The following is a 116,822-nucleotide window of genomic DNA, read 5'->3' as shown; positions in this document are numbered from 1 at the left end:
AAAAAGTTTAATTTTTTTGCATTAAGAACACTTTTTCGATCACTCAATTTTCTATCGGTCGAATTTAAATGGACTTTCAGACACATTCTAATAAAAATCTTTAAATCTTGCAATATTTCGAAAATAAATTTATCACATCTTATTACCAAAACATTTTAGTTTCTTGTGACATGAAATTTCTCATAAAATCCTTGATTTATTATTTCTCACTTGTTTTCCCTGAAGGTCGAATTTAAATGGACTTTGGAACGCCTCAAATTTTCATTTTTTCCGTAATTCTAAATATTTTCAAAATCTTTCTTCAGAAACACTTAGTTTTGTGGAAGTCTGACATATTTTTCTGGTCATTTTGCAAAAATGTCCCAAAAATAGCGATTTATGAGTGGCTGAAGTCGACCAATAGCGACGACTTTCCCACTTTTAACGCAATCAAACGAACGTTGCTGAATGGCTGCCACTTTGGCTAAACTTCTCTGACTGGAGCGAAGCATCTTCGGCTCTCCGTCGTTCGCGAGGGGAACGAACTGTGCCGATTCTGCACTCAGCTTTCGAGCGCGTCCGACGATTCCGCGTAGGCTTTTGCCTCAGCACTGCTTCAGGCATTTTTAGCGCAAAATTATAGCCGCAGTGTTTTCCAATTAAAAATTTATTATATCTTCTAGACTTCCTCTTTGCAATACTTTTTGCTAGAATGAATGAAATGATGAAATCATCTTTATCCTGTCTCTTAGGCGTATGATTAACATTATGTATTATCGCGTTGTGGAGAATTTCGAGCTGATCGTTCATTATACCGAAATTACTAAATAATTAAACACTTCTTCTCATCATTTTGAAGGATGATTTTTTCGTCACGCTGGCCGACAAAGAATTCCAACCGTGTTAATTGTATTCCTACTTTATATTTAGTGTAGAAAAGAATTTATTACAATTTTTTTTACAATTGTAACACTCCAAAAATAGTTTGGTTTCTCGTCTTTTATGTTGAAAATGTAAGAATAATTAATTCAACTGAAAAGAAAGTGCATTTTATGTATTTTCAAAAGTGTCCATCAATATTTTAACCATAAATATTGAGAAAATTCCCATAAAGGCCGGAGAAATCTTCATTTTCCCGAAAAAGCACTGAATTCACCATGAAAAGAAGTTTACATAATCGCGTTGAGAAATCGATTTTCGCTCTCTCTCGCTCTCAAGTAGAGAGATTCTCAGGTGGTTGTGGTCCAAGCTAAAGCAGAAGGAATTCTACTCACCACTCGGCACACTTCAGCGTTTCTCCGATGCGAAGCGCCAGTGTCGCGGATGTAAATCGATTCATCGAACTCTTGTTGTGACTGAAGGAGAGTTGCAAAATGTCTCACAATCAGCGGCAAATTCACCAGGATTGGGCCAATCGGGAGTACATCGAGGTCATCACGGCCAGCATCAAGAGAATCACAGACTTTCTCAACTCTTTCGGTGAGTTTCCGCCTGATTTTGCCCACTTCCGGCCCGTCGTCACTCTTGTGTTGTGTTTGTGCCTCTCAGACATGTCCTGTCGCTCCCGTCTTGCCGTGCTCAACGAGAAACTGACCATCCTGGAGCGCCGGATCGACTATCTGGAAGCGTGCGTGACAAAAGGGGAGACCCTCACGTAATCCACGGACATTCAATCCACATCGCGGACGCTTGAGTGTGTATATAATTCCATTTTGAAAGAGAGATTTTCAACTCACAGTCTTGAGTCACTCTTTGGGCGACGACGGTTGCGGCGGGGAGGCTCTGGCGCCGAGGGGCGCTTGCGTGTCGCACACCTCCATCTGCTTGAGGAGCCGGAACAGGCCGGCGGCCTCGCGGATGCGCCCAAACTCCACACAGAACGCCTCCACTTCCAGCGAAAGCTCCTTCACATTGATTATCCTGTTCCGGATGAGGCTCTGCAGGAAGACACACACCAGGCGCACCAGTCGGCTCTGCATGTACTTGTCCTTGATGGTCTCGCACGTGGAGATGCAGTTGCTGATGTACAAATGGACGAACTCCGACGGCAAATCCACGGAATTGGTCAGTCTGTTCACGACTTCCATCGAGTGCAGGGAGAGTTCCATGTTCACCAGCACGCTGAAGTACTCGGTGATCTGCGTGGAGTTCATCAGCTTCAGCAGGATCTCGATGGCCACCATGGGGTTGAATTCCACGAGATTGGGCAGCTGCGTGGGCGTCAAGCCGATGTGATAGACAATGTTGGGGTCTCTCTCGAGGGCGCTGCTCAGTCTCTGCTGGTCCGGAATCGTGAGCGCTTGCTTGTAGGCCTGCGCCAGGAGCCTCTTCACCTCCCAGCACAGGTTCGTGGACGAGCACATCGTGATGTCGTAGATCGGCCGGTGCCAGGCGGGATTCGTGGCGTCGAACCACACCAGCTCGTCGTCGCAGGGCAGAAGCGGCGGCGCCAGTGTCATGAACTTCGGCGCCAGGCGACTCTTGAGCGGCGAATCCGCCGTTGTCAGTCGCTCAAGCAGTTCCCGGATGGATGATTCGCCCTCCGTCGTGGGCGCCGCGATGATATTCGGCACGCCCGCTCTCACGGACGCCGGCAGCTCCTTTTCCTTCTCCAGCGCCTGCTGGCGAGCATTGAAGATGTCCTGCGACCCAGGGAAGTGCTCCGCTTGCATCACTTGCTGCGGAGTCTGTTTGCTCAGCTCCTTCGTGCCGGCGGACAGCAATTGTCCCAAGAAGTTCCTCTCAATCACATTCACTTTCGCCGTCGCCGCATCCTTGGCATCAAATTGTGCCACGAGGAAACTCAGGAAGGGCGATTCAGTCTGTCCGTCACTCCTGAACAACTCCAGCAGCAGATAATACGTGCTGATGCGCTGAACTACGCCCGGAAAGTCTCCCTGTCGGAGAAGAAGCATCAGCAGAGTTCCCACTGCAAAGACACCGAAGATGCATTAGAAAACCGAGTCATCCTCATCCTTGGTCACTTGTTTACCCCTCAAGAAGTCTGCCTTGGCGAATTTCTTCTGGATTGTGGAGCAAATGACCTCAAAAGTCTGGTGCTCAATGTTCTTGTCCACCAACAGCCTGAAAGTGTGGTTATGCTTGAGGAATGATGATTTCCCGTGGCAAGAAAGAACTTACTCGTAGAGTGCATGATAATCCACGTCCAGGTCTGCACGTGCCATCTCCAGACACCTTCCTTTCGGCAATTTTCACAGCTAAAACGGTGGAAAATCCATCAAAAACGTAAACAAAGTAAGATACCATCAGATTTCGCTCCCAGCTGATGAAGTTTCCCCTCTCCTGCATTATCGACATTATCAAATCAGTTTCTCGATTTTCTCTTTTATTCTTTCGGGACAGCAATAAATGATTATTTCAACTCGAAGACACATAGAGATTGATGGCAAATTAGTGAGCAGAAGGTACAAGATAAATCTTGCTGTGATAATTGCGATAATTGTATTTATTCAGCCGTTATCGGTGTTTTTCATATTCTCCCCACCTTCGGCATTCCACGAGTGGTGAATTAATCGACGATATATCGTGGAGTTGACATCCGTGAAGTTGGGAAAATTTGTCGTGAACGCCGTAAATATTGCGAAAAAACATGTGTAAATGACTCTCTATCGCTGAAAATAGTTTGTGAATGCAAAATGTCTGCTGCACTCGAGCACTTTGTCAATAATGTACGCACACAGAGTGCTTCAGGTGAGTTTGGTGGCGTGCAGAAGATTTCCTAACCTCCAAAAGCCCCGATGTTTGCTCCATCGCAGGAAACTTCCGTGAGTTGGTGGAGTCATGCAACCAGACAACGGTAGTTCTAGCTAAAAACACCAACTATCTCGATAATGTCCTCGAGACGCTGGACTTTCAGCAGCACTCTCTGGGCGTCCTGTACGTCCTGGTGGCCAAGTTCAGCAATTTGACGGTGAGTTTGTGGTTATTTTTGGGAGTGACTGGAAGTGCTGAGATTGTGTCTTTTTGGGCTGTTTCAGGGAGCCCCAGAGGAGGCGGACAGCATAATTAGCCTTGTTAGGGAATTCATCTCGGTCTGCAATGGAGAGCAGATCCGCTTTGCGCCACAAACATGTGAGTTTCCACAGATGAAAGAGTTTCGTGGGGCTCTTAATGATGTTTGTTGTCTTTTGCAGTTGTGGAGCTGTGCCACCTCTTCGCTGACTATCTTGTGAAACACCAAATTCCGTGCATTCAGGGCATCCCCATTCTGGCGCAGGCCATCGATAAAATCCGCTTGTTTGAGACACAATTGACCGCCATTCATGCAGATCTCTGTCAGCTCAGCTTTTGCGCCAAAGTCTTCAGTCCTGTGTTGAAATTCTTGGACACTGACATCACAGCGATTGCCTCGACAGACGTGAGAATTGCTCTGCAGGGGGAGAAAATGGGTCAGAATTGATGAAATGTTGTTGTTTGTGCGTTGCAGGATAGCAATCACGATGCCAAATACTTCCTTCTGTATTACTACTACGGCGGGATGATCTACACGGCGGTGCATAACTACGACAGAGCCCTGTACTTCTTCGAGGTGGCCGTGTCCACGCCGGCGCTCGCCATGTCGCACATTATGCTGGAATCGTACAAGAAATTCCTGCTCGTGTCGCTGATTCTGCACGGCAAGATCATGCCGATTCCAAAGTACTCGTCTCAGGTGATTGCGCGCTTCATGAAGCCACTCAGCCATGCGTACCACGAGCTGGCGAACGCCTACGCCACGGCCTCCAGCGAGGAGATGCGCAACGTGATCAGCAAGTATCGTGACACGTACAGGAATGACACGAACACGGGACTGGTGCAGCAGGTGGCGCGATCGCTGTGCAAGAAGAACATCCAGCGACTCACCAAGACCTTCCTCACGCTGTCGCTGGCCGACGTGGCGAGTCGCGTGCAGCTGTCGGGGCCCGGCGAGGCGGAGGAGTACATTCTCAACATGATCAAATCAGGCGAGATCTTCGCTTCGATCAACCAGAAGGACGGCATGGTGGTGTTCAAGGACGACCCGGAGAAGTACGACTCTCCGGACATGTTTCTCAAAGTGCAGGACGACATGGCGTGCGTGATGGAGCTCAACAAGCAGATCATCAAGATGGAGGAGGAGATTATGCTGAATTTGATGGCAAGTCTCTGCGCCATCATATTCTCTATCTCAAATAACAAGTTCTCTTCCTTTTCCTCTTGCAGTACGTGAAGAAATCGATCGGGAATCAGGATGAAGACTTGATTAGTGGTCATTCAAAGTCCTTTGTTGGGTAAATCCTATCAATTTTATCCACGTTATCCCTCTGGATGCCTTGCTAATGACTCTCTCTACCTTTTCAGCGATCCGAGTGAATAGGCGAGGACCAGAAAATGAGATTTGTTATGCAAAATGCTGCGCGAGATCCTAAAATTTTCCCCACGAGGATAGATTTTTCTAACTGTAGATGGTTTCATTTATTCTCTCGCATTTCATTTTCAAACCCTTTGAAAAGCTTATAATCTTTATATTCCACTTGAGAAGTCTCAATTAATGCAGGAAAACACACGAGCGAAGAATGGCTTGAGTTTCTGTGGAGCAACAAAAAAATGAATGATTCAATTGGATTCAATAATAAATGCGTTTTCGATACATTAACAACGTTGAGAGGTTTCTGAATTCCGGGGACTGACGCCGGATTGTTTTGATTCTGGGCTCTTCGTGTTTTGGGTGAATAAAAGGAATTCTACACGGAGAAGAGCATCAAATAAGGATGAACAGCGTTGTGCATTGTCAGCTCTGGATGGGCAGCGTGAGTATTCAGCGTTTCTTGGACGTTTTCAGGGTGAAAAACCAGCTAATGATGCGTCTAACCTCACTTTCCGCACAGCTTGAGCCCTACATGACGGAGAACTTTATCATGGCAGCCTTCCAGAAGATGGGCGAGGACCCCCAGACGGTCAAGCTGATGCGCAACAAGTACACAGGCGAGCCGGCGGGATACTGCTTCGTGAACTTCCTGAATGACGAGCAGGCCGTGGATGCCATGCACAAGTTGAATGGCAAGCCGATTCCGGGCACGAATCCCATCGTGCGCTTCCGCCTGAACAGCGCCAGCAACCAGAGCAAGGCGCTGGGGGCGATGGAGAGGGAGTTCTCCGTGTGGGTGGGCGATTTGAGCTCCGACGTGGATGACTACAATCTCTATCGCGCCTTCTCCAGCAAGTACACCTCCATCAAGACGGCCAAAGTGATCCTGGACAGCTCGGGCTTCTCCAAGGGCTACGGCTTCGTGCGCTTCGGACTGGAGGACGAGCAGAAGAACGCCCTGTACGAGATGAATGGCCACATTGGGCTGGGCAGTCGTCCGCTGAAGATCTGCAATGCCGTGCCTAAGCCTAAAGGCTCCACGACGGCCACAAGTCCCGCCACGCCGTCCGCCACGAGCATCCTGCAGAGCGCGTACGGCAGCACAGACTACTCGCAGTACTACGATCCGTCGTACTGGCAGGGCTACGCCTGGCAGGGATACTACGACCAGCAGCAGGGCGCCGACGCCACGGCGTACTATCACCAGGCCATGACGCACCACGGCTCCGGCCATGTCGCCGCCCAGGGCGACTGGACGCACCATCATGCGTACGAGGCGCCGCACGAGGACGAGGACATGACGCTGGTGGAGCACAAATTCACCCTGGACGCCGACAAACTCAACCGCGAAACCGTGGATCGCGACAGGAATCTCTGGGACGCCGTGGAGAGCTCCAAGTGGCTGCCCATTGAGCAGCTGGAAGTGTTTTAAAATACACACAGAGCATTTCGGAATGAATTAAGTGATTTTTTCTCTCTTTTATTCTCTTTAGACACTTTCGACGCAAGAAAAAAAAACTACATTTTTCCCCCAATGAAATATACATCTAAGTTTTTATGGCTATCATCTGTTCCTCACAATCATCAAGAAATCACTCCCTATCAATCACACAAAATGCTACACGACTGTGGGGAATCCTTTCCCTAACACGGAAAGGACCCCAAATCGTGGTGAAAGAAGAAAAGAAAAAAACTCTACAAATTGTACAAAAAGATAAAGTCACGGGAGTGTTTTTTTCTGTTTGTTTAAAGGTAATATAAGAATTTTTGGGGAGGGACAAATAATTATACCTAAATATTCATTCTAGAGCATCAATTTGTTGGTAAAAGAAGAAAAATTGTCAAAAATTCTCAGGGGGGGCTTCTGGAGAGTGCCGAAAAAGGATTCTCCAGTGTCGCACTCCTAATATAAATTTCCAATAGATGTTTTTTTGTTGTTGTTGTCCTGCTCGTTAAGAATGCTTCCCAAACACGATTACATTCAGCTCGGATGTCCTCACTTGATCTTCGCATAGGCGTCAACTTTGTCGTGAAACCAACTGTAGTATCGGCCAACAGCCAATTGGGTCTCATTGAGGGCTTTGCTGAGGTTTTCCGGCGACAGGGAACCCCTGAAAAGGAACACATTTCCATCACAATCCACTCACAAAATCTCCTTGCATGCGCTTTCAGAGAAACTTACACAAAGACTTTTGTCCTGAAGAAATCGCATCCGCCATGGTACGTCTCGACGGACAGACGAGAGACTGTGTCCCACGTGGCGCGGGATGTGTCGACAACACGCTGCGACAGTCCGGGAATGTATTGATCGACAAAATTCCCAACCACCGGCGACTTCTCCGCAATGTAGTTGCACGCTCCGCACACGCTCTTCTTCGTCAAACTCCATCCCACTTTGGCAATGTCCACGCTGAACTCGTAGTAGGGCGTCAGGGCAGTGCGCGCCTGGCCATAGTACACGGGCACGTTCACCTCGGCCCACTGATAGCCACGTGCCGAGTAGGAGAGGCTCGTGAACCAGACGGTTTCCACGTACGGCAGCGCTCCTGTGTCTTTGAGGAATCGCCCCGTCGAGGAAGCTGCAAAACCAGTGAACAGAGCATTTTATCAAGGGGAAAACAGTACAGTCAGAAGTGGTGTACAACTTAGCCGGAGTATTAGGAAGTGGAAGTGTTCAAAAGCCTACAATATTCCCTTCCTGAGTGCTTCTTTTACTAACAAATCATCCCGATTCTTTGGATTACTTGTGATTTTTCACGTAGAAAGCGTAGAAATAATAATAAATAATCCTTTTCTAGGTTATGTAGCGAATCGAGGACAGATTTAGCGAATGATTCGCATGAAAGATCGCTAATCATTGGCAGAATTCAGCATTTTCATGCAATAAACATTACTATTCTGAATCTTTGACGACAAGAAACGCTAAAAATTGTGTTAAAATCGAACATAACCTCAAAAATATTGATTTAGACTTGGATAATTGTTTTTTAGAAGCCTTTCTGTACGATTTCCACTCTGAATCAGCAATTCTAAGCTCAATACGGGGTTTTTAAAGATCTCTTAGTGTTTTTTTTAGGTTATGATCGGAAAAGATACCCAAAAAGAGGTTTTTAAGTATATTTGGAAGTGTCAGAAAGTGGTGTACTGATTTAAGGCATATAAACTTCCCTTTGTGTTTAATTTCAAAGTAATCTCTTAAAGCTCTTAAAAGTTTCTATACGTTTGCTTCACTTTAGCCGTAATTCTCGCATAATTTCTCTGTCTAGAAGTTGTGTTTATTTTATATTCTGAAATCCCACATTTTATCTTAGTGTGAAATCTGTGTTTACTTGGATGAGACTGAAAAGCTGTGATTGGATGCTTTTCAAGGTAAAATCACACAGAGTTTTCTTCACACACAAAACGTGTTTCTGACTACAAAATCTCCTAAAATTCTTAGCTTGCTAAATCAAAGAGCATCAGAGACACACAATATAATCACAATGTATCGCTGAAGTAGTATTTAGGACGGACAATTAGCACTTGCACTTGAAATTATTATTGTGCTCTTAATGTAACGTCATCGAGAATTTAGTCCACTCAGCGCCAATGTATCAATGTGAATGCATTGCATTTGCCAGTCTAATCTCTCTCACCTTCAAATTGACCACCATGAACATGAACATCATATCCAATGATGCCACCGACAGCGCCAAGGAGTAGGAAAATGCCCAAAATCCAGGGGCAAACAGACGAAGACTTGCTTGATTTTTCTGCCCTTTTGCTCGTTGTTTTCTCTTGAGTATTCTAAAAAAAAAAGAAGAGAAAGTGTTTTTTAGTATAATTTAACATGAATGACTTCAGAGTGTGAATTCACGGATTGATTTTGGGTGAAAAGACAAACCTTTTTCTGTGTTTTCTGTTGTTTCTTATTGGTTTTAGTAGCGGCCATTATTAACAATCTTTGCGCTCTTTAGAATCTTTTACAAAAGGACTGGAGGAAAAATATGCAACACTCTTAGAGAGAGAGTCGTCACTCAAGTGCGATGATTCACAGACTATGTGCGGACGATTTGTTCAAAAATCAAGGGGTTAATGTTTCAATTGTTCGCAGATAAAGCATTTTCAGGGTGCAAAGTGATTAATCAAGTTGGTTTTCGGGACGAAATCGTCACTTTCTGCCGACTTTTCTGGGCCAACAAATCAAAAGTGTCCACGTTGATCGAGGGGAGCACAATCGTCAATTTAGCAGTGATTAATTTTCACTGCTCGCCACAGTCTGTCTCACTCGCTGCCACTGATAAGGAGCGCATTTGGGGGAAACATCAAAGGTCAAGGAGCATTGAGAGTGAGAGCGTTCCCGATAGTAGCATCGGAGGTACGATTTTCCCCGCATATGAAAGTGCGACCGCGCTCGATCGCCACGCCAAAGATGCTCGGCGAGTTATTAAGTAATGCCGCAGTTTATTGAACTGATAAGATTTCTCAACTTAAGCCGAATGGCTAATTAATCTCCTTGTGTTTTATTGCCCACAGCCTTGACATTGGGAATGAAAGGTGTGCAACATTTGTTGGAATTTCTTTCGACCGTGAGAGTGAGACAGGCGAAAAACTCTCGCTTTGACCCTTCTTTTCACGCTAAAATTGTGATTTTTTCTGTATTTTTTCTACACTTTATAATTGTATAAGTAGAAAGTTTTTTCCCAACTCCTCAATAATACGACTTTCTACACACACGATTGCATTTTTTGGGGGACGTTCGATGGGGGGAAAATTTTGTGTAATTGTGTGATTCCCATAAAACGTGTCAATCGCCACGCATTTCTCTCTCTCTCGCTCTCTCTCTCTCTCTGGGAAAAAAAATTGTCCGGTTTGACAGAAGAAAAGGGGCCCCCATTGCACACACAGAGACAAAAAATCATCGTACTGGAGTGACGCTTTTTTGCGTCGTGTAAAAATCTCAGACCGCATTTTGCGTCTAATGATTTTCCTTGGAAAAAATCACTCTCAATTGATCTGTTAGAAAATGCTCCATGCAAAGCACTTTTTTCCGCAGTCTCTGCAAAGTGCTGAAATATGCGAGTGAGCGAAAAGAGGTGGTGTTTTAAATCACTGCAAATCCACACACACAATGTCTGGAGAAATTTTCAACAATGCAAGAAAGAAAATATCCTCCGGAAAGCCACAAACGTAACTTACTAATGTAAATTCTTAGCAAATAATTAGTAACTTCAATTAGAAGTACAAGTGTAGTCAATAACAAAAAAAAGTTTTAAGCAAAAACCGATCAATATTTCTCTCACTACACACACGCTCTAGCACGAATGAATCTCTGATGCCCACTATTTCATGACAGCCACGCTGTCATGGAGTCTTCCACGGCGATTCCAGTGCGTGTGTGGCAGCAATGGGAAGGCGAATGTGGACCGAATTGGGCGTTGAGGCCAACAGAGGCGCAATTGGAAGAGAGAGTGGAAGGGAAACGAATAGGAGAGAGCGGCAGTTGAATCACTCAATATCGTATCTGTAAATTTGTATATCATTTATACTTTTAACAATTGTAAATCTCTTGTTTGCTGCCTTTGCGTAGTGATTGATTTTTTAGATTCATTGAATTTCCCTTTGGGCGGAGCATTTGAGTGGGCGTGGCTTATAGAATTTCACTTCTTGCAAATATTCGAACACAGAAGAGTACAAAGATTAAGCCTTTGAATGATAAATTAGAGTAGGCGCTATGATTGCTGTTGAATGTTCCAGCTGAAACATATGCTTCACTGGAATTGTCTTGCTTTATATATAAATGTGGGCGTTAGAATCACTTATGGTTGATCGGAAAACTGACAATCAGCTACCGTAACACAAAGAATTGTCTTGATATCTTCTTTAATGGAAAAAGCTGTGTCCCCCAATGGGACGTTAATTCCCTTCTAAGTAAGTAAGTAAGTTATCCTTTTTAAGATTATAAAACTCTTATTTGTTGCATAGTCACTGTTTCTTTCGATTCATTCCAAATTTCATTCAAAAATACAGCGAAAATTCCCTTGGGCGGAGCATTTGAGTGGGCGTGGCTTATAGAATGTCACTTCTTATTTAAGTTGTACACGTCATATATCACAAAAACTGTATTTTGCTCTGAAATATGCAATTCAATCTTTTCAAAATGAATTGCTAATTTCAGCTCGGATTTCTCTAACTCTAAATTATGAATAAGAAAATCATCATTGACCGCATTGCTTCATTTGCGGATAAAATGAATTCATAAGTGATTGACCCCTCGATTTGTGGAATGCTTGTTTGAATTTCAATTTCATTCGTTATACTCACTTGTTGTTTCCCCTTGGCATTTGCCTGGTGTCGATTCTTCACTGGATTCTCCTCTTCTCTCACCAGATTCGTGTCAATGGTCCGCAGGAAGTCGTTCAGAGGTTTGTTTCCACGCAAGCTGCTTCCTTGTTTGGATTCTCCTGGAAGGGAATCACAGTGTTTGAGAGGAATTGCAGTATAGAAAGTGATAGAATTGACTTACGAATGTAGTTCAGGAGGATTGCGTGCTGCTGATGGAGTTTCTTGTGGTTCAATTCCCACAGTTTCACGCAACTTGGCTCAGTCTTGAGACACTGCACGAGAGCAAAGCTGTAGACACTGGGCGAATCACTGGACAGATTCTTGAAGAGCGTCAGGAAAATATTCGAAACGTTCTTAGTGCTCTCAATATAGAGTTTCTGGAAGAGAGAAATGAAGCTCAAGATGTGATATTAAAGAGGTTTTGGGTGATTTCGTACAGATATCATAAAGGCACTTTCAGGTAGAAGATTCCGATAGTTGGGATGAAGTGAATTGCGGGGCTTCACGAGAGTCTCCATGAGATTTAGATACTCTTGCAGAGTTAATTTCAGACTGAAAAGAGAGGGAAATCTGACTGTTAAGAGGCATTTTCCAGGGGGGAATTCTCGCTGGGAACTCACGAGGTGTTCTCAGGAGCTTTCTGGAGGATCCGGAAGATGTAGTCCACCACGTATTTGGAGTAGTGCTTCATCTCAATCACAGGCACCATCATATTTTGCCACACATTGATGCCCACCTGGACATCCTGGAAGCCGCCCTGGCCCAGCGCCCACAGCAGACTCAATCCGATGGGGCTCTGGTTGAGGTACGAGTTGTGGAGGACTGCGTTCTTGGCGAAGTTGCTCTGGCACACGACAGGATAGCGCAGAGCGATCAGCTGCAGCATTATCTTCGTTCCCACCACGGGAAGGTTCTTGTTGAGATCCACCGCGAGGGCAGTGAGCGACTGATCGAAGAAGTACTGCACATTGGACGGTCCAGCACTCTCCAGCTCAGCATGGATGAGTCTCTTGAGTGTCTCGGGCAGCACATTGGCCGGATAGAGCACTGGCTTGCAGAGAAACAGAGCGTCCACGTCGACATTCAGGGACTCATTGAGGTACGAAAGTATCTGGACGGAGAGAAAGTTTCGACGTCAGCAATTGTGTTGGGAAACTCACCCTTTTTCTGTCACTCAACTGCCTTCAGCCACACAATGTTGCTGTTTTTGAAGTTCAGCTTCAGAACCTCCAGATGAGACTTCAGGTCATCCACGGAGAATTCCTGGAGCGCAGCCTCGAGATTCTTGAATTTCTTCTTCACGGGCTTCTTCTCCTTCTCCGCATTGGCGGTGATTTTTGCCTGTTGTGGCTTCTTGGCGGATTCCTGGGTGACTTTGCGATTCTCCTTGTTGTCCTTGCGATTCCCCTTCTTGTCTGGAATGCACACAGAAAGCCCTCAAACCCTGAGAATCTTGGACAGCAGCGCACAATCCCAATACTCACTCTCTTCAACCTTGCGAATCGACGGAGTTTTCACCGTTTCCCCGAGGATTTCCTTCACCTGGGCGCTCTTACCCTTGCTCTGGGACTTCTTCGACTTGCCCACAACTTCCCACTGCAGAGACATCCTTGATAACACACACGGAACAAACTAAAAGGCAACTAAAAAGAGAATGGTGTAGAAAGTTGGCCGATAAAGTCACTAGCCGGTGATGATGATGACATGTCATCTATTTGGGAAATTTCACGGGATATTTTCGGGCAATTTCTGAGCGCGATTTTACAAAACCACTTTGTGAAATCCACTAATCTTTTCAGACTCTCTTCATTGGCACATTTATAGCGCTATTATTTCTCAGGTGTAATTAAAAAAAAAGATCGTAAAACACGCGGGAAATAAGGTGGAGAAGAAAAGTGGTTTAGTTTCTTTAGAGCAGTGATTTAAGGGCATTTCGGGCATTTTTTAACGTGCTTTGCAAGATTTCTATATACTCTGCCTACTCTGTTAATAAATTGCGCCAAATTCGCGATGTTTTGACCAATTTGATCGTGTTGAAGACAAGAAGTTCACAAGAAGTTTGCAAACACTTTAAGCACTAAGCTTAATCACTTCGCTTTGGTCTTTTTGCTCTTTTGGTATATTTGTGGCGTTTGTGGAGTCGTTTTGAGTGGAGGGAGAAAGCGCACTGACTCGCTATCAATTAGATAATTTGCTCTTGTCGCGGACTTTCGCAGTTTTCTATGACTTGCCGGAAAGTCTAGAAGTGATCGCGCGGAACTGTGCTCAGAATGAAGGTGAATCCTGACCTGGCGTACGAGCGACGAGGCGCGGGCATAAACTCTGAGGAGTTCGCCGTGTACTGGAACGGAGGCAATGACAAGTTGCGCGAGAAGCGCTGGAGAGGTGAGAATCGGGCAGATGTTTGAGTCTGGAGACTAATTGGGGGCTTCCTTGCAGAGAATTACTACCTTCGCGATGGCTATGAGGAGAAGTTCACCGTCCCGGACAGCTATCTCAGCCACAAGGAGCTGTACGAGCGAGGCGTGGAGCGCACGGTGCACAGATTCCAGAAGTACAGGGATTTGCTGGCCTCCGGACGCTACGGAAATGGAAACTTTTAGTATGAAAAATATGAAAACTGTGACCTTTGGCACGGACAGGTTAATCTAATCTCTCGCCCCGTTTTTCCTCTCCCAAAACAGCGATAATATGCTCTTGATGGTGGAATCTGAAGTGACTTCTCCTCTGTCGCCCGTGACAACGCACCTGTCCATGTTTGTGCCCACAATCCTGGGCCAGGGAACGCCCGAGCAGCAGGAGAAGTGGGCAGAGAAGGCGGCCAATTGCAATATAATCGGGACTTATGCCCAGACGGAATTGGGTCATGGAACCTTTGTTCGGGGCATCGGAACCAGGGCGGATTATGATCCGCAGACGAGGGAGTTTGTCCTGAACACACCCTCTCTGGCGGCGTACAAGTTCTGGCCAGGAGGAAGTGAGTCAGCCGGATAATTTGCCCATTATTTCTTGCTCCTAATGCTTTGTGTGTCTCTCTTTGTCAGTGGGACTCACGGGTAATTATGCCGTAGTCATCGCCCAGCTGTACACCCAGGGCAAATGTCACGGAGTTCAGTCGTTCATTGTCCAGCTGCGTGATGAAGATACGCACATGCCACTTCCGGGTGTGATTGTGGGTGAAATTGGACCCAAACTGGGCATGAACTGTGTCAATCAGGGCTTCCTGGCATTCAAGAATGTCCGCATTCCACGCGGCAACATGCTGATGAAGAATGCGCAGGTGCTGGAGGATGGAACCTTCGTCAAGTCACCCATGTCTGTGCTGACTTACGGCACGATGGTGTACGTGAGAGTGCTGATTGTCGAGGACGCGTCCAACAATCTCGCCAAGGCGGCGACAATTGCCACGAGATATTCAGCAGTGAGGCGACAGAGTCCCATTGATCCCAGCGAGAAGGAACCACAGATCATCGATCATGTGACGCAGCAATACAAAATCTTCCCACAAATCGCCAAGAGTGTCATCTTCAAGATGAGCGCCAAGGCACTCCTGGAAATGTACCAGCAAGTCTTGCAGGATCTCGACACGGGGAAGTTCGATAGTTTGGCTGATCTTCACGCATTATCTTGCTGCCTGAAGGCCCTCATATCACAAGAGACTTCCCAGGGAATCGAGATTTGCCGTCTGTCCTGTGGCGGTCATGGATATCTTCAGTGTTCAGGCTTTCCCACGCTCTACGGATACACCACGGCAGCAGCAACTTATGAGGGCGAACACGTGATTCTTCTGCTCCAGACAGCGCGATTCCTCATGAAGGCCGCCAAGAATCCCGACATGTCAGCTACTGTGGAGTATCTCAAGCGCTTCCCTGATCGTTCATTCCTGGCCACTTGGGACGGAAGCATTGGAGGGATTGTTGAGGCTTTTGAAGCTGTGGCAGCGGCTAAAATCCGCACTGCAGCTCAGAGCATTGATCGTCGCTTGGGAGAAGGGAAGAAGTCTGGCCAGGCGTCCAATGAATCCTCCATCGAACTCGTGGCCGCCGCCGATGCTCACTGTCGAGCCTTCATCCTGCGCGCCGGCCACGAAGCCATGCAGAAGATCAGCGGCAAAGTGTCGCCGGCGCTGGCGTCTGTGCTGCGCGATCTGCTGGAGCTGTACGCCGTGGACGCGGCCCAGAAGGCGCTCGGGGATCTCCTGCGCTTCACCACGATCTCCGAGGCGAACGTGGAGCAGCTGCAGAAGCGCCTGGAGGGCGTCCTGAGTCGCCTGCGGCCCAACGCCGTGGCGCTCGTGGACGGATTCGACTTCCCGGACGAGGTTTTGCGCTCGGCGCTGGGCGCCTTCGACGGGAACGTTTACGAACACATCTACGAAGACGCCATGAAGAGTCCGCTGAACCAGGAACCCGTCAACGCCACTTTCCACAAGTACCTCAAGCCATTCATGAAGGCGGGCAAATCTAAGCTTTAATCTTTTGTTGAATGATTGTATTGTAATATTCTGTGAATGGTGAGGGAATTTTTTATTCAAGGACGGGTAAATTTTAAATAATCCCAGAAGTGCTGGATTTCTTTAGTCATGCGAACCACGCTGGTATTCTTGCTGGTATTTCTTGAGTAATCTTGACTTTGCTCACTTACACAAGAGCGACTTTCTCCGATCGCGACGAATGTTATTCGTAAATACACAACAGCCATATAGAGTGGGGAATAAAGTTGATTCGAGTGAGTCTTTATCGTAGAGTTGTCAGTTCGAAGCCAAGAGGCTGATAAAAGATCGTCTCAAAGGTTGTTTAAATGGAACATACGTGAGTTACTCGGCAATTTTCCATCTCACACTTGTCAATTGGTGCTGGAGAAAGAGTGACGGAAAGACAAGCAGAACGATGGGAAGGAAGGTGAACAAGGATTTGGCGCGAGAGAGGAGCATTGCGTGCTTCAATTCGGGAGAATTCACCGCCTGGTGGCATGGAGGAGCTGATAAGGTGGCGGAGAAGAGACGAAATGGTGAGATTGTGGCTCAGATTGAGAATTGTGCTGATCAATTTGCCTTCCAGAGGAGATGTACTTCAAGAAGCCGGAGCAGCAGTCGAAGATTCCTCTCTCCTACCTTTCGCACAAGGAGTTGTATGAGGAGATGGTGAGACAGGGCACTCTGACCCTGTCTCAGATCAAGGAACTGCGACAAACTGGTCCCGAAGAGTTGAGTCATCATCAGTTGATACTCAAATTGCGCGCCGCCGGCGCAATTGGACCAACGAGTCCCATTGGATTGCACTTCTCCATGTTCATCCCCACGATCCTGGGCCAGGCGACGCCTGAGCAGCAGGAAAAGTGGCTCCGCCGCGCCCTGAGATGCGAGTTCATTGGCACTTATGCCCAAACTGAATTGGGTCACGGAACTTTCATTCGCGGACTGGAAACCACAGCGACTTACGACGAGAAGACCAGGGAATTCGTCATCAACAGTCCCACACTGACTTCCTTCAAGTGGTGGCCAGGAGGATGTGAGTATCTGTGGCTCGTGAGATAACTCTGTGAGCTCTGAGATAAGATTTCTGTTCAAATAAGAAGCGCATTAACGCAATAATTTCCAGTGGGACACACGGCAAATTATGCTATCGTGATGGCTCAGCTCATCATTCGTGGCCAGAGTAAGGGAATCTTCCCATTCATCGTCCAGATTCGCGATGAAGACTCACACATGCCACTGCCGGGGGTGAAAGTGGGCGACATTGGGGCGAAAATGGGCCTCAAGAGCACGAACAATGGATTCCTGGGCTTCACCAATCACCGCATTCCGCGGGAAAATATGCTGATGAAGAATGCGCAGGTGCTGGAGGATGGAACGTTCGTGAAGGCGCCCGTGAGCGTGCTGACTTACGGCACGATGGTCTTCGTGAGGGTGATGATTGTGCGAGACATGAGCAATCGTCTGGCCCAGGCAGCGACAATTGCCACGAGATACTCAGCAGTGAGACGCCAGAGTCCCATCGATCCTGAGTAAGTCACAAGCATTCTGATGACAAGAAATTTGCCTGACATTTTTCTGCTCTTTCCCCAGTGAACCTGAACCCCAGATTCTGGATCATGTGACGCAGCAGAGGAAAGTCTTCCCGCAAATCGCCAAGAGTGTCATCTTCAAGCTATCAGCAGACTTTATCATCGACACGTACAATTCCGTGATCAGTGAGCTGGAACGAGGGAAAATTGAGCGCTTGCCGGAGCTTCACGCTCTCTCTTGTGCCCTGAAAGCGATCACAACGACTGACGCCGTGGCTGGAGTTGAGACTTGCCGCCTGGCCTGCGGTGGTCACGGATACCTCGAGAGTTCAGGCTTTCCCATGCTTTTCGGCCTCGTCACAGCCGCTTACACTTACGAGGGAGAGAACACAGTTCTTCTGCTCCAGACAGCGCGATTCCTCATGAAGGCGGCCAAGAATCCCGACATGTCGCCTACTGTGGGGTATCTGAGACGCTTCCCTGATCGCTCCATCCGGACTAAATGGGACGGAAGCATTGGAGGGATTGTTGAGGCTTTTGAAGCTGTGGCAGCGGCTAAAATCCGCTCCGCCGCCCAGAGCATTGATCGTCGCCTGGGAGAAGGGAAGAAGTCTGGCCAGGCGTCCAATGAATCCTCCATCGAACTCGTGGCCGCGGCCGATGCTCACTGTCGAGCCTTCATCCTGCGCGCCGGCCACGAAGCCATGCAGAAGATCAGCGGCAAAGTCTCGCCGGCGCTGGCGTCTGTGCTGCGCGATCTGCTGGAGCTGTACGCCGTGGACGCGGCCCAGAAGGCGCTCGGGGATCTCCTGCGCTTCACCACGATCTCCGAGGCGAACGTGGAGCAGCTGCAGAAGCGCCTGGAGGGCGTCCTGAGTCGCCTGCGGCCCAACGCCGTGGCGCTCGTGGACGGATTCGACTTCCCGGACGAAGTTCTGCGCTCGGCGCTGGGCGCCTTCGACGGAAACGTTTACGAGCACATCTACGAAGACGCCATGAAGAGTCCGCTGAACCAGGAACCCGTCAACGCCACTTTCCACAAGTACCTCAAGCCATTCATGAAGGGATCGAAATTGTAAATATTCAGCATGCTTTGGTATTCTTATTCTAAATAATAAAATTGGTGGTTTTTAGAGGATCACTCTCTATTAATAATTTATTAAGATCCAACTTTATAAATTCCTTCATGAAGTTCCATTTATAGAAAAAAAAACATATTCCATGTAAATTATTATGAGTTGAAATGTGCCTAAAATTACTCGTCTTTCGGGAATGTTGCACAATTTTCTTTTGAATTTCACTTTATATACCTTAAATATTGCGAAAGGGTTAGAAAGAACATTAAAATAATCAATCAACATAAAAAAATGATAAATATTGGGTCCGATTAGGTTTGGTAATCAATGTCATAAACAGTATAAAACCTCTTGAGGTGATAAAATGCAAGCAATTGGCAAATAATCTTCAACAATTTACCTAAAGTAGATGCTTTCTATCAACATTTCCCCCTTTTCTCTTTCCTTCTTCCATAACTACGGCCGTGTGAGCCAAGAAGTGTGTGGTAGATGGCAGTTGTTGGGATCACAAGTCAGTGGCCGGCGCGGGATAAATTGTATGATTGATCGGCCACTGGAAAATACCAATGATTGCTCGTGATGAGGGTAGAATAAATCTCTGCTTTTTGGACCCACATTGAAGCGCATCTGCCATCCAGAGAGCCTTAATAGTGTGAGTTGACGAACTGCCTGGGCAATTCCGGCGGACTGCCAACGCCGCCGGCGAGTCTGTGCACAGCCGAAGCCACTTCATGGGCCAGAACAGCTGTGTCCTCCTTATTCTCCGCCTCGGCGTACACCCTGACCACATCCTCAGTGCCCGAGGGACGCACAAAAGCCCTGGCGCGTGGGTATTTGGCCACGAGAGCATTGATCTCCTCCTGCAGACCTTCGGGAGTCACGCACACGCGCTCAGCGTCAGTCGTGGTGATCACATTGCGATCCGCCACGGAGACTTTCAGCTGCAGATTCGGCAGATCTGTGTACGTGTTGGCCCAGTCGCGCAGATTCCATCCCCTGGCCAGCAGCACTGTCTCCACGAGGAGCATGTCAGAGATGGCATCGCCCACTGTCTCATTGATGAGATCAATTATTTGCAAGAATGTCTTTGCTGCATTTCGCTGCTCTTCGTTCACGCTGAAAAAATGAGGAATGAAATCCAGTAAAATCTCCAAAATCTCTGATTTAATAGATGAGAAATCCTGACTTACTTGTCATCCTCAGCGGTCTTCTTGATCATATCCTTGGCATTCTGGCTGAAGATCACCGTCCCATGGCCATTGGCCTCGAAGTACACCCCAATGTCGAACTCCATCGCCTTGTGGTGGAGATGCTTCACGCCCGTGGGCACGCACGCCACGGGCACGCGCAGCTGATGCTCAATGTAGTCCGTGGAGGCGCCATTGGCGTACGCCGTCTGCACCAATCCCATTCGCAGGTTCACATTGCACTCGCGCACCAACTCCATGAGATAATCCGCCACCAGCGTGGCGATGCGATCCCCATCCAGCAGGTGGAAGCAGTTGTTCTCATCCGTGAAGAAGTACACCACGCGATCCGCGTCTCCGTCCACAGAGACACAGCGCGCGTTCGCCTCCACTTCGGGCATTCCCGCCGGCGCCCTCTGCTGAACCTTCACATAGTCGGCGCCGCACTGCAAAGACAGAGACACACAGACAATGTTGAAAGAGGGTGAGTTTTCAATTACATCCCCTGGGCGGGAGATTTTCTCCGCCCACAGGAAATTTCCATCCGTGAGAATTGATTATGCAGAAAGTTTTGCTCTTCCTTTTCAAAGTCATGCCCATTTTGCTTACATATTTCACCCATTTCACCCACTATCACACGGCAATCAATTAAAACAAAATTGCCAATATATAGATTTCATTGGAAGAGCCTTGAATTTGGAAGGTGTTTCGAATCACACGTAAAGGTTATGAAAAATTGAATTCTAATGGAGAGAAATTCTGATGAATCACAACAAAATTCCGACTAAAGAAAAACGTCACCTGAAGCACATTTGTGTTCTTTCTGTTTGCTTAAAAGGCGTTGTGGTGCGAATGACTAACAATCCAATTTCGTGCACAAATTCCTAATTTTTCCTTTCCCCTCATTAGTGGCTTTCAGCAATCACGCGCGCAGACACAAAAAATGAAAGAGCGATTCGATAAGTCGCTTGTGGATCATTTCACTCACCTCGTGATTAATCTTCCCCTCGCCGCTGTTGAACACCACAACATCCAGGCCGCGATCCATGCGCTTGAGGAACTGAAGCATCTTTCGCGCCCCCACGCCGTTGGCGCCGTCAAAGTACACGCGGTTTGTGTAGTTGGCGCGCGTGGTGGTCGTGCCGCGGACGTTCTGGAAGGCCGTGATCAGCTTCTTGTAGTATCCTTCCTCCGTCGGCATGCCGTAGCGCGTCTTCGTGTTGGCCGCCACCACGAGATAGTGCAGCATGGGCGTCGTGAGGATGCCGAACTCCTTCACGCCCCCCTTGAGCGCCACCACGCCATCGCACACGGCCTTCAGCAGCCTCGGACTGTGGTAGCGATTATCCATGCCCACGAACACCGTGGACGGAGCCGAGATGCAGACGTTCTCCTCGCGAATCACCGCCGCAATTTCACTCTCCAACTCCTGATCGCTCACATTCACCAGTCGCGTGGCCAACTTCTCCCATCGCGCCTCCAGCATCTCCCCCATCGGATCCACCAGCTTCACACCATTGTCCGGCTCAGGATTGTGCGACGCCGTTATCATCACACCAATCACGGCGCCGTTCTTCAATCGCGATCGCAGCGTTGCCAGCAATCCCATCCGGTACATTACATAATCCAAATTTTCGGCTCTATAAATACAAGACAAACCATCAAGAGAGAAAAGAGTCAATTCCACTCGACATTCTTTCTCCACGCAGCTCTTTAGATATGAAAACCAGATCAGGAAGTGATTTCATCAAGGAATCACCTTGAGCAATTGCAGACAGTCGCGTGAATTCGGAAGGAAAGTGTTTGTGTGAGATGAAAGAGTGTCTCTCTTTGAGTGAAGATTTCTATCAGAAATAATTCAATTACTGACTGTGAATCTGACTGTGTCTGATCTTCAGTCATATTCAAGGTTTTGATGATATCAGCAGGTGCAGCGATATTAAGAGATATTTTCTAGAACTCTTCTTGACATTCTTCCCGTAATTGAGCTATTTTGAAACAGGAAAATTAATAAAATAATCATAATATAAACGACTTTGGATGTGCTTTCTGTGTCTGATCTCACTTCCTTTATAAAATAGAATTAGGCGTCGTTGCAACATTACGTTTATAACATTTTAAATAAGCTGTCAAAGATATCAATTCGTAAAAAGGTGTTGTAAGATTATGATTCATAATATTTACATACAACATTTGATGTCAATTCATATTTTTGTAGCATTTAATCAAGAAAGGTCGGAAAATGCACGTGAAAACCAAAGAAATAGACAATTATGATGTTTTTATGTAGATAAACACAAATTTATTGGATTTTTCTGGCCATTTGTGCGCATTTCAACGCACCAAATTGAGGTTATGTGTTTCTGAGCATCCTTTGATTCTTTCCAGTGAAATTAATTGGTTTCTTAAAACATTTTCAAGTGCATAAAAAGCTATGTTTTTATTCCATTTATTGCTCACGCGAACATATCGTGACACGCACGAATGATGATGTCTTGTCTGGCAATTAAATAACTTTTTGACAGCTGAAATTCATATTAAATAAACTCTCAACTTCGCCTTGTATTGCTTTCTCGTTCGTACTTCATTCCTTCTTCACACTAGCGCCGCCGGACGGCCGCCAATATAAGCTATGAAGAGTATAAAGTTTGCAACACCAAAATTAGTAGCTTTTACGAATGGAAATACGAAATCCGTAAAGTTGTAACGACTCATTATTCTACAAAATATCAGAGTATTTTCAAAAGAGTGTTTAAACTGATAAATTGCATATTTGCAGCGCAAATCAGAATATCTTTCTAGAGTTCTGATTAAAGAGAACAAAGAAACCCCAGAAGCTATAATAAATTGATAGATTAGAGAGAATTCTTCAATCTCAATTACATCTCGAACAACTTACAGGGTTTCTCCATGCGATAATCAACATCAATACCTTCAATAGCAATTACACTCAATTACATAAAGATGCATTTAATTATTAAACTCAATTAAATATTGAGTAATTGATTGCACATTATTTTACCACATAAGTAATCGGCTCAATTATTTGCAATGGCAGCAAATCTTCTTCCCCAACATCTGCCAATCAATGGTCGACTATTGATTCAGCAAAGAGAGTGACAATGCTGGGCTATTTCAGGAATTCCATCTCGAAAAAAGGAAGGTAGCGTGAAAATGTGAGCTTTTTTCACCACTTCCAATATTTACACTCACAATATAAGCACACGAATCGAATTTCCCTTTCATCTCTGCCAATCGTCGTAATATAATATCCCAAATTAACCGCATTATTGAGCGTCAATGGGGAGATCACAAACCATTCACACGATCAGCGCCAACACGTGTTTGGAGCTGCAGCACAGTTGTGTGTTATTATTACAATTACAACTTCAATAGTAAAAACAAATCCACTTCAGCTTTGTGAGGCACTGCAAATTCTGATGGGAATTTAATCGCTTTATTTATTGAATTTCCTCGACATTGGCCGTATCCAAGAGGCGAGTGTGTAAATAAATTTCTGTGAGAGACTTTTTGAAGTTTTTCTCTGCATGAAAACCGGTGGAATTTGGAGAATTTTTGACTATTTTTAAAATCCGAGTCTCTTTTTTTTCCACACAATCTTTTTTTTGTCTAACTTAATTTCCTGCATTCACAGTTGAAGATTCTCACTTCCTTTGAAGGGAATTTTCAAAATATGATCATTTAGTGGAATTATTGATGATTTTCAGGGATTTCAGGGCTTAAGAAAAAAAAATTAATGTGTTTTCAAGAAAAACAAAAAACCACTTTTATTGACTGAGATAGAGAGAAAAAACCACAGAAAAACAGAGGGATTCTTAAAGCACCACATCTCAATTATCACACTTTCCTGGGAAAATGTGATATTCTTCTAATGACTCTCAATCTCAAGGCAGCAGAATTTTGCCAACTAACCGCTCAATTCATTTTCTTCCGCCTGCGTTCGATCAATATAATAAAATAAAAAAAGGGTTGAATGGCTACAATAAAAATGCTCTTGTCGAGCGCACGGAAGAGAGCATGATAGATATAAAAATTTGGCTCACAATGTGGTTACTGACCCTGTGACTATTTTTACATTCTCCATTTGACCTCTTCCACTGCTCCAATCCATACTGATCGTGACGGAGAATCAGATGGCGAAGGGTCAGACAGTCTCTCACCAGTGAATTCCCGCTGGCAGAGCGTCTAGAGAGGATCGCCCACAGGCTGAATGCTTCGCTTTTTAGAGCAGTTTGGCAGTAAAAATAAATCCGGGAGTCGCGTGGAATTTGTCGTGAATGTGTCATTGTCCCCCTCAGCAACACCTTTGGAGCACTCTCGTCACCCCCACGGGCTCCTTCCTCGCCACATTGGCCCACGGAGTTTATATTTATGCTCGTGCGTGGATATTCTGTGGCGCGCGACAAGCGTCTTGTGGCCAGAGTTGAACGGCGCACGAGTGAGTGATTGAAGATGGAAAAACAGGTGGAGGAGATAGCAGACGCGACAATGAAGATAAAACATTCAGTCGCACTGATAAAACTGCGAAAGTGTTTGGAAAAATTTCACCAAAAAGGGAAATTTCATTAATGCGTTTCGATAAGTTCGATTTGACGAGTGAAAAACGCGAAATTAAACTGTTATTGTTTGGTATTATAAAAAAGAAAGTCCTGTGCTTATTTGATAGTCTGTTTAATCATAATATATTCCCCGAAATATTCGAATTTTAAGAAAAATACACGCTTTTGGGCGGAGCATTCGAGTGGGCGGAGCCTTTGAAGAACTTCCATGTGTGAAAATATCTGTGTTAAATCGTGGCTTTGCAACTCTTCTAAAATAGTGCTAAATGAAGCTTCGAAGCCGAAGTATAGTAATTGATTCGATAAAAGTTAAGCATGAATTTCGCCATGATTAATCCATAATCCATCTCTAATCTGAATCTATGATTTTCGCAACTCCCTCGGCGAGTGAGTCAGCCTGCGTGGCTCTTTTATATTTAGCTAGGAAATGGTGAATATTTCCAGGGAATGTCTCCATGTCTAACTAGGCCTATCAGTCATAGATTCTGCGCCGGGCATTCGCTCCTGGGCCGCTGCATTCGTCTCGCCCGCATGCCGGCGGAGATCAGTGACTGCGCGGCTCTCGTGGGACAATTGGAGGAGATCCATTAGACTGCTTCACTGATTTTCCATCTCATAAAATTACCCCCACGACGAGGCAAAATGTAGCGGAAAATTTATTGAGCGCATCACTGAGTCATCTTGAGAAGTCTTCCAAAAGGCAGACAAAATCGCGCTCTCAAATGATCCTCTTCGCGCGACCTTTGAGGAAAAGCCACGAATGCCAGAAATCGGGTCAGGAAGCGAGTGTGCGGTAATTGACCGGAAGAGGTGTCGTTTAGAGCAATTGCGGACACTTCTCCGGGACGCCCGGCGGGGCCCCTCGAGCTGAGGTTGGCGCGATAGCAAAAGGTGTCACGCAGATAAGCCGCGGAGAGAGAGAGGATTTTCGCTGTCTCTCTCGCCCAGTTCACCTTCACTTTCTCGGCCGCGAGACGCGAGAGACAATGGGCTGGCGAAATGGACAGGGAAGTTGTGTTGCTCACCGAGGCGGTGGCATTCGGATGAGGTGGGAAATTGAGAGGGTGGGAAACCGCCCCGAAGGCCATCAGCACACTTACTTTGTCCGGAATCCCGCCGTGCCGTACTGAATGTCCCCCTTCACCTTCTTGGGGTACATCTCCCTGGCGAATGCATACACCGTCCGCAGGTTCACTGACATCTTCACGCACGATTCCAACACTAATTTTCACACTGAATTTCCACGAAAAAGCCCACAGCAGCAAATCCACTGGCGACGTTCTCGCCACGCTGTTGGATGACAAATGGGAGGAGTGGCGCTCCCGTCTGCTGACGTCCGCTGACATTTCCCCCTCTCTTCGGTGTCTCTCTGTCGGCCAGTTGCGCACGCACATGTCGATAAGTTTGTGCGGGAAAATGAGAGACATTTGAAAACATCTTCTCAGAAGGAAAAGTAATTTCTTTATTGACTTTTCAACAGACACGTGGGTTTTTCTTCCCTAAAATTATCCTCAACTACTTTGTCACATTTAAAAAAAACACATCTCTTCTTTTACACATTATTGCTCTCTAAAATGGCGCGTGTGCGTATAAAAATGAGATTCTGGATTATATAAAAAGTTCGGTAAAAATGGACGGAATCTTCCGGACGGAATGATATTCCTTAATTTTAACTTTCTCGCTTTCTTGCAGCTCTTCTAGATCATCGCTTAATCTTCCGCTGCAAATACAATTTGTAATATTTACACCCAAAAATTGATTGTTTCACTCTACACTATAGTTGGTCTATCAGCTACTCTAGTAGAATTGTCCTCCCAAAGAGAACCGTGAAGGCTGTGATGAGTGCAATGAGCATGCGATCTATCGTCACTTGACTCCCACCTGCCAGGCAGTCCGTGATGCGTCGCGCACGCATAAAGTCCTTCCCAACATACCGATCATAGCGGCGATTCTCGGGCGGCACCACAGTCAATTGCCGCGTGGCATCTTGGAAGATCAAGTCATGGAACGGCGGATAAGAGTAGAACATGCTGAAGCTGCAAAGGGGAAAATAGATATTAGATTGGGCAATTCAATGAGGCATTTTTCAGTGATTTACCTGAATGCGTCCTGCTCTTTCCTCCCATAGAATTGCTGAGCGTACGTGAAGAGATTGATGTAGGCATTGATTTGTGTCTCATTGTAGCCCGGACCGCCTCGTGTCACCACCGCATTGGCCTTCACCTTGCCCAGATTGCAGTGATGGTAGTCATTGAGACGTCCTCTGGTGCCATCCGGACAGAGCAGCTGGAAGTCATCGTTCAGCGTGTTCCTCGCCCACCATTCGCGCTTCTTCCCACCCGTGTTCTCACTCACTGTCGTGTGCTTGGCGAAGGCAACGTGTCCACCGCCCTCCACGAGACACCGGAAGGCTCCTGTGTGGCCATAGTAGTCCTCAGAGGCGTCTCGCCGGCAGTATCTGTAGCTCACGCCGTGACAGAGATCGCACATGTTGTCGTACGGCACGCCAGTGTTGTACTCCGCACTGATGGCGCCTGGGACGCAGGATTTGGAGAAGTACTCAGCGGCGGCTCGGATGCTGTCGCAGCCGTAAGGGCGAATCCAGCCGTTGGAGATGAGATACGCCATGGGATAGACCCAGCCAGCGGCTGTATTGATACCCGAGTGACACGTATTCTTCCCCTTCAAGTACGTCAACTCAGTGTCCGGATCCTCCTCCTTGGCAATCGCCACCACATAGTATTCCGGCTGGCCGAGATTGTAGACTTCCGAGAGGAAGGGAATGAGCTGATAGTTCAATCCAGCCGTGTACACATCGCTCACATCGAACACCGCCACATCCGCCTCTCCTCGCGCGATATATTGCATGCAATGGATGTGCGAATGTCCTTTCTGGCAAATCATCTCAGGTTTGATCAGCTGCGCCTTCAGCGCCGTTCGCATCTTCAGGCACTTTTCCATCTCAGCATCGGATGTGATGCAGAGCGACATTCTGCTCACCGGACACATTCTCACGCCCATGATGATCTCCATGTTGTCCCCCAAATAGCCGCCAAAGTGCTGATCCTCCTCCTTAATGCCAGCGAATGTCCTCGCCGTGTCACTGAACATGAGATTCAACTTCGTGCCGTAGCGCTCTGAGTCGAACAGCTCGAATCTCTCATAGACTTGCGTCTGATTGTACTCATCCTGATTGGTTTGGTTCTGATTCATATTCCCGAAAGGATCGTTGTAGAAGCCGAAGGAAGGACGCCTTGTGGTTGTCGTTGTGGTGGTTGTTGTCGTCCTGAAGGGATCATCATACACACTCCCGAAGCCTCCGCGATTGCTGTCGAATCCTCTGTTCGGATCGTAAGGTCTGTTGGGATCGTACGCTCGATTTGAGTCATATCTTCCCGCTCCGGCGCCTCCGAATCCCCCAAATCTGTCATTACTGTAGGGATTGTCGTAGTTATTGTATCGACTTCCGGAGTCATAAGGATTCCCTTGGTCAGCATTGAAGGAGGAAGTTTGATCCGGTCCCACAGGCTTCGTGGAATACAACTCAACACTCTTCAGCAGAAACCTTTCAATGCGCTTCCTCACGATGCTTGTCTGCGCTGAAGACACCACAACAGCGTCCGAAGGCACCAGACCCCAGTTGCACTGCCGATACTCACTCATGGGGCGCTTCTGACCATCCGGACAGAGCAATTCGAATTGATTCTCAGACACACTCTCTGCAAAGGACAGAAAAGAGGAGATTTTACACCATTTCTTGAGCGAAAATCGGACTTTTAGGGCTACTCACTGAACTCCTTGCTGTTGATCATCTCAGTGACGGTGGTGTGCTTGAGGAAGGCCACATCTCCCGCCTCCAGAAGACACCTGAAGGCACCCTCGAAGCCAGCGTACGGATCCTGAGCTGTGCATTTGCCGCCCGGCACGACGCCAGTGCACAAATTGCAGAGTTTGTCCGAGTTGTCGCCGATGGGATTGTTCTTGTTCACCAGGGAGTTCACAGCGCAGGACTTGCCGAAGAAGTTAATCGCCGACTTCACGTGATTGTTGCAATCGACAATCTCCATCAGGCCATCCTTCAGCAGACGATAGACGGGAATTGTCCAGCCAGCTTGACTGCCCACGCCCGCGAAGCACGCCTTCTTGCCGCGCAAATCCCGCACGGAGTAGATGTCCGTGGCGCCGGACTTGATCACAGCCACGGCGTAGTAGTTCTTGAAGCCGCCCTCGTAAGTCTCCTGCAAGATCGGCACCAGCGAGTTGTATCGGCCGGCCTGGAAGACCTCTCCGGGATCCAGGGAGGTGATGGTGGCCTTCTCCTGGTCAATCAGCAGGATGCACTCGTCCTTGTCGAACGCCTGGTGGCAGGAGACGTTGAAGAAGTCATCTTCGAACAGGGCGAAATCCCGCTCCAAGGCAACCGTGAAGTTCTGGCACTTGTACTGCTCCTCGCGACTCGTCGTGCACCAGATCAGCTTCTCCGTCTTGTGCTCATCGTAGAATTGGTGATATTGGCCTGCAAAAGAGGTTTCCGGGGAGATTTTCAGCAACTGCATGACAAGCTTTTGACAATCTATGGGCGCGGTCATTCCGGGAGATTCAATATCACGCTCTTCTGACTCATTTAGCCCCAATTTACCACCCACAACGCTAAATATCCCTGGGAAATAATTGAATTATGAGTTTCCCAAGAATCCTCTTGAGGTATTTGCCAGGATATCGAAGGAAAATTGATTCCCCCTTGGCAACTGGTGGCCAAACAAAACACTTCACTTTTCACCCATTTTACCTGCAACAGAACTCCAATTCAGCGTGAATATCAATGCGGTGATCACGAAAAAGGGAAAGGCACGTAAATAAATCATCTCGTGCGGCAGGAATTCAGGAAAACATGAAGAAAACACAACAAACAGTTTTCCGTGACGCACCCACTTGCTCCGTCACTACGCCAACTGCCGACAGGCCGAAATGCTCAGCGTGCGCTGGGATTCTTGAGCCAACAAAGCATGCAGTGAAGTCATGTTTTTTGAAAACAGGAGTGAAAAATGACATAAAAATAAGCTTGTCTTCTGGCAGATGTTTAGAATGTTTGGTTTTGATACTTAAACACACCAAAATATTGCGTAAAAGCAAGAATATGAGGCAAATAATTCTTATTTGATTACAATAACTGTGATGGAATTGAAAGTTATGTTTTAGCAGAGACACACACCATAGTAACGTCTGTGGGACAAATTGATCGACATCTGGGACACTCTCCCATTCTGAGGTTATGTCGACTTTCTTGCGATGTTCGCGCCGGAAAATGAGAAAACTCGTTGTTTCCCTTAGAAATGCTGTATTTTTCCATTAATTTACATCCATATCGGAATCACTGTCTTCATCTGACTCATCAGAGGATTCTTGATCCCCCGAAGATTCATTCTCCGAGTTACTGTCACTCTCCGATCCTGCCCACTCCATCTGATTGGACTTGTTCTCAATGATTGTCCTCCAGGCCGTGGGTTTCTGCAGATCCAGCGAGTAGAAATCACCGAGAGTGACATCACGATTGGCCTCCTCAAAAGTCCCGCCGAAGAGGAAGAGAGTTCCCTTGCAAACGGCCATTCCGCAGTGACTTCGAGGACTCGGTCCGGATTCGGGCTCTTCAAGCGCCTGGGAACTGCTTGAGCTGGTCACAGTGAAGGCACCAACAGTGGTCACCACTTTGTCCTGCATCTCCTTGTCGGACTTCCCAGAAGTCACGTCAATTCTCCGCCACACGCGATTCTCCGGATCGAAAGAGTGCAATTCACTGGTGAATTGACTCTTGATGCTCTCCTCATCCTCTTCGGTGTCCATCACGCCGCCGAATGTGTACAGCCGCCCATTTGGCGCTACGACGAAGCTCACGCCGCTGCGTGGCGGCGGACGCATTCCTCCCATCTTGATGCTCACCCACTTCCAGCTCAGACCCTTCGGATCGTGCTTGTCGGGCACCAGAGAGTGCGAATCCCAGTGCGTGGTTCCTCTGTCGGCGTCCTTCTTCACACTGGCCTTGCTGTAGCCGCCCCAGACGAGGATTGTTCCGCTCGCAGTGGCGGCCATGCAGCAGCCGGATCGCGGCGGAGGAGGCGCCACGCCGGCCACCTCAACGCGACTCCACTTGTAGTCCTCCAGCGAGAAGAAGTGCACGTCGTTGAAGTACTTGTACGACTGATTGTTGTCGTGAAAGCCGCCGAAGACGAACAAGCGCTTCTTCAGCAGAATCATCCGGTGACCACTGCGCGCCGATGGTCCTCCGGAGGCTGTGATGCGCTCCCAGTGGCGGGACTTGAGACGGAAAACCCACAGATCGCTGTAGTGATGGAATTGCAGCTGCGACGGACTCGAATACTCGCCACCGAACAGCCACAACTGCCCGCCATCCGTCGCCGTGGCCACCATTTGATGCCCACATCGCGGCAGTGGCTTCTCTCCGCACCGCAACACACTCCAGCTGTCCTTGGCGATGGTGTAGAAGAACAGATCGTCGAAGACCTCCGCCTTCTGGCCATCGTAGAACTCTCCGCCGTAGAAAATGAGCTGATCCTTGGTCGGATGCGTGATGACTGAGAAGTTCACCCGCGGCGATGGCGCTGGACAGTCAACCTCCACCGCGGGAGTGTCTTTCTTCGTGGGATCGACTTTGTACTTGGCCAGGAGCTCCTCAATGTCAGCCTGGAAGGGTTGTCTTTAAACAAAAAGGGCCGAAAATGTGTATAAACAGAAAACTCACTTCGCCAATTTTTGCCAGCATTTTCTTCTGTTTCATCAACATTTTCTTCTCAGTCTTGAGATTTGTCTTCTCAGCACCCTTCATCTTCTTCTTGTTCTTGGTGTTTTTACCCATTTTTCACTTGTTTTTCACTAGTAATTCCACTGAAAACTCTAGTATTCTTCTCTCGATCCGCACGTGTTGTTTATTTTGACAGTCGGCAATCACGCAGTGTGAAGTTAGTCACAAACCGGGGGAAGTGTGGAATGCATTTGAAAAAGCGACCGTTAAAACGTGTATTCTTTTATTGATAAAAATCCCTCTGCCGAATAAAAGGTAAGCAAAGTGTAAATGCAACAAAATGCCACTAAAAGGTACAATAAATTAGTTAGATATAAGTAGGTCTGACGCCACTCCAGTTGGAGTCAAATCCACACGCCGAGTCCGAGTCTGAGTCGCCCATTGAACTGCCCTGAGGATGTTCTGAGAGGATGTGAATGGGCGCCCTGGGCTGATTGGGAGTCGTAGGCATGCTCTGGCTCTGGCTGCTCACCACGCCACCGCCGGGCAGGACGGGAGGATAGTCAGCATGGCGTCTGGTGCGACGCTTCTTCGCAGAGCCGCCATTCTTCGGCGGCGGCATATTTGCGGGATTCTGCAAGGAGAAAGACGTCAATTGTGTGGGCTTCAGGGGGATTGAAGATTGATGAGAAAGTAGAGTGAAATACATGAGGAAGATTGTCGGCAGATCCCCAGCTCTTGTGGAGTTTGTCAAAGCGCTCAGCGGACGTGGCGAACTTATTGGACGGCACACTACTCCGGATCAGACTGCGATTCTGTGTACCATGATGATGACTGCTGCCCACTCCCAGAAAATTGCGCAGGGAACCAATCCGCAGGAAGCCCGACTCTCTTTCTGCAAAACGATAGAAGTGAGAGAAAAATAAGACGTGAATTACCATTTTTTTCCTTTCTTCTCAATGCGCGCTTCTGGATTTTCATGCGTTTTGAGAGAGAACATTTATTTTGTGTTTAGCAACTTCGCCTCCATGTTTAAACGTCTGCACGAATTACACAAAAATAACATCTCTATTCTATAAAGTCATGTAATTGAAGTGGGCATGGAAGAAAAAAAAGAAGCGTAATAGTAAGAAAATTCAGTGAATTGACGTGCAGATGAGATCCCAACAATAAAATTTCTTTCTACTTATTTGCGCTACGCGTGAAAATGATTTAGAGAGAAGACAATTTAATTTCCTAGTAAATTTTTTCCTCCTCCTCTTCTCTCGATGTCGAAGAATTAAACAATATTTTTTTTCGCAAGTAATATAAAAGGAGATAATTTTCTCCCCTTTCGTGTCTGACTTTGTATGTCAAAAGAGACATTGAACTCACCTGTGTGCTTTTTCTTTGCCTTGATTTCTGCAAGTGAGCATAGAAATAAAAAAAAGAAGAGAACAATTAATAAAGTAAATTAGAGCAATTTGTATTAGTCATATTTTGTACACAATGAGAGAACGAAATGATATAAAAATAAAAACACAGAGACATGAAATAATAATCAAAACAGATAAAATGTATGATATTATACAGAGTTTGTGCCACAAAAAAAAACGCAACAGAACTATAAAACTACAATTCACCAACCAACACTACATTTTTTTGCAGATATTTACAGTGGGCGATATTTAAGGGTAAATTCATTTACTTACCAGAATACACAAGATAATCAAACAAAGAGAGGGAAATTTCCTAAGTGAAAATCACACAGAATTGCTTTAAATTTTGCTACAATTCAATAACTTTTTCCACTTAAGTCTTCTTTTTTATATTATTCTAATTGGAATTGATGCAACAATGTTATAAAATATGCCTGCGGAAATATTTTATACACGAGAAGATTACAATCCATCGCAAGTGAATTGAGATCAAAAGCCCATTTATAAGAAAGAGGAGGAGCACTTCTTTCCACTAATGTAGGCATGGTATTTGAAGAGAGGCAAGAAGGCATATCTCCTTGGGAATTCCTCGAATTCCCCGTGATTTATCATCGTTATCTCTCACTATCAGCGAGAATCCTTCAATTGTGAAAATAATAAAACTCGTTATATTGCAATTTATGCACTCACAGCTTCACCAGAATTTTCCACAATTTCTTTCTCTACCATCACAATTTTTTTTATAAATGATCAATTGACACGCAATTAATGCTATGCACTTATATTATTATTTGAATGGTGCAATTATTATGCCTCCCTTTTATCATTCACCATCTCTGAAAAATTTATCTCTCCCCGCGCGCCTGATTTCAATATTTTAATTATTTATGGTATTTATGGTAAAGTGTATAAATAGGAGAGTGGAATAAAGAAAAAAGTGTGTTCCAATGAGTAATATCATATAAAAGTGTAAGAATTCATATTGGAAGAGTGTGGCTTGGAAAAAAGCAGTAGCAGAAAGACTGCTAATTATAATTATGTTCGTATCACCAACCTCAACTGCTATTTGTTCACAACAATTTAACACAGCATTTTATACACTTCTCATACACCATCCAAGCCACTTGCGGAGGTGTGAAGTCCGTGAAGGCGCAAGACTTGGCGCAAGAAGTCTAGAAATGCTCCGAATCGAGTGGCTAATTTGTTGGAATGATAATTCTTCTCTAATCTCAATTTTCACTATCAGAAATTAGTAAGATATTCTATTTTTGTAAAAAGTATTCCTTTCAAATTGATTTTTATTTGGTTTTGAAACCTTGAAACTGTCTCAATTAGGGGCCAAAATATCGCATAATACAGAGAAATATGCATAAAAGTAAAGCGAAAAAACCCTTAATTTAGCAATATTTAGTAGAATAAACTATACGTTCGAACAATTTGACTGTGATTTTTTGATTTTAGCCTCAGTTTAGCGTTTTGCTACATTTTTTCATTCCTTCCGTTGGTCAAATCCAGTACAAAATAGTTCATTCTAGGCAGAATTTTTGGCTTTTTATAATTCTGACAAGCTCAAATATCATAAGAGAGCAATATTTGGTGTAAAATTCAGAGCAGTGAAGAATTTTTGCCAGATTTTTACGAGTAAAATATAGTTTTAAAACTGCAGAGAAGAATTTTTACATTTTACATGATTGTTTAAACAATTTTCACGTGTTAAAAAGGATTTTTTTTACAATGTATAGGCACATAAATGGTCAAATTGTGCCTACAGATTTGTTATGAAGTGTAGAATAAAAGGTTAAGTTGAATGTTCAAGAATTTACATCAATTTGTTCTTAAAAACCTTGAAAACATACAGAAAAATAGGCTAAATTTATTGAAAAGGAGTGTTAGTTTCAACGTCCATAATCTATTGAAACTAAATCTGAGTTAAAGAACGTCTTTTAGACAGACAGTAAAAGGATTTTCTCTTTCATAAAGTGCCTAAAATCAAGAGAATTTCACAGTCACAGAGACATGTGATTATCAACTATGCCACGAAAGCTGCAACTGAGCGAGTGCAAAAATTCTGAGACGGTGGAATTTTTTGCCGGAAGAATTTTTGCACTTTTGGGGAAATTAACGACGAATACATTAGAATGAGTGGTAACGAAAACTTAGGAATGTTAACAAGCTGAGCTATAGTGGCGCAACTGCCACGATTGCAGAGTTGTGCATCGGAGATCGCGAAAAAAAATATTCATGTGCGTATCGCAGTCCTTTTACGCACACGTTTCGAGTGTCTGGAAAGTTATTTTCTCTCTCTCTCTCTCTTCAGCACAATAGATTCTACAGTTGGATAAGGTTGAGGATGGTGGGCATAAAAATGAGGGGGTCGAAAACACTCTCAAATTCCACACTAAATTACTGACGAATGTAAAACAAGAATATTTACACGACTTCGAGGCGCAATTATTGTTGCTTTGAGCATTAATTGAAATTAAATTGTAGCATGTTGCTATTTATTTAAATGACTCTCGACCAGACTTGCAAACGCACTTCCATATGGAAAGTTTTTCACCTCCTTTTCACCTCTTTTCCTCCCTTTCTCTCGCGCGCACACACAGTTTCTCTTCGTCAATCACACAAAAGTCGAGTGACTCTTTTTCTTCTCTCGATTGTGTGGTTTTATGCTAAATTCCATTGCATAAGAAGCTTTGTCCATCTCAGCAATTACTGCCCAAGAGGTGTTTGGCAGTGTGGCAGAAGTATAACTCAGGCCAAATCATGCCAAAAGTATATAAAAAGACAGCATAGTGGGAAAATTGCAAAAGGGAAGAAGGCAAACATGCATAAAAAAAAACTGTACACCAAAAATATTTCCTCACACTTGCCTCCATGTTGAAAAGGCTTGCAAACGCCTTGCTTGAATTTCTTCAGTTAAAGATTTTTTTTTTGTAAATAATTTCCATGTTAATTTGTGATGAGCGTGAAAAAGAGAAGAAAAAATCCACAAATTTAATTATCTACGCAAATGACTAAAAAAAAAACAGGGGGGAAATGTTCTACAAGGATTTTTATAAATTTGGAACACCTTTTTAATTCAACATCTAATCAAGGGAAAAAACTTCCGCATATCAACCTCTCTAAATACAAAAAAAAAAGAATCATGTTAGTGAATTCACTTCTTCACTCAAAAAGTGCCTCTTCTTATTATCATCACACATGCAGAGGAATTACAGTAAAATCATGTCCCTAAATTCTACATGAAACTCACAAAATAGGAATACTGAAAGATGGAATAGAATGACTAACAACTTCGTCTCATTAATTAATAATTTCTCTTCCGCTTTCCCTGAGACCCAAACTTCTTCCTCAGGAAGCTCTTGTTCACCTTCCCTCGGCGCCTTCCGCCCATTTCACTCTCAGCAGTGCCATCAGCACTGAAGAGGCTCATATTGTCCCCATCAGCCTCCGGCGCTTGGTGCTCAAGGCGCTGCACCAGCACAGAAGCACTCCTCTGGACGGAGGAAGACGCTGGAGCGCCTTCGGTGAAGTACTTCTGAGCCTTTTGCCCCTTCGGCGGATGCCTTCGCAGAGGCACAGTCGAGCGATAGTGCGACTGATCGGGCGGATCGTCGAAGCCGAAGCTGAAAACGGATGCAGTAGGAGACACAGGATAATACTTACTGCTGTAAGTCGATGCCGAAACAGCTGTCTTCTGACGACGATAGTCCAGAGCCTTCTTGCCACTCCAATCCAAGATATCTCGATCGACTTCTGCAAGATATTCGCATGGAAAAAAGGGGTGTTTTTTCAGCAGAAGAAGAAAATCTCTCTAGACAAGTGTGCTCACAACTTCAATTATTCGCCTTAATTAAAATAATAAAGCCAACAATTCCCTTTTGTATAAAGAACTTAATAAAGAGGGACATAAGAAAATTATGCTGTTTTCCCACTTCTCAACTCCCATTTACCCCTCAACTTCAAAACATTCACTTTCTTGCAGTCCATAAATCATAATGAAAATTCATCTACGCACGAAACGCACATCTCCTGTCATTCTGACATCTCCTCGAGGTGTTTTGAGTGTCAACAGACCATAAAGTATTTTCAGAGACCTTCCCAAACAGAAGGGCTGATTATGAAAATTTACAACCATCAATTGGGCTTTTTTTTCCATGAGCTTCTGAACAGAGGAAAAGAGATTTGTTGTGGATCAAAAATTGTGTTTCTTGGAATCATTTTCATGATCCCAAAAAGCCTTTTCTTCTCACCCATCAATCTATGGTTGATTGTATATTTGAGTGCGCTGAAGAGGTTCCTTTGATGTTGTCTTTATTAAAATAACTTTTACCCTCAAAAAAAAAATCAACCTCCACTATCAGTCACTCAAATACAACAACCACACAGACTTTTATCAATATTTACATAGAAATTGAAAACGCATTTGTGTCATTCTGCCGAAAAATGCCGTGATTTCTCTCTCTTTTTTTCCCATTTCACACTCTTTTTTTTTCGGCGATGAGCAAACATTTTGATAAGACAACCACGTAAGCACTCAAGAGGCTTGATTGATCCATATTTGGGGCTTTTTTGTCGGCGCACAAAATAAATTCAATACTCACTGTAGACATTCTGGAGCAGTTCGAAGATGTTATCGCGGCCAAACTGCATGGATATGTGGAGTGGCGTGTATCCCTGCAAGAGAGAGAGAGAAAGAGAGAGAGAGAGTGAGTGAGAGAGAGAAGAGAAGGTGTGAATGGGACTTATTCAGTAAGAAGCGCACACATGGCAATAAAATCATAAAGTAATAAGTGAGGCAAATTACGAGTGGTTGTAAAACAAATCTCTACAAATGTCTTAATAACTATCAATAAAAAAAAGTTACCAATTATTTGGTATTATTTTGTTATTAATCCTTCGCGAAAAAAAAGTATGTTCATACTTTTAAAACGTAGAGTTTTTCCCTTCAAATCAAAGAGAGAGGGAGAGATATAAGAAACACATTTTGCCGTCGTAAAACAACTTCAACTGGAGCTGTTCAAAGTATGAAAAACAGTACCACTCTTTTTGTGCCCCATCGAACACAACAATACAAGAATAAACCATGTAAATTAGGTATAAAAATTACAAATGATAATATTTTTTTTTTGCACAAATGCTAAATAAAAACACTCACTTCTGCAGCTCATGTTGCTCTTGTGTGTTTGTGTGTTTTTGTCGGTGAATATGAAATAATATTAGTATGGAAAATATTGTTCGGATGATGTGAAAACATTTGTAGCGACATATAATCTTGACTTGGCTGGTCAACTAGCCATTGAAATGATACCCAAAGAGAGAGAGAGAATCACTTTGCTAATCGCTAAGCAAATTGTCGACGAGGGAATAGCAAAAGGAGATACATTATATATTGGAATAAAGCACCGTGTAATTGTGGGTATGAGAGTTTGCCAAATGATAATCCTTTTCGTATTTATTGGTTTACTTCTAACTCTATAATATTGAGTGAAACTTCTCGCATTTTCACCCAAAAACACATTTGCAACATATATATTTAGATATGTGTATAACAATTGAAATTGAACAATGATCATTTGAAATTCTCCAGCATGGCAAAACGACATCGGTTATCAATTAAGAGTCTTGTCCCGTGTGTGAAATTATAATGACCCAGAGAGTTGTGTTGTGGAGTTATTGCTTGTGCTCTCACTCTCTCGAGTGTCCTCCCAAGTGGAACGATGCTCGCCAACATGGAATACATGAAATTCATGAATTTATGCACACTCTCTCACACAAAATATCCCATGCACATATTAGTCCAAACATGAGACACTCTGTATTAATTTGGAATAAAACTCTTTTTGTTGCACAAAACCCATGATCAAGTCTCTGTCCTGAGTGTGAATGCGAAAAAGGGTTGCAATGAAACATAGGCAGAAAAATTAGTTTTCACCCCCTTTTCACTCCTTCTCTCTCCATCAAAACACAGCATAAAGCAGAAATCCAATAAAATGATCCAACCACTGTCACTTTTCGCGAAATGTCGAGGAAAATTTATTCCACAAATGCTGAAACTTCCATTTCTCGCATTCGACGCGAAATTGTGCGCTCTCAAACCCTCTTTTTTTCCCTGTTGCCATGCAAAAGAATTTAATATTGTGTAAAATTGTAAAATATGACGGTAATATCATTCACATGGTGACTTCTTCAGCAAACTCCTTCCGCATCATTTCACCAAGTCAACCCTCTGTGATTGAGAAATAAAAGCGGAAAAAGGGGTGAACAGTGATTCTAAATTGGCTCCTTTTGCTACTCACAAATACAACATTCGTGCCTCCTTTTCGTCTCTCTCTCTCACTCTTTCCACCGTGCGAGCATCTACACGCGACTCAGGAAAACATGTGATTTTATTAAAAATAAAACACACTGGAAAATATACTCGAGAAGAGGCTTAGGAAGAAAGAGCATTAGGAATTCCCACATTTCAATTATTACAATATTCCATTTTCCAACCACTTTAAATTTGAAATTGAAGCGTAAAATTTTCACAGACGCGACAAGAGATGCACCAATATGGAAAGAGTGAACACAATACAGGGGAGTTTTCAATTTTTAATTGCTGTACAATTGCAGAAAATTCAATTTTCATGGTATGTCAGAGGAATTGCCTTTTGTATCCTGCCTCAACAGCTCACACTCAATTTGACCAAATCAACATTGACGATGCAGCAAAAAATGTCCGTTGTAACTTGTCAATCAAATTATACAGTGAATTTTAAATTAAATTCACACACACAACACTCGACGCAGAGCGCCACATTTGACTTCAATTGAGCAGCCCGAAGAATGGGTTGATGTTGACGATGTGGCAAAGAGAAGAAGAGGAGCACTTCTTGCCATACATTTTACCGCACATTAAAATTTCACTATTATATTGTAATTTTGCAATTCACATCGTTTTGATTGAATGCGTCTCTCACCCCGTCGTCATTGCCAATTTATTAATCCGTGCAACAATGTGGACGGAAGGCGACTCAGAGTGAGTGTTTTGGTCACTCTTGCACAATGTTTATTCCCACTGCGTGTCTCACAAGAGACACGCTGCAAGAGCCGGAGAACAACTGGAAATTTCCGCGATGGCACTAAACCATCCTCAGCAAGGTGCACATAATTAATTCACATAGATATATTGTACATAATTTTTCCCATAATACCATTTTCATCAAATAGACAGCGCGTCTTTATATATCTTGCAGATTAGGAATCTCTTTCTCTCTATTTCTGCACCCTTTGCTGTCTTCCCAGATCATTTGTCTTTTTGTCCACCACACTTTTGCCCACAATTAATCACAAAATAATAAAAATGAGAAGTCACGGAGAATTTACCTCATAATTTGATGTGTTGACAGATTCCCAAGATTCACTTTGTGATAGACACAAAAACTTGAATGAGAGAGAGAGAAATGGACACAAAACTGTCGCCATGCGGATCTCCAATTCTTTAACCTGCGCGACCCACAAACTGTGCAGGGTTGAAAATTATTTTTACACACTGGAGATATTTTCCCCATAACAGTATAGAAATGCTTTTGATTTATATACATTTCTTCTCTCTACAATAATAGGGCGCGAAAATCACTAAGCACAGCGCCAGATACGCACAAAGCGCATTAAATCCTTAGAGGCATTAATCTTTCATTAAATATAATGCATTTTGTTATGCGTGACGCATTGATAAAATGGATCAATTAGCATGAGGTGAAAAAAAAGCATAATCTCTCAATTAATCGATTTTAATCAACGAATAATCACGCGATTATTTCAACATCTATTGCATTTCAATGAGATGTTTTACAGAAAATTGCTGAAATTGTATAAATATGTTTCACGAGGCGTGATTGATTGCTGTGGAAATCCTTCGTGCGAACCCTATGGGAATCCAGATTGACCCATTTTCACGACAAAAAAGGTCGAGGTTAAAGAGACACACACAATAAAAGTACACACAAAGTATGGAAATTTGCACGCGGTTTCGCTGCGCTCATTCTTGTCTCTCTCTCTCTTTTGGACAGAAAACACACCACTTATGGTCACCAAGATAGAGCGCAGTTGGGAAATGTTTAAGAAATAAAAGAGATTACAATAAATTATCTCTAGAATTGGACTCGCGCACCTCGCGATGATATTCGCCTCTATTCTCAAGCTCTATCTTAAGTTTAGGTTGCAACAAAGGGGAGATAATACAGTCAGAAGTGGTGTACAACTCAGCAGAAGTACTTAAGAAGTGGAAGTGTTCAAAAACACACAATCTTCATTTCCTGAGTGTTTCTTTTACTGATTAATCATCCCGATTCTCTGAATTTCCTTCGATTTTCACGTAGAAACAAACGTAATAATCTTTTTTTTAGGTTATGTAACAAATTACGGACGGATTTTGTGAATTTTTCGCATTCTAGCGCATCAATTCTTATGCTAAACTCACCTAGATTGCTAACCATTGACAGAATTAGGCATTTTCACGCCAAAAAAACACTGCAAATTGTGTTGAAGTCAAACATAACCTCAAAAAAGTACTGTGGACTTGAAAAATGTTTGGATAGACCACTTTCTTCACAATTTTAACTTAACAAAAGTGATTTAAGCACATAGAAAACTTCCATTTGGAATTCTTTAAGATCTCTTAGTGATATTTTTGAGGTTATGATCGGAAAAGACGCTCAAAAAAGCGGTTTAAAGTTGATTTTTACAGAAATATTGCATGAAACCTTAAAATATTTAGAATAATTTGCAAAATATTGTAGAAACAGTCTCAAAATTTGAAGTGCTGGAAGTGTTAGGAAGTGGTGTACACATTGAGAGCATATTATCTCCCCCTTGAATTACAATATGAATAAAAATACTTACGCCGTTCTGTTTTGATTTTCGGTGTTTTTTTTTCACCCCAATTGCGGCATCCAGAAAGAGTGTCATCATCGTCAATTTGTCAATAGAAGAAGACCATCATCAGGCACGGGTTGGCAGAAGAGTCATTTTGGAATGCGTACATAAAATTGAGAGGCGGCAAAACGAGCCAATTATTAATTATTGAGGCATTTCATGTGAGTGAGCAGAAACAACTTGAAAATACACACCGTTTGTGCATTGGCATTCGCCTTGTAAGTGCCGGCAATCAGTTTCACAACATTCTCATTTCCGTGTTTGGCGGCCCAGTGAAGAGCGGTCTGCAAAGAGAGAGAGAGAGAAAAGGAGACACACATCAGGAGGTGAAGTGAAATGAGATATTTCACTAAATGTGAGGAAATTAATAAAGCATTCAGTGGATGGAGTTTCTCTCCTTTGACTTTGGGGCGCCAAATGCACGCTTCCAAATGGTGAATTAACCGTCGGACCTTTGATGATCGGCACGAGCTTGAACGTGCTCGGAAAATCACACCCAGCACGTGGACTTTCCATTGATATGCACATCCAGGAGGATCACAAGAAGAACAATTAGACATTGTCCTTTGAATAAGAGATCTTCAGGGTTTCTATTTCTTACAATATTGCCCAAGATTAGTCTCAAATATCATGATTTAACTAGTAATTCTTCGTGATATTGCAAAATTGACGCCCTCATCCATTCAATCTTAGGCATTTTCTCCCTTCTTTGTCATTCAAATTGTATTCTTCAGCGAGAATCTCACTCCACGTGAGGAAAATTAACAATTCGACAGAGATAAAAACGGAAAACAATCAGTGTGTGACTCTCAACACATGTCTCTGTGCTTCCCTCCAAATGAACTTACAACAATTGGCTTTGAGGGTGTGTTTTCTATCCACACATTTTCTGAATAATTAATAAAGGACCAAACACGCCGAAAGTTTCTCCTCCTTTCTCCCTCACACTAAATACTTTCACCTCCTGCATTCAATTCAAATCAATTCACTCGTGGTCACTTGAGGGTGGATATTTATGGGAATATCATGGTGTGGCGGAGGATCTGGTGGACAGTGATAAAATGCCCACAATCGGCCACGATAGCATCAGCTATTATTTTCTAATGATGCCTCGTTATTTCCAACCTCAATCTATTCTATTTGAAAAGGGAGGAAAACCCCATGGAAATGAGTTAAAGATGAATATGCGGCAAATGCCAATAACCCAACGACACTCTAAATGGATTTATTTGTCCATTTGTTTCCTATATAATCTGGATTATTTATGCTCAAGACTTTGTCTTCTTGCACCGCAACACATTCAGTCTGTGTGTGAAAATTCAATTTTAACTCGACATTGTTGCAGTTTTTCATGACTATAACATGCACACTGTGGCCAAAGAGGAAAAATTTATTCAGCAAACAATAAAATTCTTCTCCTTTGTCGCTACTTTTTCTTGCCGATTTCTTCACGCCTCACGCGCATTTGAGCAGCGAGATGGGAGCCAAAATGGCTTTTCCTTTCAATTTAAATACACATGCTAAGTGCACATTTCACCTTTCTGCAGAGTTTGATCTCGTCTTATTACTACCTTCATCTGCTCTACTCTCGATCTTTCGTGGCTTCTTAAGAAAAACATACATCCATCTCCCTGGGTCGTGTTATGTTTACGATGTGCACAATTTTCGCAATAATTGCTTCATTTTCTTAACCCCAAACAAGACGGAAAAGAGAGTCCAATGTTGAGAGAGAGAGAGAGAGGAAAAAAGGTCCCAGAGAGACACATTTATCGTATAAATACCTCATAAACTTGCTTTTGTTATCTGATCGCGTCAAACAAGAAATCCCGGTCATTTTGTCGACTTGGCCAACATGAAAAACTCTGCTCATAAGAGGAGGGATAAATGATTAAAGGTGGGCATAAAAAGGTAAGAAAATTTACAATAAAAATTAAATTCAGTTGCAGTGGAGAAATCGCGTATTTAGAGACTTTTTGCTCTTTCTCGCTCTCTTCCTTTTGCCATCTTCGTGCACACTCAAATACACTCTAAACAACATCTCTTGCAAAAATGATCAAAAAAAGACATATATATTTATATTGTTATATGAACTGCCAACATTTATGATGGGACATTTCATAAAGTCTTGTGTGCGCGCGCACAAGAAAGAAAAAGATGCCAGACTTGTGATAAAAGACATGCGTTGGTTATAGAAGGGATTTTTAAGTTTTCACTTCACGATCACTCGATTGCCATTTAGTTTTCAAGGAAGATCACAAGTAAATAAATCATCATTGATGTCAATAAGTAAATACAATTATTCCACATTTCGGTCAATCCCTTGTATTTCATCTTCTTGTGAGACTTTTCACAAGTCTCAGCATTAGCGCGCCCAAGAATCAGACGCAACATCGCGCGCTCCTTCCCATCAATGATCTTCCCATGTCACAAATTTGTACTTTTATGAATGGCAATGCGCTGCAGAAGGCATTCTGGCTGAAATTTATTATATGCGACAGCATTTTAGACGATCTCCAACCACTGTCTCTCTTTCTCAATCCAATAAATCCTCAAAACTGCTTCGCAAGACACACTTTATATGGGCAAAAGCCGAGCTCACCAGATAACTCGGGCGATTCAGTTGCAATAAATAACAACTCAATAAGATAGTGTATTACATGAAAATAATGATAAACATTTTACACCAAATAATTCACACCACAATCACACATCTTTTCACTCCTCAATGATAAGTTGTTCCGTGTGTACGGCGAAGAGACTTTCGCGAACAGCCTCACAAAGGAGTTCAGATGATTTGATTTCTTATCAATTTCTTATTTACCATCAATTTCCTATACCCAGAATTCTCCATAACAGCAAAAATTACATGAATTTTTCTTTCACCTCTTTTTTATGTGCGATTATGAAATTTCCCAGTAATCATAAAATATAAATTAAACACATTTGATATATGGCCATATTTTCTTTCCCACTTTTTTTTCTTCATTCACCTTTCAGAAGCGATTCATATAAGAAAGATAGAGATCTCTTTCTTAGTAAATCCAACTCCCAAGTTTACCCCTTTTTTTCTCTCTCCTAATAAAATTATTTATTTTCTAAAGAATTTCATTTATGATCGAGAGATTATATAGCGTCTGTTTCCCCTTCTTAATTATATGACCACAAGAGAAATTTCACTTACATAAGCATTTTCAAAGAATGAGTTAATAGAAGAAAATTACAAGAATAAGACACATTCAGTCGATAAATTTCTTGGCATTCTTGGCTCTCTCTATTCACAAAATTACAATTCTCTGCTAATTAAAGTCCTTTCGACTAATTGATTCAATTAAGTAACATGTGAAATTTCCTCTCCATTTTCATACACTCTCGATCTTCCCTCATGCAATTCTAATGCGATGTCTCAGCGAGTCCAAAAAGTTAATACGCGCTTGAGACACAATGGCCAATACACTCTGCAGGAGGATAACTAGTAAGATTCATTTGTAACACAAGAACATCTACAAATCGCTCCTCTTTGCCGGTCACGGACTTTTTTTTCGTCTCTCTCTCTCTCTCTCACTCTCCTCTTAATCTTATTTGCCTTCCTCCCCACGCGGAAAAATCACTGAACGCGCGGGGATGGGGATTTCAATTTAATGGGTATCTCAGTAAATTAGTACTTTAGTGAAATCTTCGCACACAGATGTCTCCCACAAACTCATAAATTTCTCCCTCAATACAATGGGGCGGTATTTCTTGTGTTCTGCGCACCATAAAGTCGACTCTTCACCATTGGAATTGCCGTGGTGGACAATGATGACACTGAAATCGGGGGACTTTCGGACCAGCGTGGAGTCACATGTGCTCCAACTTTGCATTGCTCCTTTTCGCCATTCTGCACACTCTTACTCTCCGGACTTCAGCCATGGGAGAAGAAGCTTCTGTTCCCAGAGTTTTACACAGAAATATAGCGAGACAAAAGTTTGTGGGGATTGAATTCAATAATACACTAAATCCAATGCTAATTCTACAATTGTTGACTGATTGAAATTAATGCAAAAACACGGACAAATTATCACTGTTCAGTGATTTAAACGAAGTATTCATATATTTTGGTGGATAATTATTTATTGGGAGGTTTTTAGATTCTCCACACTTGCTCATTGGTTAAATTGTGGTAGGAAAAAATACCAAAACAGGAAAATATATGAAAAGAAAACTTGTCGCAAGCTGGATTCGAACCTATGAACGCAATGCGAAGGAAAAAGTAGCAAACATGCAATATTAGCTGCTTTCCAAGCGAGTATTGTCGCAAATATGGTGAAAAATTACATTTTAGGCCTTAAAAAGTGTTCTCAAGAGAAGTTTCAAGCCCATGAATGGACATTAAAGCGCTAAAAAGAATGTTAGGGGAAAAAACTTCCTTTCCCTGAGAGAAAAGCAATTCCGAACGTCACATGGGATTATTAGAGAAAAGTCTTGAAGAGATTGAGGGAGAAATGCTGATATAAAGTCAAGGAAAATACCCGAAAAAGGAAAGAGTTGTGAAAAAAAAGTGAATCGCATGAGAATTGAACCCGCGACTTCACGATTCTGAAAACCGGCGCTCTACTTGTGCTGAATTTTCTTATGTGACATTTGCGCTCGGATTGAGAGTAAAGTTTGTCTTCTCTCCATTTTTAACAGTGTAATTTTTTCAAATATTTCTGTTACCTCCACAAAAAGGTATTCCTGCATCCACTGTTCTTCTGTCCAGATAGAATTTCCACCCAGCCAAAGGATCGCCAACAATTTTGGCGGAGTTTCTCTTCTTGGGCGCGAAATATTTTAGTTGTCTGCTTCGCGAAAAGGGCGCAAAAATGCGTGAGGAATGCTTGAAACCCGGACTAAAACGACTACTAGAAACTTTTTATCTTCTCTCATCTAATAAATAAAGAAGGTGCCATTTAGCCATTCGTGAATTCACAATGGGATTAGGGAGAGAGAGAGAGAGAGGAGCCCCAAAAGCATTGAAGGTGCAAAGTGTGGGTGATTTATGAGCCCACGAGGAGGACAGAAAAGTTCCACATGGGAACGATTTAGTGTAAACACACGAAAAATTACATGTGACTTTTCTGATTCACCATCAGCAGCATTTTCTCTCTCCATCTTCTACCATGATTGCATGGGGAATTTTTCCTAATAAGCTTCCGGAGTTGGAGAGGCACTTCGCTCCTCCACCATGGCTAATTTCTTCACTCGCGTGGAGTTTCTGCCACATTAATCAAAATATTAATACACTTCACCGACCCCGAAAAAAAGGGCAACCCACACACAAACACACACACACTGACTTCTACTCATATTTCAACTGACGCTCAATCGGAAGTGGTTAAACAGTCAGCTTCTGTCGTGGGTACAAGGAAACACGGGGGTGGCAATAAAACACAAGATTCTGACACCTTGCAAACTCTCCGCGTTTCGGGGAGGGGGTGAGTGGCTCGTGAAAATTGAGGGTAGTTGCAGCAAATTGCTTCATTTTACATAAATTTGCTTGGGCGATCACTCACGATGCGGGGTTGTGCTTAGAGTGGCGGAAAAGAAACCAACTCAGGCAAGAATACCACATCAAAGCAATATATGTATGACGTGAAGTATGCTCTTCATGTCTGCTAATCGCCGTCAAGTGCAATGTGAATATACAAAAGAGGTGTGATAGTTATCAAAAGGCATGTTGGAAAATTTGCAGCAATTTTTACATATATAAAGTCCCTCACAAAGCCCAAATCGTCGACAAATCTATGCTGCTGATAAAAAAAAACACTCGAATTTCATGTCAAAGGGTCACACTTTCGAAGAAATTTCTGCTTAGTAATTCAGGTCAAATTGAGGTTCAATTCCATCCACGGACTTAAAATGTATTACACAATGAAATGACGCGTGAGTTATTTTCTTGTCAAAAGACGGCAGTTCTCTAAATACTCTGCAATTATCCCTTTTGGCTTATCAACATATAACGATATACGGGGTTAAATTACTAAATGCCATACTTACATACTGATTTGTTGAGTCGATTAAGTCCATGAGTTGCCAAAAAATCGCATGATCCATTCGCCATCAGTGTGTTGTTTATCCATCGCAACCCAATGCAAGAAGGGAAGAGAAAGAAAGAAAGAGAAATTGGCATTAATTCGAATCTGTCAGAGATCAGTCGAAGTGATCCTTCTCCGCACTCGGAGGGACATAAATGGTCAATAAGGTAACAAGGCAAGTGAATAAAAGGAATCGATTAGTAATTGAAATGGGGGACTCTTTTCTCAACAGAGGAGGACTTTGTGTGCCACCGCCGAACCCCCAACAGTTCAGCCTCACATTTGCCCCCTCATGTGGAAAAAAAGAACGCGAGATCCAACAAGGTGATTGTGTTTCCCTTCTGGATTGATGGTTGGTAACATGTATTTTTGCATTTTGCTGCTTCTTTTGCACCTGTCGTCGATCTGCAACACGCGATCGCCGTCGTCTGGGGGCCCACTGTCTTGGGCCTTTTTGTATTGTACATCTTACAAACGCCTGAAGAAGGGGAGACACCGGCGACAAAGGCACCAATTTCCCACCGTATAGCAATTGCCAAGGAAATCCGATAATTGCCATCATCGAAATGACGAAAAACACTCCACCATCAGTACCATCCTCTTCCGCCAAGGGAATTTCTCTCTTTCTCACTCTCCCTTGACATTCTTAGGATATATACGTAACACGATGATGGGGTAATACGCATTGAGGACAGACGAGACCAACAATTGTGTGCAGGTGAAGCTGACCAATTTCCGAGCCACACAATTGTATGTGATTGTTCCATCTGCAAAATTACTCTATCATCTCACGTCTTCAGGAAGCACCAATTAGACAATTCACACACACGATTTCTTCACACCACAACCCCAGCAATTATCGCGAATCAATCATACTGGGATGGTCAAAAATTCCCCAAAAGATTTTCCACAATTCCTCTCTTCCACGCCATGCAACATTTCCTGTGTGAGCGCGCGGATAAAAGTGAAGATGGAATGATCAATGACCACTCATTAATCACTCCAAAAAGCCCACAATTTAAATATTCCCCTTTAATACATCACACAATTTAATTCGGCGTGAACTTCTTCATTCTCATGCGCAAATGTGCTTCTCTGGCTCAATCAATTTCGACGATCCGTGAAAGAAGAAAACGACTTCACAAAAAAAGAAGAGAAAAAAAAACCGCATTCGAAGAGTCGTTGTTTGAATTTAAAATTAAAATGAATTATTGTTTATTTAGACACAGAATGCGCAGAAGTCCAACTCGATTTCTTCTCTCTCTCTTTTTTCTTATTATCGAAAGGGAAGAGAGAGAGAAAATCCACCACAGAATCGTGGAATGTTTAACGCCTACGAATTTTCATCTTCATCGCATATTTCTTTATCTTATTTTTCGCCATTTTTTTCTCCTATGCAGGAACTTTGAAAGACGATAAAAAAAGAGATTCTTCATTATTTATTATTTCCCATAAACAACTTCTTACTGTGTTTTCTGTATTTCTTCAATTCACCCTTGCGCATTTGGTCTACTGAAAAGGTGTTTTGCCTCATTGCTCGATCTCATGCATGTTCAAAATGCACAAGAAGGAAAATATAGAGATTTATTGAGATCTGACTTTCCAAAAAAAGAAATCCGGAGAGAACAATTAAATAAATCATACATCAAGCGTTATATTTTATTCAATTTGAAAACTTTCAAATAAATTTGACGACTCAAAAATTCCAGCATTCAGCTAAATATCTAACCTTTCTGCACATTGCATGCTACTTTCTGTGTTTATGCATCTCTTCAGCTTCCCTTTTATCCCACCCAATATTATTGTTCAATATCTTCCTGATGATATTTTTGCTGCCCTCCCGCGATCCGGCAAAGAGACGACAAGGGCACGGGATGTCGTGCCGCGGAAAATATACAATCTCTCTGGGCGCCACTTGTGCGACTGGCATATTGGGTCTGAAAGGTATATCCCGGGCTCATCTCGCCGTCTCCATCTCACCATCCTTCCACGCTCTCTCTCACATAGCCCCATGAACATGAAGACAATTCCGATTGATTTTCCCTCCTGATATCGCCGGCGAGCCTCTCGCGCTCTCACTCCGATCCACTCCAGACTCCGCGAGGACTCGACGCCGCCACTTGGCGGCCCAATACAAAATATTCTGTTCCCTATTTGTTTCAAATAAGGCCACAAATAAATTATGTGAGTCAAAGGCACGACAAAAGATAATAAAAATTGAGACATTACTCGATTCTCATGTCATGAATTCCACCTCTTCCTCTGCATCCCCAGCCTCTCTCATTTAGCCTCTCTTGGCCAAAGCGAAATGCGCCATATAGAAAACGCTGCAATGTGCATCGCGAGCGGATCTCCTCGTCCCAATGATTACACTTTCGATTGCTGAGGAAAATTAAAGAGTGACACTCCTTTGAGTCACAGTTGACAGACAGACGGTTGACTCTTCAATTCAATTATCGCCTCAGGGAGACATTTATTGCCACGATCATTTCACCTGGACTCACTCTCTCTCTCTCTCTTCCCCGCCTCGTTTCTTCGGCAACTGGGAGGCGAATTTGTGAAAACCCTGAGCCGTGAAATATGCACCAGACAATTGTAGAACACACACAAACACACGGAGACTAAAAACTCAACACCCACTGGACAAAAATAGACTCAACACGCAAATCCAAATCTAGAAATTAATTACATATAATTTGATTGTAATAATATACTCACGCCCTTTAGGTGCATTATCACATTGTTGGAGATGTCATCGGCAATTTGGGAGATAGCGCGCATAGAAGAGTAATTATTCCACCCCAAACAGAAGCGCCATCATCATACAGGATTTCCACATTGTCATCGTCATTGTCGTTGGATTCGTTATATTTTGCCCCCAAAAAATCCATGTTATTGAGGTGTTATTAGTCGTATTTTCCACATGAAAAAGAGATGAGAGACAAACAAAGTCATTATATTTCCTCTCTGTACATTCAAAATTGTTCACTAATTCATAAATTTATTACAAGTTATTATCGACGGGTGAATCGAAAAGTATGGAAAGTCAAAATCGTCATTTTTTTCAAGAAAGAAAATTGAGAATTTAGCATTAATATCGCTGGGAAATTTGACGAATTTACATCAAAATTCTCAAAACACCTTCTAATAATAATTTTCAGAATTTTTTCAATAAATTTTACTGGTATTTCTTCAAATTTTCGACAAAAATATGGCAAATTTAATAGTATAACTTTAAATATTAATTACAAAGTCAATTTTTAATAGTTTTTGAGCACATTTTATTCAGAAAAGTTCTAAAAATCAACTTTTTCTTACTTAACATGATCTTTTCTTTAAACTTTTCAAGTAAAAAAATCAAAAGTCTTCTTCAAAGAGGCTTTTTATACATTTGACTACAATTTGAGACAATTTTCTTAGTCAAAATGTACAGCATAAACGATTATTAGTCGACTTTTGATAGTTTTCGATTCACCCGTCGAATATGAAATGTTCCAGAAATTACACCAATATAATTACCAACTGAGCATTTGGCCAGAATGACTCTGCCATCGACCTACAATTCGAAGAAACGACGACAATCTCCCACATTGATTTCCAATCGATAGCAAAGCCAAAAGAGTGCGTCAAAAAAACTGATAATCGCGGGACCCCAAAAAGGTATCCGACAATTAAATTCGACCTACAATCTGTTTGCCAACATTTTAGTTGAACAAATATTGAATAAACACACGCGGATGGATATGAAATGGAGGAGGGCGAAGAAGTAGAAGAAAAAACGCAGTTCACCTCAACCACAATTATATTATTTCCTCTCCTCCAGCAATCATATTTAAAACGGTCAACCATTAGCAGTCCATTACAATTACCATCACAGTTGCTATTATACTTTTCTGCTTGCCTAAATCCTCCCCCGAAAACACACAGAGTTGACGGTCTCTGAGTCCCACTTATGGCATTCATATCACCAAATACCATCGGCGCTTGCTTAAGTACGCACAGAGAATTTCACCATTTTGCTTGGGTGCATTTTGAGTTTGATAGAGAGAAAGAAGAGGACTATTTATTTACCCCCAGCATTAATTAATTTATGTCTCGTTAGTTTGGTCATTTCTCTCTTCACATTGTGCACTCACATTTTCCGAAGGAATGTTTTTTTTTCTCCCTACAACTAATGCCCTCTTAATTTGTTTAAGAGTGAGAAGATTGGAATTATACTCACTTCCCTACACCCATATTTTATATTTATTTAACTGCTTTTACTAGGAACGAGCTTTTAATTGCACCTTTCACAATTTTTATGTCATAATGCTATATTTTCTCTCTGGCTCATTCAATGTGGCAACTGTGTGTCACGAAGTCTCTTTAGAGATTCTTAAGGAAATATTTGGAAAGATTATATGGTTGAAATGCAGGTTCGTGGCGGTTGTTTCAGTACATTTTCTAGTGGAGAGAAATTTCAAGTTCACCTCCCAATGACGATTCGAACTTCACAAATAACCTACAGAACATTTGAGACCAATTTCTTCAAGGCTATTTTTTATTTTCCCCTCTTTCTATACACATTTTTTTTTAATCCCTCGCCACGAGATACGCCAATTGTGCGGCCACGAAATTCACTGAGAAAAAGATGTCACGTCAGATAGGACTAACAATGATAAATGAAGTTCATATGTGACCCTTCAGTTTGTCACACTATTTACTCTCAAAACTCTTCAAAACTCCATTCTCGGCCGCTGCCTCGGAAGAAATATACCAATTAAATTTCTCCGCAATTACACAATGTATGCAATTTCAATTACTCCATAAGGTGTTTATTGAAACATTCATGTAAATCAGCACCCAAGAGCAATTAAGATGCAACAATTTTATTTATACTTTCAAGACATTTTTTCACCAATGAACTATAAAATCAATGAATTATGTGGCTGAACATGAAACGCCCCAACCTTTCAATGCACACGTTAATTTTACGACCAATAGTCATGGATGAAATTTTGCATATTTATCTCTCATGTGCTTCAACTCCTCGTTTTCTCGCTCCTTTTTCGTCCACACAAGACATGGCTAAGTGCACACGTGTCTCACTATCACAAATGGTGCTATAAAGCATTGAGCTTTGATGCATAGAAACCCTAGAGAACAATAATAAATGTTTTGTGTTCATTTTCTTGAGCAAAACTTGTGATTAGCAACTAAATGACTGATCTTGGAAACGCAGAAGACCCACGATAACATCTTTCTCTCTCTCTCTCCCTTGGCAATCCACCTTTTTCCTTTTCCCAATCGCAAACCATCTCCCCCAATTTGAGGAGACATTCTCTTTTGGTTCAGTAGTTTGTTTAACATGATCAGAGACAAACAATCTGAAAATTTGTTCACAATATGAAATTATAACGTTCCTCCCTGCATTCTTTCTCTCCTTTTCTGTCTCCATTTGGCCTCTCAGTCGACCAAGAAACCTTTTTGCTCAGCTCTTTATCATCTCCTATTTTTCCTTATGTGCGCTCCTTCTTCGTCCCCCCTTTTTCCCAAACATTTTAGCCCATTTTGCACTGAAAAGAGCCCCCGAGACACGCAAACACTGGGGCAGATGTAAAAATTCAAAGCTGCTTCTTCGCCCTTTTTTTTGTCTTAATTGCAACCACTGCGCGCATTTCCCAATACTATATATATAAGATAACAACATCGTGGACAGAGGCATCAATAGCCCCTCTTAATTGGTAATTGGTCAAAAATTGTCCAGCACCTTGCAAATCGCAAACCAATTCTGCCAAAAAATCGCACAAAATCCCCCAATTTCATGACTCCTCATAAAATCATGTTAAGTGAAATCTGTGATATGTGTGAAAACCGGTGTAAACTTCAAGTTAACATCGCAATTAAGAGTGATATGAGAAGAGTGAAGATCCATTTTGTTTGCCATGGCTTTTTGTCAAATTCTCCTCAACTAATAAATAATGCATTTGAGAGCAATTAAGGTGGCAAAAAGAGAGTGATATACAATCTGATGAAAATTTAATTATACACATACGCTTTTTTTTCCTAACTTTTCTACTATAGTTACTAGTTTGGCTTCATTATTAATTTATTAATTTAACCCATCACATAAAAATAGTTCGTAGACATAAAAATTTTTCTCTCTTCACATTGAACAATGAAATAAATATTGCTCAAGTGTTCAAGTGTTCACAGAAAATGTTAAGAACAATCTGAAACACAGTTGTTTTGTTGTTAATTCAAAAATTTGCTTTTATCTTTAACTCTGGATTCACGAATCATGCCAAAATTTACCACTTTCAGCGTGTTCAAAGACAAATTCACTTAATTCAGGTAGTTTAAAAGACACATGAATAAAAATCGAGCTACAAAAGATAAACTTTGTTTCATGGGTTAATCAAGAGTTCTAACATGTGATTTACAAATTAAGCAATAAATATCATGGCTTCCGCCGAAGCAATATCCATACAAATTAATGCTATAAAGTTTTATCAAATACTATCAACGGGAATGCTGAAAGACCTGGAAGACGGACCCCTGACTGTGAAAATGAATTTTCTTGGCCGAACGCGCATGGTAGGAAATTTCAGATAAACCCCCTTTTTGCAATAATATTTGAATTCATTAAATTAATTGTATTATTTTTATACTCAAAAACACACACTTAATGTGCGTTCCGGGAGGGGAGGAAGTAAATAAGAGAGAGAGAGAAAGAGAGAGACTTTTAATAAGGCTTTTATAATATACTCCACTTAGCAAGTAATAATACGAGAGAAACACGGCTAAGAAAGGCTAATACCGTCGCAAATTTATGCTTTATAAGCCACTTTGCCTCCCTTACTCCCAAGTCTTCTTGCCTCTCCTCCTTTCTCTCCTCTCATCCCATCAGAGTGACTGCCTCAAGTACGCACAAATACGCGAGGGAAATTCCTATATTATTGTATAATTAAATTATTTAATATTTAATATACAAAAAATATGTATAATGAGACGATGAAGACACAAAAAGATGCATGAAATTATCTTTGCGTACTTGACTGATGGTGCTCTGTTCTCTTTTGTACAAATGCATATTCGTTTGCATGTTTATGGGTTTCTTCTTCTCTTAATAAATTTATATAAAAGTAATTTTTTTTCATACCTCCTCAGGGTATTCCTATTATACCTCCAATTCACAATCCATCTGCTCAGTGTGGTGTGGTGTTTTTGTTCTCAATCTAGCCACAAATATAATTAATTTTTCCACCACTCAGTCAATGCTTATGCGCGGATTTTCTCTCTCTCTGGCGCCACTGTTTATAATTCCATCGAGATAATTGTAATTAGAGGCGCAAGTGTATTGAGGATTACGCTCAGCCCATCTTCTTCTTATTGTCCTCCTCAATTTCAACCCCAAACGCGCACAAAGTGCTTCAATTTCGCATGCAACGTCAATTAAATGCATCCCGCAGATATGATATTGTGTTCACAAAACTTACTTTGAATTTGCACACAAAATGCACAAAACACTCACCGTTGTTGGATCCTGCAAAGAGAGAGAAAAAAAGAAGAATATAAATTGAAGATAATTAATAAACTTGTTAGTGTTGAGTATTTGTTACGAAAAATTAAATAATCAACACATCATACTTGAAAGTCATCATCAAAAATCCACCCCCTTGATTGACTGCGTGATAATACAAAATAATATGGCCAGATAAAGAGTGGCAAATGAATAAATTAACAATATATTTTTCATCATGTGAAACACAAGAACGATTGATAGAAATCTAAACGTTTTAATAATTTTAACACAGAAATAAGAACAACCCTCCCTTTATCGTGCACATTCATCATTTGTGTTACTCATTTTTCGCATCGGCAGAAGTACATCGACTTTTTTTGCCACTTGTACAGTCTCATGACAAATATATTGAAGCTGTCCCACTTTTAGCAGATGAATTTGAATAGTTGTAAGTTCCAGAAGACAATCACGACTTGTGATTAGATGCTTTTCTTGGCAATTGCTCATCAATTCTCATCATGACACTGTAAATTTAAGGCATATTCAAGGGCTCCTTTTCCCGCCAGTCATCATTTGGACTCTTTTTGACCTCAGAGTGAGACAGTAGATTAGATTAGATTAGATTAGAAATGGGGGTGGTACAAGAAATTCTTGCTCCACGGCATCCAGGCCATCTGACGGGCCCTTTATGCATCCCCAGGAAAATTTCCCATTTAAGGGCCAAGATCCAAAGCTAACCAGTCATCCAGTTACCTTTCAGACGGTACAGCTTTGGCCTGTGACTTTCATTGATATCTTATTTTTATTTATGTCGTCCCTCTCCCCCGGTTATCCTCTGATTTTTTCCCACTCAGAGGGCAAGGCTTTTCAAGTGAGCCAGTCAAATTCACAGACTAGCAGAGCTTGGCCTTGGGCGTGTTTGCAGACGATATCGCCTATTTACAAGCGACACCAGTCTGGTAGTGTGCCCATCTATAAGTAAGGACAGATGCGAAATACACTTCCACAGAAGTTTCTACTTCAGTTGGAACATTTAACAGCAACCTTAAATTGGGCTAGAGTGAGACAGTAAAAGAGAGAGAGAGAGGACAGAGCCCATTTGTACTGCATGAAACTTCACAATATTATGACTTGAATATGCCAAAATGTTTTCATATCAAAGTCATATCAGGAATCGTGTTGGGGGTAATTAAAAACATGCTCTGGCAGCTTTTAATTACGCAATGCATAAATTATTCATTCGTCTCACAGAAAACTCGCATATTTTTTTTCTCTCTCCTTTCCCCTGCAGCACCACCCCTTTGCCAAAGAGTCGCCCCTCGAGCACATGACATCATGTGAAATGCTACCTATAAGCTATTTTGTGTTTTACACGACGATGGAACAACCGATAGTGGTGAGATGTGGAAAGTATGCTCAACATATCGATACAATGAGAGATATGGAAAGGTTCTTGAGGGTGGCGGAAAACTTGGCTGTCTTGCTGCAATTCTGTAATACAAGTTTTCGCTATCGTGCACTCATTCTCACGTGTTTCACGTTGTAATTCCCAGCTGAGACTCACGTGAAATCACTGATGGAATTGGGCATCGCGGCGCGCTTCAGAGGGAGTGAGAAAATTCGCCCCAAAACTATACTATATAGAGGGCAGAAAAATGACCCAAAATTATATTCTGACATGTCACTTAAACGCTCATTAATAATACTTTCAATCATGGAGCTCATTTCGCCCTCACTTAAACCACGATATTCATCATCCTCACAATATCTTCAATTACACTTTCCATGCATGAATGTTTCATGAAAAAGCTCAGGGTGGAAAAAAACGTTTCCACCCTCGTCCTCTTGGCCAGGGAGAAATGCCATCCAGGTGATGTATTTATTGTTTTCTCAACTTCCTCCCACATTTTCGGCCTGTCTCACTGCATGAATGTCAACAGTCAAATAGCGCCATCAGAGTGTCTTATCGCCGCGTGTCCATCGGCGTGTCGTGTGGAGACGATATCAACCCTGTGAAAGCCATGGCGGAGAGCATAGGAAAATACCCTCATTCATGGGGGCGTTTCTATGGGTTAATTGGAAAATTAAATTTCATATCTATGATTTGTTGAAACTCACGCTGCGCTCTCCATCAATTCATCATCATCAGACTGTGTTTCCCAATCCTTTGGCGCCTCCTCGGGGCCTCTCAAAATCAATTTCATTCGTACAGCAGCACAACTCAGAGTGGCTGCGTATATGAAATCATGATGTGGTGAGGAGAAAAAAAAAACACACACGCATATCGAAATAATTTCTTCCACAATCATAATCAAGCCATCAGCATCAACCATAAAATTATATTTAACCAACATCGCAGCAGCAGCGGAATGGAGTTATGTGTAGAAGCACCACAAGGCGATATACAAATTAATTTAAACTTGTATTATTATTGCTATTATTGGAGTGTTCACTGCCCATTTCGCGCAGGGCACAAAAAAAGAGAGAGGAGCACATCATCAGCAATCAACGTGCATTGATTACTATGACCACGACAATATGGGAAGCTCATGATGATGGGAACAATTTCCATGCGTCGAGGGATTGCTTTTCCACCAGCGCGAATATCCATTGCGATTAATGCCAAAACTAATAACAATGTAATAAAATACACCCAGTAAATTGATATTGAGCTCTTAAATGCGCACTAAATTGAGCATGCGAAGTGGAAGAGATTGGAGTCGACAAACAGAAGCCGGCCGACAAATGATCGTTTGCGATGTTGAAAAAAATCGGGATAATTTTGCTATTAACTTCTCCATGAAGGCTTATCTTTCTCAATAAACTCACAGAACTCATTGCGATATAGATAAAGTCACATTAAATCAAGATTACACCAGAGATTTTCCGCCTCTCCACTTTTTATCAGCACACACATTTGCATCTCTCTAAATCCATGCCGAATTGCGCGCTCTCTAAAGTGCATCTAATGGCGCACATTGTGGCTATTAAAATTGACATTTTGCAAAACAACCCAGTAAAACCCAGCAAATGCTCCATTGAAAAATGAAATTCATCTCAGCTCAGGGAGGAGGAAAATTAAGTGAGCAAGCCAAGTGTTTTCATTGCGGGTGCGTACAAGAAAATATTCGCATAATGCAATCAAGACGCAAACACCACAATTTGCTGATAAAGTATGAAGCGTATCATAATTAATTTAATATTTATTAATAGAAATTTCTATTATTCACTAAATCAATCTATTAAAGTAACAACATCTATTAGTATATACGCACATACGGGAGTCTGTGAATGGGTGTTTGCTGAGGCCCCAAGAGTGAGTGAGGAAAATATGAACTCATATTACAATATTTATATTCATAATTTACCATGCGAGAAGGCAAACGCACTTCACAATTTGCATTTCACTTGATGGATTTGATGGAAATCATCAGGCCGCGCGCGGTGTGCGTAATAGTATATTTTTCTCTCTTATTTTCTATTTATTTTTATTTGCATATAGAATGTTTCATGCGAGAAAACAATAAATCATACAATGTATATAGAGATGTGTATAATTTCACCATTCTTACCCCAATTCATGTGATTTTTTCATCCATAGGATGCCCAATGAGATGAAGATGGTGTGTTTTCATGCTCAATTTTAACGCGAGAGAGGGATAATTGCTTGTTAAAGAGATGGAGGAAGTGGAATTTTTCATTCATTTTTCACTGTCTCGCTACTTTGTATTCTAAAAATCAAAATCCGCGAGGCTTTTGCCCAACAATTGAGCTAAAATTATTACAAAGTATGCAAATGGCAAGATTCGGTGGAATGGTGGAGAGAAGATACTCATGATATGGGTAGAGTTCTGACGTCTCAGTCACAGTCAGTGTGGGCTTTGATTGGCGACACTGAGGGGTGGTTTGTTCGCCTTTCGTTTCCAACACACGGGCATCTTCGAAACATGACAGCACCCCAAGTAATTTACGATTGCACATCGGATCCATCTTCTGGCCATACGTCTTGCCTTGTGTGTGCAAGACTACAAGAATGGTCTTGATGTATGTTCCCGGCTGCGCCTCTCTTGGCCACAATTCCGAGTCCTGTGGCCTGGAGAACTATGGTGGAATTGTACACAGGAGGCCCACCACTTTCCTTTCCCCACCACCCAGGATTGCCACGTTATCGGGCATAGAGGCTCATGACACCACAGTGTTGCAGTTTCCGTATCTTCCCTGCCACACGCACAAGGCATATGTAGGCTCCAATGAGAGGGCGCAAAAGGAGCAACGAGACTCCGGACATGACGGAGGCAAGGCAAAGTTGCATGTCTGTCAGTGAATGCGGCTGAATTGTAATTGATCGAATGAATTTATTGCTGCTCCTCTCCTGTCTTTGCGCCACAAACTTAAGGGACACACGATAGTCTACGCCGGGGACACGGGGATAAATTCAAATTGAGTTGTATGCCATGCACTTGTTCACCCATCTAAGAGAATTACTCTATCGATCTGGGGGCTCTTTTGCCGCCCAATATATACATCTACATGTGAGCGCATTATTATCGTGTGAATGGAGCTGAGCGGGGAGAGGAGAGCCGGGAGATGAGCCTTCAATCGCGATGCATCTATTATATTTTGTTACTTGTACTCCCATTCATTGCACCAATTGTACAAATGCAAAGTTCCACCGCTCAATTCAATGGGCTTCTCTCTCTGTGGCATGAATGGATGTGAAGTTGAGAACAGAGAGTGATAAAATCGATGCAATTGTCTTATTGAGAATTGTCGTCTCAATTTGATTTCTCTCTTTCGCAAAACCTTTTTTGCCTTCAATAGAGGCATTTTACAGTTTCTTGCACATTCCACAGCTCCAAATACCCATGTTTACCCCTTTTGCTGGGATGTTATACATGCATATACAGTATTATTAATCTAAATTTCAGTGAATTTCTCGTCACTTTTTCCCCTAATTTCCTCTCTCTCTGTCCATGGCGTGCACACAAGAGACACTTTTGTGCCACTTTCTATGCCGTTTGACTTTGGCGAGAAGTGACGAAAAATGAACGCCACATTTACGCTATTTAGTGTCACACAAGACATATTTATGCGTCACGCGGAGAACTCCTCAACTTCACTGGGATGTAGAGGAACTTCATTGGATTATGCGAGATCGAATGGGTGGCGAGAAATGAGTTGATTTATATTCCATCTGTATTTCAATCTGTGAGCACTTTCCGGAAGATGAGTTTTCTTGGCACACAAATTTCTCCCTCCTAAATTGCTTGACATCATTAGAGAGAGAGAGAGAGTCTGAGAGAAGGTATAAAGATAACACTTTTGCCACAAAATTCTTCGTATTTCACGAGGAATAATATTTTAATGTATTTTTAGCAAAAGACTTGAGAGACATCTTCTTGATGACTGGCGGGTGTGAAAGAATTTTCCTCTGAGACAGTGCGAGAGAGAGTTCAATAATTTTTTCACATGCTATCGCACTTCTTACGTGTCAAGCTAATTGATGGTAGAATCTACATACGCAGAATTAGTCGACAGTCCTAAAATACAGATAAATCATTTAGAAATGATTAAACGACGCTCTGTTCGCTACACGAGTGGTGAAATGTGATTAATGGACGTCTCTGGGGGAATGGTATTTTCGGCGGGCGTTCTGAAGGAGGAATTTTCTTCAAACACATCACCAGGCGTCTCCATGGCTCACACGTCTCAATTTTCCAAACCCCGCCATATGAAAATTAAAGTGTACTTCATCGCGAAATGACTCAATTCCCCAACAACAATTGTTGGCAATTGTCGGCGCAATGCCTCTTAATCAAAGACTGTTGGCAGTTTATAAACGTTTTCTTTTTACCCTGGATGATCATCGACCACCACTTGGGATTACGTGCAAAGACAAGATATTTTTTGCGCGCGCGGGCGAAGAAATAAAGTGATTAAGTTAAGGAGTTAAATTGCTACTTCTGTGGATTATTATTGCACATAAAAACTCTCCCTGACGTTCAACTATTGGCAACTTTGCATAAAATACCACCAATTCACCAATTATCAACAGTGCAAATATTGCTGAGGAGACCAAAAAACAGAAAAACGAAACCATGTGTATTTTTATGGGGGAAGTGAATTCTTTAAAATTAATATTTATGGAATAAATTACTTCCAGCACTGTAAGTTACAACTGTTCAGAGTGACTTAATTAATATTGTTTAACAAAAATGGAATATGATTTTATTTCTCTTTTCTTTCTCTCTCCCTCACACTTTATACCATCTCACATCTTATACTGTCTTGTTGAGCAATTAGGAGAAACAGTAAAAATATTTGTTTTCACGTTGTTTCTCTTAATTAAATTGTGAGGTGATTCTTTTTTTTTCAAACCTCCACAAGAAACCATCCTCAAGAGGCGCACAACAAATTTCTTATTTATTATTTACCATTCTATAGTTTATTAGTTCAACCCTTTAGGGCAAATTTGTATATATGCTTTGGTTTCCGCTCAGAGAAAGGAAGTCAAAAGAATGGTTGACTTGAAAAAACTTCGCAAATTCCTCTCAATGATTGTTATATATTTTCTAAATTGTGAATTTATTTCCCTTGGCACACGAACTTCTTGTCCACAACCATTAATTCTGTGAGAATTAGTGAACTGAGCTCTAATTTTTCAATCAACTGTAATGATATATGGTGTCATTTATTTCTTTTCTTGTATTATCCAAAACCATCTGCCCACTGGGCTTCATTGAGTGTCTCTCTCTCTCTGTGCATCTGAATGGATTTTGTGTGTGGTATAGTTTGGGGAAAAAGGGATATAAAAAAGAGGCACAAACAATAACTCTTGTCTTGAAATCACCAACATAAAAGCCACCATTTGAATATGCCTCGAAGCTATTGGAAGAGTGTCATGAGACATGGTAAAAAGCATACAGAGGAAACCGACCTCAATTGTGGTCCATTTGGTAGTTGAAATTAACAGCTAGTAAGGCTAGTAATCAAATTAAATGAAACGTAACTTTTGTCATTAATAAATCTACTAAAAATCCTCATGTTGCCTTCTTGAATTCAACGTCTCCCCCAAAACTTTTCATGGATTTCCTGTCTCTGACAGACAAAAGAAACAAACACCTCCTCAACAGGCCATAAAGCATTTTTAACAGACATCCTTGAAAAATTCATCAAGTCTCTTTTGCAAAGAAAACACCTGGAATTGTCCTGTTAATTGTGCCATATGAGTGAATCATCGAGGGGTGGGGAAGAATGGCGAGTTGGCAAAGGCATAGCAAGTGCAATAAAAAGGAGGGAGAAAAGCAAAAAAAGGCACAAATATTTTATTAAGTATTTATCCAGGCTTTTATATTATCTCCTCACAAGCACTAAACTCATTTATTGAGGTGTCATTAAATTTTTAATAGTTGACCATCGTGATTTGATGGCTATCTCACTCTCCATCTGAGTCGCACACACTTTTATATCCACCGCGACACTATATGCCACCCCAGATGAAGGTAACAGCGCGATCAAGAGTGACACAAAGGCCTCAAGACATCGCCCAGGGATGTCAGGACAGAACGACTTACAACAAATCAAACAAGCCAGCAACAGCAAAAAAAAAACCCCACCGCCACTCTCAAATAAATGTGCATTCAGTGACAATAATTATAGCATTAAATGCTTGTTCCATTCTGTCAACTTTGACTTTAAAATTTTCGTCTCGAAATGTGAAGAGAAAAACATCCAGGTTGCACATAACGAGGCACTTACGCTGTGTTTTACAACGAGTCAATTGATCAACAACACTTTGGACAAAGAACAAAATCCACCGCCTAATCTCATGTTGAAATCATTTTGCTGCAAGGAGACATTGTAAATGAGACATTAAACAATCCATTTATTAATCTACATTTGCAATTTTCCTCCTTCAGGTCAAAATACAACTTGACGTATTGTCACAACACTGCAGATTGACTGGTGGAAGTGCGAGCAAAAATGATCATTAACCTATACTCAATTACAGTGACTCCCAATCAAATAGCGCCACCCGAGGCTCTCAGACATATCGATGTCTTAAAGAGGTCTGAATTTTTCCACCAATCTTCCCTCATTAATAAGTATTAACCATGCCAAATTTGAAGCTATTCTGTCTAATCCTCAATCCCTTTCTGGTATCAAAACTGAACCAAAGCAGTAATCACGCACTCAAATATGGATCAGCCATAATTCGTGGCTGAATTGGCGCTGTACACACTCTGGGGTTGTTCCTCTTTGTCGACACTAGCGACAATTTGACTTCGTGTTCTGCTCTCAACTTTCAATTACGATTAAATTGCGAAAATGGAAGATTTGCGGAAGAATTTCATGATTTTGAGATCCCACGAAATCATTCGCAACAGAACCGCCATTTTGTCCGTTTTAAGTTGTGCAATATTTCGGCAGAGCGCGCCGCCGTCGAGAACCCCATAAATATCGGTTGAATCTTCGATATATCGAGGAGTAAGTAGAGATTTATGGCTCAAAGAGCTGTTTCGTGGATCACCAGCAATTCTGTAATCACTCTTATTCCGTCATGTCTGCTTCTAAGATCCTTTTTAATAACGTGAGGAATAGATTTTATGAGTCGGCGGCCCTATTTGATTCGGAGTCACTGTAGATACTTTAGCACACATTCAGCTGACAAAGGGTCCACAATTCACAAATACCACACCGTTTTATTTATGCTTAGACTGTAAATCTATCAGTGGAAACAGTGTAAGGCATCCCTAAACAAGTTCTACCTTGTGAAAATCAAATAAAAACCCTACCAGCTAAATTCAGAACGGACGATCAATTCCCTGAATGTGCGCCCAACAAGCGAGCGAATAAATTTTCCATTGAAAATCCATAAACACCTTTCAGCGGGTGGAGTGGAGTACATGTTCTACTATTTGGCATGTATTGGAAATTTATTTGTACACAAAAAAAGGATTATAGTTTTGCATCCACTGCGCTCTTTTTCCCAATCTCTCCCTCTCTCTCTCTCTCTGGCTCACCACCTCTTCTTCCGTACCGATGACTATGCCGGATAGGAGATGACGATGTGGGGAAAGAGTGCGAAGTTATGTGTGGTGCCTTGAGTGCATTTGCTTGTAATGGACCTTCTTCACAGCGTGTTTTTAAGGGTGAAACAAGGCCGAAAACCAATTCTTGATCCACTCAACAACAATGTTCCAAAGTCAATTGTTTAAGTGTGTAAATCGATATATAAGTAACTATAAAATTCATCACCTCACTTAACATACAGGAGAAGAAATATTGTGTACATCGCGTTTCTCATTTGAACTGAATTCGCGCGATATTTTCTTACTCTTTCTCTTAACCTGCCAGTCAGCGAGAGTCCTTTTATTGATCTCAAAACATTATAAGGTGTTATACAGTCCGCATCAGTGGGAATTCTAGTCATCCTCCGGAGAATGAACGCAAAGGCAAAGGCAAAGGCAAAAATGGTTGGGAATTGAAAGATTCCGTGGTGTTAAAATGCCGTGGAATATTCTCATTTGATTATCATGGAGTTGAAAAGAAAATAATTAATTAGTTAATTAACAAGCAATTGCCATGTATTGTGCCTCCCAGAATCTCTTATGTGCGCACACTGTCTCCACTCGCGGAGACTAATCGACAATTTACTTAATCACGCATGCAAATTTATACGTAAATCTTCAATTCTCAGCCATCGTCCTCCGCACAAGTCAAATCGACGGAATTGCCACCGCAATGCAAGGAAAGAGTGCAACCTCTTGAGACTCTCGCCATGAGACTTCTAAGGCCATTTCACCCCGCGCAGTGAGTTTCGCTGGAGCAAAACTAACCATTCCGATCCGCCTTCTTTCCTCAAGATTCAGACGCTCTGATTATCTGATTTGTTGTCTCTATAATCCATTTGAAAGTTTATCGCGTACTCAGTGAGCTTCACTACTCCTTCTTTCTCTCTATTCTCTTCCCATCTCCGCGGACAATTTTACCTTCAGCATCTTCTTTTGTATCTCACGTATTGGCCTCAACTATTATGTAGAGAAGAGACATACACATAACTTCATGAGCGCGTCAGAGAAAGAGATCCCCCAAACGACCACACACGTTGCCCACGAGACATTAAAGATACATACATTTCCTCCGCCATGCGCAACATAATCATTTATCCCATATGAGCACCGCGGACATTATATTACCCAGAGAGTGAATTCAACTGGCATATCCATGAAAATCCTACCTTGACTGTGGCGAGGAAATCGGACAAATTGCACCGCTGACACCCTATCATTCTCACCGTGGCGCAAAATTCACGAGAAAATTGCCCATATAGAGACAGAGAGAAAGAGTTTGAGATTGGAAGGAGGAAGACAGTGAAATCCCCAACAAATCACAAATAAATCGCACGACAAAGTGTTGAAAGTCCACTTTTCTGCATGGCATATAAATTCTTCTTGCGCACTCCATTGGCGAAGGACAAAAAAGGCGAAACACCCCACCACTCGGACATGGACAATTTATTATCCAATTTACAAATGAAACCTTATAGTCCCCGCGAAGAAGAGCCCCAAGAAATTATGCTGCTGTTTCACCTTCTTCTTTTTCTCCACCACACTCACTCTTCCTTTTTCTCTCTCCGCCAATTCCTCTTTCAGCACCTCCTCCTGATTGGGAAATTTTCACAAGATATATTTAAAATTTCGTCAATTTCACACCCTTTTCAGAATGCTTTTTTGAATAAGTCGTAAATCGAAAAGCATGAAAAGTCAATTTATCAGTCTTTTCATCTGTTTTAACCATTAAAAAAATTGAGATTTGCATCTTATTGGAAAATAGAGAGAAATTTGATGTTGAAAAGTAAATTTTTGCACATAAAACGCTTTTTTTATAAACATCTTAGGCTCAGATTTTCATGATTTTCTTATTTATTTAATTTTTAAAAGTAAGAACTTTAAAAAAGTGGAAATAAAATATGAAAAATTGATTTTTTTTAGAATTTTTTGGATAAAATGTATTTGAAAATTAGGCAAAGATTGCAAAAATACGAATAAAATCAGCCGAAACATTTAGAAAAGAAATTTTTACAGAGCAATATTAACACTTTAATTCACGATTAGATCTGTCGATATAATTTCCACTCATTTCCATTGTAATTTTGCATGTGAAGAAGTGATTAATAAGCGCTCAACTCAGTTCAAATATTTCATTCCATTCACGAAATCTTTCAACACAACTCCTGAACACTCTTTGCGGACCAGAAGGGAGCTTCCAGAAGGGAATATGGTTGGAGATCCGTATCAGATGCTGAAATCGCATTGGTTTCAATTTCCTCTCTGGCGAGCTTCTTGTCCTGCGTGAAATTATTATTCCTCAAAAAGATCATTTAACTTTTTTACACTTTGGCATTGCTGTGCATAAATTGTCGGAATCACCCACGCGTGTTGTCAATAAATTTTCCTATCTCGCTTCACATTTTACTTCCATCATACCATTTGGTGATTATACTAAATCTCGCCGATGTCAATTGATAGAGGAATCTTTTAAATTTCAATAATTACCCATCGCGTCCGACATTGAGATTCTCTCTCTCTCTGTCTCTTGCTCTGGATCTCTGCGGACGCGAAGAACCACCAGATTGTCTGCCCAGAAGACGTTACTTTGAAAGAATGTCTTTTTGGTGTGCGCGTCGAGGTGAAAAAAGAGTCCAAGAAAATACCAAACACCATAACACGGGGATTAATTAAAATAATGCCAAGCCACACAAGTGGCCAATCAATTGAGACTATAAATTTCAGACTAATTAGTTTTTTCCTCTCCACTCCCTGTGGACACACAGTACACAAAAGAAAGAAAAGAAATCTTTATCGATTCTTTGATGAAAACTTCCCTTTTTGCATCTCATTAATTCCCATTCAGACCCCAAACGAGAGTAAGATAAAAATTCACGAGTGTGGCGGATGTGGAAGGGAGACAGATTTTCTTTTAAATTACATTTGACCATCAGAGAAAAAAAATATTTCGAGAGAATCTCATTTAAATAACTTGTGCTACTGGTTAAATTCATTTATAGAATTGTGACTCGCGAAGAGTCTTTTGTTGCTAAGATGACGAATTATGCTTTAATTAGTCAACTTTGACAAAAAAGGGGTGCGACTAAATTCCTCAGCAACTTCTCAAGAGAGAATCTTATCATTTTGCTACTCATTCCCTCAGCACAATGTATAAATTCCGGAGTGAATCTCGTTGAAAAGATTACAACATTATGTACAGCATAATTTTTTTTATCTCCTCCTAACAATAATGCTAATGTAACAGAACTAATTGTGATACAGAATTGCCAGTCTCACAAGTGTTTAAGATAAATCCAGCAACTCAGGCGCGCCTGTAAAATAATCAGACTCTGTTCTGTACTAATGACATCCATATTAATTAACAACTGCCACAGCCGAATAAATTTACTTCATATCTCAAGTCCAAGTTATATTATCATTTCAATCATGTCAAAGTATAAATTTCTGTTCCAGTGAAAAGATCAAAAAATTTTATGTTTCTCAGCTGCTAAGGAAAAAAAAACCTTAGACATTTAAAGCTAGACTGTGAAGTGAGTCAGGTGAATGGGAAAATATTAAAATATAACCATCAAGAGATGATATCGCAGGATTCTTTCTGTGTTAAGCACAAGACGTGTGCTTTAGCTCCACTTCCATCAGGTTGAGAAATAGCAAAAAAGCTCTCAAAGTCTCACACTGAATTATGACAAAATTGTGGAGAAACAATTATTTACATTTATGGTGTTGAGCTCTGGTGGAATTTCTTCCCCGAATTTTATTTATCTCCCATGCATAATAAAAGAGTTTGTATGTAAATTGAGAATGTGTGAAACTGATTTCAGGTAGCTTCTTTTCTCTCTGCCAGCTCATTATCGGTGCTGGAATAACAAAATGCCTTCAGAGAGATGAAGATTTTGGGGACTCTTTTCATCGTCTTCTCAATAAAAAATCTCTTGGCCTATGTGAGAAATATACCACAGCGTTTTTGGGTGGAGAAAAAGGAATAAAAAGAATCGCCGTGGCTTTTGGACACTCACACCGCACTCCATATCGTAATCCAGAGATCTCAGAACTACTTTGGTGGCTGCTAATTAGATGTCCACCCCGATTAATAAATCAAATCAACGAGATGTCGCGACACAAAGAAAAACCCCCAAAAAGATCCTCCATCGAGAGGCCCAAAAGTGTGGGAATTTATTGTTTGTTTTGAGTGTCTAAAACCTCTCTTTCTCTCTCTCTTGTCTAAACATTCAAATCCACATGAAATCTCCTATCAAACTTGTCCGAATTCCCATAGTGTTTCGCAAAACGTCCATCAAGTGATGTTTCATTAGACGCTCCGTGACTTTGAATGACAGTCACGATAGATTTCCTCATTAAGTCCAATTAAATAGACCTATTTTGAATAATTGAGGAAACTACACAGCTCTCAAAGTGATATGTATGTATATTGAATGAGAAATGCTTCCAGGAATCTCCAGATTTGTCCTGAAAAGCTTTATCTAATTTGCGGTTTGACCATTTCATCCCTTCGATGAGAAAAGCCCTCAATTTATAATTTATTTCCACTACAATCGCCTAAACTGCGACCCTTTTGAGCTTGATAAAATAATTCGACGGGTGAATCGAAAACTATGAAAAGCCAAAATCACAATTTTTTAGCAGAGCGAGTTTAAAACACCTTCAAATCGTCCGTTAAAGTGCAAATAATGCTCTATACTCATTATTTTTTAAATGTTTTAGTTGATTTTATTGATATTTATTGAAATTTTTGATTAAAATATGACCAAATTATTAGAAAATCTGAAAATATTACTTTCCAAAGTCGATTTTATCCAAACAAGTTTTAAAAAATAAATTTTAATATTCTACTTGAACTTTTCTTTAAAGTTTTCAAGCGAAAAAATTTAAAAGATATAAGAAATATTCATTCAACGCCTAAATAACATCTTAAGATAATTCTGAAAATCTAAAATTATTTTCTGACTGCAATTTTTGAGATATTTTTCTTAGGAAAATTGTAATTAAATATTCGATTCTTCATTCGCAAAACATGACAATTTTTTCCGTTTGTACTTTTTAGATAAATAAGAATTTTTACTATTGTCTCATAAGGCACAAATCTCAACTTAAAGTTTAAACTATGAAAAACTGACTCTTCATAGTTTTCGATTCACCCTTTGAATAATTATATACATATCAAAAAAAAATCCCTTTTGGCATTTTCCCACCTCGCCACGTCCTTTGATAAGTTGCACATTTCTCGCGGTGTTTGATCTACAAGACACTGGATTGCCGGGAGTTGAGGAAAAAGAAGCCAAACGCACGTTGGCGAGATGGCAAGAAGGCAAACCTCGTGGCTAAATTATGATTGAGGGAACAATGTAGCTTGTGTACGCAAAATGTGTTTGTGAATATTTATGAAATATTCAAATTGGAATAAATTATTAATTCGTGGTGCATCGATGAAACGTGATAACGATGTCTCATGCATATCGCATGTTAATTGCGAAGGACATGAATTTGCCCCGAATGAATTGTACGGTGGTTGCAGCTTCCAACTCTTCACACTGGGGGGTAATTGTCGGTATTATTCTTGAGGAGAGTCTTCTCGCTCGACCTTATCTCCCCAAGATCCGCACACACACACACACGCGCGCGCGCGGCTCTTCTGCCCGTTAATCCTGGCGGATTTATCCGCGCGCAGCATTGGCTACTCATCCATGCCATGTATTTTCCCACTCAGCTGGGTGGAAAAAGTAATGAGAAGTGTAGGTAATTCACTCCCAGCGAGCTGCGGGGATATTGTGAACTCTGTACACAGCCCCATCAAGACGCCACTGAGACTCCTCCTCTCCGATCGACAGCTTATCCAAAGGCATATTTTGCCAAGTGATGTGCGCGCTTTTTTCTCCCAAGAGGCGTGCGCACCTCAAAATCCGCCGCTTTGCGTGATTTCATGGCTTCTGCTCAGATCCGCGAAAACCACCAGCGAACAACATATCAAAAAGCATGCACGCTTTTCCATCAAGTCTCATCTGAGCGCCTTTAGATTATGAAGAACGCGAATAACCAACCAAAAACTGCCACTTCAGCATCATTGTGTGGAAGATTTTGCAAAACATTCCCCGTGTGTCTCTCTCAGAATGTCTTAAAGACACCACACAACGCGACACACCCGCACAATAACCCATTGACTGTGTGGCTGCAAGACAGTGACAACATTTATTGGATCACTAAAAAAGCCTTTTAAGCTCCAAAACTTGCCACATAATCGTCAATTTAATGACTTTTCATCCAACTAATGAGATTGTTGAGTACAATTAAGGAGTTGCTTATTCAAGATTCATCTCCCTTCAAACGACTAATGAAGCTGAAACCATCTGGCTCGGTCTCTTCTTAATTGACAATGAAAATTTTCACTTTCTTAGCTTCACAGATATAGATTTCTCCTCCTAAATCACACACACAAAAACCACGAGGATTCAACCTTAATCTTTGCTTGTTATTCATTTGTGTGCTTCTCAAGGAAGCCCAAAATGTTCTCAACTATATAGGAAATTAGGATTTCGTTTGACTACAGCATCAATGACTTCTCTCTCAAAGTCCATATCATTAAACCTGAATGGTAGAAAAAGAAACTTCTCGTGAAAGAGACATATCAAAGAAATCCGTCCATTCAGGGTCTCGAAGAACAATTATCGTATCTTTCGGGAGTAGCATTTGTCTTGTGGTCTGGAGAAGCCAAACGCTATCAATGACAAAAATCTCCATTGCCGTCATAACTACAAATCTTGTAAATCTCTCTTCGTGCGCCCAGGGAGAGTCTCCATGAGGAATTTCCAAACATGAAACGGTAGCCGAGTTTTTAACGATTTGAAGAGTCCACGGCGCGTACCTCCCAAACTCTAGCACACAAGAAACACTCCTCATCTCCTCTCCCCCCCGATCGACCGACTCCCCAAGACCCACACGATAACAATACCGCGATTGCGAGGGAATAAAAAAGCACAACACATAATGACAAATCCATATTATACTGGAATTGCGGTTATTTTTTGCACATGAAGCCCAACAAGGCAGAAAATAAAATTCACTCCCTCACCAATTGTCTCTCATCCATGCCTCAAGTATTCATTTCGCGGTTCCTGATGCCATTGGCTTCTTATATGTGCGCGCCTCGCGAGGAGTTTTCTTGTGTCGCGCGCGGCAGCAATTGCAATGCGGATGGCGCCTCTATTAAATCCACATTATTTTGCCAAGTTCACGATTGACACAAACGAGGAGGTAAAAAAAAGGCACCCGTGAGACGAGGGAGGTTGGAAACTATATTGGCAAGATTCTCTCTCTTGGCTCCACACTCTGCACATATTTATAAATACAGGACACAATATTTTTTCCACTCCTCTCTTTTGCTACCCCATTCGTTTTCAACTCACGATTGTCACGACTTTTCGCAGCGCATAAACCAGTCAAATTACTTTTGATATCCATGCGTTTCCCCATTCAAGTCTTTCTCTCTCTCTCTCTCTGTCTCAGCGTCGATTTCTTTGGGCTGCCCCCAAAATTGACTCAAAGGGCTAATGCACAGTGCAAAATCAGACACACTCAACCAAAAGGACGTGATAAGCAATCGCCAAGGATGGCTTGGGCGACGCAACAGCGCGAAATGTGACTAAAATCACCAACTCAATTTTTACCCAAAAATTTTAAACCACAATAACTCGGGTTCTATGGCATTGACAGAAAAGTATAAACACATTTTAGAAACGTCTCAATCTGGATAATCGAAATACTTAAGAAGTTATCTCAAATTAGTGTGACTTTAGAATAAATTTTTTGAGCTTAAAATTTCAAAAATTTTATTATTGACTCTAGCGCCCCTAGCAGTGGACAGACAAACTTCCAATGTTCTGAATAAATGTAGGTTTTTGCTAGAGCTTTCCAACGAGCCCAAAATTATAGAGATCGGTCACATAGAACCGAAGTTATAATACATACAAAATCTAAACTTTAAACCGCTAGAGCTCCGGTTCTATTATTGCAATAAAGAATAATAACCTATTTTTAGAGACGTCCTGATTTGGATTACAACATACTAAAATTTAAAGAAAATACGCTGACTAGTTTTTAAGATATTTGATTTTAAGTTTTTGAAAATCGTCTTTTCGACTTCAGCGCCCCTAGCGGTAATTGTATTAATTTGTATTAGCCAAGCTTCATTCAGCTCAATTTACTCGGAAATTGCCCCAACTGAATTGACAAACCCCTTTCAAAACTTAGATCACAATACAAAATTCCCCAAATTAAATTGCAATGTTTCACTCCCAATTTGATTTTACTTCTTCGCATTCACGTTTTTTTTTGGTTCATCGCGCACATTTTTCGCTTCTTTCGAGAAGTCACAACATTGTATTTGATCTTTTTGTGTGGAGAAGAAGAAAAAAAAATTCACGATTGATTCTTGACGGCATTTTTCGAGTGTTTCACCCAAATTTTTCCATTCCTCCTCCGGAGGTTCCAATTTTCACAACCACACAACACACAAAGGATATCAATCAATCCGCCAGAAACAATTCAATCTCAATGTACATAAATCACTCTATGTGGACAGCTTTTGACTTTTTGCCACAAATTATGTGGCGCTTTGGCCCGTGAAGGCGGCACAATCTGAGAAAGATCCCACTTTTCAGGCTCTTCTTCATCTCCAAAACTCGGAAGCACATACTTTCAAGGCAAACACACAATTCATGGGAAAATTCTGTATAAATTTAATTTGAGGAGAAAAAAAAGGGGTGAAATTTCAGGAAAAATGTGCAGAATTTCTTCACCTCTTGAAATATTTTCAACACACACATTCACACGAGGAGATAAACAGCAAAAGAATGGCAGAGAAAATGTCTGGAGATATCGAGATCTTCAGTGAAACGGTAGCCAAAGAATTGTATGTTAGCAATATAAAAGTGTTGAATGTGACTTTTATCAGATTTTCTATATATTCAGCATAAAGTTCCAGTCGCAAAATTCCTCTTGGCCAAAATTGCCTTGGGGTTTTTCGAATAAATTACAGCTGATTTTTTTTTTATGGTGACACGCGGAATGAAATAAACTATAATATCTTGAGGATTTCTCTCAGTGCATTTCATATATACAAAACAATCAAATATTCCACCACTTACTTCACGCGATAAGAATCTTCTGTCTGTGACAGAGAAATCATTTAATTCTTACAAAATGCACAAAATAATACTCCAATCCATCCATCTCTTTTTCTACCCTTTTCCAAAACCATCAACAATGTTTGCAATTCTCGTCAATATTTCATATTGCGACTTTTCCACTCTTCTCCTTCTCATCCTCAAAGTCAAGTCTCCCTGTGGTTTTACCTAAATATTTCACATGATAAATATTGATGACTTTTTAAATTATATTCCACACATAATTCGCCATCTCTCAGACTTCAGCCTCGCAATTCATCTTTTTTTCTTCCCAGTGAGACGCGACAATTGTGTGATTCCACCCCAGATAAGGTTCAAAACATAATAAAACATAATTACAAACAATTTAGTGTTGCACGTATGTTCTTAGATAAAAATAACATTATTTCGGGCGGGAAGAGAAATGGGGAGAAAAGAGACTTTTATGAGCCACCACACATTATAACCATTTTCCATGTTACCGTATTTTTTGCCACCCATCAAACATAAAGATCTCCTCCTTGTGGCTCTTGTGCAGCAAACAAGCGGATAAATTCAATTTTTTTTTTAATTCCTCTCGTCGTCATAGCGAGTGGATGACTTTTGGGGACGGCGGAGCCAAAAAGGAAGGCACAAACCATCGCATCGTCGCATTTATGCAAATAACAAAAAATAATTAATAGCAGCATTATCGCACTCAACATCCCATAACTTGGGTAACACCGTAAATTCTTTTGTGAATTTATAAACACTCTGAGCATACCAATTATTCACCTCACTTTATATGCTCTATAACAGATATCCGTGTCAGTTGCTTCTTAGACTGTTTACTCTTGCCTTTTTCCTATAATAACACCTCGTCGATTCGATCCGCGAAATAAAAACTGCTGTTTAATCAGAAAAATTGCAACAATATTCGTATCATAATTCCTCGCCAATTCATCTCTTCGGCACGCATTATTTTCTGATGGAAAAAAAGTGCGTAAAGTGAGTGCAACAAATGGAAGCACTGCTGGTCTTCTTACTCTGATTATTTCTCCATTTGCCCCGCGTGTGAGCAAAAATTACGCAAATAAATTCTCCCATTCGAGTTAATGAAATGCAAATTGGGTGAAATACATCAATTTTTCTCCATTTACACAGTCAATCGAGCCAGAAAAAAATATTGAGAGAAATTCAATTTAATTTTTGCAATCGATACCTCATTTTGACTAATTCAATTTAAAAATGCATTTCTACGCTCGAGAAGAGATTCAGCAGATCATTTTGTATAGCCCAAGGGGGAGATAATATGCCTTAAATCTGTAAAACAGTTCCAAATTTGCCTGTTTTCACATTGCTTCCCAAATCATCATGAAACTTTTAATAATGCGGTTTTAGGTTTTCATTCGATATTTCTCTAAAAATCGACTTAAAACCGCTGTTTTTCGATATCTTTTCCGACCATAACCTCAAGAATATCATCAAGAGATCTTCAAAAACTCCGTTTAGAAGCTTACTAGATTGCAAAATCACTTCTTATGATTTACCAATGAGCCTAAAATTGTTGATTCATGGTCAAAATTGTCCAGAGAGTTATCGAAACGGGCATTTTCCAAGTAAAGATGATTATTTTTGAGGTTATATTCAATCTTACCACAATTCAGCACTGTTAATTGCTTGGAAATGCTTAATTCTGCCTAAGATAATGCGAATTATTCACTAAATCTGTCTTTAATTCGTTACATAACCTAGAAAAAAAATTATTACGTTTGTTTCTGTGTGAAAATGGAAAGAAATTCAGAGAATCTCGATGATTAATTAGTAAAAGAAGCACTCAGGAAAGGAATATTATAGGTTTTTCAACACATCCACTTCTGACTGTATTATCTCCCCCTTGGTGTAGCCAATTTAATGGCATTCCAGAGCAATTCATTGATAAACGCATTATTCATTCGAGGGCAAATTGATAAAGAAGAGCAAAAATAAGGGAGAGACTTTTCTTATCACCGCAGCACACTTGTTTTACACTCGATTATCACTGCTCTTTTCATCTTCCTAAGTCTCTTCTGCACCAGACACGAAACAAATCACTATTGAGAATATTTAGCAAGCAATTTCCGCACAACAAGTCGTGATTTAATTAAGAGGTTTTTTACCCCATCCATTCAACCTGTGACTCTCGATCATGGCGTATTCTTTCCATGGTCTGAAATGCCACCCACCCACAGAGTTTGCGATTAAATTTCCACGATAAATCACCGACACTGCATAAATCACAAGATCTTTTCTCATTTTGCTCTTCCTCGGCATGATCTTCGTCTTGCTAAACAAATTAAGGCACTCAAGGAGGGGCGCTTCTTTATCTTTCCCTCGCGCCATGTCGCATTTGTGATCTTTCTCTATCAGACAGACGACACTTTTTCAATTTTAAAGCCAACACGAGGATTTTTTTTCCGCGCGAGAAAGAGAGGAATTATGAGACTTTTTTTTTCTTTTAAGAAAAAGAAAAAAGATCCCCAGCTGAAATACACACCGTCATTATTTGTTGTGACAGTCGCAGGCGTTGAAAGGAAACTAAGAAAAGACCGACTGACTTCATCGGCTTTTTTCATCATCAACCATCTTCAAGTTGATGGAAAGGCAGCGAGAGATTTTGTGAAGTCTAGAGGAAGATCAGTCGAAACAGGAGTTTGGAGTTTTAAATAATGAAGAGATCAATCAAAGAAATAGTGAAATTAATTAAGTCAAGAGAAAACTGTGAAAAAGATGATTGAGAGCCTTTCTAATTTGTATAATATGAGACGATGGAACTGAAATGATTCCAGAAGCAATTCACACTTAACGTGCCATTAAAATTCATTCATAGGCAGCAACCCCAATCTATTCTATCTCTCTCTCTAAGACGCAGTGTGAAGCTCACATAAATTCTTTCCCTAAAGCCACATCGAGTCGCGCATGTGTTCGCAGAAAAAGAACGCGCGGGAAAATATTTTAATCACCACATCTCAGAGAGAAGTGACTCAGAATGTGCAGAAGTGAACAAGTCCTAATATAAATTAAACGTGTAATCTGGCAAGATGGGATTTTGATATATTAATAATACACCATTGCAATTAATGCACACACATCATTGGTATTTCACGAGCAAAATGTTCCTAATGAGACATGTAATTAAAAGACAAATAGCTGTGCCAAGAAAACAAGATTACTATTAGAACATATTCTGAAATTGTGCAATTAGTATTTTTTGCCATCTTTCCCATGTTTTGCACGTCTGCAGACAGTCATACATACATACATATAGCATTGCTGTGCTTCTTCAACTCACTGACGCATTCAGCATAATGACGAGAAAAACTCTCCTAATTGACATTTATGGCAAATCGTAAGTTTTATTTCTCCACCCACAAAAATACCATCAGATCCGGGGCGAAAAGCGCAACAAGGGGAAAATAGTATGACTAAAATCTGTACACCACTTCCTGACACTTACACAATTTGTATGGAAAATCCTTAACATTTCTTAGGACTTTAGACTTCATGGATTGTTTATAAGAAGACTAAAAACAGCAAATAACTGGAATATGACTACAATTTAACCATAATCTAACCGAAATCTAACTAACAACTTTAAAATTCACGTTTTCATACAATATTTTATGATTTTCTTCCGCTAAAAGTACACTTTTAATTCTTTTGATTCTTTAATTAAATTTTCATAGATTTTTAACTCAAAATCATTAGTTTATTAAAAAGAAAATGAGGTTATGTTTTCATTTTAGCATTGTTTCCTAAAATCACGATTTTTATTGAATAAAAATACGCAATTCTACCAATAAAGTAAAAAGAATTACTACTTTAAGATGTTATTTAACCTAGAAAAATATGTCAAAATTAGGATTTGAATAAAAATTAATTTCTTAGAGCAAAATAATCAACAGAAAATCAAAGCTATGAACCAAATATTGCATAAATTGCAACACTTCCACTTCCTTAAACTTCTACTGATCTGTATATCACTTCTGACTGTATTATCTCCCCCTTGCATCGCATGCAGTGCTTCTCATGTGCTGAGGATCCCCGAAAAGAGATTAATTGCATTCGCGGGAGTTGATCTTCTTACCCTCCGAGTGAAAAATCTTCCAGCAAGAGAGTGGAAAAGAAGGAGAGAAAAAAAGTCTCCAAACAGGAGATATACGATGAGAATATTCCAGTGAGACATTGGAAACCATAAACTGAATCTGAATGTCAAACAATTTTAGATAAATGAGATGACTCCCAACACCGACATTCTGGTGATAAAGTTTGATTTATGCGGGCCACGCTATAAAAGTCACTCTCTCTCTCTCTCTCGAAACTAAGAGTCTGTGATATAGCATTTCTCAGGACATTTTTACGGGAGGATCTCAACATCAAAATGAGATGGGGCATATAATAATAATACCTAAGTGCACGTCCATAAACATCCAATTTTCCTCGCCAAAAAATGATGGAGCAGAAAAGAAAACGTGCGCCACTCAATTAAGTGCCACAAAGTGTTGCTGGAATGATTTAAAATGGAGGGGAAATGTCTTCTATCAACAAGTTGGGGATGTTTCTTTCAGTTGCTGCGACATAAATCACGTGAAACATGAGACAGATGACAGTGAATAGACTCTGGTGAGTATTCAAATGAAAATTGAAGCGTATTGATTCGCTAAATTTATCCACAGGCGCAATCAGCAGCGGAAAAAAAGACCGTCAAAAATGAGAGGCATATCCTAATGAGAGGAATGTGAATTTCACCGTTAACCTCCCATTGGTAACGAACATGCGAGGCTGCTTTTCAATGGGAATCCACCGGGAGTGTTGCGCACCCAAAACGCCGTACAATCTTGCGAATTTTCAACAAGGCCCGCGGCAGTACATGAACCACCACAGTACGCAAATAACTAAACTGTATGTATTATTAATAATACAGCAGGTAAAATTATTTCCCTTTCACAAATCCCTCCCCACATTAAATACCGCAACAATAAAACTTGTGCCGCGAGAGAGAAGATAGTTATGCTGCTGCCTCAGTAATCTATAATAAATACCCGCACTATATATATATATATATATATGGGAAAATATAATTCTGCCCACTTAGCAGAAAAAGGCTCTAAAAACAACCCATAAACTCCATCGCGAACAATTAAACTCTAATTCTTTCTCTCACATGAGCATGTGGGATTTGCCAGACATTAATTCACAAACCATCGAACAACATCCCATGCACAGCACATATATAATATATATATATATATAGAATTATCGCGCCGGGGAGTGAGAAAGAAAAATAAATATTACACATTTTAAATCAATATAAAATTGCTACAATTCTCAATCCAATGGGGGAGGGACGCATGTGAACATCCAAATGAACTTTTAAATGCATTTTTAATTGAAAATATGCTACAATTCAATTTAGTTTAACACATTTTTAAACAACTCTCGCCAGACCGCGGGGGTGAAAAGTACAAACTTAACCACCCCCCCCCCCCAGAGCTGTACAACACACCCCACAATTACTTTGCATTTTATTTGTATACTCCGCTTAAAAAAAAAATAGATGGAGTGCAAGTGAGGCATGTTTTGCCTTTTTTCCAATTTCCTCAACAATATTCAATTTATTTTATTGCACAAAATGCATCCTCGTGGCCTTTTAGTCGCTCATCTTGTCATCAAATTTGCTCCATTCAATATCGATGGGTTGAAACTATGAAAAGTTGACAATTCATTGTTTACGCTGGTCATTTTGTCTAAGAAAACCGTCTCAAATTGCTGTCAAATGCATAAAACGCCTTTTTGGGAAATTATTTTAGATCTTCAGAAGTATCGTTAAATTTTTTTTAGACTTTGAATGAATATTTCTCATATATATTCTTTTAATTTTTGTCATTTGTTTCGATAAAATCGACTCAAAGATGAATAAAATCGACTTTGGAAAGTAATATTTTCATATTTCACTCAATTATCCTAATAAATACCAATTAAATCATCTGAAATATTTTTTTAGAGCAATATTAACACATTAACGAACGATTAGGAGGTGTTTTTATGGTTTTGAAGTAAATTTGGCAAATTTCTCTACGATATTAACGCCAAATTTTCAACTTGACTTTTTGACTTTTCATCCTTTTCAATTCACCCGTCGATATTCAATATTCTCTCCCCTCAAATCCAATCTCAAAATTTGAACATGAAAATATCGTTAAGAAATGCCACAAAGATTTAGATAAGATTATGTATTCACTCCGCAATCTCGCGCTGACGATTGTCATAATTCGCGGTCTGAAGTGAAGTGTGTGATGTTTGTAATTGAGCGCAGCACAAACTGTCGTCTGGTTGGATGCAATTTTTCAATATTTCATATCATGCTTAATTTTGCATAATTTGCCTCCTCGCATTTCACTCCTCCATGTCAACTCCTTTCACGACATCGCCCAGAACCCTCTCTCTCTCACTCCCTCTGGGCTGAAAAGCGGAACACGCGGTGTGTTGATGAGCAAAAAGAAGTGAGAGTTTGGAATAATTTGCACAACATGGTGTTATTTTTGGAGCTCACACATAAATTATCTTGATGGGGACGCGTTGCGGAAAAAAGCGACAAAATCAAGACGATTTTTCAAGGCATGCGACATCGAAAAGATACACACAATGCTGAAAAGTCGAAGGATGTTGTGATTATGACGTGCCTTTGTGACAGTATTCTTGGCCAAAATGATAGATTTGTCATCCAATTAAGTGGATATGAATGGGCCTCTTTTTCTCCTTGCTCTGCCCTCAGGAATTTTCCTGGAATTTTTCCATGCACTGCGTCAAGGGAAAAAAGTGAAGAATTTCAGCGAAAAAAAAATACTAGAAGATGCGCCTCTTCGAGACCACCTACAATTCCCTCACTGTGTCTTGCCTAGCTGCGTCGTCTTTAATTTATTCCCTCCTCAGAAGGTGGCATGGTGTGTTATTAATTTTAATTAATTTATTTTCCACCGTAAATTTGAATTAACCCAACATTGAGAGTGTGAGAGAGAGGAAGGAAAACATATTCATTCCCGCCACTTCCCAATGCACACACATCTCTTCATGGGCTATATTGGTTTGTCCAATTTGTATTCATCTGGACTATGGTCAACCATGTTGTGCTCATCTGGGTTAATTAAACTCGCTACTCCGGAGCTTGGAATATATATACAATTTGAGAGAGAGAGACTTGGGTGAGGTGGTCACTTTGGCCCTTCGGCATTGCAATGCTACAAGCTTTCGGGGGCCACCATGAGGGAATACATCCCCGACAGCCCGAGAGAGAGAGCGAGAGGGAGTTTATAAGGGAAAATGAAAGAGTGGTCAATCCCACGGGTGCGGTTTGTTGACCATTTTAGCGCTCCTCTCGAACCCTCAATTACCCTCTCATGGATACAACATCCTTCGCATGAGCAGGAAAAACACTGGTAAATCAACAGAAAACTCAAAATGGACGTTGAAAATGCCTTCAAGAACTCCCTAATGAATACACACAGCATTATACCTGGTCCGGATAGTGAAAACCCCGTGGAAATTTATGGAGTATATGTAAGCCTTTTTGAGATAAGAGCAAATATGCAAAATTGCCATTCAGCTTCTACTCAAGGCCAATAGAGGCCAAAGCACAAGTGAAACATTAATTTGCAGTAGATATTCTAGAGAGTCAATTTTCCATCAAAAAATCACGTTAAAGAGCCAAGTCGAGATATTAGCCTTTTTCTTCATTTATTTGAAAATCTTATCATTATCATCTGAATTTTCACTTAAAGAAGTCCAAATATAGTCTGCTAGTATGTTCGGATCGAGAAATTTGACGACGGAAAACCCTGTTTTTCAGACAAAAAATAATCTGGTATAAAAGTTCCTTCGTTTCGGAGATATTTATTAAAATGCGTCCAAAAAAGGAGTAGCGCACAAAGGATCGTTTTTGACCAACAAGGAGTGATCTAAAGTTCCCACAACGTCTTACAAAGTAGTAGATAACTTCAATATCTATCATTTGAGCCCGATTTGAGGAAAATCCGTGGAAAATTGGGAGAACCTGAGGGTCTAGGGGTCCAAGTGAGGCATCGTTGGAAAGCTGATGACCCACAGAATCTAAACAACCACATTTCATAAAAAGGGCAGAAATTTTTCCACTCTAACGCGACTGAGAATTCACTTTCTCGTGACAGATGAATACATTCTGTCTTTTTTCCGCCTCATGTCACGGTGTTTGTTTATTCGGGCTCCTCCTCAATTCTGGGTCTCACTCACAGCTTTTTTTTTTCTCTCTCCCGTTGGTTAATGGCCAAATGGATGAGGATGATGTTTGGGAGGCGCTCTCGTGTGTTATTTTAAACCCCACATTTGTCATACAAGTGCAGAACAATGTTCATGTGAATTGTCCGGGGACAAATTACGTGGAAAAAGCGCATGGAGGGTTTTTGTACACACCAAAAAAAAAGAGGTATGACACCACGAAGGAAATAAAACACAGGTCCAATGTCCTGTTCCGCCCTAATTAGTTCCTCTCTCTCTCTCTCTTGACCAATGTTTCCACCATGACAATATTCTTCCATTTTCCACAATGGCGCGCGTTCTTTTCAAATCTAATAAATTAGAGCCATTTGACTAGCACACATAGAAAAAAAAAGAAAGCCCGAAAATTCATGGATGGAAAGAAGAGTTTGTTAGAAAATCACATTCTACATCTTGAGACATATTTCAAAACATCTTTTTGTCATGCCACAACTAATTTATATGCCACACAAATGTCACCAAAACCCCATTATTAATGAGCACCCAGAAATAATTGTACTAAATATGATAAACAGCGCAAAAATTCTTCACAATTTCCTCAGCATCTCAGTCAACGCGCGACACCAAGCGCGACACAAATGAAGGAGACTTTGCCGTATACACAGAATTATATACAATCCAAACACTGTGTGTATAAAAAGTGCGATTTTATCTCAAAGAACTGTAAGCATTCATTTCGCATGGAAATGCCTTGGAGATGATGGTGGAGAAGGAAAAAAAATGACTACCGACACTGGAAAGTAAGTACAAATATAGAAATTAATTTGATATTATCCCCCTTAAGGCGATGATTCGCGGCGAAAGGCAGCAAAAAATAAATTAACGGGGAGGGAAGTAACAACAGCCTCCTGGCACAGAAGAAGAAGCTCATGCCTGAGTGGAGTAATATTCACTAATAAACCATGTCAATTTGCTATTGAGGCAATTGATGATAAATCACTGGAACTGCCTCTACAGGTTTATCCCCAAGAGAGTGGCTCTTCCGAGGATCATATAACAAAATCCAATTGGCGCTTCTACCCCACCCAGGACAAAATCGCTTATTTGCTTTGCTGATCGATGATACTGGGGCTGCTGAGGAGCGCAATAATTAACCCAGAGACCATCCCATCCACTCGATAATTTCTCACAAATTCTACCATCTCTCCTTTTTCACTCTCAGCAACACAAAATCCTTTATATATATACGGATGTTTTGCCATTCGTATTAAATGCCCATAAACTCTGCCATGCTTCCAAACAATATTTGCACAGTCAATTTCCACAACCTCTCCCACCCACTAAATTACCAATATATGATTTACAAGCCAACACGGATAAGGAAGATCTCAGAGTTGACAACATAAAAATCTAACAATTCATTGCGACTTTACATTCATGACATATAAAATAAGATGTCAAAAATATGAATTCATTTCATAACATTTACGAAAGTGAGAAATTTATCTTCTGCGAGCCCAAAAACGTTCTTTTTAGATTGATTAGCACAGTTTGACTGGATTTATCTGACCATTTGAGCACACTTCAATGCACCAGATTGAGGTTATGTGTTTACTTGTCTTAGGGCGGCTGTGGCTCAGTGATCAATGCGTTTGACTCTCGATGCTACAGTCGTGTGTTCGAATCCCACCGATTGAAAAAAAATTAGGCCTTTCAATGGTAAATTAGAGTAGCTCATATGGTTGCTGTTGAATGTTCAAGCTGAAATATACGCTTCACTGGAAATGTCTTGTGCTCTACCTCTGTATATATAAAGGTGAACGTTAGAACCACTTATGGTTGGTTGGTAAGCTGACAATCTGCCACTGTAAAACAAAGAAATTGTGTAGATATCTCGTTCAATGGAGAAGGCTGTGTCCCTCAATGAGGACGTTAAAGTCATGTAAGTCTCCTCGACTTCGTACTTTACACTAGCGCCGTCGGGTGGCCGCCAATATAAGCTACGAAAAGCGTAAAATTGCAACTCAAATTCGCTGCTTTCATGAACTCAAAAAGAACGCAAAAACCCCGAGCCTAAACCGATCTGCATTCTCAATCTACACTAAAAGCAGCTCTGTCGCAATGCATTCTCTCTCTCCCTCTCTCTCGCTTAGCCATTGAGCAACGCGCCACGATTTGCAGTCTCACGGATGAATGAAATTCGGTGGCCGAATAATTTCCCAGTCTTTTAATTGATTGTCCAAGAGTGATAAATGGTCATTGACGATGCTTAAAGGCGTTCTTCAATTTAGCCTCTTTGGCATTTTACTCATTAAAATTTCTTGGCATACGCACGAGAAGCGCGCACTTCGCCGCAATGCCATCAATTCAATTGAAAATCAGATTGTCATTTTGGGGCGCGTTTGCTCCCTCTTGTTATCTGTATTTTTTCTTCCCTCGTGTGGCAAAAAGAGCATCCAATGATTGGAAACACATGTAATTTATTCACTATTTACATCTCTCTCCCGTGATCCTTTCCTCTCAGGCTAAATGCAATTTTTCACCACGTCTCTCATTCCAATTCCAATTTACAAATAAATCCTCTGGCGCTGTGGAAAAGAAGTTCCATATCTTCGGATGCGGGGAGAGAGAAAAAAAAACAATTTAATCTGCTACCGATTGCAAACTACGTGGATTCTTACACTATAACTCATTGCGAGGTAAATTGAATGAATATGCGAAGAGGCAAAAAAGGCTCGTCTGAATCAATAATACGCATAAATTCCAATTACACCCAATTGAACTTAATAGGCAATTTTTTATGCATTCTCAGCGACTTAAAGTGTGTATTTAAATGGGGCGATTGAGTAAAAATTACACACGTCTCATATGTGATTAAGCCCCATTCATCGTTCGCCTCTCGTGTGATTTTAATGCTGATGGCAAATAATCTTAAAGGGTATAAATGGAGATAAGACATTGCCAACATGAAATAAAATATTAATCTCCACTACTTCGTTATCTCCCTCCTCAACTCGTTCTCTGTCATCATCTCTTTTACGGCTAATAAAATGCTGATTGCGCGTCCTTTGCCACCATTTCTTTGCAAACTAAAGCAGAATTATGCGCGCACAGACCATTTGTTTTTATTACAAGCATCGCAAAGCGACAAGAAAATACCTTCAATTACTTGTGACAAAATTTTCAAAAAACATCCAAGAATCTCTCAAGAATCGCGATAATCCCTCAAATTCCCATATAACTTCGGGTGGAAAGAATGAGACACAATCAGGCGATGGACCCGCCGTAAACGTGTCACGGATTTTTTCCTTCTTCTTCCACTCAATCTCGCATTGAATTCTCTCTTCTTTCACTCCCTTTTTTTCACCTCATCTCCAGGTTCCAGATAAAACCTTTCTTGGCAGTGAAATAAATATATTAAGCGCGATGGTAACGCCTGGCGCCATTTGTTCTCTTCACACGAATCAATGGACCATTTTGAGGTGAATAATAATAATAAACGAAGAAAAAGAGTTAGAGAGACATTTTCAGGCAACAATAACACCAAGGAGACAATAATAATTGTCCACATTTTACCTGATTCCATCCTCAAAACGCTGGAGAAGCTCTCACTCTTGCCGTTTTGTGGGTGATGCCGAAGAAAAAGGTACCGAAAAAATCGTAAGACGATCAAAGAGACGTATTGAATGACGATAATAAATTACCAACAATAAAAAGGGGTGTGTAGTGTAAGTGTACGAAAAAACCGACGATGAGATAAAGACGGTAAAATCTTGTTCATCTCCTCTTTGGGTGGCTATTTTCCCCATATAGACACATATATATATATATATATATATATTTATCAATGAAGGAGGAAGAGATAATCTGAAAAGGTGGGACATTTTCATGACTAAAATACATTTTTCTCTCTGTGATTTGCTGTCTTGCATATGAAAAGAAATCTGTCAACACCCAATTATACTCTCATCCACCGCGCAGACATTCCACATTATTGGACAGAGAGCAATATTTTGCATGTATGATAACTAATTGAAAATTGTGTTGAGACAGAGAATTAAAACGTAAAGTGTAGGAGAGGAGAAAATTCATGAGATTGTTTACAACATGAGATTTTGTCGTCAATATTATATACAAAAGACGTACACAAGCCAACCCAAATGTAGCGTCAACCAATAAAATAATTTGTTAAATCCCATGTCGAAATACCATTTTACAGCAATATTTACATAATGTTTACACGCGTTTTCGCGTGTTGTGAACTGATTTTTTTTTTGTAAAAACACTGAGAGAGTCTCTCTATCTCTCATACTCGATGTTTTCTAACTTGCGCTAAATCATCTTGTCGTCGTCGTCTTGTCTCGCTTCTGTGTGACTTCTGCTCATATCTTTTGGCATTGTCTTATGTATACAAAATCCCATAATGCTAATACAACATTTCATTTGCATTAAATAAATGGGCTTTTTGCATTGAGACACATTTTCCACACTGTGTAACTCATTAGACATTCGCTCATTTCTCTCTCTCTTCCTCATCACACATTATATTCGATAAATGGTATTGAGAGAGCTTCTCTCAGGATATTAAAAACATAAGTGATCCTTTTGTCACACATCCGCCCTCAAACACTGTCTGAAGTCTCAGCAAAAACACCCATTCCGAAGGATTGTTAGATAAAAACACTCAATTTACGACATCCAAATTATACAAATGAGTAACAAGCGCCCCATATGATCACTTACAACAAACCCTCTGAAGAATCCTCTTCATCCAGAGAGCCAGGAATGTGGAAAAAAACCATGTCATTTCTCTATCTTCATCACACATCCCAAAACAAACAAATGTCACTGAGCATCATTGAGTGGAGAAAAGCAGGCCAAATGAAACAGGAGATGATCTTGTACCGAAAATGACGAACATGACGGTGGAAAAAAATTGGTAACTTTGCGTGTCACAGGATAAAGTGATTCCCTTGTAACCGATAGCTCAAGTTACTTTTTGAGAATCCATTAAGAGACTGAGGAGCCACTTGAGAAGTGTCGTTTTACTTCTTCACCGCATTGCACATAAATTCACCCTCCATTCATTCATGACTTTTTTGGCAAGAGGCTGTGTAAAGAGGATGTTGCATCCTTGAACTGCCTGTACAGCGAATGGGAGTTTTGGCACGAAAATCACTCCTAAAGCCCAGTGATTAATACTAAATGGATCACAAAAATATTCATTTCGTTATAAAAAGAATCGTATTATGATGTATTTAAGACATAAAGTTGAGTTAATTCACATCATAAATTTTGTGAATAAAGAAATTTAAATAATTTTTTAATATCCAAATTAAATATTTAAATGTTTGAATATTGAGGGAATTTTTTAAAATTTTCCCCGAAGATTCAATCAAAATTTAAACATTTTTAAATATATTGCCACATATTGCCGCTAGAGGGCAGAAATTTAAATTTGAAAGGCATGTAGAAAATCCGATTGTATTTCCCAAAAATATTTCAATCCAAATTCCTTTTTCTAATAGGTTTTCTTATTCAAAATTGAGATTCTTGACTTTTCCATACAAATTAACACTGAAATATTAAATATATTAGATTTAAACCATTGAAATTGCTCAAAAATCGACTAATTTACCTTCTGCACTTTTGCTTTTCCTTGTTAATCTAGCGTTTCTATCCAAATTTGGTCAAATATAATACATTATACGACATGCGTATCCCTTAAGGCCTCATTTCAGCCTTAAGTAACGCTGTTTTCTCAGAGAATTACTGGCGTAAAATACAAATTTTCGCTGTTATTCTCCACACTTGGGTTGTATTTTTGGATAATTTAGAGAAGGTCACACAGTGACATGAAAAGTGGCGATAATTTGCCAACTCCCACCCCCTCACTAAACACATGAGGAGGAAACTCATTAGGAAAATATCACAGAGTATAGTTGAAATGTTGCTCTCCTGTTTCATATGTGTTGTAACAAATGGAGAGAAACATGTTTTTGCTGTTGTCGCGCATTATCTTTGCCAAAAGAGTATAAGTAGGTGAAATTTAATGGTTCCTGAAGGGATGGTAGATTTGTCATCCGGAGCCATGCAGAAGAGGTATTACATGGACAGAAAAATTATCCTGACACAGGAAGTTAATTTGCCACTCTCACTTTCAAATGCGGTGCGAACAATGTTTCGGGAGAAAGTTTTCCACAGAAGAGGTCCTCCTCTTCTCTGCCAAAACCTGTGCGCACTCTTTCGCGGCGGATTGCGGGTGGGCGAATGGGGTTGGCAGAGCCGATGTGATTACAGAACTATATGCGTATATAGCCCACCATTGTGCCCTATTTGAGCCTCTTCGCGCGCCTGATGTTGCTCTCTCAACATTCAATTTGTCATTTGGCGATGTCAAGACAAGTGTACTTAATGTAAATTTTCAGTTTCGGGCTCACTTGGCAAATTGTTCGCGCTGCTGCTTGTGCTCTTTTGCCCATTTTAATACACTCTCTCTCAGTGTGTACACATTTGCACATATTACAACATATAGTGTAGTAATAGGAATGAAAAAGGTAGTTGGAAATTGCAATCACACATGCAAATTTATTATTATAACGCCCCTTATTTATAATGTTGTGTTTTCACTTATAGTAGCATGTTTTAAATAGTTTCCATGTCACTCTTTGACTAATAAATTAGTATTTTGTTTGTTTGAGAGCGGATTAAATTTTCAAATCTCTGAATTATATGTTTTTCAGCCCACTCACCTCCAAACAATGTTTTTGTCTCTCGCATATCCAAAATTGTATAAATTTCTGACAAAATACAAACACACACACACACACACACCAAATGTTTTTAATGTAACCAAAATTTTACAATGGTTTTCCGCTCCATACAATAAATGCGCCCATGCCGCGTTGTATTACTTAATATGATTATTTATTGAAATTACAAATTACATTTTCAATCGCCTCATTTTGCATGAAAATTTAGGGCTGAAACATGGTGAGGGAGTCACGCGGATGACACTCGCAGAATGGTTTGGGGCGACGCGAATGGATGCAATAGCAAATTCAAGTGTTTATGGGTTGTATCAATATGTTACCCATTTTGGCCCTTTTTCACTTTTTCCCCCAACCCCTTCGTGGCGTCTGATTCATATTTTATTGGATTACCACATAACAATTTAATGCCATTTATCCCGCCAGTGTTGCCTAAGCAGGCAAAATCATACGAAAGACAGTCGCGGAATTAAATATCATCGGTAATTTAGTGACTTTTTTTTGCGACTTTGGGATTTAAAATAACCGCAATACATCCCAGCAAGCCAAAAGAGCTCAAAATGAGCAGTTAATTCAGCTAAAAAGTGCTGAGCCAAAGTATTGAAATGGAATCGTTCAGCGATTGCAGTGATCGATGGAGGAAACTCAATAGTGTTAAAAATACATCGATTTACAGCACATTCTTAAGATAATTTTTCATCAATTTTCTTGGCAATGCTCCGAATTTTTCTGTTCTTCTTTCGCTAAAAATTGTGCTCGATTTTTAGCTTTTTTCTGATAAAAATTTAGCAGTAAACCAGGAAATCCGACTTCCATTAACTTCCCTTCATCCGATTTCCATGTGAATCTCTCACTTTTGAGGTTATTTGCATAGCACTATTTATACAATTCACTTAAGTGTTGTAATTACGAAGTATATGATTGAAATGGCATGGTTTTTCATGATGCGACATCTGTGCATTTAATGCATTTAGTGTATCAACCGAATGGCTAAAATTTGAGCGGATAATAGCACAAAAATCAACTATTTCAAGTTCAACTTCTGAGATTTAGCATCTTGTGTTCGTTGGGATTGGCTAGAAGAATGAAAAGTTAATTTTTTCCCATTTCCAGCAACTCTTTCAACCCTTTACTCTCACTTCTGGCACCAGTGTTCGTGCTATGATCATTCTTTTTTGCAATAATTCCACAACGAGACATTGTTATGGAGGCAATATCACGGATTGTGCTACTGCTTCAACTGGCGGAGATGCTCAGCCAACAGCTCGTCAGAATGAATTTTGGAATCGACATTTCAGTATTGGCGCCAGGAGTCTTACCACGCAAAGAAGGTCTTGTCCTTCTTCACGAGCTCAGGCGAAAAGGCGAGCAAGCAAGAGGCAAGAAACACGCTGTGAATTCCTCTGGGATGAGGCCACAACCATTTACAGTCATTGGAAGTGACTCGCAAATGAATTATGTCGCTTTGTCGTCATTATTGTGTGTTGTGTGCTCTGACTGTCTTTCCATTTTTTTTCTTATATATTCCGCTGGACGGTTTCCCATTTAGAGAGTCGCTTTTCTCGCTCTCATCTCCTCTAAATGCACTTCTTTTGCTTGTGGATCAATTTTCAGGGTTGAAATCTGCACAATCCCTCATAATTTCTTCTCTCGCTTTCCTTGTGGTTTAATTGGAAAAGTCGTACAATAAATCTCTGGTTAATAACAACCTCACAACACATAATGTGTATCGAAAGGATCTAATTTGGAGAATCCCTGAAATTTGATAATTTTCTGAGAAACTGGCTGAATTTATTGCCCAGGGAAGGATAGACAATATTGTGACATGTATTTATTAACTTTTTCCTAGACAATTTCTGTGTAACAATTGTCTCAAGTGATCCTCTAAAGTCTCTTTTTACAATACTTTGGCAGCACAAACTGCACAAAATATTTTCACCCACAAAACCGAAAACTTTGTCCATTTTATGTGATGTTCAACAACTCTCCCATAAAGTCACTGCAATTGACCATTTGAGCAGAGAAACAGTCACACAAAAGCGAATGACAATATGACTCTGTGTGTCTGGTTGGTTTATGCTTAATGGGATGTCGTTACATCCCTTCATATGCATGTGGCAGTTGATACTATTCTGCACATTACAATTATTGTAAATATCGTCAAAGTGTTCTTCCCAACACTTCTTCCACCATCTCTCGCCCAGCATTTATCACACAATTCAACCATTTACAGATTGCATTACATATGTTTGTCATTTTAAAGAGATTTCTGCATTTTTTTCTTCCTCCCTCTGTAATTTATACACCCTCTTCAGGACCCTTTTTTCTTCTCCGTGAACCTACTTGAGATTGTACACTTCTTGAGACTCTCTCTCTCGCAAAGTGATGATGACAGTACAAAAGAGATGCAGAACTTTTAGGGTAAAAACATGTGTTTCTCACTCAAATATCAGCGCCAATGGTGAAAGAAATCTCTCTTCGATGAAGTGCTTCATTTGAAGTGTATTCACTGAAGGATCAGAAGGACATATTCAACGATTATTGGATGACATGGAGAGACAAGAGAAGAAGATTCTGCGTGAAAGACAACGTGTTGACACTAAATACTCCATATTTTGCTACAGAAAAGATATGCAGAAATCCCAGGGAATCTTTCTAAGCTGAAATTTGAATATATCTTTGACTGCTTCGCAGGCCACAATTTGGCGCCACAGTGTCGGATTGCGTCTCATTGTCTAATTAGGATCATTGGACAACTTCATGATTTACGATCCTGGCCTAATATTCTTCCCATGGACCTCAGAGGCACTTCCTGTCTCTCATCTGCACATTTGTCATCTTTTTTCTCCACTCCGCCTTGTCCAAAAGAGAGCCCAAGAAAAGGGCGAAAGGATATGTGAAAATTGCCTCAATTCTCTGACATTTTAGCTGATATTTCACATATTATTTTTCACCCCCAAAACACATTGCTGAAGAGTTCCCAGGAAAGACAGTTTTTTTTTTAATTGCTTGGTAGAAAATTCAACACAAATCCAACTAATTTCCAATGTCAGTAAACTCCACGCAAGAGATTATGAAGCATGAAAAATAAAACTACCTTTTCATCACAACTCAATTGAAAACTCTATGATGGGTATAAGACACGATGAGGAGAGAAAACAATTAGAAAAACATATTTTGAAAACTAATTTCATTTTGGAGCACGAACAGCGCCCAAGATTGAGATCAAAATACAATATTTTTCATACCAAACAAATTATTTCCAATTCAACTCGATTGAATTCAATATAAGCTGTAAATAGTGGCGAGTGAAGAAGGTTCAAAAAAAATCTATTTAACTTCTCTCTCTCCCAACCTTAATCAACTCGCCTGTCTAATAGTTCAAATTCGTCAAGTCATATTTAAGATATTAACCAGATATAGATGAAATTGTAATTAATAAACAGTTTCTCGAGAGTCCAAAGATAAATACATCGCCTCATTTTTTTTCTTCTTCTTCTCTCCACTCAATTCACTTCAATTTACAATTCAGTGCAAAAAACTTTTTTAAATATCGATAAAATCTCCAAAGAGAGAGATTTAAGATTTCAATTAAGAGATTCCCATCATAATCGGTGTCACATGAAAGTGAATTATTATCATGCACAGAATGCAAATGGAAATTTGCAGCTGTCACACTAATGATTTTCTTATACTGGAGCACGAAAGAAGACGTCTTGTGACATTTGATCTTAATTACAGACCTAAAACACGTGGGAATTTCTCAAAGGAAGAACTTGAGAGTGTTTAAAGTCTATTTGTATGGATAATTTGCAGAAAACATTATTGGATTTGAAATTAAAAGTATTTTTATAGCAATGGGTGAATTGAAAACTATTTTTGGATAGCTTTTTGTCTGTTTATCTACTGAAAAAATATTGAGATTTGTATTTTATAGGGAAAAAGTAAAAAATCTGATTTATGAAAAAAACACGAGTGTTCACAATTTTCTTGAGCTTCGACGTAAAATATAAAAAATCAACTTTTTATAAATTAACGTCGTTCATTTTTTCCCCAAGAAATCTATCTTAAACTGCAGTATTTCGCAAAAAATGCTTCTTTGATCCCAAAAGTTTGTTTATAAATGAATTAAAATGAGAAAATATAGCTTTTTTATTTTCTTCAACACAGAACTTTGAAAAAAAATCATTGAAATGTAATAAAAATTGATTTCTTACAGCTTGTCTGGATTAAATATACTCAAAATCTATTAAAAAGTGTCTTTTTAACAGTAATATTTTCTCATTATTCTATTAAATTTGCCATATTTTAGTCCAATAAAATCAACCGAAACATTTACAAAATAATTTTTCCAGCGCAAGAATAACCATTTTCTCAAACCATTAGTGGCTGTTTGAGTTAAAATGCGGCAAATTTCGATAGAGAAGTGATTTCAGTGATGACTTTTGAGTGTATTGAATAGCTTGACTCACCCGAAGTTTCACCAATCGTGGATTATCCGAGGCTAATTTAGACAATTCCTGATAATTGCATCTGGCGGCGCTCACGAGCCACTCCTTTGCCTTCGGATCGGAGACCTTAAGAAAGCAAGAGGATTACAGAAGAATAACGAATAAACTTCAACAATTTTCTCTCACTCACCAAAGCTTCTTGGTCATTTATCTCGGCGTCGATGATCTGAAAAGAAATTAAGGAAACCAACAAATTGTAAATCAATTACATTTGGCAAATAAATAAATAAAATATGTGAGCCATAAAAAAGGCAGCAATAATTTTGGCCATAAAAATCACCGCGAATATCCCATTGAGGTGATGAATGGATTCTCATCCACTTCCTCGCCAGCATTTTTATTTATTTCATTCTCACACCCATATTTCGAATGCTCATTCACACAGAAATCGCCTGAGCGAGAGAGAGAGGAGAGACAGACGAAAAGGCAATTACACACGATCACTCCTCTTCAGTCTCTTGACCAATTTGTTCAATCCATTGTGGAGGAATCGCTGCGCTCTTCTTCCCCATGGTCCAATAGAGAATCAACAAATCATCATCATTAGAGGTCGAGCAGCGCAACGGGAGGACTTTTTCGAGAACGCGCGCGCGGGCAAAATACAATATTTTGAAGAGTCACTCTCCTGGACAGCCGATGAACTGCCCAAAAAAGTTCACGCATCTCAGCCGGCGCAATTGTCTTGGCACGTTGTCAGTCGAAACGCCACTCACCCACTGGGAGTTTATCGTGTCACCATCGCGCCTCTCGCGGCTCTCGTCGTCGCTCATATTGTGTGTGAAACAATGACGATGACGACTCCAGTACACACCCGCCATAGACACATAGACGCACTCATGATTGATTAATCGACCAATGGATTTTTAATTTGTGTCTTGGTCGCCTTTTTTGGCCGCCGCCACCACATCACTCATGTGAACTCCGCGTGAGAAGGACAAAAATACACACACGAGAAAGACATCAATTCATCTCCAAGAACTGATTCACCACAAATTCTTCCAACACACCAGAGGATTCGCCGAAATTCCAGCAATGACTGAACGCTCAAGTGTGATTTCTTGACGCAATTTTGCATGGTTTGCAATGCAATTTGACGCTTCATTTCTGCTGATTTTGCCACATTTTTGCACAGTTTCAGCACTCAATTCAATGAACTTCTCTCCAAACTCATTCACATCGTTACAAAACTCTTTCTAAGATACCAAAAAAAAAAGATCATACAAAATATGACAATCAAAAGCTGTAAGTTTCTGATTTAATGATTGAATTATCGCAATGTGGAATCTCGACCTCTGGCAGCGCCTCTGAATGAATCAATTCTCATATCAACATTTGGAAGAAATATTGCCCCTTTGGGATCTTCTTCTTCTCTTCACATTGAAGCATTTTGAATCTCTTGTAGGAGCCAACAAAAAAAGGCATTGTGGAGGAATTATATTGGGGAGGATCAATAGGAGATTCAAATAGACAAATGATTTTAACAATGAGAAAGCGATTTTTACACACAGCATCACTCGATCAATTTTTTGATTACTTTGTGATTTCTTCAAATTAATTTTTTCCCGCTCATTTCCTCCACCCCAAAATCCCATGGAGTGCGTCATCGTTGTTGTCGTCAAACAACAAAACACTTTATGTTGTTAACAAGAATGTAATCTCACCGCTCGTTGCAACTTTGTGTTCAAACCATTTTTAATAAGCTGTCATAAATTTGAATTCGCTAAAAGGCGTTGCAAGATTACAATTCGTATTATTTACTAATAAACGTTTCCACCTGACGTCAATTCATATTATTCGACACATGAAAACGAGAAGAACCGGAAAATAGACAAAAATTATGTTTTTATGAAAATTATTACATATTTTTACGATTTTCTTGACCAATTGTGCACATTTCAATGCACCAGATTGAGGTTATGTGTTTCCGGACATCTTCAGACTTTTTCCAAGGAATCCAATTGGTTTCTTAACTAATTTTCAAATACATAAAAGGCTGACAGGAGCACGAAAATGCAACTGTGCTAAAATGACACAAAGAAAGACATTTTTCTGGACAATCTGGCCAGCAGAATGCTTCAAGAATCCCATCGGAAACACGCCCAATATCAGGAAAAATCGCTTATGAAGATGTATTGTCACTAGAATTCACTATTTTGCCCTGTTGAATTCATTCTTAGCGTTGAAAACATTCCTTGGCAATCGCCGAAAACTCCTAGAAGTTCCTTGAGATTATTTTCGGAGGAACACGGAAAAATGCGCTTTACTTCCACTGAAGAATATTTGCTAACTTCCTCGTGGGGAAAATGGCCAGAAACTAGGCGGAATGAAATGACTTTCTGGCAGCTGAAATTCGTATTAAATAAACTCCCAAATTTGCCTTGCAACGCCTTCTCGTTCGTATTTCATTCGTACTTTACATTAGCGCCACCATTAGTATCTTTTACGAATTAAAATACGAAATCAGTAAAGTTGCAACGATGCTTTAGTCGGAGATTTATATATTTTCTCCATATGAAGCTTGAAAAGAGAGTTTTTTAAGTGGAATCTCTGCTATATAATGAAATTAAAGGAGATATTTGCCAATTTCACCTAAAAGATCACACGACAGAACTCCTCTCCCCGCCCTCGTCAGACTCTTCCTCCGCCGCGCGTCGTTCAGGTGAAATTCTCCAGATATTAATGATGTACCATGTTTCATTAGAGATTCACTCTGTGTTCCTTCGCATCTTCCCACTCACTCTCGCCCAGAGACTTTGCCTGCGATGCCACCCTTGAAATCCCAGCACTGAAATCCTGCCGTGTATCCCGACGTCCCCGATTAAGGCTCCCCCCTTATTTCCCACCCTCCCGCCGCCAGCAAATGCATCACTGGGATGTGTTTGAGGTACACGACAAAGCAGCGAAGGGTTGAATTACCGGCAAAAGGACGCCTCACTGAATGTGAATCTTATTAAATGCACAACACTGACGACGAAGCCTCATCATCCGTGTCAACTTCTCTCTATGTCTCTCGCCATCACCAATTTCAATTTCAAGTGGGCGTTCATCTAACGTGAATTTCATCTAAAGCCACCCACAACCCAGGAAATCCACACACTCACACAGACAGACACACATGAGATTCCGGGCATGACGGTGATCAGCCTGCATCCTCTTGCGCAACACCCCACAAAACACGACCCAAGGGTGGGTTTCATCTGGGAAGGAAACCCCCGTGCAGTGGTGGAATGGAGACTAATGAAGATCTTGTTTACCACCTACACGAAGCGACAGCTAAACCACTTTGTGCTTATGCGATCATGCCATTTCTTGATTTTCCCTTTTCCGCCATCATTTCCACCTTCAGCCGAGCATCATCAAAACATTGTACCGGGTTTGTCGCTTCTGGCTATGTGCCATAACGCCATCCAAAGAGACCCACAAACGTACCAAGAGACAAGCAAATCGAGGGGCGAGTCACTCAATCACTTTTCTCTAATTTTGACTACAAATTCACAAATTTCTCTCAAGACTCAATGACTTACAGTAGCGAAAATTAACTGAGGACACTTATGAAATTTTGGTGCTAAAAATTCGGTATTTCTTTCAATTTTCGAGGTATTTACCTTAAGACAAAAAATAATAAGAATTTTATGATATGCGCAAAAGGACAGCGAAAATTAAGTTAGGACACTGCATATTTTGCTCTAAATCAATGTTATAACCATGAAACTGAATAGCATAACCACATTAATCATGAATTTGGAATGTTTAGAAGACATTTACATTATAGGACACCTTGAATTGAACTTGTCAACTTGCTTTTTGTATGTTTTAGCTACAATTTAACGCTTTTGTACCATTTCTTCCGCACAATCACAGCCCAAATCCTGTTCACATATGTTTTTATGAAGTGTAGAATAGGAGGACGAGTTGATAGTTTAAGAACAATCATGTAGTGGTAAAAATTACAGCGTTTTGCTCTTAAGAAATTGTGATTTTTACTCAATTTCTTATTATAATGCCCAGAAAATCAGTAATTTATTATTGATGCATGACAGGAAAATGGTTCTAATTGCGTTTACATATTCTCTGGCATAAAAGCGTTTCATAAGAAAGATCTTAGGAAACAATTCTTGATGGATCTTAGAAATAAACATCACAGAATTCGCCTTAAACATCAGGAAAATTAGGCAAAATTCGTTCTAACTCTCTTTCTGGAATAAGAAGTCCTTCTGATTATTTCTTTGATAAAATATCCTTTGTGGCGCAGCTGAAATATCATTGATTATTGCTCTAGTCAATTATGGAATTAAGGACTAGGCTGAATGGCTTCAAACTTGGCATGACAATTACTTATTAATGAGGGAAGATTGGTGGAAAATTCAGACTTCCAGGCGTCACGCGGGAAAAGATTCTTCGCCCCCTGACAGGCAGCACAGCGAGAAGGTTGCAGTGAATAAAGTGACGTCCTTCTGCCACATCCTTACCCACCGGAGAGTCCCACTCAGCGGCAAAGTGTACCTAAGCGAACGAGATCGGAGAGTGGAAAAGGTATAAGAGGACTTGGAGGTGTTGTTACGTAAACCGCCCCGGGATGTACGCTGAGCTTAATGACATCATGGCATTCAACTCACTTGTATTATATGCTTCATTTTCCCTATTATCCACCACCGTCTTCCGCACACACAGTCAACGTGTGGGAGTTGAGCATATTGAGCTTTTTTGGACATGGAGGATCCCAAATGAAGGTAAATTCACTCCTGAGACCGCGTCAAATAGTCTCATAAAAAAGCTTTAGAGAAGTTTTACTTGTAACGCACATTGTAATTAAATTAAATTTTATTTACCAAAACTTTTATTATCGTTGCCAACATAGTAAATCCCACCCTAATTGGAGGGCAAAACCCCGGAGTAAGAATTGTGCTCTAAGTGCCGAAATTAAACCACACGTCGAACTATAAATTCCACATCCGCCCACGTTAGTTGGATTGGAGAAAATTTCTTTATTATCATCATTATTGTATCCTTCCAAAGTGACCTTCCGTAGGAAAAGCACACACACACAATATATAAGTTGGCTTGAAGAGTGTAATTTTTGCACATCCACATTTCAATGGGGTTGTTGTTATTTAATTACACCTCCAGGGAATGTTATGAGGGCTGTAAAAAAATCACCATGAACTTCTCTTTCTCTCTCTCTCGTCCGAGTCATTAAAGTGCCTCCCGACTAATCTCAATTAATTATTATTATACTTCTGCCCTCGTCTCTCTGAAGACACACCACTCACTTTGGCTGAGAAGTCATGCTGAAATGTTGACTGAATCGTAAAATTTGGCACGTGTCAAAAATCCCACACATTCTCTTGGCCAAATAGTATATTTTTCACCATCAGGAGAAGAAACATCAATGAAGCAAACACATTTCTGCGCTATGTGTAATCAAAATGATACGGAAATTATGTGTCTTCGCTCTCACTTATATTTTCCCGCGCCGCAGCAATTTAAATCTCTCTATCTTGTTAAGTTTTGTGTTAATAATCAGGACAACAAGACAGATGCCAAAGGAGGCAGAAAAAAATACACACATAGTAGAAACATCAATTCACAACTAACCAAATTATTGTAACATCGATTAAGTAATCAATGTTAACACGACATTCAAACATTCTTTTTTCCTTCCTCCCATTCTTGAACATTAAATGTGTGTTTTCAATAACACAAGAAAGAAAAGAAAAAAACACTTGACATGGAAAGTAATTTTCAATTTTCTCCACGATGTTAGCCTAATTAGATGAATTTATTGCGTAATATTGAGAACGATAAATTGAAATTTCACGAAAATCTTTATAAAACAAGTCATTTCGACTTTGTCAAAATTCTTCTACACAAATTAAACCTTTTTACACCAAGAAACAAATCGATTATAGTGATTTTACGTCTATGAAAATAGCCTCTGAGATTGAAACGCCCCAAAATTGTATACATTTTGTTAAGGAAAATTGCCTAAATTACACGCCAACAGCCATCAAAAGATCACAATTTAGGACCGCGAGATATTACAATTTTAAAATCCGTCAAAAAAGCATAACGGCAAATTATGGTGGCAAAAAAAGCAGAGAACAAGCAAGCAAAAAGAGTGAAAAACATCAATTTTTCAAGATGGATCATTTGAAGCTTTATGAAGTGAGAAGAGAATTAAAAAAGAATTCAAACTCTCTTGAGCGCAAAAAGGATGAAGAAACAGTTTTATGGCAGTTTTGTTTGATTGAAGTAATTTTCTATTACGCAATGTAATGTTTTCCCGCGGAATTTTCGATGCGCGCGACTTATAAAAATGTCCAGATAATTTTATGCTTGTCGCGGAACTTCTTGTTTTTTTTTCTTCTTTGAAATTCTGACGATCTTTTAGAAGCAGAAGAATTCTTCCTTTCTGTGGCAGAGGCAATAGAAGAAGCGCCACGAGTGATTTTAAGCAACATTTTAATGGGCCATTATTATAATTTGCCACTTGAGCTTTTTCGAGAGCAGTAGAAATTAAAATTTTTGTTCGCAGACCTTTTTTCCGTGAGCTAGAGAGAATATCTCCCTCTCTCTATGTATTCGGAGCGAGACTATTGAAAACAGAGGCCACTTCCTCCGGGGCATTCCGGATGCTGTTCTCATTATCTCGCTCATTCATCGTCGAACAAGCCATACCTCGGAGAGGTTTTGGAGAGAAAAAAATGGTAAAAGGGTATTTCGGATCTCTTTCTCCCCCTTTTTTGCATGGCTAAAATTTTTTTCACTACATAGCTATGTACAATATATAGCGCAGTATCAGTTTTTTCCGTGTGTTTGCGCGGTTGACGCAAAATAAAAATGTGTAAAGCACCACATAGAATGAAAAGCCACTTGAGATTGTCTGGGAGTGTATTTGTTGGTGAGGTCAGAAGAAAAAGGAAGGAAGGCATAAAAGAGTGGTATAAATTCATTAGAGATAGTGAGGTGTGGCAATCAGTGCTTCGGCATCGCTTTTAATTAATCAAATGACGAGAGTGAGATACAGAATAATTAAAACATCAATTCGATCGGTGAGTGACTAATTAAAGAAGTTAAGTAGCCATCTGAAATGTTGTACATTGTCGTCACTTATCGCAAATACTGCCAATTCTAGGGGAAGACTTTCCAAGCAAACATTCGAGTAAACAAAAAACACACACACACTCTTCGACGGGTGAATTGAAAACTATGAAAAGTCAGTTTTTCATAGTTTAAGCTCCTTGTTTGTTCTTTCTGTACAATTTTTCTAAGGAAAATGTCTCAAAAATTGCAGTCAAACACAAAAAACACCTGCTTAGAAAATCCTAAAATGTATTTTAGACTTTAAATAAATATTTCTCATATCTTTTAAAATTTTTCTCTTGAAAACCTTGAAGAAAAGTTAATTTTTCAGAACTTGTTTGTATAAAACACGACTTTGGAAAGTAATATTTTCAGATTTTCCATTAATTTTGTCATATTTCAATTCAAAATTCCAACAATTACCAGTAAAATCAACTTAAATATTCATAAAATAAGAAAAACAGAGCAATATTTGCACTTAAATGGACGTTTTGTGATTTATTACTATATTTTAAACTCGCCCTGCTGAAAAATTGCAATTTTGGCTTTTCATAGTTTCCAATTCACCCGTCGACTTGGCACAAAGAGAAATTTTTCCCTCATATCTTCACAATCGTGACGTCTGAACATTGAGTCTAAATATGCTTAAATCTCTTGTGAGACATTTCTTAGATTATCTCATACGATCATCAACAGCTCATTTATACTTTGAGTGAAATGTTGGAAGTCAACTTCACCCACTAAAAGGGTTAATCTTGCCGTAATCGCCTCACTTTTGTCTCATTCAATTGCCATGGAGTAGTGATAAAATTAATCTTGACACTTCCATAGACACATCAGAGAGTGAGACAGAGATCTCTCATACGGCCGCAGAGAAACTTTCCCCTCACATGACATTATTCTGAGGAGACAAAATCGTAAATCTATTTAAAAATTCACTCTCGCACACAATTGAAAATTGTGTAAAAGATGAGACCATGTTGTATTTTGAATTATGAGCCCATTTCAGCTGACATTTCCACCACTTTAGGCAATTTTTAGAACAAATTGACACACAGCGACAAACATTTGATGACTCCGCATACATTTCCTTCGTCACGCATTGCTTAAGATCTTCCCCTGGCGATCCTGCCATCGCCACACACAATCTCCACACGTCGGCGAAAACTCCGTGTCTCACAACACACTTTATTGATCGTTTAATTTTTCGAAAAAAATTATAAGACGCAGAATAAAAGCGCTTTATAAACATCTCTAGACACGTTCTGGTGCTGAACATTTTATTTTCATCATCCCAATTTCCAACACACGTTGACAAGCAGCCAGACTTTCGAATTGATCCCATAATAATCTCACATGATATCTGAGGGTGTTTCGATACTGCAAGACTTCTACATCATGTAATGTGTTTGACATGGACTTATTTGGAGCAATTCTCAGTCGCACAAAAAAGTCAAAAAATGTGTTATATTGATTTAACACGTGCTTTTGCTATTCTGAGTCACATTTGTAAGATTTAAAATGATGATTGTGTAAAAATATTCAACAATTGTGTTTAAAATTCATTCATTTCATTTTCTAGACGGAGTAAGATTGAGCTTGGTCTTAAGATTATGACACGTGACGCCACGGAATATCGGTGTACAGTCTGACTAATTTTTATCACTTACAGATCAAAATCTGCAAATATCTTGCGAAAATGGACAAATCTGCAATTGTTGCTCTAATTTTCAAGCATGAACATGAATAATGCTTACGATAAATTCTTTTTATCACTGATTTACCAGTTATGAACTTGAATATTAATAATTTTGACAAATTTCACCATTTTTCCTCTGCTAAACATTATTTTAGCCAGAATTGAATTTGAAGTTTAACAACGCTTGTGTGTAACTGAGAATTACTCTAATTATTTAAAAGAAAATGCAAATTTTGAGAAACCTCAATTTTCTAAGCATGATTTATAGCTTCCCATTTGATTTGACTTTTCCGGACAGCTCAATATTCCAGGAATTCAGGTCATGTTGGGAAATTCTCTCCACAATTATTCTAAACACACTCCAAAAGCCGTGAAATTTATGCCCAATAACTTTTCAAATAATTGCGTGTGTAACGCATGTATCAACGGATATCATGACCCTGCTGAAATTCGTCCATACATAAAATAAAATATTATTTCTTCAGCGAAGAATGGGGAGTGAGGAAAAAAAAGGAACACGAAGAGAAATACTGGGACAGAAGAGAGTGTTTTGTCTGTTCAGAATGTCTCACGTTTGAAAATATACCCAGAGTGATGCCGGAGTGCAAATGAGTCCTCGAGGGTTGTTTGTTTGAAAATAAACAGACGTGCCGAAAAGTTGGACAAATTCTTTTGCCAATGGTTGAGAGATGAAAGTCACACTTGAGATCCCCAGCTGTTGTCGTCAAACAAAATTTTCATTCTGTATATTAATACCTATACACGCTCTCAATGTACATATTCCCATTTTGTCATGCCAATGATAGAAGAACAAGAAATGGTGAGACAGTGACTAAGTGTGGCAGCAGATTGAAAAGTTTTCTGGGTGACATCCAAAGAATTCCATTCCTCTGTGTGACTTTGGAGGCGTTCTTTGGGGGTAAATTTATTCGGAGAGAAACTTTCCATCTCGAAGAAGATCGTCCGGACTTTTGTCATCTAATTTCCTCGCTCTTTCTCTCTCTCTTTCTCTGTCTTTAATTTCCCTCCCCAAAGCAGCAACAGCAGAAGGCGAAATTGAGTGTAACTCTTGAGAAAAGCTGATGATTTCTGTGAAAATCTTCCAATGGCCAAGAAGGGATTTTTGAGGCCTCAAGACAGTGTTGTTCGCAAGTCGGTATATATATTCCAAATGGGTGGCGCGCAGAGGGAGAGAAATCCGGATCTTAATCAGGAAAGTGAACGACGACGACAACGTACGATGGCGGAGACAAATTTGCAATTCAAAGTTTGCAAATAGATTTTAGTGTGGATTTCCTGGGATGGCACGCAAGTGAAATGGGATGTGATTGATTTATAATGGGTGGAGTGTGGGGCGAGATTTTCTCAATATTATACCATAGCCACATGCTGATTAGGACAGGGTAGATTGCTTAATTTGGGCTAATTTATTGGAATTCTCCTGTCTATGGAGGTGGGCGGACGCGTTTTCCTCCCCCACAAAGTGTGCTTCCTTCACGAAAATTCTACAATGCAAATGTCTCGATGAGCTCACACACCGCACAGAGCCATCTAGTGGCGGAGACAAACCCTCCTTTTTTTGCATTTTGCACTTAATTGACGAACGAGGCAATTTCTCGCCAAAAAAATACCCTCAACATTTGCATATTCAGTTCAATCTTGAGTGACCAAGAAACACATCATAAATTTCTCTCACTCGAAGGCACACAACAATATTTGCCAGACCCCAAAAAAGCATATCCATCTCACTTATATATAAATACAGCCGCTTGTGAGGTCAAGAAGGGAGTGCGAAAAAAAGAGTTTGTGATAAAATCAAACAAGCCGTATAACTTTTCAAGACATCCGTAAATCATTTTCATTGCACGAATCCACAAATCGCTCATTTTCTCAAACTCCTCATTCTCTCTCTCTCTCTTGTGCAAAATATCCCTTTACTTTTCTCTCAACTTCATCTTTTCGACCATCAAACACAAGCCCAGATCGGGGTTTTTTTTTCTTGTACTTCATCTTTATGAACTTCTTCATCTGAAATGGCATAAATCCACCATGATTGAAACAATGAATCATTTTTCATCTCAACACTTCTCACTCTCTCTTTTTTCTTCTCTCTTTTTTCTTCAAATGGGGAGGACTTGAGACCAGTCAGCCCAGAAATGATATTGGACAAGTATTATATAGTTTAGTGAAATCCTCGTGAATTTTTCATCATCACGAATGTTGTGAAGAGAGGGACGTGAAGACAAGATGCAAACGGAGAAATTTATCTTTAATTGATGCGCTACCTTGAGAGACGCGCAATATATACGGAGGAGATCTCTTACCATTGGCCTCATGTTATGCAAATCACATGAGGTTCTCGCCGTTTTTCTCTCTCTCTCTCTCTCTCACGTCTCTCACACATAAGACGCCCCATAAGATATTGCTCCCCATCTTCACCTCGTTTGCCATTGTCGTCATCATCGTGGGGATCTTCATGGGCCGAACAGGCGAAAACAGTGAGAAGGATCGAAGCGCTACGCGAGACGCAAGATTCTCTAGACAACCAAATTGAACACCGAAGAATCTCACATTCAACGCAAAATGCTAGAATATCGCTGAGAAAATACACCTAAAAAACAATCTATTCTAATAACAAGAGAAACCAAAAGAAAAAAACCCTGGAAATGTACAAAACTTCATCATCGTTTCGCATGATCCATGATTGATCTTTCTGTGCTGAGATCAAGACAATACCTGTGAATTGCTGGCATCTTTGAGAATGTGCAGATAAAAAGAGAAACAGCCAGTTGCTTGCCTTTTTTCCTACCCCCCTTTTTTCCCCCCCCTCCTTGCCACACTCAAATGCACAAACATCTTCAATTCTGCCACACATATTCACATGCATCACAATTTATGACTGATGTCGGTTGTAAATTAAAAATAATCATAAAATTAAATCATCGCCTGTCACAACAACGCACGGGGAACGTTCATTTACTCACTCAAAGATATTTGATTCAGAAATTTTCTTTTTATTGCTCCTCTTCTTGCTGTTGATGCTGGCTGCCTTGAAGTTCACCCATTCATTTTATATCAATAAACTTGTGAAAACCACAGGGAAGACGGTATAGCGCAGGAAAAAAGAATAAAAAAAAGACAGCAAAAACACGAGGGGTTAAAAATGCGTAGGAGAGTGAGAGAAGAGACTCTCAAAGTCCACCAGAGAGCACAGAAACTCCGTCGTCTCTCGCCCCCTTCTCTTTTGTTGAAACACCCAAATTAGGGCCAAAAACATTGAAAATGTTACCAACAAGTGGAGGAAAAACGTTGCGATCCTCGAGGTAACATTTAATTAGACAACCCAGTGGTTGATTTTATGCGCCCAGAAGCCAGATATATTCCCAATTATTGCAACTTTCAACACACAAACACACACAACACAACTCAAGTCACCCTGCGGCCAAACATCAATGCCGAAGCACATGACAAAGGAGAAATTTCCGTTTTCCCGGGAAATCTCAATTGCCATTCCAACAGCTTGTCTTCCAAACCCTGGACTCTCTCTCTCTCTCTCACTGCCAGGGATTGAAGGGGGAGGATGAGGGATGAATGTGGAATGAAAATGTTCAAACAACCCTGACAGCAAACACTTCATTGAGAATGCATTTGAAAACAACATGATGGCATGGGACAATGTTGCGCATACCTTTCGCATCCCAGGCTTCTGGCTGATGCTGTATCCGAAAATTATTTACAATTTTAATTAAATACTACTCAACACGGATGCAATTTACCATTTTCAATTACACAACACACTCCTCACTGCCAATGGGATACATCGACACTCTGGCAGATGAATGTGAGAGGCTCGTCATTGAGAAATCAGATGAGAAGACCGCAAATCAGCATGTTTTTCACCCCAAAATTGAGCTGATTTATCGCCTCATTAGAGCACAATAATTTCTAGGCCACTTTCTGCTCAGTATTGAGCAGATAAAAGCACTTTTCTCAGCATATTCCAAGCGAAAAATCACTCGCGACTTGCATTCATTAAGTTTGTAATTATTAAGGCCAATTTCGCCCTTGAGACAAATAATCGGAACTTTTACATGCCTTTCAAAATTGATTAGCTCAAATTTCCTTCTCTCCTGGCTAGGATCACGCCAGGAAGTCATAAAGTGTGAGAATACGTGAGAAAAGACAGAAAATTATGCGAAAAATATGATATTATTAGCGTCCCTCACGCCAACTTTGCTGCCCTCTGGCGGCAATATGTGGGGAAAATTATCAAACACTTAAATTTTAATTAATCATTCACGAAACACTTAAATTCAATTGGATTTATTTTAATCTTTTGCTTAAAAATATTAAAATTTAGATTATTTGTAATTTTACTTGGAAAATAATCATTTTATTTAATAATTTCTACTTAAATTTTGATTTTTCCCATACAAAGTGATAGTCAGTAAATAAATATTTGACTGAAATCATAGAGATTCCTCAAAATGCGCCTTGTGACTTGCTCATTGGCATATTTACTGAACTTCCCTTAAAATTGTGTTTTACATTTCTTTGGGTTAATAAAGTTATCACTTTGACCTCAAACAAGCGCTTCTGTGAGCAGATTTTCGAGCACGATGAAATTCTCGCTGGGATTTGAGAGAAATTTAGCGAAAAAGTGGATAAAATGATCCCTTTTAGAGCCTTCAGGCAATCGCTGTGCGATGAAATTGCAATTGCAGCAGTCTCTGATGTGCTTGTCTCTGGTGAAAAACAAGGGAAAACCCGAAAGTCTCTCAATGACGCGCCTCTGAGCGGATCTCACGGCTCTGTCTGGGAATTATTTATGCAAAAACTGAGTGAGAGACCATGTGAAGCTTGGCTATATGAATTGTCTGTGAGAGGGATGAAGAGGATGAGAATGCGTGGGCATCATATCTGCACTCTCCCAGAACCCAAAAGAAGAAGAAGAAGACGGAACATGTGAGACTCACCTTCTCTGGCTTCTTCTTCGACGACGGCGAGATGATCTTCTCCTCCTCGGATGCGATCTTATTGAACTTCTTAGTCGCCTCCTTCACACTGATCTTGTTCTCTGACTCTGTCTTTGCAATCTCCAGCATCTCCTCCATGATGGCCACGTTCTCCTTGTTGGACTCCGACACAGTGTCATCGCTACTGGACTTCTCTATCGAGAAGGATCTCTCGGCGCTGGAGCGCTTCCTGGGCGGCACTTGTGGCGGATCCTCCTGACTCTCGCTCCTGCGCAACTCCACCGGAGCCTCGAGGCTGGGCTGTCGCTGGAGCGCCATGATCGCCGTGCGATACTCATTGATGCAATCCTTGTACTGCACGCGGGTTTGTGGCTCAAGCACGGCGACTTTCGCCGGAGTTCCCGAGCCTGAGGCGCCGGGAGAGACATCCGGCGGTGGCCGATAGGGCGGAGGCTGCCTTCCGGAAGGCGAGAAGTCCATCTCCGAGGAGATGGAGCGCGACGCGGGGCTCATGAGCGTGCCACTGGCCAGACTAATATTGTCCTCCGATGGACACTCATGAAGGTATTTTGGCTTGAGAATTAAGTATTTCTCCTTCTCATTCGAGCCATCGCGCTTGTCCTCCGTGCGAATAGTCGCGAGAATGTTCACGTACGTCTTGAACTGCTTCCGCGCTTCATCTGGACAGTCGCGAGAAGAGAACACAAAGTGTCCGGGAGTTAATTGTGAGGTTATGTCACGATAAACACGGGAATTTTTGGGCGAAAAACACAGTGAAAATCCTCTGAAGCACCCCAAAGAGGAAGATTGTGCCACACTTTGCTCGGATGCTGGATTTCCACGTGAGATGAGAGCAACAAGTGGGCGAAAAGAGATTTTCTTTCACGGTGAGTCACGGAATGACGTAAAGTGCCCACGAAAGTCGATAAAAGGCTATTTTCACTTACTTTGAGTATCAGGATTTGTGAGGAACTCCTTGAAGTGCTTCACCAGAGCATGATTAGTCACTTTACACCCATTATTAAGCATAAAATTGCGAATTTCCGCGAGAGAAAGCTCCATTGTGTACAGAAATAAGACGTCAAAACAAATGTGGAACGTATGGAAAATAACAGCGGCAAACTTCACATTATCCCGCCTTTTTCGGGAAGGCGAATTCCATCGTCAAAAAACCGCGCTCAATATTCTCAATTTCATGGAATTTAAAGGGAATTCAATCGAAAGCTTTTTCTCTTCAGCGTGTTGGACAAAAAAATATGCCCACAATTTATGAGAAATACAGATTTTTTTTGTTTGTTCTCCACGCGAAGCACATTTTACCGAGGGAAAATGCACCATTAATGGTGTGAAAATGTTTGCCTTACGCGCATTTTTCAGCAGCAGCGGCAGGAAAAAAGGACATAGAACAGCGAGTTTCAGTGTTGCTGGAGCCACAAAATTCGGTTAGGACTCAATTAAATGGGGCGCCACCAAAAAAGCGCGGTTATAGCGAAAAACCACGACAAATTGTTCAATGTCCTGTTCTCGGCGGGAAATTAATTTAATTATTGTGTACGGAGGCATTTGGACATTTAGCGGATGTTACACAGCACACACGGCACTTTTTCCACCGGAAAACGTCACCCTCGAGCCCCTTCATTGATCGCAAATCAAAGGACCACAATTTGGCGGTTTCGCCAATTAAAGTGGTGTTAAATTGTCGGACACAATTTTGCTAGGAAGAACTTGCAGGAAAATCTAGAGGACAAATTCACACTCTTCTGCAATTTATCTGACATTGTCATCGACCCTGCCTCTTGCCGGGATGACTTGTGCGGTGAAGAATTGTCCCGCTGACTCGTGCATTCCGCCTCAATTGGTGAAATTTATTCCCTCCGTCGAGAAGTATCCCTCCAATGGTCCGGGGAACAAAACCACCAAAAGGTAATAAAACCGGGATGATTGCAATAATTCATCGGTCGAATTGGCCAATTGTTTGGGGGTGGATACGAGCAACGCCTCCCTTTTGATTCCCGAACTCCAGGCAATTTTCCCGCCAGAAACAACGCCATCGATCGTGTTCGCGTCCGTACAAATTCATTGACCAACAGAAAGCGCTGGGCGAATCCCTCGGCGGATTTTCGAGGGGTGGTGCGGGCGCTTTCAATTGAAATTTTAGCAATTAAACAGACGATTTATTCGGCTATTTATCGTTTTCATTCTCAAACAAGTGTTTAGCGCTATTGAGAGAGCGAATTCGGTGCAAATGCAGCCGAGGGGTGGCCGGTGGGCGGCCACGGGGGACAGAGAGTAATTCTGGGTGTCGTGTTGTGGATGCGACACTGTGCCGCTATAATTAATTTAATGCTCATTCCGGGGGATGCCATTTCAAGCCCGCATTCAGCCCATTCACTCGCTTTCGCCGCACACAGTCTGTCTCCCGGACAAATTGTCCACGCAACCAAGCCACCCACTCGCGCCCAGCGCCCGAAGTGCCCGCGAATTGAACGCACAGGAGCTCCAGATGCCTTGCGAATTGCTCACTAATCTCACAAGGCGTAAATCAAGCTTAAGATATTGACTTAACACACTTAATGCTAATAAACACTAATCGAAGAGTCAATCGAAAACGATGGAAAGTCAATTTTTCAGCCTCTGATCTTCTTGAGTTTTCCTAAAATATTCTTAGATTTTGAATAAATATAATATTTTAATATCTTGTAATTTTTTCACTTGAAAACTGTGAAGAAATTTGATTATTTAGAAGTTGTCTGGATAAAATGTTCTCGAAAATGAGTAAAAATCGACTGTGAAAACTAAAATTTTCAGTTTATTTTTTTAATTTAGTCATATTTTTGTAAATAAATTCCAATAAAATCCACTGAAAAATTCAATAAACAATTAGGATTAGAAGGTATTTTGGGGATTTTGAGGTAAATTTGGCAAGTTTCGAAGCGTAATAAATATTTTTTTAACCTTTCCAATTAATTAAATAGGAATTTATTGCAATTTTTGATTAAAATATGGCAAAAACAAGTTCTAAAAAATCAACTTTTTATACTTTTCATGATCTTTGATGTTTTATACGGTCAATATAAAAAATATTCCATGAAATGGTTAATTTATTATTGAACAAATCATATTTAAAGTCTAATAATAATCAATAATCAAGACGAGCAACATTCTTTCAGCAAATAATTGACGAAAACCTCATTATGATAAGTAAATCGTCCAGAAACCGCGGATTTAATACAGCATGAATATTAATCCACCCCAATTTTTTTTACCCTTAACCATCTGCGCAATTATTCATCGTCCCAATTATTCCCGTCTCGGGCACACTGAACGAATTGTTTTTGGCAATTGCAAATGAAATTATATTGGTAATAATTTAAATTGCAATCAGTATAAATTTCGCAGGGCAGAATCCAATTGTTATTCCCCCGGGGGGAAAATTGTATATACGCACATTGGAGGGATGTGGAATGGGGATGAGAGCTTGGGTATGGCATTTAATTAATTAGGGGTCCGAATACAATTTATATTTTCAATGTGATTTCCACTTGTAGTCCCTCATTATTCACATTATACCAAAATGCAATGCACAAGTCTATTTAGCCCATTTGCAAAACTAAACACACCACATTTCTCCATTGTGTATTGTTGCAGGAACCACTGCAGAAATGGCAAATTATTTAATTAATTCTCACCACTTTCCAACTTCCTGAGGCTTCACAGCCAATTCACATTGCTTCTCTTTCTCTCTCGCCATTGACTTTCCCAGCTTGCACACGTGAAATTAATTCTCCACCAAAAACACTCTGAGATGTGCTCAGGAAAAGTTACTGACTCGCCGTCGAGAAAATTGGTGAGGAATGACATGAAAAATCTCGAGTGAAATTTATTTTCACATAAATTCAGTGTCAAGTTTTTCTGCCTCTCCTGAGACACTAAACATTGTGCTCCTCGACTGGCAAAGATAATTGGCACAATGAGTGAAACAAGCAATTGAGCATTCTTCACAATCACTGGGATTTTCTCAATTTCCTCCTCACTTTTCCAGGCGCTGCGTTTTGTGTTCTTGCACAAATTTCAGCTATTTTTGGGCTGGTGGAAAAAGTGTGATAAATCGGTGATGTCACGCCTAATTGCTGACTGAGGATGATATCCTTCGTGGCGCAGACATTCTCCACGTCAGCATCTCTCCACCGGAGACCACACAGAGGGAAAACGCTGGGCTTTTCTTGAAGAAAAATAAACCCACATAAGCTTGCAATCGTTAATTAATTTCGATTTTCACGTGACTTTAAATTCAAGGAATTTATTCATAACCTAATTTTCACGATTCAAGTAACACTTTTTACCGCTCTAAAAGATGTTTTTTTTTACGAATGTTGTCGTGAAGTGAATTATCTTGGGAGGCCATTAAATAAATGAAAATGCCAGTAATTTGTCGCCAAATTTCCTCCTCCAGTTGCTGAGGAAATTGCAGTGAGAACAGAAAGACTGCGACAATGGTCAATTTAGGAATCAAAACAGCGAAAAGCCATTCGATGCCATTAAGGCAAGAAGTCTTCGGAGGAGTGTATAATGTCTTTGTCTTTGGCCTCGGGAATGTAAAATAGTTGGGGTGGCAGAAACGGAAGTGTCTTTTCTCACCCACAAACACGGAGTAAATTGGCCGAGAAGGAGAACCATTGAGGCCTCACCATATTGCATTAATTATTTCAAATTGGAAAATGCACTCTCCAAGTCAACTGGCCCATAAAGAAGCATTGGGTGGGAAACAAAAGGAGGAGAGATAATGGAAATTATTATTACTGCAAATATAGCCTGAGGTGGCTAAAATAGACGATGTCTGAAGCTGAAAGGAATGCCAAATCAGGTGCTTGCATTTGCAATTGTGGTGGTTTAACAATAAAGAATCTTGTGCTTCTCTGGGTGGAAGCCATAAGGAAGTTTCTTGGGGCATATTGCTGAAGAAGACACTTAAGCGCATCACAAATGCAGGTGGACTTCCTCAATGGTTGCTCTCTTCTGGGAAACCTTCACCTTTCCTCCACTTCCTCAATAGTCCGCAGGGTTGATTCCCTTCGATTACGCGTGGAATGCTTAATTACCCACATCTTTGGCGCCAGTCAATTTTCACTTCCGTCCTTTGTGGTGAAACTGATACTCTTTGGCGAGTCATCACCCAAGATCTCAAGAGGTCACTCGGAGTGCCGGAGCGACGTTGAGTGACACAAGAATTTCGGGGCGGACGGGAGAAGCTGGAGAAGAAGAAGGTGTGGCTCCCATTCTGCCCAGGGAGGCTCCAATGTGATGAGATGAAGATTCTCCGGCAGAAACACAAACAGATTACAATCTTACAACACAAGACGCTCTATTGCGAGTTCCATTCTATGCTTAATTGAAAAATTACCTCAATCCTCTCTATTCACCAGCCGAAGGAGCTTTGCGACTAGTTGAGGGTAAATTGCTTAATCATAGCCAAAGCAATCACTTCAACTATAGAGTCTAGTTTAATCGGGAATATTGTAGTTGAACAATAAATAGAGTGAAAAGAAAAAATCAAAATAATCAACTCTCTATGGAGTTTTAGGATTGAAGAATAAATTTTCAAAAATCCAAAGTTGAATATTTCATCAAAATCTTATATTCAAATTTTGATTCATATTTTTTATTTTGGAAATATTATTGGTTTATCAACTTTGGTAAATAAAGAGCAAAGGCACAATTTGCCACAAGCTGGATTTGAAGTCATCAAAGGCCAATTTTGCCTTGGGGAAATACAATCGGATATTCTGCATATCTCTCAAACTTGATCAGCTGATCAATCGATGATGAAAATCGGCTTTTTTACGCGATAAGCTTTATTTTCACTTCAGAATCACGCCAGGTATGTCATAAAGTGAAAATTACACAAAATATGCGATATTATTAGCGTCCCCCACGCCAACTTTGCTGCTCTCTGGTGGCGATATGTGGAGAAAATAATTGAATATTTATTTTTAATTAAATATTCCAGAATATATTAAAAGATAAATTTGATTTTTAAAAAATATTTGGACGAAAATATTAAATCGTTGATTATTTTGCAATAAAAAATTATTTTTTGATTATTTTTATTCAAATTTTGATTATTTGATTTCTTTCTTAGAAATCACCTTGTGATTTGCCTCTTGATTTTGACCCAATTTTCACACAATTTTGGAGGAAAAGTAGTTAAAATAGTCTAAAATTTCGGTAAAATAAAAGAAATTGCACGCAATTCCTATCGATAAGTGTCGATAACTTTAAAGTGAGAGCAGCAAGTGGGATAACACACTAAGATTATGTTGTTTGTAGTGATTTTTAGCAAGTGATAATCGCAATTAGAAATTGCTGATGATTTATATTCTACGATAAACTCATTTAAAAGCTTCTGTGGACAATATTATAACTTTTCTCTTCACCATGAAATTAATTCAACAATCACAACTGTTCAAAATTCAAATTACTTTTCATGTATTTATTTAGGAATCGTGATACTTTACTATACAAATCAGAAACTATACTAAAAACTACTCTCAAAGTGTTCAGTTTGTTGGTTTTCTGAGTGAAAACCGCGTATTTCTCTATGAGTGGCAAACGGCTGAGCTTGACCACCCTTTTCGAGGGCGGCAAAAGGCGAAGAGTGGCGCATGAAGGGATGCTCCATTTGACGCTCTGTGCAAACTCCAAATATCAACTGACTCCATCAGTCTCCGCAGTGGCATTGCGAGGTGGATGATGGGGCCATGTCGCCCGAGTGCGAGTGAGTGCGACCGTGTGCCATTTGTTGGCGCGCACGTTCAAAATCAACTCCAGTGCTGTTGGTTGGAAACCCATGTTCTCCTGCAATTGCCTGTGCCTTTGGAAAAAGGAGGAATACGCTCACACAGTGCTTGCCGGCGCGTCTCTGGGATTTACCCTATGCTGAGGGATATGGTAAACACTAAATATCGCCCCCCTCGTGCATGCCCTGCGCCATTTTACCCACAGTCGAAACATTCCACATTGTTCTTGTTGCCGGTGTGGTTCTCCAATTCCACCTCCGCGTCACTCATCGTGCCGTCGTGCTGAGCATCAGGTTCAGGTGCTGCTCCTGGTGGCTTGTGTGATTCTCCCGCCAAAATTTCCCTGGGAAGAAACTGTGCTGTTTCCCGCTTTTTTTTTTGCTCAATCACCACGGCGTGTGTGCGGCAATTAAATGAAGTCACATTAAATACAATTCCGGTTGGTGTCGATACCACACAGTCTGTGACCCGGGCCATTAAAGTCCGCACATCAGAGAGTGGTTTTTGTGTCCCCAAAGCCGCGAGGACAAATTCACAATTGGCGGAGACCAAATAAATCCCCCTCGGCCGCCCTGGGTCACCTGTTTTTGCCAAAAGGCGGCCACCGGACGCCACTGGACGGGAAGCTCAATGGCTCAGTGCGAATCACGCAAAACCATTTCGATGTGAGTTGTCGAAGGCGTCTGATCTCGAACAAGTGGGTGTACTCAATAGAGCAGTGATGAGTGAAGGCAGATCCAAGAGCAATCGGGGCCTATCTGGTGGCCAAGTGGGCCGCGAGAGCAATTAGCGAAAGAGCCTGATAGCGCACCTGATCCCGGCGATAGGGGCCATTTTTCGCGCCCATCTGGCGGCCCCTCGCCGCAGTGTTTCTCTTGTGACTCTTTCCGCCACACCAAATAGAGCAAAGTGCCATCACGACAGCGCCAAAGGGACACTCAGTGGACAAGAGGCTGAAATAACTTCTCTCTCTCTCAATTCGCATGTGACTCGTTTTTTTCCCACGTGAATTACGCGCTCCTTCAAATCGCCGAGTGCTGAACAGTTTTGCGGCGAAAATCCCGCCAGAGACATTGGCAAAAGTGACTTGGCGACAGACCTGAGAAGGAAAAAAAAGGTAGATTAATTAGCTGTTGTGCGAGGAAGAAGCGAAAAAAAGCAGTGAAGATGGAATTACCACCGCCTCACGAGGATTGGGAGCATCAAGTGAATCCCTTTCTGCAGGAGATGAACAACTGCGAGGAGGATTATTTCAATCCGCAAGAGGTAAATTAAGCACACTCCTAATTGACCATCGCCGCAAATTACACGCAATTCCGCCAATTTCTTTTTCAACCCATCTCAGGCGGAGGGTATTTTTCAGTGCTGTCTTGAGGGGCAAGCAAATTGACTGCCTCTTAAGGGAGGGCGTTGAAGTTCATTGCTGGAAGATTACTGAGAGAATTCTAAGAGATTTTCATCTTTCTTGCATTAGAGAAAAGAATTAAGGCATGATGAAGATGATTTTTCGAAATATTTACTCAGTAAAACTATATATTTCACCCTTATTTTAAGTTCATAACACGCTTTATTGAATTGTAAATTGTTGATTTGATTATATGCATTACGAGGTAAGTTTTTAATTGATTAAGAGTGAAAGAAATGCTTTAAATTCGTCCTTTTTGCAACCCTCGCGATGTCTATTTCAGGCTGAACAGCCCTGGTCACACGAGGTTTGGGGTGGTTTTTATCAATCACCTCCTGGGCTCAAAGCACCGAATCTGTGGAGGAATAAATTAACACATTAAACGTGAATATTAATGATATGCCAGCGACGAAGGGTTTCGCAGCGCGTACAAGTGAAATTTTAATGTACATCCCCCGCCATTGGGGTGAGTTCTGTTGTACACCTGATACGTCGCAGAGATAAGTCAAGTGAGCGGTGTTCTTGGTGGATGGAAATTAGTCATTTCGTCATTGGGGGGATGTGTGTGTGTGTGTTGAAAATGTCTGAATTCCTCAATCTTATTAGGAATTTAAATTGAACTGCGATTTGAGGAGTTCCAGGACAGATGGTAAATGCGGAGAGACACGCGAGACTTTTCCATTTCCCCAAGAGATTAAGCAAAGCAGAGAGTTCATCTATCTGGTGAAGGTTTCAGGCGATGTGACAGGTTGAGAAAAATTTGTCAGTTGGAAGAAATTGTGATTGATTGAGTGATAAATTCACCTTGACATTATATCTTTTCTCTTATGCTCCCAAAATTATGGTGTGAATTTATTCACATGGGTTGCGCGCGCGGTCACAATTTGAAATTCTAAAGAAAAAAAAAGTGCCTCAAAAGTCTTGAGACAATTCCAGACACGACCGAGCTCATTAGGGATAGTGTCGCTTTCTCACCCTTTTCCTCATCACGTCTGTCACAATGTATTCTCTCCACTTCGATGGCTCCTCATCTCGATCACGCGCAATTTAGCCAATTGACCTCATTAGTGCGTATTAAATTCTTTCCGCCACAGCCGTTACGCATTTCCAGGGACAAGTGCGTCCGTTGCAGCAGGACCAATATCGTCCGTCATTTCGTGCGCGTCAATAAATTAGTGGTTTTGTCAACCTAAAGACGCATCCACTCCTCTTCCAAGACCCCGCTGATCACGCGCGAGCGTCTCTGGGGTTGTGTTTGCATTGCATTTCAACACCCAGTGCATAATTTAGTGCATTTTCATCTGTCGCCGGTTAATTGACACAGTAATGACAGTGATCAATCGTACAGTGGGGATTGACATGTGTGGGGATCTGTGCATGAATTAAAAGGTAATTTCCACTTCAATTACGCCCGCGGGGTGGTAAGACAATTGCCGGGGTCGCGATCGCACCATTAATTTATGGCCACCATCATTCAGAGACAATTCATATCTCTCTGGGTCAGTGGCTGGGGCAATTTTTCGCAGCACGGTGACCAAATAAAACAATTATGCTGTTTATTTTTCACTCAAGACTAAGGGTACAAAAATTGCCGTGAACGTCATCGGAACAGGTGCATGCAGGTGTGTTTTGGGAATAGAGTCCGAGGCCCATTGATGAATGTACAGAAGAGAGCTGGATGTCTTCTCGGCTCTTCTAACAAGATGGGCACAAATGCGGGTCTCGGATCTCCTACGGAGAGAGATCCCTCGGGCCTCTGGTCTACTTTGTTGCACACCTCACGCCGTGTCTTGTCGTTTTTTCGCAATAATTGATTTTATTGCCTTTCTCTTATCGCTCGCTGCCATCTCAGCCTTGCGCGGAGCCCTCAAATACAGCGCCTCAAACGGAATTATGAAAAATATTCAATTAAA

The 116,822-nt window shown here is 40.8% G+C and overlaps 10 protein-coding genes across 10 annotated transcripts; 5 read left to right on the top strand and 5 right to left on the bottom strand.

The window, feature by feature from the left end:
* The first annotated feature begins 1,297 nt into the window (after positions 1-1,297).
* Positions 1,298-1,716, top strand: LOC132259505 (probable protein BRICK1-B). Its single transcript, XM_059757169.1, has 2 exons — positions 1,298-1,458; positions 1,528-1,716. The coding sequence occupies exons 1-2, from the start codon at positions 1,353-1,355 to the stop codon at positions 1,635-1,637; spliced, it is 216 nt and encodes a 71-aa protein (XP_059613152.1). The 5' UTR covers positions 1,298-1,352; the 3' UTR covers positions 1,638-1,716.
* Positions 1,716-3,376, bottom strand: LOC132259504 (CCR4-NOT transcription complex subunit 11). Its single transcript, XM_059757167.1, has 3 exons — positions 3,121-3,376; positions 2,972-3,063; positions 1,716-2,908 (listed from the first exon to the last, which is right to left on the bottom strand). The coding sequence occupies exons 1-3, from the start codon at positions 3,162-3,164 to the stop codon at positions 1,725-1,727; spliced, it is 1,320 nt and encodes a 439-aa protein (XP_059613150.1). The 5' UTR covers positions 3,165-3,376; the 3' UTR covers positions 1,716-1,724.
* Positions 3,377-3,526: 150 nt separating this feature from the next.
* On the top strand, positions 3,527-5,434 carry LOC132260619 (COP9 signalosome complex subunit 3). Its single transcript, XM_059758861.1, has 7 exons — positions 3,527-3,690; positions 3,756-3,910; positions 3,978-4,071; positions 4,134-4,357; positions 4,427-5,116; positions 5,182-5,249; positions 5,320-5,434. Exons 1-7 carry the CDS (start codon positions 3,636-3,638, stop codon positions 5,333-5,335), a joined length of 1,302 nt encoding a protein of 433 aa, XP_059614844.1. The 5' UTR covers positions 3,527-3,635; the 3' UTR covers positions 5,336-5,434.
* A 224-nt stretch (positions 5,435-5,658) lies between these two features.
* On the top strand, positions 5,659-6,780 carry LOC132260622 (tRNA selenocysteine 1-associated protein 1). Its single transcript, XM_059758867.1, has 2 exons — positions 5,659-5,768; positions 5,847-6,780. Exons 1-2 carry the CDS (start codon positions 5,730-5,732, stop codon positions 6,756-6,758), a joined length of 951 nt encoding a protein of 316 aa, XP_059614850.1. The 5' UTR covers positions 5,659-5,729; the 3' UTR covers positions 6,759-6,780.
* A 10-nt stretch (positions 6,781-6,790) lies between these two features.
* LOC132260625 (transmembrane protein 214-A) lies at positions 6,791-13,592 on the bottom strand. The gene is made up of 9 exons (XM_059758870.1): positions 13,135-13,592; positions 12,830-13,065; positions 12,271-12,761; positions 12,088-12,202; positions 11,832-12,027; positions 11,630-11,769; positions 8,962-9,112; positions 7,509-7,905; positions 6,791-7,437 (listed from the first exon to the last, which is right to left on the bottom strand). Exons 1-9 carry the CDS (start codon positions 13,256-13,258, stop codon positions 7,323-7,325), a joined length of 1,965 nt encoding a protein of 654 aa, XP_059614853.1. The 5' UTR covers positions 13,259-13,592; the 3' UTR covers positions 6,791-7,322.
* A 47-nt stretch (positions 13,593-13,639) lies between these two features.
* Positions 13,640-16,124, top strand: LOC132261030 (probable peroxisomal acyl-coenzyme A oxidase 1). Its single transcript, XM_059759528.1, has 4 exons — positions 13,640-14,035; positions 14,090-14,252; positions 14,335-14,627; positions 14,695-16,124. Exons 1-4 carry the CDS (start codon positions 13,921-13,923, stop codon positions 16,122-16,124), a joined length of 2,001 nt encoding a protein of 666 aa, XP_059615511.1. The 5' UTR covers positions 13,640-13,920.
* Positions 16,125-16,533: 409 nt separating this feature from the next.
* On the top strand, positions 16,534-18,791 carry LOC132261031 (probable peroxisomal acyl-coenzyme A oxidase 1). The gene is made up of 4 exons (XM_059759529.1): positions 16,534-16,660; positions 16,711-17,160; positions 17,251-17,656; positions 17,718-18,791. Exons 1-4 carry the CDS (start codon positions 16,540-16,542, stop codon positions 18,733-18,735), a joined length of 1,995 nt encoding a protein of 664 aa, XP_059615512.1. The 5' UTR covers positions 16,534-16,539; the 3' UTR covers positions 18,736-18,791.
* A 381-nt stretch (positions 18,792-19,172) lies between these two features.
* Positions 19,173-29,449, bottom strand: LOC132260785 (transferrin 2). The gene is made up of 9 exons (XM_059759127.1): positions 29,289-29,449; positions 28,290-29,015; positions 26,598-28,218; positions 26,293-26,535; positions 26,182-26,219; positions 25,600-25,720; positions 20,908-21,559; positions 19,923-20,365; positions 19,173-19,848 (listed from the first exon to the last, which is right to left on the bottom strand). The coding sequence occupies exons 1-9, from the start codon at positions 29,362-29,364 to the stop codon at positions 19,377-19,379; spliced, it is 4,392 nt and encodes a 1,463-aa protein (XP_059615110.1). The 5' UTR covers positions 29,365-29,449; the 3' UTR covers positions 19,173-19,376.
* A 377-nt stretch (positions 29,450-29,826) lies between these two features.
* LOC132259716 (kelch domain-containing protein 4) lies at positions 29,827-31,452 on the bottom strand. The gene is made up of 2 exons (XM_059757461.1): positions 31,257-31,452; positions 29,827-31,198 (listed from the first exon to the last, which is right to left on the bottom strand). Exons 1-2 carry the CDS (start codon positions 31,368-31,370, stop codon positions 29,849-29,851), a joined length of 1,464 nt encoding a protein of 487 aa, XP_059613444.1. The 5' UTR covers positions 31,371-31,452; the 3' UTR covers positions 29,827-29,848.
* An 88-nt stretch (positions 31,453-31,540) lies between these two features.
* LOC132260780 (uncharacterized) lies at positions 31,541-107,795 on the bottom strand. Its single transcript, XM_059759110.1, has 16 exons — positions 107,655-107,795; positions 106,708-107,387; positions 93,080-93,115; positions 92,911-93,015; positions 65,746-65,817; positions 58,939-59,254; positions 57,272-57,383; positions 55,163-55,174; positions 49,630-49,768; positions 41,791-41,880; positions 41,564-41,569; positions 37,282-37,354; positions 36,344-36,433; positions 32,631-32,657; positions 31,964-32,151; positions 31,541-31,890 (listed from the first exon to the last, which is right to left on the bottom strand). Exons 1-16 carry the CDS (start codon positions 107,767-107,769, stop codon positions 31,624-31,626), a joined length of 2,328 nt encoding a protein of 775 aa, XP_059615093.1. The 5' UTR covers positions 107,770-107,795; the 3' UTR covers positions 31,541-31,623.
* Between the last annotated feature and the right edge of the window lie 9,027 nt (positions 107,796-116,822).

Source organism: Phlebotomus argentipes, unplaced genomic scaffold (genome assembly GCF_947086385.1).
Source record: "Phlebotomus argentipes unplaced genomic scaffold, Phlebotomus argentipes genome assembly scaffold_18, whole genome shotgun sequence".
NCBI classification, from domain to species: Eukaryota; Metazoa; Arthropoda; class Insecta; order Diptera; family Psychodidae; genus Phlebotomus; species Phlebotomus argentipes.
The sequence above is the reverse complement of the archived record's forward strand: the minus strand, read 5'-3'. Positions and strand labels throughout refer to the sequence as shown.

Coding starts and splice junctions, on each gene's coding strand:
- LOC132259505 (XM_059757169.1), top strand. CDS start 1,353: ATGTCTCACAATCAGCGGCAAATTCACCAGGATTGGGCCAATCGGGAG. Junction 1,459..1,527: donor AGACTTTCTCAACTCTTTCG/GTGAGTTTCCGC, acceptor TGTGCCTCTCAG/ACATGTCCTGTCGCTCCCGT.
- LOC132259504 (XM_059757167.1), bottom strand. CDS start 3,164: ATGGCACGTGCAGACCTGGACGTGGATTATCATGCACTCTACGA. Junction 3,064..3,120: donor GATTATCATGCACTCTACGA/GTAAGTTCTTTC, acceptor CCACACTTTCAG/GCTGTTGGTGGACAAGAACA. Junction 2,909..2,971: donor CAAGGCAGACTTCTTGAGGG/GTAAACAAGTGA, acceptor GTGTCTTTGCAG/TGGGAACTCTGCTGATGCTT.
- LOC132260619 (XM_059758861.1), top strand. CDS start 3,636: ATGTCTGCTGCACTCGAGCACTTTGTCAATAATGTACGCACACAGAGT. Junction 4,072..4,133: donor CCGCTTTGCGCCACAAACAT/GTGAGTTTCCAC, acceptor TGTCTTTTGCAG/TTGTGGAGCTGTGCCACCTC. Junction 4,358..4,426: donor CAGCGATTGCCTCGACAGAC/GTGAGAATTGCT, acceptor TGTGCGTTGCAG/GATAGCAATCACGATGCCAA.
- LOC132260622 (XM_059758867.1), top strand. CDS start 5,730: ATGAACAGCGTTGTGCATTGTCAGCTCTGGATGGGCAGC. Junction 5,769..5,846: donor GTCAGCTCTGGATGGGCAGC/GTGAGTATTCAG, acceptor CTTTCCGCACAG/CTTGAGCCCTACATGACGGA.
- LOC132260625 (XM_059758870.1), bottom strand. CDS start 13,258: ATGTCTCTGCAGTGGGAAGTTGTGGGCAAGTCGAAGAAGTCCCAGAGC. Junction 12,203..12,270: donor AAAGCTCCTGAGAACACCTC/GTGAGTTCCCAG, acceptor CTCTCTTTTCAG/TCTGAAATTAACTCTGCAAG. Junction 7,438..7,508: donor TTCAGGACAAAAGTCTTTGT/GTAAGTTTCTCT, acceptor GTTCCTTTTCAG/GGGTTCCCTGTCGCCGGAAA.
- LOC132261030 (XM_059759528.1), top strand. CDS start 13,921: ATGAAGGTGAATCCTGACCTGGCGTACGAGCGACGAGGCGCGGGCATA. Junction 14,036..14,089: donor GCGCGAGAAGCGCTGGAGAG/GTGAGAATCGGG, acceptor GCTTCCTTGCAG/AGAATTACTACCTTCGCGAT. Junction 14,253..14,334: donor TACGGAAATGGAAACTTTTA/GTATGAAAAATA, acceptor CTCCCAAAACAG/CGATAATATGCTCTTGATGG.
- LOC132261031 (XM_059759529.1), top strand. CDS start 16,540: ATGGGAAGGAAGGTGAACAAGGATTTGGCGCGAGAGAGGAGCATTGCG. Junction 17,161..17,250: donor CAAGTGGTGGCCAGGAGGAT/GTGAGTATCTGT, acceptor AATAATTTCCAG/TGGGACACACGGCAAATTAT. Junction 17,657..17,717: donor CAGAGTCCCATCGATCCTGA/GTAAGTCACAAG, acceptor CTCTTTCCCCAG/TGAACCTGAACCCCAGATTC.
- LOC132260785 (XM_059759127.1), bottom strand. CDS start 29,364: ATGATTTATTTACGTGCCTTTCCCTTTTTCGTGATCACCGCATTGATA. Junction 25,721..26,181: donor TCTAGAAGAGCTGCAAGAAA/GCGAGAAAGTTA, acceptor TGTGAAAATTAG/TGTTGGAATCGTGCGTGAAG. Junction 20,366..20,907: donor AGGGGAAGATTAATCACGAG/GTGAGTGAAATG, acceptor CTGTCTTTGCAG/TGCGGCGCCGACTATGTGAA.
- LOC132259716 (XM_059757461.1), bottom strand. CDS start 31,370: ATGGGTAAAAACACCAAGAACAAGAAGAAGATGAAGGGTGCTGAGAAG. Junction 31,199..31,256: donor TGCTGGCAAAAATTGGCGAA/GTGAGTTTTCTG, acceptor CAACCCTTCCAG/GCTGACATTGAGGAGCTCCT.
- LOC132260780 (XM_059759110.1), bottom strand. CDS start 107,769: ATGGAGCTTTCTCTCGCGGAAATTCGCAATTTTATGCTTAATAATGGG. Junction 65,818..92,910: donor CACGATTGGTGAAACTTCGG/GTGAGTCAAGCT, acceptor TTTCCCAATCAG/GAGGAGGTGCTGAAAGAGGA. Junction 41,881..49,629: donor AGAGAGAGCGTGGAAGGATG/GTGAGATGGAGA, acceptor CTCTCTTTGCAG/ACCGCTCTTCACTGGGCCGC.